Source organism: Hyla sarda, unplaced genomic scaffold, assembly GCF_029499605.1.
Source record: "Hyla sarda isolate aHylSar1 unplaced genomic scaffold, aHylSar1.hap1 scaffold_552, whole genome shotgun sequence".
In the NCBI taxonomy this organism is placed as follows: Eukaryota; Metazoa; Chordata; class Amphibia; order Anura; family Hylidae; genus Hyla; species Hyla sarda.
In genome coordinates this window covers 1-120,291 of record NW_026610564.1, presented here as the reverse complement: position 1 = coordinate 120,291, position 120,291 = coordinate 1, and the positions used below count along the sequence as shown (strand labels likewise).

Here is a 120,291-nt window from a genome sequence, read left to right as displayed (position 1 = left end):
TATATATATATATATATATATATATATATATATATATATATATATATATATATATATATATAATATATATATAATATATTCCTGCTTGCATAGTGTAGGAGGATTGGATCCAAGGCCGGTTTTAGGCTTAGCATATATATACACACACACATACATACATACATGAACACACACACACACGCGTGCGCGGAGTGAGTTTGTGCTTTAGGGTGCACACCCTAATGCAATAGGCTGCACACGCCTATGGTGTTGCGGGAGATCACGGGTGTCCTGCTACTGGGATAGGGGATAAGATGTCTAGCAGTGGAATACTTCTTCAGGGCAGGCAGTTGCACCCACCCCCACTTCTTGGCAAATATTCAGAACACGTATTGAGGTGGTGGTGGGGTGTACTCTCTGAGTCCTCAGCATGTCAATAACAGGTAACTAATACTGTGTGTAAATCATATGGCATAATAGCGTGCACTATGAGGGAGATGTGACACTGTTGGTTGATAGTTGTCTCTGGGAATATTCCAATATGTGCACCCTATCTTGTGTTTTTGGGGTTGGTGTTTTTTAGGGGTGGGCCATTTTAAAATAGGAGGGCTCTCTGTTGCTGTATTTAATCCTTTTTGTTAAAAATAAAGCATTTTGTGGACACTTTCTTGTGTCAGTCTATTATAGGTTATTTAATTTTTGGAAACACTTGGTAAAAGCCATTGTGTGTTCCGATACCTTAGTGTGCATTTTAACACTGGAAGAAATCTGACAACAACCAGGAATATTTTATCCACCCTCAAGGGTAGAATCAGAGAGAGTATTCAGTGCAGTAGGCATAGGCGTGCGCACTGGGTGTGTCGGGTGTGCCCAGGCACACCCTAATCCAGTGGCGTTGCGACCCGGGTGCGGCCCGCACAGTGTGACACCAAAACGCTCCGTAGCACCCCCCATCTGTGCCCGACCGTCCTTCACCAGCCCAGACCCCCGCTGTGTGGTGCGCCTGTCCGTCAGGCGCACCGCACAGCGCTGCCTCCTGCTCCTGTTTGTGCCCCGCCCCGCTCCTCTCTGGCTCACCTTCAGTTGGTCCGATCATGTGACGGCGCGTTACTGCCGTCACATGACCATCAGGACGTCACGCGGTATTCAAGGACGCCGGCCCCAAAGCGTGACGTGACGGTACGCGGCTCGCAGGATTACCGCGCTGAGTGAGTGAATGTTATTTCAACCTGCCTACTGGGTCTGGGGGAGGGGGTTAATCTGGGGCACCGTACTATCATCCTACAGGGAGGGGGGGGGGATAGGGTTAATCTGGGGGGTACTGCATTCTTACAGGGGGGGAGAGGGGGTTAAACTGGGGGGTACTACCATCCTACTGGCGGGGAGGGGGTCATCAGGGGGTACTACCTTCTAACAGGGTGGGGGGATAGGGATAATCTGGGGGGTACTGCATTCCTACAGGGGGGAGAGGGGGTTAAACTGGGGGGTACTACCATCCTACTGGGGGGGGAGGGGGGTACTACCTTCTAACAGGGTGGGGGGATAGGGTTAATCTGGGGGGTACTGCATTCCTACAGGGGGGGAGAGGGGGTTAAACTGGGGGGTACTACCATCCTACTGGGGGGGGAGGGGGTCATCAGGGGGGTAATACCTTCTAACAGGGTGGGGGGATAGGGTTAATCTGGGGGTACTGCATTCCTACAGGGGGGAGAGGGGGTTAAACTGGGGGGGGTACTACCATCCTACTGGGGGGGAGGGGGTCATCGGGGGGTACTACCGTCTAACAGGGTGGGGGGATAGGGTTAATCTGGAGGGTACTGCATTCCTACGGGGGGGGAGAGGGGGTTAAACTGGGGGGTACTACCATCCTACTGGGGGGGGTCATCGGGGGGGGGGGGGGGTACTACCTTCTAACAGGGTGGGGGGATAGGGTTAATCTGGGGGGTACTGCATTCCTACAGGGGGGAGGGGGTTAAACTGGGGGTGCTACCTGCCTGCTGAGGGGAGAGGGTTAATCTGGGGGTACTACCTGCCTGCTGGGGGGAGGGGGTTAATCTTAGGTACTACCGGCCTACCGGGGGGGGGGGGGGGTGTTAATCTGGGGCCCGAGTAGGCAGGTAGTACCCCCAGATTACCCCCCCCCCCCCAGTAAGAAGGTAGTACCCTCAAATTAACCCCCTCTTCCTGCCAGTAGGAAGGTAGCACCCCCAGATGCTGGTGGCCTCCATGTCTATTTTGCTTTTGTAGGGAACTGTACTGCACCTAATGTGGTGAATTATACCGCACCTAATGTGGGGGAACATACTGCACCTAATGTGGGGGAACTATACTGCACCTAATGTGGGGGAACTATACTGCACCTAATGTGGGGGAACTATACTGCACCTAATGTGGGGGAACTATACTGCCAGCCTAATGTGGGGGAACTATACTGCCAGCCTAATGTGGGGGAACTATACTGCCAGCCTAATGTGGGGGAACTATACTGCCAGCCTAATGTGGGGGAACTATACTGCCAGCCTAATGTGGGGGAAGTATACTGCACCTAATGTGGGGGAACTATACTGTACCTAATGTGGGGAACTATACTGCCAACCTAATGTGGGGGAACTGTACTGCACATAATGTGGTGAACTATACTACACCTAATGTGGGGGAACTGTACTGCACTTAATGTAGGGGAACTGTACTGGTGCAGTACAGTTCCCCCACATTAGGTGCAGTACAGTTCCCCCTCATTAGATGCAGTACAGTTCCCCTTCATTAGGTGCAGTACAGTTCCCCCACATTAGGTGCAGTACAGTTCCCCCACATTAGGTGGCACCTAATGTGGGGGAACTGTACTGCCAACCTAATGTGGGGGAACTGTACTGCCAACCTAATGTGGGGGAACTGTACTGCCAACCTAATGTGGGGGAACTGTACTGCCAACCTAATGTGGGGGAACTGTACTGCCAACCTAATGTGGGGAAACTGTACTGCCAACCTAATGTGGGGGAACTGTACTGCCAACCTAATGTGGGGAACTAGACTGCCAACCTAATGTGGGGGAACTATACTGCACCTAATGTGGGGAACTATATTGCACCTAATGTAGGGGAACTGTACTGCACATAATGTAGGGGAACTGTACTGCACATAATGTGGGGGAACTGTACTGCACTTAATGTGGGGGAACTGTACTGGTGCAGTACAGTTCCCCCTCATTAGGTGCAGTACAGTTCCCCCTCATTAGGTGCAGTACAGTTCCCCTTCATTAAGTGCAGTACAGTTCCCCCACATTAGGTTGGCAGTACAATTCCCCCACATTAGGTGCCATTCAGTTCCCCCACATTAGGTGCCACCTAATGTGGGGGAACTGTACTGCCAACCTAATGTGGGGGAACTGTACTGCCAACCTAATGTGGTGGGACTTATACTGCACCTAATGTGGGGGAACTATACTGCACCTAATGTGGGGGAACTATACTAACTGTGTGCGTATATATATATATATATATATATATATATATATATATATATATATACATACGTGCAGCATGAGTTTGTGCTTTAGGGTGCACACCCTAATGCAATAGGCTGCGCACGCCTATGGCAGTAGGATCCGTCATCACCCCTAAGCCTACAAGTCTGCCAGCAGCATGGAACATGTAACCTCTTGTGCCAGATGCCACTGAGAAGACAGTACAACCGCCACCCCTGCATCATATAGATCACATACCAAATAGATCATATTCATCACATAGGTCAGTGCTGGCAAACCGTTTTGAGCCCGAGTGCCCAAACCGTAATAAACACCAACTTTTTTTTCCCTCAAAGTGCCAGCACAGCAATTAAATCAGAATACTGAGGTTTAAGTTTAGAAAAAACAACTTAGGTAGGCAGTATGTTCCCCCAAAATAGGTAGGCAGTATGTTCCCTCACATTAGGTTGTAGTTCCCCCACATTAGGTAGGCAGTATAGTTCCCCCACATTAGGTTCTTGTAGTTCTCCCACATTAGGTTGTAGTTCCCCCATATTATGTTGCAGTCCTTCCACATTAGGTGCAGTATAGTCCCCCCACATTAGGTGCAGTATAGTTCCCCCACAGACATACAACCTTCAGCCATATATAGTGTATGGCTGGAGGCTGTATGTCTGTATACGGCCTCACAGTGCTCCATCCATCGCTCCTCCGGTCAGGGGTCATGACCTAATCTTAATAGACCATAGCAGTAGGTCCCGGGACCGGAGGAGCGGTGGTCGGAGCGCCGAAGCTCAAGTGTAGCTGGTAAATTACCATGTTGGCCAGCGCGCGTCCTCCTCCTAGATGCTTCGCTCCTTCGTTCCTATGGGCGCACGCATGCACTACCTCCCTGCGGCCCCTGCAGTTTTAAAGTTAACGCTGGGCCGGAGAAAGATAATCAGGGAAATCTTTGTGTCCGAAAAGATCTTTCGGGACACAGGGATTTCCCGGTTTACCCCGTCTGGCAAACTATGGCTGCGTGCCCACAGAGGGGGCTTGGCATGCCACCTATGGCACGCGTCCCATAGGTTCGCCATCACTGACATAGGTCATATAGAGGTGTAAATAATAGGTATTAAATACAATCCTGTATTCAGGATATGGATTCTTCTTCATGGTATAGTCAAGTACATCAAATTGATCATATAGACCATATTAGTCATATAAACAATTTTCTCCATTATGTGAAGTACCCATCTACTATAAAGCAGATCACATTGATCATTATCCCATACATTGATAACCACTGTGGTCATATAAGGTAATGTAATGAAGAAAACTGTGTGTCTGTAGTGGAATGTGACCCTCTGCACAGGGACACACTTTTCTGCTGTAAAGCCGTCTCTCACTCCATAACCTCTAATCCTAATCCTATCCTTATTCTTACCCCTAATCCTAATCCTATCCCTAAACTCTAATCCTAAACTCTAATCCTAAACTCTAATCCTAAACTCTAATCCTAAACCCTAATCCTAAACCCTAATCCTAAACCCTAATCCTAAACCCTAATCCCTAACACTGATCCTAAAAACTAATCCTAACCCCCTAATCTCAATGCCTAACACTATTCCTAACACCTAATCCCTAACCCCAAATCATAACTCTAACCCCTCAACCTATCCCTAAACCCTAATCCTAACCCCTGAACCTAACCACTAACAGTGATCAGCACTGAGAAGGGCTGAGAGTACTGAATTCAGAATGGTTCATAAAGTTCAGGCAGCTTGTTGATCTGTATGAGGCAGTGAAAAGATATCTTCCCCTCTCTGATGAAATGCTCAATAACGTGAATAGGAGGTTTATATATCGTAAGATCCTTCTCGGTGAGATCACCAAAGCACTCTGCACTCCTGTCTTTACCCAATGCTGATGTGACTAGCAGTTGCATTGCACGGTCTAGTTCCACAGGGGAGTCAGTCGGTGTCTGGACAATGTCATGGAATATTTTTTGGAGAGTGGTGGGCAACTTTTGAGGGACAACAGATTCAGGGAGGCCCTTTTTGCATATGTTTTTACGTCTGTTTCTGTTGTCTAAGTCATCATTATGGTCGACAATCAGGGATTCCTGAGCTAGAAGAGAAGTAGTGGCGGTTCGCAATGTGTGGACTTTTGAGGCAATAGAAGTGCGGAAGGTCTCTAGATTGGACACTCGGGTTGTTAGTTGAGAAACATCTGCTTGAACAGGCACTAGGTCTCTGTGCCATTTATTTATTTTTTTCATGTGAAGAAGTGCCATTAGGTCTTGTAGCTCAGGGTGATTATTTAAAGTATTAGCGGCAGCCTCTGGGCTCGGAAGAATAGGTGTTTCACTAGAGCAATCTGGCTGGATGGTAGCAGGTTAGAAAGACGGTACAGGAGAGTGGTCACACATGTGGGATTTGGATCCCCGGGTCTTGAAAGGGCCACATGAGTCATCAGAGGAAGAGTGTGCTATTCAGCTGCTCTTCATGGAGCGGGCTTTTAACAGTGTTTTGAACATTTTTTTCTTCATTGGGGGGGGGGGGGGGTGGTGGCTATCCCCCCCCCCCCCCCCAGTAGTCTGGAACCTCGCTGGTATCAGTGGAATCTTCCTCTGAAAAAAATGCTTGAGTCCATATGAAAGTACTGCACAGTGGTACTAAATTCAGAGGAGAGGAGTGGAAGACCATATGGAGTAGGTGCAGGGTGCTCTGATCTTTTTGGGTCAGTTTCAGGGCAATGAGAGGGGAACAAAGAACTTCTCTGTGAGAGGGGAGGTTGCCTGGTCCCCAAGAGGTTAACATTAGGTGAGGAGGCTTCTGGGAGGTCTGCAATAGGAGTAGCAGGAGGCACAGGACTCTGGTGGTGCTCTGGCTGAGACATTGGCGGTGCAGAGCAATGGAGTGGGAGCCCAGAAGGGGAAGAGGAGAGGCTGTAATCCTGTGCAGGAGCTGACATGCAGCGTGAGAGCAGTGGGAGCACAGGCTGGTCTCCAGCAGTGGTAGCGGCATCCAGGGCCGGTTTTAGGCTTAGCATGGCCCTAGGCAAAATCTAAAGAGGGGCTTCAAAAGTCGTAATAGTGCACTAACCAGATTTACACATTTTTGGTCACTTCAAATACCAAAAAAATATCTAAAAAGCAATTGAAAAAACAAAACAAAAATGTTACCGATAAAAACTACAATTCAAAGCACAAAAAAATACCCTCATACATCCCCATATACGGAAAAATAAAAGAGTAATAGGGATCAGAATAGTACCATTTTATATTTTTGCATAGTTCCCCCACATTAGGTTGGCAATATAGTTCCCCCACATTAGGTTGGCAATATAGTTCCCCAACATTAGGTTGACTGTATATTTCCCCCACATTAGGTTGCCAGTATAGCTTCACAAGATTAGGTTGGCAGTATAGTTCCCCCACATTAATTAGGTTGTAGTTCCCCCACAATAGGTAGGTAGTACAGTTTCCCCAAATTAGGTTGTAGTTCCCCAAATTAGGTTGGCAGTATAGTTCCCCCACATTAGGTTGCCAGTATAGCTTCCCAACATTATATTTGCAGTATAATTCCCCCCACATTAGGTAGGCAGTATAGTTCCCCCACATTACATTGGCAGTATAGTTCCCCCCCACATTAGGTTTGCAGTATAGTTCCCCCACATTAGGTTTGCAGTATAGTTCCCCACATTAGGTTTGCAGTATAGTTCCCCCACGTTATGTTGGCAGTATAGTTCCCTCCACATTAGGTAGGCAGTATAGTTCCCTCCACATTAGGTAGGCATTATAGTTCCCTCCACATTAGGTAGGCATTATAGTTCCCTCCACATTAGGTAGGCATTATAGTTCCCTCCACATTAGGTAGGCATTATAGTTCCCCCACATTAATTAGGTTGTAGTTCCCCCAAAATAGGTAGGCAGTACAGTTTCCCCAAATTAGGTTGTAGTCCCCCACATTAGGTTGCTAGTATAGCTTCCCAACATTATGTTTGCAGTATAGTTCCCCCACTTTAGGTTGGCAGTGTAATTCCCCCCACATTAGATTATAGTTCCCCCACATTTGGTTGGCAGTATAGTTCCCCCACATTAGGTAGGCAGTATGTTCCCCCACATTACGTTGGCAGTTTAGTTCCCCCCCCCCCCACATTACGTTGGCAGTATATTTCCCCCCACATTAGGTAGGCAGTATAGTTCCCCAACATTAGGTTTGCAGTATAGTTCCCCCACATTAGGTTGGCAGTATAGTTCCCACACGTTATGTTGGCAGTATAGTTCCCTCCACATTAGGTAGGCATTATAGTTCCCTCCACATTAGGTAGGCATTATAGTTCCCTCCACATTAGGTAGGCATTATAGTTCCCCCCACATTAGGTAGGCAGTATAGTTCCCCCCACATTAGGTAGGCAGTATAGTTCCCCCTCATTACGTTGGCAGTATAGTTCCCCCACATTTGGTTGGCAGTATAGTTCCCCCACATTAGGTTGGCAGTAAAGTTCCCACACATTAGGTCCCCCCTCTCCCCCTGCTTTTTCTATTTTTCATATTTCCTTACATGGCCGTGCTCGGCAGGAGTGGCGCCCCTGACGCCACGCAGAGGAGGCGGCAGCAGACGTCACTCGTCATATTATCCACACAGCCCACAAGATCCGCCGCATTACCTGAGCCTGCCGAGCGCAGCCAGGTAAGGAAATATGAAAAAATAGAAAAAACAGGAGAAGTGTCCGGGCCCACCACTGTTTTAAAGTGGCCACGACCGGGCTGCAGCGGGCTGCTGATCCGCTACTGAGCAGCTAGCAGGGGCCCCCCTGGGGGATGGGGGCCCTAGGCAATTGCCTGGTTTTCCCCGCTCTAACGTTGGCCCTGACCGCATCAGCGGTGTGCCGGTGCCTCAGAGGGGAAATCTTCCCAGGAGCTTTTCATTATGGGCTCTGATGGGCTTTTGTGGCGGCAGGGGTGAGTGGTGTAGGGCTTCAGACAGCAGATGAGAGTGCCGCCGTGTCTCCAGTGTGGCGTACGTGATGACCAGAGAAAGTGAGTGGGTAACCTGCCACGGCCTGAGGTAAGGCGGTAACAGGCCGCGTTTGTAGCGGGAGATCAGCAGTCTCTGTTTGTGGCCAAAAGTAAGCCGTAAACTGCTGTGTAGCACCTTGGGGGTCTTGAGGGAGTCCCTCCAACTTTTTATATTACAGAGCTCTTACAGAGTGCAACCTGTAGCCAGCGTGTCAAGATGCGCCCCCTTTACCATAGATTTTGGGGTGAAATGATTGACAATATTACAATGTAAAATAGGTTGCACAAAAATCAAGCTCTGATATGGGTCTGTAGGTGGAAAATTGAAAGCGTTATGATTTATAGAAGGAGAGAAGGAAAAAACGAAGAGATCAAAAATGGCTTCGAACTCAAGGGGTTGAACCGTAAGGTCCATGGTTATATGTAAAAAAAAAAAAAGTCCCATCAAAACAAAAATGATACCGATAAAAACTACAGACAACTGCACACAAAAAAATTTGCCCTCACACATCACCGTATATGGAAAAAAAATAAAAAATAAAAGTTATAGGGGTCAGAAGATGACAATTTTAAACATACAAATTTTGGTGCATGTAGTTATAATTTGTTTTTTAAGTAGTATAATAAACCTACATAAATTGGGTATTTTTGTAACCGTATAACCAAATTTATCAACCCATGGAGGTCTGGATATGGAGTCACACTCAAAATAAAAGTGGAAAACCACACTACAGGTTGATCCAACTTTTGATGTAATGTTCGTAAAACAAGTCAAAATGAGGCTCTGTAGTGTGTGTGACCTCCACGTGCCCGTATGACCTCCCTACAATGCCTGGGAATGTTCCTGATGAGGTGGCGGACAGTCTGTGGTGCAACGTGGCGTTGGTGGATGGAGAAAGACATCATGTCCCAAATGTGCTCTATCGGATTAAGGTCTGAGAAACGGGCAGGCCAGTTCATAGCATCAATGCCGTTCTCTTGCAGGAACTGCTGACACACTCCAGCCACATGAGGTTTAGCATTGTCTTGCATTAGGAGGAATCCAGGGCCAACCGCACCAGCAAATGGTCTCACAAGGGGTCTGAGGATCTCATCTCGGTAAGCACATGGAGGGCTGTGCGGCCCCCAAAGAAATGCCTCCCCACACCATTACTGACCCACCGCCAAACCGGTCATGCTGGAGGATGTTGCAGGCAGCAGAACATTCTCCACGGCATCTCCAGACTCTGTCCCATCTGTCACATGTGCTCAGTTTGAACCTGCTTTCATCTGTGAAGAGCACAGGGCGCCAGTGGCAAATTTGCCAATCTTGGTGTTCTCTGGCAAATGCCAAACATCCTGCACGGTGTTGTGCTGTAAGCACAACCCCCACCTGTGGACATCGGGCCTCATACCACCCTTATGGAGTCTGTTTCTGACCGATTGAGTGGACACATGCACATTTGTGGCCTGCTGGAGGTCATTTCGCAGGGCTCTGGCTGTACTCCTCCTGCTCCTCCTTGCACAAAGGCAGAGGTAACGGTCCTGCTGCTGGGTTGTTGCCCTCCTACAGCCTCCTCAACAACTCCTGATGTACTGGCCTGTCTCCTGGTAGCGCCTCCATGCTCTGGACACTACACTGACAGACACAGCAAATCATCTTGCCACAGCTCGCATTGATGTGCCATCCTGGGTGAGCTGCACTACTTGAGCCATTTGTGTTGGCTGTAGACTCCATCTCATGCTACCACTAGAGTGAAAGCACCGCCAGCATTCAAAGTGACCAAAACATCAGCCAGGAAGCATAGGAACGGAGAAGTGGCCTGTGGTCACCACCTGCAGAACCACTCCTTTATTGGGGGTGTTTTGCTAATTACCTATAATTTCCACCTATTGTCTGTTCCATTTGCACAACAGCATGTGAAATTGATTGTCAATCAGTGTTGTTCCTGAGTGGACAGTGAGATTTCACAGAAGTGTCATTGACTTGGAGTTACATTGTGTTGTTTACGTGTTCCCTTTATTTTTCGAGCAGTGTAGTTGTTTGCTTCATCAGCTCTCTTATGTTGATTTCATCCAAAATGCAGAGTGCCTCACGCCATTGGGGGAGATTTATCAAAACCTGTCCAGAGGAAAAGTTGCCCAGTTGCTCATAGTAACCAATCAGCTCGCTTCTTTCATTTTTAACAAGGCCTCTGCAAAATGAAGGAAGCGATCTGATTGGTTGCTATGGGCAACTGGTCAACTTTTCCTTTGTACAGGTTTTGATAAATCTCCCCCATTGTGCCCAACACATGAGATAAGCCCCAATACCACTTAAATCCCTCCAATTAAACAGGTACCAGCCCAAAAATGTAACAGATTTCAAAAACTGAAGCCTTGGAAATGTTTTAGATCTAAAAGTTATAAAGCTACACAGTGGCGTTGCTAGGGTTGGTGTCACCCGGTGGTGTAGAAAAGGGTGTCACCCCCATACCTACCCCCTCCCCCCAGTAAGTTTTTAGCCTGTTTTGACAGACACCACTGTTGTAGCGCATTGTGAGAAATTCCAGTATATTAACCCCTTAAGGAACAGGGGTTTTTCCGTTTTTGCATTTTCGTTTTTTGCTCCTTGCCTTTAAAAAATCATAACTCTTTCAATTTTGCACCTAAAATTCCAAATGATGGCTTATTTTTTGCGCCACCAATTCTTCTTTGTAATAACGTCAGTCATTTTGCCCAAAAATCTACGGTGAAGGGGGAAAAAAAATCATTGTGCGACAAAATTGAAAAAAAATCGCTGTTTTGTAACTTTTGGGGGCTTCCGTTTCTCCTTAGTACATTTTTCGGTAAAAATGATACCTGATATGCATTCTGTAGTTCCATACGATTAAAATGATACCCTACTTATATAGGTTTGATTTTTTTCGGACTTCTGGAAAAAATCATAACTACATGCAGGAAAATTAATACGTTTAAAATTGTCATCATCTGACCCCTATAACTTTTTTATTTTTCCGTGTATGGGGCGGTATGAGGGCTCATTTTTTGTGCCGTGATCTGAAGTTTTTAACGGTACCATTTTTGCATTGATAGGACTTATTGATCGCTTTTTATTCATTTTTAAATTATATAAAAAGTGACCAAAAATGCACTATTTTGGACTTTGGAATTTTTTTGCGCTCACGCCATTGACCGAGCAGTTTAATTAATGATATATTTTTATAATTCGGACATTTCCGCACGCGGTGATACCATATATGTTTATTTTTATTTACACTTTTTTTTTATTGGAAACTTATTCAAACTTTTAATAGGGGAGGAGTTAAATGATCTTTATTCACTTTTTTTTTGCAGTGTTATAGGTCCCATAGGGACCTATAACACTGCACACACTGATCTCTTATACTGATCATTGTTATCCCATAGGGACCTATAACACTGCACACACTGATCTTCTATGTTGATCACTGGTTTCTCAAAAGAAACCAGTGATCAACGATTCTGCCGCATGACTGCTCATGCCTGGATCTAAGGCACTGAGCAGTCATTCGGCGATCGGACAGCGAGGAGGCAGGTAGGGGCCCTCCCACTGTCCTGTCAGCTGTTCGGGATGCCGCGATTAGCCGCGGCTATCCCGAACAGCCCGACTGAGCTAGCCGGGAACTTTCACTTTCACTTTTAGCCGCGCGGCTCAGCTCTGAGCGCGCGGCTAAAGGGTTAATAGCGCGCGGAACCACGATCGGCGCTGCGCGCTATTAGAGGCGGGTCCCGGCTTCACTTTGATGCCGGGCCCGCCGTGATATGACGCGGGGTTACTGTGTAACCCCGCGTTATATCAGAAGAGCAGGACCAAGGACGTACCAGTACGTCCTTGGTCCTTAAGGGGTTAATCAGATATACCAGTTGCCACAGAATAGGAAAGTGTTAAAGAAGTTTTCACCATTTAAATATACAGCTCCCAGAATTACTTAAAGGGGTACTCCACTGGAAAACATTTACTTTTAGATCAACTGGTGCAAGAAAGTTAAACAGATTTTTTAATTACTTCTATTTAAAATCTTAATCCTTACAGTACTTATAAGCTGTTGTATGCCCCACAGGAAGTTGTGTAGTTCTTTCCAGTCTGACCAAAGTGTTATTTGCTGACACCTATCAATATCAGGAACTGTCCAGAGCAGGATAGGTTTACTATGGGGATCTGCTCCTACTATGGACAGTTCTTGACATGACCACAGTGCTCTGTGCTGACACCTCTGTCCAAGAAAAGAAATTAAAAAAGAAAATAACTTCCTGTGAATCTCTTATACAGCAGATAATAAGTGCTGGAAGGATTAAGATTTTTAAATAGAAGTAATTTACAAATCTGTTTAACTTTGTAGCACCAGTTGATAAAAAATAAAAAAAATGTTTTCCAATAGAGTACCCCTTTGAGCAGTGGTGAGGTTATGCTGGGAGTTGTAGTTTCATTGACCTAACTGTAGAACTGACAAGCGACTACAGCTCTGATAGGACATAGTGAGGAGAATACACAATGATATCAGTGACTACAGGGGACGTCTTCTCTATAGTGAGGAGAATACACAATGATATCAGTGACTACAGGGGACGTCTTCTCTATAGTGAGGAGAATACACAATGATATCAGTGATATCATTGTGTATTCTCCTCACTATAGAGAAGACGTCCCCTGTAGTCACTGATATCATTGTGTATTCTCCTCACTATAGAGAAGACGTCCCCTGTAGTCAGTGACTACAGGGGACGTCTTCTCTATAGTGAGGAGAATACACAATGATATCAGTGACTACAGGTGACGTCTTCTCTATAGCTGGGATGTGGAATTTCTATTGCCCGACGCCCGGGACTAGCAGTTTTGGGCGCCGGGCAGGGGAATTTGTCCGGCCCTTAGCCCGGCTTCGGGCAAGCAGGGCCAGACCTGACAAGTGCGGCAGCGGCGGTGACGATCTGCAGTCTGTATGGAGCGGGCACCCGACTCCTGCCCGCTCCATACTCTGCAGCCTGTGTAAGCTGAAGCAGAGCAGGGGAGATGAGAAGCGGTGTATGTCTCCTCTCCCCTGCTCTGCAGACGTGCGGGGGGAGATGAGGGGGCGTGGCTTCTTGCTCCCCGTGCAGACCTGCGTCCGTTGCCTTCACTCCCCCCTGCTGTAGCTTCGGAGAGCTGAGGGGAGGAGGCGCGTCTGCACGGGGAGATGCTTGCGGCGCTCTGCAGTATGTATGGAACGGGCTCAGGATTCCTGCCCGCTCCATACTCTGCAGACCCCTGGCTGTTCTCAGTAGCCAGAGGCCGCTGCTAATAGCCAGCATGCGGCGATCACCGCTGCTGGCTATTAACCCTTTAGATCGCCGCTGTCAAAGCTGACAGAGGCGTCTAAAGGGAGATGTGAATGCTCCCTGGTGGGCTAGTGGGGTGGATGCCCCCCCCCCCGCAGCGCGATCGCAGGGGGGCGATCCACTATGGAGGTAGTCGGAGGACTTACCACTGCTTCCTCCAGTCCAAGCTCTGTCATTGATAGATCCTGGCTGGACCAGGCTCTATCAATGGATCACAGAGCACACAGATTAATAGAGATCAATAGATCTCTATTCATCTGTCTGAGGAATCTACACTTTATAACACTTATAGGAGGAATCATTAAAGAAATAAATAAAATAAAAAAGTTTTAATAAAAGTTTGAAAGACACACATTAACCTAGTGGTCTTCAAACTGTGCCCCTCCAGATGTTACAAAACTACAATTCCCAGCATGCCAGGACAGCCGTTGGCTGTCCGGGCATGCTGGGAATTGTAGTTTTGCAACATCTGGAGGGCCACAGTTTGAAGACCGCTGCATTAACCCCTTCCATGTTAAAAGTTCAAATCACCCCCTTTTCCTATATAAAAACATGCAAACATGTTTACGGACGGGCGCACCGTGAAGGCGGTGGGGGATGCTGCGGAGCGTCTTTGTGTCACCCTGTGCGGGCCGCACCCCCCGCACCCGGGTGGCAACGCCACTGAAGCTACAACCATCCGGTCTGGATGAAGCCTCAGGAGCATTTACTGCATTCACAATGAGGACTGAATCCATCAGCCTCATCTCCTGTCCTCTGGGGACCTCTAGTGGTGGTTTGTAGTATAGTTTCCATCTCTCTTTATGTGCTGTAAAATCACTGCCAATCTTCATCTCCTATTAACCCCTGCAGTGAACTTTCAGGTGTTTTGCCTTTGATCAATTTAAAATCAATTTGTGGTTAAATCAGAAATTATTTTATTTAGAAACCTTATAATTGAAGCGCTAATTAATCGCCTGAACAGCTTGACCCCAGGACTCTTCTATATAGACGCGATCCCGGTCGGCGGCTGTAACCATCAGTCTGTGCACACGGTTGGTTCCCTGTGTTATTTCATACATTTTATCCTACAGCCCAGTACACACTACTGATCTCCGCACAGCAGCTTTATCCCCTGTACATCTGATCGGAGGAGCCGCATCATCTATTTACTGGATGTTTTATTGATGATTTGTATTTCTGCCTTTTACCATCCAGTGATCCAGTTGTATTTTACCCCTTTTATTTGTTCTCTATTTTTATTACATTGTACATTTATTGTTTATGTGGATATATAAGAAAGTTACTGTCAGTTCTAGTCCCAGGAAGATCTCATCCCCCATAGACCCCTGATCACACCCAGCAGATTATTACCGCAAGAACAATCAGGGGTCGGAGGTCTAGGAGAGAATTTCCCGGACGATCTCTGCAGATCTATAAACGATCAGGTATAATATCCGTCCATTACTCTCTTCTCACTTTATTCTATCACATTTTATATGGATGAAGAGTAAAAGATCTGGAGAAGCGATCAGCAAGATCGGAAGATCAGGATCCACGAGGAGCCGATAAACAGACAATGAACAAAAAGTATGGAGCTATAGCTCCGCCCCAAGGAGGCACCAAACGGTTAAATCATTGTTAACTCTTCCGTGCCCGCGGCATTTTTTTGTTGTGCCAATTTCTGCTCTTTGTTCCCCAACAATCCTCTCCGCTATTTTCCCGCTTCTCATTATATGGAACCCCGATGTGTGCAATGAGATTGACCGAGAATAATCGTTCGAGAGCCTGACCCCGTCCTGACCCCACGTGTTATTATATGATGAAAGGGGAGAAATCGGAATAAATCAGCAGAAGATCGGGAATATCACAATCACATGATCTCCGGTGATCAGCCAATGATCCTCCAGTATCGGGGCTATAGCTCCGCCCACACAGTTAACCCTTCAGTGTCCTCCTTATGTCTGTCGGTCAGCGGTCACAGTTGTCATTAGACTGAAGCCAGCAGTGCTGACCGAGGGGATCGCTCCTCTCTATCCCCAGAGCACAGATCCGACCATACCCAGTCACATGACACCATCCTACATAACTGCACAGTTCTCAGCACTGAAAGAGTTAACCGCAGAGAACAATCCCGGGAGCCTCCCCCGTGTCCTCTCAGACATAACGCGGTGCCGCATCTCGGGTGTTCACACTGATTACCGGCTGCTCCTGTACAGACATCTGAATGCTGACAATATACGTCCTCAGAGAACTATTCCTATCCCTATATACATGGCGCAGTACAGGAGAGCGCCCCCATATCCATTCTACATCTGGGGGGCTGCTGTAGCATTAATATATCAGAAGAGAAAATAATCGCAATAATTCTCAGGTTGGGTAAAACACGATGTGCACAACCTATTACCTAGAGGATTTACATTTACTCCTAAATCTCTGAGAAATCAATAAGTGACTGTTACAACAGCGACACCTGCTGGTGAGAGCTTTATACTCTAATCTTTACATGTTACCAAATTGTAACATCGAGTATTTCTATTTCCCCAAAGGCTGATACAATTGTTACAAATAGATACAACAACTATGGTTGGTTACTAAAGTTTATATTTACACAGCACAGCAATTGTATCTGTTCTCCTATCTGGTATAATGAGAAGTAGGTTGTTTAATTCTTAGGGACCAGACAGAATGGGGCGGGGCCTGTGCTCTGTGTCAGCCAATAACAGCTCATGAAAATGGCAGCTCAGCAGCCAATCAGAGCGCAGCCACTGACTATATAAGAGTCGCCAGCAGCTCCGCCATCTATATTTCTCTTCCGCAGTATTTTTATTGTTATAGACGGCAGCGATAAACTATGGCAGAAACCGCACCAGCCGCCGCTCCTCCCGCCGATCCGGCCGCAAAGTCCAAGAAGCAGCCGAAGAAATCAGCCGCAGGGGGCGCTAAGAAAAGCCACAAACCCTCCGGTCCCAGCGTGTCCGAGCTGCTCGTTAAAGCCGTGTCCGCCTCTAAGGAGCGCAGTGGGGTGTCTCTGGCCGCCCTGAAGAAGGCTCTGGCTGCCGGAGGATACGATGTAGACAAGAACAACAGCCGCCTGAAGCTGGCCATCAAGGGGCTGGTGACCAAGGGAACCCTGCTCCAGGTGAAAGGCAGCGGCGCCTCCGGATCCTTCAAGATCAACAAGAACCAGCAGGAGACTAAGGACAAGGCGGCCAAGAAGAAGCCGGCGGCTGCGGCCAGGAAGCCTGCAGCAGCTAAGAAAGCGACCAAATCCCCTAAGAAGCCAAAGAAGGCTCCGAGCGCGGCCAAGAGCCCGAAGAAAGCCAAGAAGCCTGCAGCGGCCAAGAGCCCGAAGAAAGCCAAGAAGCCTGCAGCGGCCAAGAGCCCCAAGAAGCCGAAGGCTGCTCCCAAGAAGGTGACCAAGAGCCCGGCTAAGAAGGCGGCCAAACCCAAAGCTGCCAAGAGCCCGGCTAAGAAGGTGACTAAAGCCAAGAAGAGCGCGGCTAAGAAATAATCGGGAGCCTCGTCCTGTACTTATCCCACAAAGGCTCTTTTCAGAGCCACCACCTCCTCCAGACAGAGCTGTATGATCACCGCCCGGATATCACCCTGGATATATAGTTATGATAGTGATATAAATCCCTTCTATATTATCATCACTTTATTATATTGTTATATAAATCACAATGCATCTGCCTTTACTGCTAGATCCCCTTACAGCAGAACATCCACACTTCAGTGTTCATAACACTGATAGTGTCAGCGCTTGGGGAAAATATCTCCTTGTTACAAATCGGCAACATAAAAGGTTATATAAATCTCTCACCACAAGGTGTCGCTATTGTAACACAATGTATCTCCTGTGTATAAACTGTAAGGATTTACACTGCTTTAATAAATAGACGCTCTATGGATAGACGGGATTACGGAAACTGATTTACCAGAGATTTGGGGATGAATGTAACCCTGTATTTTCCCTATTCTGAGGGTTATTGGGCTGCTTAGTCTTATTACTATATAAAGCCATGCAGTCACGAATAGCCTATATATGGGAGAGCGGCAGACAATCTGAACACTCGGAATACTGCACCGCGTCATGTCTGAGGGGACACGGGGGAGGGCGCTATTACCGGGAGTTACGTCTGTCCGCAGGCAGGACCGAATAGGGCCGGGATGGGCCCCGCCTCTTCTGAACAAAGATCGATGGCTGACGCCCCATGTGTTTTGGCGGGCTCAGCTTTATATGAATCAGCCAATGGGATGTAGGGGGTGTGGCTCACATTATCCAATCACGATGAGGCCAGGACTATAACTGTTCTGCTCTTTCCTCTCCCGATCACTTCTTACTGACTTGTCTATAGAGAATCATGGCCAGGACCAAGCAGACCGCTCGTAAATCCACCGGAGGGAAAGCTCCCCGCAAGCAGCTGGCTACTAAGGCCGCCAGGAAGAGCGCTCCCGCCACTGGTGGGGTGAAGAAGCCTCACCGCTACCGTCCAGGTACAGTGGCTCTCCGTGAGATCCGCCGCTACCAGAAGTCCACCGAGCTGCTGATCCGGAAGCTCCCCTTCCAGCGCCTGGTGAGAGAGATCGCCCAGGACTTCAAGACTGATCTTCGCTTCCAGAGCTCGGCGGTCATGGCCCTGCAGGAGGCCAGCGAGGCTTACCTGGTGGGACTCTTTGAGGACACCAATCTATGCGCCATCCACGCCAAGAGGGTCACCATCATGCCCAAAGACATCCAGCTGGCCCGCAGGATCCGTGGGGAGAGAGCTTAGATCTAATCGGGACCCGCATACAACACAAAGGCTCTTTTCAGAGCCACCAAATTATCTATAGAACGAGCTGATTCCTGAATGTCTCCAGTTCTGTCCCGATTCTCCGCCTGTTCTCATAAGCAGGATCCAGTATAGTTCTCTAGAATAAACCCTTTCAGTGCTGGAAATGTGCAGGTATAGAATTGTCCTCTGCGGTATTAGTTCCTGGGGGTGACCGGTATTATGGGGACTGCAGTGTATATTCTGGGGGTTACAGAGGATCGGTCCCCTCCGGTCAGGACTGCTGGCTTCAGACTCCTGACATATAACAAGTAATCGGGATATGAAGGAGGAATACAAGGCAGGCAGCAAGGACACTGAAGGGTTAACACTATGGTCAGAGCTATATCCCCGATACTGGAGGTTCATTGGCTGATCACCCGAGATTGTGATATTCCCGATCATCTGCTGATCTATTATTCCGATCTCTCCCCTTCTATCATATATTAACACGTGGGGTTAGGCTCTCGGACGATTATTCTCGGTCACTCTCATTGCACATATCGGGGCTTTATATAATGTCGTACAATGTGTGCAGAGTCTTGGTGCCCGGGGGTGAGCAGTCCTGTAGACCTGGTAATACTGCCCGAGTGATCGATTCTTGTGAATGGATCGTTCTTCAGACCAAAACGATCTGAATCCCCCGATACTTCGCTTGGGCTCATACAGAGTCCGGGGCTGGGTCCGCAGGATTATGGTAAACAATTGTTTCCTGTCATCTTAACCCTTTCATTGCCTAAAATATTAATATTGGTGGACGATCCAAATGTGCTTTTCTTTTAATCCCTGTGTATAGCAGCCCTAGTGACCTAATCAGAAGCCCTCACATCGCTCCTCGTGCTAGAACCGCTGCTGTAATACCCGGAGCTGTCGCCATTTTGCCCGGTACCGACAGATCCTCTGAGTATAAAGAGCGGGGGGGTTGATCCCACCTTCTAGGGACTCAATATAATCGCCTCATCGATTGTATATAAATCATTTCCCCTGTGATCTGTACAATACCGAATCTCACCGACCAGAAGCGCTATCTGCTTCTCTGCTGTGCGCAAACCCCTGAACCTGACGGGTAACATGAATGCAGCTGCTCACGGTGTTCTGTAGATTTTCCTCTTTATTCTACACTGGCCGGATTCTCGCCGATATCGCTGGTAATATAAATCTTGCAGACGACTGACTGCTCCTCAGATCTCCTAAAGATTATTCGTTACATTTTGAGAAGGATCGGATTAGTAACCAGCCGCAAACTAATAGCTGCGAGTAATGTAGAAGGAGCGGGAGATTCAAAATAGGGACCGTTACAGTGTTCAGCCAATCAGCGGAGGGAGAGGGAGGAGCCAGGAATGTAAATTCAATAAAATAAACGCCCCGGAAGTCGTCATTGTTCTCGGTCCGCTCCTGTGCTATATAAGCCGGACTCTGCCGCACTCGATATCTTGCAGTCTACTCGCTTCATAGAGAAGATGTCTGGACGCGGTAAAGGAGGAAAAGGTCTCGGTAAGGGCGGAGCCAAGCGGCACAGGAAGGTGCTCCGGGATAACATCCAGGGCATCACCAAGCCTGCCATCCGCCGTCTAGCTCGCAGGGGAGGTGTAAAGCGCATCTCCGGCCTCATCTATGAAGAGACTCGCGGTGTCCTGAAAGTCTTCCTGGAGAACGTCATCCGTGACGCCGTCACCTACACCGAGCACGCCAAGAGGAAGACCGTCACCGCTATGGACGTGGTGTACGCCCTCAAGCGCCAGGGCCGCACTCTCTACGGCTTCGGAGGTTAATTCTGCTTCTACTCGGCTCCATCACATCAACCCAAAGGCTCTTCTCAGAGCCGCCCACATGTTCTATGGAAAAAGCTAGAGTTCCCTGTGTCTGCACTGCTGTGTATCTGTCGTAGTGGTCTATTATTTCTATTATAATCTATTATCTCTATAGTTAACGTGGTTGGGATGAAAGGGCTATAGAAGCTGTATAAGGAGAGAACCCGTTTTGGGGATTTACTAGGACTTAATATCAATGGCCCGAGTTGTGTCCTGTCATATAGATGACTATTGGCCGATGTGTATAGTGACAGGGAAACTAGTAGCAGTTCGGGTGGGAGGTGATGTGATTCTATATAGAGCCATGAATATAATAGGATGTGGAGACTCCTTCCCCTGAACATGTGGAGGGACCGTAGAATGTAACATTACATGGCCCTGATTATGATCGCTGCCCGGGAGTTCTGTACTAACACTGTACACTGCGGAGAATACATTACTAGCCGACACCATTCTGTAATTAACCACCAACAGGACAGCGCCCCCTATTGATCCCGTAGAATGAACGGGAAAATAACCAGCGGTTCTATAGCCGGATACTGACCGCTCTTTGGCTCCTCTCCGGGGGTTTGAGTTTCCCGCTCTTTGATTCTGTCCCGTCCTCTCCCTCCTTGTAATAACGAGGACGGGTCAGCGATTGTTTCCGGTCATTGTATAAAGCCAGTCCCGGTGTATCCATGTACCGAGTGAGGCGGCTGGAGATCTGATGTGTCCAGGAGCTTCTATTACACACAGAAGGCTACAGTATAGGGGGCGCCATCTCTATAATGAGGTCCTATCTATACTGTCTCCTATTATATCTCCGGATCCCTTGTCTAGTAACTGATGGTCTCTAGGTTCCTATTGTCATTTGTTTCTCCATTACAGGAACTGCTTGTACATTACCCGTATGACACCGGGGGTTCATGTGTATTATTGGGGTCATATATTCCGAATTATAAAAGGGAGGCGGCTGTACACACAGTCAGGTAAGTGACCAGAAAGATCGGCACAAATCCTTCTTCCATTCACTATAGTTCCGTATTCAACTCGGGCAAATCTTAATATGTTCCACACTGAATGGGGATTGGCTGATGAAGTCACATGATCTGTTCTGGCCAATAGGCGGATACTATTCCCTAACTGTCAATCTCAATTAGCAATTAGAATGTTTCTCTATAATTGAGTAGAACGTTCTAATTGCTTATTAAGATTGACAGTAATGGGAAAGTATCTGTTAATTGGCCGGAACAGATCATGTGACCTCATCAACCAATCCTCATTCAGTGTGGGACTTCTGCTAGTAATAAAAATGGTAGAATAATTTTTGTATGAATGTATTCTGCATGTCCTTGTCTGATTGTGTTTGCAAAATATTAAAAATAATATAATAATAACTAATACATCTAACAACTATATGACTTGTGCAGTAGGGACAGGTTATGTGTTACAGCCGCGGCCTCCTGCTGTATAAGATAGAGACAAGAAGACCCTATGGAGCTTTTCACTAAATCATAATAGACATTTATACTTCTTATTTCAGAATAAATATCATTAATTCTAGATTTAGGATTTAGTGTTAGGTTTGTATTAAGGCAGATGACACAACAACCTTTATACTGAATGTGACGAATCCCTAAGCAAAAAGCCGCGATGGACAAATTGACAAACATTCACCCAATATTTTAATCAATGCTGCCTGAATATCTCCAGGTTCGGATCCGGGTTTCCCGGTGAAGAGCAATATTATCCGGACTCCTCGGGAGAATGAGGGGATACGACAACAAACAGGGGCAGGAATAGTGCAGAGGCCGGTATGTGGTCTTTCCTCTCTCATCCTTGTAATACATCACTGTAATGTTCACTTTATGATCCCAATAATACACAGGAATCCATACAGATCATGTGCAACTATATTCTGGAAGGAAAAACAAGTCACAGCTCCTGCCCCGCAGCTCCAACAAGGAGATCATATAATTCAGGATCCTGGAGATAAATATCTGTTACTCCTCACCCTAATATGCAAACCTTCTATATTACATCACTTTAGTATATGTTATATTGAGGACAATGCAGACGTATTTATTTGTTCTAGATCCCCTTAGGACACTTTTACACCCTGTTTATCCTATACCAGATATAAGAGCAGCTGAAATTATTGTGCTGTGTTATTATAAGTCTTAGTCACCATCCATAGTTGTATCTATTTGTGTCTCTGTAACTTGTATCAGCACCTGGGAAATACAAATACTTGTTACTATTTTGTAACATGTAAAGATTAGAATACAAAGCTCTCACCACCAGGTGTCGCTATTGTAACACAATGTATCTGATCTGTATAAACTGTAACTGTAAAGATTTATACTGCTGTGATAAATAGACGATCTATGGATAGATATAAGGAAACAATTGATTAACCAGAGATTTGGGGTTAATGTAACCCTTTAGATAATAGGTTGTGCACATGGTGTTTTATCCATCCGGATAATTATTGGGCTTATTTCTTGAAAACGTAATATAAAGTCAATGCAGCCCCGAATGGAGACTAAATATGGGGGCGCTCTACTATAGTGCACCATGTAAGTGTATATAGGGATTGGGACTAGTGAAGCAGAGAGCGCTCCGGGGACTGCAGTGTAATGTGACCGGGGGCTCCGGGGACTGCAGTGTAATGTGACCGGGGGCTCCAGGGACTGCAGTGTAATGTGACCGGGGGCTCCGGGGACTGCAGTGTAATGTGACCGGGGGCTCCGGGGACTGCAGTGCATATTCTGGGGTTAGAGAAGAGCGCCCCCCCGGTCTGTAAGGATTCAGTCTCCTGACACATGACCATGGGCTATGAAGGGGAAACGAAGAGCATAAATAACGAGGACACTGAAGGGTTAACTTTGTGGGCGGAGCGATAACCCAGATAGTTTGTTCATTGGAGATTTTGAATTTCCCGCTCTTTGTCTGATCCCTGTACACGTGATTACATTCCTATGTTGTTGTCTTTGTCCAGGGAGAAGACAAGGGCGGCGGAGGGGAAACGGAGGAGCAGATGAGGGGATCCTAGTGAGGCTGATGCGGAGAAGTCTCTACAGAGCGATGATCTCTAACATGATGTGCGGGCGGAGCCTTCTACAGACAGAGGGTTAAGGGGATGAATTATTTCCCTAAACGTGTAATGATGGGGGTTATACTCCATGGGGAGATTACAGCCAACAGATTATATGTAACAATATTTCAGGGGATCTTCCTGCTGTAATAATCCGCTACTCCCCACCGTAGAGATCACATTACCGGCAGATCAGCTCCGATCAGTCTCGTTTACCACAAACAGAACAACATTCAGCATTCTCCCACCTGCGCCGCAAATCCACCCTCTGCCCGCTAGATGTTCTAAGACTACAACCCCCAGCATGTCCCCCACTGTAAGTGCTACAACCCCCAATATGTCCCCCACTGTAAGTGCTACAACCCCCAATATGTCCCCCACTGTAAGTGCTACAACCCCCAGCATGTCCCCCACTGTAAGTGCTACAACCCCCAGCATGTCCCCCACCTTAAGTGCCACAACCCCCAGCATGTCCCCCACTGTAAGTGCCACAACCCCCAGCATGTCCCCCACTGTAAGTACTACAACCCCCAGCATGTCCCCCACTGTAAGTGCATGCTGTGGGAGTTGTAGTCTTAGAACAGGTAGGTGGCAGATGGCATAAGTGCGGCGCGGGGGAAAGGCTGGCTGCACCCCAAAAATCCATATGTAGAAACTGTACCCATCCCTCTTAGTGAGGGTAGCGGGGATGGAGTGAGCAGGAAACTGTCCTTGTCCGGAGGGTCACATTCTGCTATAGGAACAGTTTTCTTTAGATTTTTTTTAAAGAGCCGAAAAACAGAAGTGAAGGTGTCCAATCCGTCTCACACTTAATGAAAGAAACTTCAGTTCTACTATAACCCCTGTATAAAGAACATGTCATAAGAAATCTAATCCTTATTAGACAAGATCAGCGGCGCCAGCTCTGTAGGAGACAATGTGGTGGCTCTTAGAAGAGCCTTTGGTGTTCGGGATGATCTGGGATAAGCGGTGATCACTTGCTCTTGGCCGCTTTGCTGCTCTCGGTCTTCTTGGGCAGCAGCACGGCCTGGATGTTGGGCAGGACGCCTCCCTGGGCGATGGTCACCCCACGCAGCAGCTTGTTCAGCTCCTCGTCATTGCGCACGGCCAGCTGCAGGTGACGGGGGATGATGCGGGTCTTCTTGTTGTCCCGGGCGGCATTACCGGCCAATTCCAGGATCTCAGCGGTTAAATACTCCAGCACAGCGGCCAGGTAGACCGGAGCACCGGCGCCCACCCTCTCGGCGTAGTTCCCTTTGCGGAGGAGCCTGTGCACACGACCGACGGGGAACTGGAGTCCTGCCCGGGATGAGCGGGTCTTTGCCTTGGCCCGAACCTTCCCTCCTTGTTTGCCGCGTCCAGACATAATGATAAGTGAATTCTAACAGTACAAGAGAATTTCCTCCGAGATGTCACCGTTATTCTCTTTCTGCTGCCTTTTATATGTTTCTGCTCCGCCCTCCGGCTCCTGTGATTGGGTAGATGTGAATCCGACCAATGGTGACGAGACTTGAAGAAACACCAAGAAATCATTCACTGGGCGGGGCTAATGACACTCCCACAGGTCACATGATTTGCTCCTCCAGTAGAACAGTGAGCAGACAGCATTTCTCATTTGCATGGGCTGCATATAAATACGGCTGCGGTGGGAGGAGGAAGCATCATTATTCTCTCTGTTCTAGTGAAGAAGGATTGTGAGTGATTATTATGCCTGATCCCGCCAAGTCTGCACCAGCCCCCAAGAAGGGCTCCAAGAAAGCCGTGACCAAGACTCAGAAGAAGGACGGCAAGAAGCGGAGGAAGACCAGGAAGGAAAGCTATGCCATCTACGTGTACAAGGTGCTCAAGCAGGTCCACCCTGACACCGGCATCTCCTCCAAGGCCATGGGCATCATGAACTCCTTTGTCAACGATATCTTCGAGCGCATCGCAGGGGAAGCCTCCCGCCTGGCTCACTACAACAAGCGCTCCACCATCACCTCCCGGGAGATCCAGACCGCCGTGCGCCTGCTGCTGCCTGGAGAGCTGGCCAAGCACGCCGTGTCCGAGGGCACCAAGGCCGTCACCAAGTACACCAGCGCCAAGTAACCTGCTCCGCCTCCTGCTGTCACCCCAAAGGCTCTTCTAAGAGCCGCCACATTGTCTATAATAGAGCTGGGGCTTCTATTTGCTAGAATTAGCTTTATTCTCTTTGTGGCCGAGTTTATACCAGTGCAGCCGCTTTATACTGTACATATTGTGCTGCTCCGGGATCGCGGTCTGTGATACATAATCTGGCTGCTGGTTATATCAGCACCGTATATATACGTTAACGCCAGAATAAGTAATTGTGTCTCGGGTCTGGGGTTTGTGTCTCCTGCACTGACCGGACATATCGGTATCACAGTGGTGATCGGTATTGCCGGGATTCCCGTAGCTTTTCTGCGGTTCCGTTTAGATGCCGGGACATCTATACAAATTGTTAGATTCAGGTCCTTGTGTCTCCCGGATACGATCAGATCTCTTATCGGTTCGGTCCTGTATACATATTCCCACCATCAGATCTGATCGCAGACAGACTGGGCAGGAAACAATCGATCAGACACATTACAGGGAGGGTCTGCGCCATCTCTAGTCCCAGGAAGATCTCATCCCCCATAGACCCCTGATCACCCCCAGCAGATTATTACCGCAGTAACAATCGGGCCGGAGGTCTAGGAGAGAGGATTGTTGGGGAACAAAGAGCAGAAATTGTTACGACCAAAAAATACCGCGGTCACTGAAGGGTTAACAATGATTTAACCGTTTGTTGCCGCCTGGGGGCGGAGCTATAGCTCCATATTTTGTGTTCATTGTGTATCTATCGGCTCCTCGTGGACAGTGATTTCCCGATCTTGCTGATCGCTTCTCCCGATCTTTTACTCTTCATCCATATAAAATGTGATAGAATAAAGTGAGAAGAGAGGACGATGGACGGAGATTATACCTGATCGTTTATAGATCTGCAGAGATCGTCCGGGAAATTCTCTCCTAGACCTCCGGCCCCTGATTGTTATTGCGGTAATAATCTGCTGGGTGTGATCAGGGGTCTATGGGGGGGATGAGATCTTCCTGGGACTAGAACTGACAGTAACTTTCTTCTATATCCACATAAACAATAAATGTACAATGTAATAAAAATAGAGAACAAATAAAAGGGGTAAAATACAACTGGATCACTGGATGGTAAAAGGCAGAAATACAAATCATCAATAAAACATCCAGTAAATAGATGATGCGGCTCCTCCGATCAGATGTACAGGGGATAAAGCTGCTGTGCGGAGATCAGTAGTGTGTACTGGGCTGTAGGATAAAATGTATGAAATAACACAGGGAACCAACCGTGTGCACAGACTGATGGTTACAGCCGCCGACCGGGAGCCCGTCGATACAGGAGAGATCTCGGTGGGAAACTATATATTTTTTCTATTCTGTTCAGATGATTAATATTAGCGCTTCAAAGCCTCAATTATAATGTTTCTAAATAGAATAATTACTGATGTAACAACAAAGTGAACTGATCAAAGACAAAACACCTGAAAGGTCACTGCAGGGGTTAATAGGATATGAAGATTGGCAGTGAGTTTACATACAGCACATGAAGACAGATGGAAACTATACTACAAACCACCACTAGAGGTCCCCAGAGGAAGGAGATGAGGCTGATGGATTCAGTCCTCATTGTGAATGCAGTAAATGCTTCTGAGGCTTCATCCAGACCGGATGATATTTGTGATAACTTTTAGATCTAAAACATTTCCAGGCGCTTCCAGTTTTTCAAATCTGTTAGATTAATGGGCTGGTACCTGTTTACTTGGAGGGATATAAGTGGAATCTCATGTGTTAGGCACAATAGTGTGAGGCAATCTGCTTCATCAGTTCTCTTATGTTCATTTCATCCCAAAAGCAAAGAACTACACAGCTCAGAAACATAAAGGGAACACTCAAATAACACAATGTAACTCCAAATCAGCATTTTTTGCAATTCTAACCACTGTCACTTTAAGCATTAATAACTCTGAGATGCTTTTACCTTTCATTCTGATTCCGAGATTGGTTTTACATGACATATTCTACTTTAACAAGGTGTTTCACAAGAATAGCAGCAAAGTGGAGGAGAAAAATCAAAGTCTGCATTTTTTACACTAAAATGTTCTTGTAGACCCATATTTTATTTTTTATTTTTACAAGGGGTAAAAGAAGAAAAAGTCCCCCAAAATTTGTAACCCAATTTCTCTCGAGCAAGATAATACATCATATGTGGATGTAAAGTGCTCTGTGGGTGCACTAGAGGGCTCAGAAGAGAAGGAACAACAATGGTATTTTAAAGAGCAAATTTTGCTGAAATGGTGTTTTGGGGGCATATCACATTTAGGAAGCCCCCATGGTGCCAGAGCAGCCAAAAACACCCCACATGGGATACTATTTTGAAAACTACACCCCTCATGGAACATAACAAAGGGTACAGTGAGCCTTAACACCCCACAGGTGTTTGACAGCTTTGCGTGGAAGTTGGACCAAAATCTGAAACCTCATTTCTCTCGAGTAAGGAAATATATTATATGAGGATGAAAGTGATCTGAGGGTGCACTAGAGGGCTCAGAAGGGAAGGAGCAACATTGGGCTTTTGGAAAGCAAATTTTGCTTAAATGGTTTGTGGGGGCATGTTTCATTTAGGAAGCCCCCATGGTGCCGGAAAAGCGAAAAAAAAAATAAAAAACACATGGCATACTATTTGGAAAACTACACCACTCAAGGAACATAAAAAAGGGGTACAGTGAGCATTTACACCCCACTGGCGTTTGACAGATCTTTGTAACAGTGGGCTGTCCAAATGAAAAATTACATTCTTCATTTTCACGGACCACTGTTCCAAAAATCTGTCAGACACCTGTGGGGTGTAAATGCTCACTAAACTCCTTGTTACGTTCCATTAGTGGAGGTTACATGTGGGTGTTTATTTGTTTGTGTTTATTTCCGAACCACTGTAACCAGCAGCCACCCCTGTGCAAATCACCAGTTTAGGCCTCAAATGCACATAGTGCACTCTCACTCATGAGCCTTGTTGTGCGCCCGCAGAGCATTTTTCGCCCACATATGAGGTATAAAAGAATAATAAAAATACACTAACATGCTGGTGTAGACCCCAACTTTACATTTTCATAAGGGGTAAAAGGAGAAAAAGCCACCAAAAATTTGTAGTGCAATTTTGCTGAAATAGATTTTGGTGGCCATGTCGTATTTAGGAAGCCCCCATGGTGCCAGAACACCAAAAAACACCCCACATGGCATACTATTTTGGAAACTACACCCCTCAAGAAACGTAACAGGGGGTACAGTAAGCCTTAACACCCCACAGGTGTTTGACAAATTTTCAATAAAGTTGGAAGTGAAAATGAAAAAAAAAATTTTTTTTTACCTAAAATGCTGATGTTACCCCAAATTTTTAATTTTCACAAGGGGTAATAGGTGAAAATATCCCACAAAATTTGAAACTCCATTACTCTCAAGTAAGGAAATATATTAAACGTGGATGTAAAGTGATCTGCGGGTGCACTAGAGGTCTCAGAATGGACGGATGGACATTGGGCTTTTGGAAAGCAAATTTTGCTGAAATGGTTTTTGGGGTCATGTCTCATTTAGGAAGCCCCCATGGTGCCTGAACAGTGAAAAACACCCCACATGGCACACCATTTGGGAAACTTAATCTCTCAGGGAACATAACAAGGGGTACAGTGAGCCTTAACAGCCCACAAGTGTTTGACGTTGGACGTTAAAATGAAAAATGTAATTCTTTTTACTAAAATGCTTATGTCACCCCAAATTTTTCATTTTCATAAGGGGTAATAGGTTAAAATGCCCCCCAAAACCCCATTTCTCTCGAGTAAGGAAATTCCTCAAGTGATCTGCGGGTGCACTAGAGGGCTCAGAAGGGAAGGAGCAAAAATGGGCTTATGAAAAGCGAATTTTGCTGAAATGGTTTTTGGGGGGCATGTTTCATTTAGGAAGCCCCCATGGTGCCAGAACAGCGAGAAGCACCCCACATGGCATACTATTTGGAAAACTACACCCCTCAAGGAACATAAAAAAAGGGGTACAGTAAGCATTTACATCACACTGGCATTTGACAGATCTTTGTAACAGTGGGCTTTGTAACAGTGGGCTGTCATTTTCACGGACCACTGTTCCAAAAATCTGTCAGACACCTGTGGGGTGTAAATGCTCACTAAACTCCTTGTTACGTTCCATAAGTGGGGAAGTTTCTGAAATGGGGTCACATGTGGGTGTTTATTTGTTTGCGTTTATTTCAGAACCGCTGTAATCAGCAGCCACCCCTGTGCAAATCACCAGTTTAGGCCTCAAATGCACATAGTGCACTCTCACTCCTGAGCCTTGTTGTGCGCCCCCAGATGGGGGTATTTCCGTACTTGGGAGAAAGTGTGTTACAAATTTTGGGGTTCTTTGTTTCCATTGACCTTTTATGAAAATTAAAAGTATGGGGCAACACCAGCATGTTGGTGTAAAAAAAATAAATAAAATTACACTTCTTTCAGAAGATATGGAGGCTTTGGGAGGATTATGATGATTCTCTGAATAACCACTGATGCGCCATGGCCATGCAATATTCTCTCTTTATTTTATATTCTTTCTTTTATTTTTAATTTTAATTTTTTATTTCATAATTATTTCTCTTTTAATTTTACTTTCTTTCCCTTTCTCTCCTCCTCCTTCATCTCTACAGTGTTTCTCCTTTATATATAAGGTTGCAAATTTTGCTTTATATATTGTATGCTCACTGTACATATGTCGTATTTTTCTTCTGTATTAAAATACAAAATTCTTTAAATAAACAGTTATCCAAAAAAAAAAAAAAAAAAAATTACATTAACATGCTGGTGTAGACCCCAACTTTACATTTTCATAAGGGGTAAAATGAGAAAAAGCCACCAAAAATTTGTAGCGCAATTTCTCCCGAGTACGGAAATACCGCATTTGTGGCCCTAAACTGTTGCCTTGAAATACGTCAGGGCTCCGAAGTGAGAGAGCGCCATGTGCATTTGAGGCCTAAATTAGGGATTTTCATAGAGGTGGACCTGGATGCAAGCATTACACTTGCTTCCTCCACCAAAAATACTGTATGTCAGTTTTCCCCAAACAGGGTGCCTCCAGCTGTTGCAAAGCTCCCAACATTCCTGAACAGTCAATGGCTGTCGGGCAATACCGGGAGTTGTTATTTTGCAACAGCTCTAGGTTCCGTTTTGGAAAATCTGACTTAAAAGATGTTTTTTTAATTTTTTTATTTGGGGGGGGGGGGGGGCACAGTGTAAGGGTGTAGAGTATATGTAGTGTTTTACTCTTTATTTTGGGTTAGTGAAGTGTAGTGTTTTTAGGGTACATTCACACGAGCGGAGGTTTACAGTGTGTTTCTCTCAAACTTTTAGCGGGAAACTTGCTGTAAACCCCTGCCCGTGTTAATGTACCCTGTACATTAATGTTAGGGAGGGGGTGGGGGTGGGGGAACTACATGCCACTGACTGATTGACAATCAATTTCACATGCTGTTGTGCAAATGGAACAGACAACAGATGGACATTGTAGGTAATTAGCAAGATGCCCCCAGTAAAGAAGTGGTTCTGCAGGTGGTGACCACAGACCACTTCTAAGTTACTATGGTTCCTGGCTGATGTTTTGGTCAGCCAGGAAGCATAGGAACCACTCTAGTGGTAGTGTGGTGAGCCACAATAAATGGCAGGACCACGGGGTGTAGTGGTGTAAGTGGATGGTATTAATTATGGTTTAATTTTTTTTTTTATCTAAAGCCGAGGAACGTGCTTTCGATTCACCCAAAGTGCAAGAAAAAGTGCAAACGTGTTACACTAAAAAAAAACGTGCACAAAGGATGCGGTCTATCGCAAGCCCTTCTCCGATAGGAGAGAGGCCCCCCCAACAAACCTTACCCTTCGCCTCCGGACCAAAAGGTACCTGCGAGGTTCCAGGTTCAATGTCCCTTTTCGCCGAAGCTACTAGGGGACCACAAATGCTCCCGGCATCCCCCTTGGCGTCAGCCAAGGTATCTGCCCGCATAGCCGATTACGGTAGGTACCCTGCCAAAGCAGGAGTACCCGGGGTGTTTGCAGGGAGGTGCGGAACCTAATGGCCACACACACCTCCCCTAGACCGCCAGGAGGGACACCCAGAAGGGCTACCGCATCCTGACAAATCCTGTGAACACACAACACACAAAAAGTGACACAGTGAGAAAAAAAAGAAATAAATAAGTGAATGTGTGCAGATATACTGCCCGGACATCCGGCCGGATCTATAAAAATTTCTCTGATCTTAGCCAGAAGGCCGGGAATCAAGAGGTGAGTGCCACAAGGGGAAGAGATTATGGTGCCCGTGCTTTAACTCAGTGAGTCCATCCTCCCAGTGAGTTTCGGCACCTCGGGGTCACCACTCCCCGAGGCACAAAGTACCTCGGCTCTAGACCCTCTCAGCCTCATGGCGAGACCCGGAGGGAACAGGTCACATCGGGGCAGCCGTCGAGCTGATTCCTCAGAACCAGCCCCGGAAAGCCCTGGTACACCTGCATCCTCCATGCAGCACCCATCCCCACCAGCATGAAAACTGATAAGAACAGATACTACACTTGATCTTAGCCAAAAGGCCGAGAAGCCTTTGGGATACTGATCAATGTGATCTGCTTTATAGTAGATGGGTACTTCACATAATGGAGGAAATTATTTATATGACTAATATGGTCTATATGATCAATATGATGTACTTGACTATACCATGAAGAAGGATCCATATCCTGAATACAGGATTGTATATAATATCTATTATTTACACCTCTATATGACCTATGTCAGTGATGGCGAACCTATGGGACGCGTGGGCACGCAGCCATAGTTTGCCAGGCAGGGTAAATCGGGAAATCCCTGTGTCCCGAAAGATCTTTTCGGACACAAAGATGTCCCTGATTACCTTTCTCCGGCCCCGCGTTAACTTTAAAAATGCAGGGGCCGCAGGGAGGTAGTGCATGCGTGCGCCCATAGGAACGAAGGAGCGAAGCATCTAGGAGGAGGACGCGCGCTGGCCAACATGGTAATTTACCAGCTACACTTCAGCTTCGGCGCTCCGACCACCGCTCCTCCGGTCCCGGGACCTACTGCTATGGTCTATTAAGATTAGGTCATGACCCCTGACCAGAGGAGCGATGGATGGAGCACTGTGAGGCTGTACACAGACATACAGCCTCCAGCCATACACTATATATGGCTGAAGGTTGTATGTCTGTGGGGGAACTATACTGCACCTAATGTGGGAGGACTGCAACCTAATATGGGGGAACTACAACCTAATGTGGGAGAACTACAACAACCTAATGTGGGGGAACTATACTGCCTACCTAATGTGGGGGAACTACAACCTAATGTGAGGGAGCATACTGCCTACCTATTGTGGGGGAACATACTGCCTACCTAAGTTGTTTTTTCTAAACCTAAACCTCAGTATTCTGATTTAATTGCTGTGCTGGCACTTTGAGGGAAAAAAAAAGTTGGTGTTTATTACGGTTTGGGCACTCAATATGGTTTGCCATCACTGACCTATGTGATGAATATGATCTATTTGGTATGTGATCTATATGATGCAGGGGTGGCGGTTGTACTGTCTTCTCAGTGGCATCTGGCACAGGAGGTTACATGTTCCATGCTGCTGGCAGACTTGTTGTCTTAGGGGGTGATGACGGATCCTACTGCACTGAATACTCTCTCTGATTCTACCCTTGAGGGTGGATAAAATATCCCTGGTTGTTGTCAGATTTCTTCCAGTGTTATAATGCACACTAAGGTATCGGAACACACAATGGCTTTTTCCAAGTGTTTCCAAAAATTAAATAACCTATAATAGACTGACACAAGAAAGTGTCCACAAAATGCTTTATTATTTACAAAAAGGATTACATACAGCAACAGAGAGCCCTCCCATTTTAAAATGGCCCACCCCTAAAAAACACCAACCCCAAAAACACAAGATAGGGTGCACATATTGGAATATTCCCAGAGACAACTATCAACCAACAGTGTCACATCTCCCTCATAGTGCACGCTATTATGCCATATGATTTACAAACAGTATTAGTTACCGGTTGTTGACATGCTGAGGACTCAGAGAGTACACCCCACCACCACCTCAATACGTGTTTTGAATCTTTGTCAAGAAGTGGGGGTGGGTGCAACTGCCTGCCCTGAAGAAGTATTCCACTGCTAGACATCTTATCCCCTATCCCAGTAGCAGGACCTCCGTGATCTCCCGCAACACCCGACTTTCTAAACAAATGCAGGGTTCCTGGGGCAGTTGTGGTTTATGTCATGGTCATGCCGCACCCCTTCCATTCATATCTATGGGAGGGGGCGTGTCTGCTAACACGTCCCCTCCCATAGACATGAATAGAGTGGGTGTGATGTGATGTCACAAGGGGGCGTGGCCATTATGTCACAATCACGGCCTCCATCTTCTTGATATCTAAGAAAAACTTGCTGCACTATTACTATACACCACTAGAGGGATCCCTGGATTAACATGATACATATCATATTATGCCATTATATCATATTATAAGGAACATGGGGTGGGGGGATTTATCAAGTCATTTGGACTTTCTTTTTGTTTACTTTTGTAGCAAGTTGCCAGGCGCAGTCACTTTTTGTGCTTTTTTTGTGTGACAAACCGAATAGCTCAGAAACCAAAGTCTTTTCTAAAAGTCACAAATTTTGAGGGCAAAGTTCTTTGAAAAGTCAAAAACCTAAGTAAGCCTGGACCACACTTTGGTAACTATTGCGCAAATAAAATATCTTCCAGTAACTCCTTTTTTTTTAACACATTGCGCCAAAAAACACTGCTGAAAAATCAGTCTACTCAAATAACTTTCCACAACACGAATTGATTAATATCCCCCATTAGAGATGAGCGAACTTACAGTAAATTTGATTTGTCACAAACTTCTCGGCTCGGCAGTTGATGACTTTTCCTGCATAAATTAGTTCAGCATTCAGGTGCTCCCGTGGGCTGGAAAAGGTGGATACAGTCCTAGGCGACTCTTTCCTAGGACTGTATCCACCTTTTCCAGCCCACTGGAGCACTGGAAAGCTGAACTAATTTATGCAGGAAAAGTCAGCAACCGCCGAGCTGAGAAGTTTGTGACAAATCAAATTTACTGTAAGTTCGCTCATCTCTATCCCCCATGATATCCACCTTTTACATGGATCATATAATTTATAAATATTTACAACCATAATAATTAATCAATGTATTAATGATCAATAACTAGTGGATGCATCAATAGTGAACAATTAAATAATTTAATTCATAATTAGATTTTATGGGTATTAATGTAATTATGGATTAAATTAAAAAACTAAACAAAACACTATAAATCCACAGCTCCTGCCCCGCAACTCCAACAAGGATATCACATAATTCAGGATCTGGGAGATGGAAAATCTGTAGCTCCACATCCTAATATACAAACTCTTCTATATTACATCACTTTATTATTATGTTTTGTTATATCAAGCACAATGCAGATGTATTTATTTGTTCCTGATCATCTTACAGACTCTTACAATAACAGCACAACAATTTCAGCTGCTCTTATATCTGGTATAGAATAAGCAGGGGGTGTAAGTCTTAGTCACCATCCATAGTTGTATCTATTTGTATCTCTGTAACTTGTGTCAGCACCTGGGAAATATTACTTGTTACAATTTGGTAACATGTAAAGAGTATAATACAAATCTCTCACCACCAGGTGTCGCTATTGTAACACAATGTATCTGATCTGTATAAACTGTAACTGTAAGGATTTATACTGCTGTGATAAATAGACGATCTCTATGGATAGATGTGATTTAAGGAAGTTATTGATTTACCCAAATTTGGAGGTACATTTAACTCTTTCGTTAACTGGTTGAACACATGGTGTTGTCCATCCTGAGAATTGATGGGTTTATTTGTTTTTATGGTATTAACACGTGGGATCAGGCTCTCGGACGATTATTCTCGGTCACTCTCATTGCACATATCGGGGCTCCATATAATGTCGTACAATGTGTGCAGAGTCTTGGTGCCCGGGGGTGAGCAGTCCTGTAGACCTGGTAATGCTGCCCGAGTGATCGATCCATTCACAAGATTTGTTCTGCCATCTGCTGCTCCCCGCACACACATTATACACCTGACAGATTATTGTGCTGCTATTGATCCTCTCCCATGTGTGTAACATACAGCTCACACACCTGCCCGATCACCATTCCCGCTCGGTACAATGACGACTGCTCTTCTCTAGAATGTTGGGGAGAATCGCGGTAAGAAAAAAAACTGATTATTTAGAATCGGAAAAATGCAGCAAACGTTTTGGAATGGGCGGGAAATTCAAAACCTTCTTGTCTCGTGTTCAGCCAATCAACGGAAAGGGGGAGGGGTCAGGAATGTAAATGTGGTTAAAAGAAACGCCCCGGATGATGTCATCTTTGTTCCAGTTTTCTTTCAGGTCCGCCCATGTGCTATATAAGCCGGACTCGGCCGCACTCAGTATCTTGCAGTCTACTCGCTACATAGAGAAGATGTCTGGACGCGGTAAAGGAGGGAAAGGTCTCGGTAAGGGCGGAGCCAAGCGGCACAGGAAGGTGCTCCGGGATAACATCCAGGGCATCACCAAGCCTGCCATCCGCCGTCTAGCTCGCAGGGGAGGTGTGAAGCGCATCTCCGGCCTCATCTATGAAGAGACTCGCGGTGTCCTGAAAGTCTTCCTGGAGAACGTCATCCGTGACGCCGTCACCTACACCGAGCACGCCAAGAGGAAGACCGTCACCGCTATGGACGTGGTGTACGCCCTCAAGCGCCAGGGCCGCACTCTCTACGGCTTCGGAGGTTAATTCTGCTTCTACTCGGCTCCATCACATCAACCCAAAGGCTCTTCTCAGAGCCGCCCACATGTTCTATGGAAAGGCTACAATTCCTTGTGTCTTCTCTAATGAGTGGTCGGTGTTTGTGCTTTGATGGTTGCGGTTTGTATTTTCCCTATTCTCCATTTTATATTTTCTGTGATCGGAGACTGATGTTTACTGTGATGGGGATTATAAAGCACATAATCCAGAGATCCTACATCTCCCACCATGTCCGGGCAGTGCTTATTATCTTGGCCGACGGATCGGCGAAACACCTGACATAATCTGCCCTTAATGTTCGATACTGATCCGTCTGTGGGTATTTCCCGCTTTAACTGTCTATCTACCTGGAGATCTCCCGAGTGTTCTGACTACTGCCCTCATCTTCCTCGGTATTATCACTACTCTCACCATCTACAGTATTCTTCCTCTCCTCCAGATTACATTACTCCCTTCCCCCACCATATAACTATAAACCTCCATAGAGAGTCCGTGTTTTAGCAGATACAGATCTGATCGTATCCGGTAGACGCAGCGATCTATATCCCGCTATCTGGATAGATGAGTCTTCACCCTATAGCACCTCAGGGCGCCCATTAAGTGCACAACCCCCTACAGATGGGCGCCCTGCAGGTCTATTAATAATGGAGCTGTTCACACAGAACTGATGTGATGAGCGGCTGCGGCTTTATTATATTGTAGATACTTGCGGTTCCTCTATATTACTCCTCAGTATAATCAGATAATAGACGAGAGATCCGGGGATATAATCCGCTGTGACCGGAGAGAATCCTAGAGAGAGTGCAGGGTCCTGGTGATCTGCAGTGTTCACACCCTACAATACTGCCCGAGTCATCCGCACAATATTCTAGAGAATTCCATCTGATCGCTATCTGCCCGTCTGCAGCGACAACATCCGGAGACTTTTCTTTCCCGCCTCATTATTCTGGATTTCTCGTAGATGTTATTTATAGGGAATATTCTCTGTTACCGCTGGTAGAATCAGTTTTCATGATAATTCTCTAGATTTTGGGGAATATTCACATTAGAAGCTGGAACACAGCGATAGCGGGAAATTCATACGAGACATCGGCTCTATAGCCCCCGATGATCGGTGATCATTGTCTTTGGGGATTATGAAATTCCCGCTCTCTCCCCTCCCCCATGTAATACCACGTGATGTCTCCCTAGGGCGATTATTACTGTATACAACCAGTGACCTCATCCACATTTCATTGATAAATAAGGGTTTAGTAACGTGTTCATTAGAAAACTTTATTACTCTGAAATAGAAGATATCTGCAGGACGGGTGTCTGAGAGCAATAAACTCCTCTCCACCCAAGGGACGATGTGAAGCCGATCACTGAGGCGGCGCTGGGTGATGCCCGCGGTTAGTGATCGGCGGTCGCTCAGAGATCTGTGTCCATCTGACATTAATCTGATGTGATAAAATAAATCCTCTTATGACATCTCTGCACAACCAACACCTTATGTGTCATGAAGCAGATGTGCAGGATGTTCTTAAATACCACATAACAGCCCAATAATAACACTATCACACCCGAGATCAGCGGCGCCAGCTCTGTAGGAGACAATGTGGTGGCTCTTAGAAGAGCCTTTGGTGTTCGGGATGATCTGGGATAAGCGGTGATCACTTGCTCTTGGCCGCTTTGCTGCTCTCGGTCTTCTTGGGCAGCAGCACGGCCTGGATGTTGGGCAGGACACCTCCCTGGGCGATGGTCACCCCACCCAGTAGCTTGTTCAGCTCCTCGTCATTGCGCACGGCCAGCTGCAGGTGACGGGGGATGATGCGGGTCTTCTTGTTGTCCCGGGCGGCATTACCGGCCAATTCCAGGATCTCAGCGGTTAAATACTCCAGCACAGCGGCCAAGTAGACCGGAGCACCGGCGCCCACCCTCTCGGCGTAGTTCCCTTTGCGGAGGAGCCTGTGCACACGACCGACAGGGAACTGGAGTCCTGCCCGGGATGAGCGGGTCTTTGCCTTGGCCCGAACCTTCCCTCCTTGCTTTCCTCTTCCAGACATGTCTATTGCTCACTGTACAGACGAGACGGTATGGAGCCCCGCTCTGCGTCACCTATTATACCCGGATGGAGAAGGAAGGAGCCTCTGTGATTGGTCAGATACAAATCCAATATTCAGCGGCAAATACAGCAGCCAATGGGGAATAAAGAAAGATGATAGTGAGACCACGCCCCCTCCTTCCCACCAATAGGGAGCCAGCTCTTTAGCCGCCTAAATTAGAATGTGACAGGAATAAAAGGATCGGCAGATATTGTTCTCATCATTACTGATCTCTGTTCTCTAGGAGAATATTTCACTATCCTGAACCATCATGTCTGATCCCGCCAAGTCTGCACCAGCGCCTAAGAAGGGCTCTAAGAAAGCCGTGACCAAGACTCAGAAGAAGGACGGCAAGAAGCGGAGGAAGACCAGGAAGGAAAGCTATGCCATCTACGTGTACAAGGTGCTCAAGCAGGTCCACCCTGACACCGGCATCTCCTCCAAGGCCATGGGCATCATGAACTCCTTTGTCAACGATATCTTCGAGCGCATCGCAGGGGAAGCCTCCCGCCTGGCTCACTACAACAAGCGCTCCACCATCACCTCCCGGGAGATCCAGACCGCCGTGCGCCTGCTGCTGCCTGGAGAGCTGGCCAAGCACGCCGTGTCCGAGGGCACCAAGGCCGTCACCAAGTACACCAGCGCCAAGTAACCTGCTCCGCCTCCTGCTGTCACCCCAAAGGCTCTTCTAAGAGCCACCACATTGTCTATAATAGAGCTGGAGCTTCTATCTGCTAGAATTATCCTTGTTATATTTGTGGCTGATATTCTATCAGTGCAGCCGCTTTATACTGTATATATTGTCTACATCAGAACTGTTCTATGCACTTTAGTCCGTAGAAGCCGAGTCGCAGTGAAGCAGAACTTGTCCCCAGATTTGTCCCCTTTGGCTGTAGAATACGAGGGTCACTGATATTACTGGACAGCGCCCAGGGGTGAGGTCTTCCCTGCAGAGCGCTGGGTCCTAGTGCCTCCTGTCCCGACTATGTGGTCCCAGAACAGTTGGTGGAGGTGCTGTCAACTACTTCGGTGCTGAACGTCGTTACAGATGTAATTACTGCTGTCACAGGTTACGTTGATTATTTGCGCCTTTCTCAAGGACTGAACATCTCAATTGTCCAGACTGTAATGTAGTTGACAATCATCCCCATCATCCTCAGCGATAACAGTGTCCCTATTCTATCTCCGGATCCCTATTCTAATAACTGATGGTCTCCAGGATCCTATTGTAATTTGTAACTCACATAATATCTCCATTATATGAACTGCTTGTACATTACCCGTATGACACAGGGGATTCATGTGCACTACTGGGGTCATATATTCCACATTATAGAGATGTATTATACACCTGAGATGATATATACTGGCCTCTGCCCAGGCGGTGGTGATGGTTCTACACTGTTCAGTCCTGATCATCAGTAGTTATATACCAGACAGGAGACGAGTATCTTATGCATTATTCTTTCTTTAATAATGCCCATAGCAGAATTTTCAGTATTCAATTCAATATAAAAGAAAAAACTACAACTCCCAGCAGTCCCAGGGCCACAGCGGCCACTCCCCGCCTTTAGCCACTATATAAGGGACTGCCCAGTATGGATCCTCCTCTTTGTTTCTGCTCATGGCAGACGTTACACAGATAAGTATTGTGATATATATATGTATATTGTCTTAGATATAGTATATAGGAGTTTTACACTTTGGCCTGGTGGAGACTCTCCTCTACCGGCTGCATATATCTCTGTTTTTCCTGTATACTTTTCTATCATTATTATTCTTATTGTTTTCTGTTTTTCTTTCTGGGTTACCGGTCTCTATCGGTAGTTCACGGTGGCGCTGGGCGCTACCCCGGTTTTTTCCCCTGGACCCTCTATTTTGTTCCTACCTGGTGTACGCCATCTTCTGGCGACGCCATTTTTTCCTCCTTCTTCTTCCTTCTGCTGCGCTCTTTTGCGCGCGCGGGCTAGGGGCGGATCTTCCTCAGCGCGGGCCGCGTCTCATCTCACGTCTCATTCTCTTCCACTTCCAATAGGGGTGATGAACTGGCGTTAGATACGGCGCAATTTTTGAGTGACTCACAAATTCAGGATCTCATAAACAAATCGGTCCAGGCTGCTCTGGCGTCTGCCGTGGCACCCTCTAGATCACATCCAGTTCTATCCCTCACCCCTATACCGCTGTCCCACAGCGGTGAGCCGCCTGTAAAAAAGGGTAAAGTTTCGCACAAACGGAAGCATACCATGGCGGCCCCTGACTCCCCGGCAGGGGAAGCAAATAATATGCTCCAGGCAGCTCCCCCCACGGACTGCCACCCCACGCATCCCTCTGACTCTTCCCAACCCCTGGGCCTCAGGGAGTTACCAAAGAGGCATAAGTCCGCCAGGCGGGCAAAACCCGACTCTTATGTAGATTCCCCGGATGAGGATTCATCCGATGAGTCGGGTGAGACTGAGGTCTCAGAGTCTGACTTTGCTGAAGAGGATGCTGGGACATCGGCGCTCAATAATGACGCCAATCCTGAATCTCAGGGCGAAGCCATTCTAGATACCCTGGGAGAACCACTTTTACACCCTGATGCCATATCCCACCCCCGTTCTGGGGATTGGACCCCGTTGCCCCATGTGTCCCAGTACGTAGAGTTCTGGGCACGCAGGTCACTTGAAAGGACCAATCGCAACAAACTCAGGGCAGAGTGCCCACGACCATTTATTCCTAAAAAAGTGGTATCAACCCCAGAGATAGATCACATTTTATCCAAATATTTGATGAAGTCGGGCAAATTCCCCAAGAAGGGGATTGATCGGTCTTTTAGGACCATCCAGGACCGCATTCTGGACCTACTTGGTCCTCTTACAAAAATATTAAATTTGTCTGAACAGGCAGCGACGACAGACCAACCTGTCGATTTGACCCAGCTTCGTGGGTGGGCCCAGAGGGCCATTTGTCTGGTGGGCAGCGCCAACACCGCTTGCTCTATTGAGCGCAGACGCTCCATTCTCATACGGCTTGATCCGCAACTGGCCCACCTAGCCGAATCCGAGCCAGGTCCAGCAGCAGAGGGTATGCTGTTTGGAGACACCTTAGTAAAAGACATCAATAAGTTTGTGGGGCTATTCAACAGTCTAGATAAAGCCCAAACTTCATTAAAAAAATCTGAAACAAACTAGATTTTTCCCCGTGCCGGCAGAAGTAGGGGCCGATCTGCCGGCCGCACTTCCACCTACAGACCCTATGTCAGGGCAACTGCTCCACCACAATACCCTCAGGCTCCCCCTCCATACACCGTGTCAGTGGCGCAGCCAGCGCCATTTTTCCCACCCCGTGGTAGACCGTGGCGCGGACGTGGAAACAGAGGTTACCCCCGATCTCGTCCATATACCGGTAAGTGTTCCACGCACTCCACTTTCACACATACCTGTGGGGGGACGACTGATACATTTTACCCACGCTTGGTCTGAGATTACGGCAGACGCGTGGATACTAACGACTATAAGAGGTTTCCACATAGAACTTCTGTCCTTACCAGAAATGGGCGTGATTCCGCCCCCTATCAGATTTGCAAAGCGCAACGTTGCTCTCATAGACAACGAAATAGAGGACCTGGTGTCCAAACAGGCAGTGGTGGAGGTCGACCCTTCTTCCCCGGGGTTTATCAGCAACCTCTTCCTTGTAAAGAAGAAAGGGGGCGGCTATCGCCCCGTGATAAATCTTCGAGACCTGAACCAGCATGTCGCTTATCGACATTTCAAAATGGAGGGCATACATTGCCTTCGAGACCTTCTTCAACCGGAGGACTGGTTGGTAAAGGTGGACTTAAAGGACGCCTATCTCACCATCCCCATGCATCCTTCTTCGCAACAACTTCTTCGCTTCCTATGGAGAGATCGAATGTGGCAATTTACATGCCTTCCTTTCGGTCTATCGTCCGCTCCGTGGTGTTTCACCAAACTCCTGAAACCAGTGGTGGCGTCCCTAAGAAGCAGGGGGGTGCGTCTGATCATCTATCTAGACGACCTCCTTATCATGACTCGCTCCAAAGCACAGGCCTACCAGCACATGAGGTGGACGATATCTCTGTTGGAAGGACTGGGCTTCTTGATCAACCAAGAGAAATCGATTCTCATCCCAGCTCAGGAACTGGAATTTTTAGGCTTCTTGGTGGACACCAATCAGGCCGTTCTCCGTTTGCCCAGAGCAAAATTGGCCCTCATACGCAAGGAGATCAGAGCGTTGCTACGCAAAGGCTTCCTATCGTTACGGGTACTTGCCCGGCTGGTGGGCCTTCTAGCGGCCTCCATTCAAGCCATATTTCCGGCCCCTCTCCATTACAGGGCCCTCCAGAGGCTCAAGATCCTTCATCTGCGTCAGGGTCTCAGATACGCAGACGAGGTGTCCCTCTCGGTAGAAGCCAGGGCAGAATTGCAGTGGTGGCTTCGCCATGCCGTCGAGTGGAACGGCAAGACAATCTTTAACTCTTGTCCGGACGCCATCATAGAGTCGGACGCAAGTCTGAGAGGCTGGGGCGCTCGCTTCGGCAACGCTTCTACAGGAGGGAGCTGGTCCATCGAGGAATCTCTCCTACACATCAATGCATTGGAAATGCTGGCGGCGTTATTCGCCGTCCGGAGTTTTTTGCCAGAAACTTCCAATTGCTGCGTATTATTACGCATGGACAATATTGCAGCGGTGCAGTACATCAACCGCTTGGGGGGCACCAGGTCCAGGATCCTGGCGGATATTGCCAAGGATTTTTGGCACTTCTGCCTCTCCCGCAATATTATCCCTATGGCGGAGTACATTCCGGGGATTTCCAATACAGTAGCAGATTGGAATTCCCGCTATCTCTTGGATTCCAGCGACTGGCGTCTGGATCGTTTAGTTTTCCTGCAATTGGAGCTGCTTTGGGGTCCGTTGGGCGTGGATCTATTTGCGTCCCGCCTCAACCACCAGCTACCGCGATTCTTCAGCTGGAGGCCGGACCCGGAGGCGTCAGCAGTAGACGCCCTCCGACAATCTTGGACGGGGGAGACACACCATGCGTTTCCCCCGTTTTCGATGATCCCCAAAGTTCTCATACAGATAGCGAACCAGAAGGCTACGGTTGTGTTGATCACCCCCTGGTGGCCGATGCAACCATGGTTTCCGATTGCTCTGGAGATGGCAGTGGATTGCCCCAGACTGCTCCCTCTTTTTCCGCAGATCCTCTCCAATCCGACCAGGGGTCTCCACCCTCTGGTAGCGGACGGCAGCCTAACTCTCCTAGCATGGTTGGTTTCGGGGTGCCCGACACGGACCGCGACCTTTCGGAATGGGCTAGGAACCTCCTCGCCCTGGCCTGGGCCCCCGGGACTCGATCGGCATATCGATCAGCCTGGAGACTCTGGATACGTTGGTGTGATCAACGACAGGTTGATCCCGTACAAGCACCTGTAGCAATGGTGGTAAATTATCTGGCGGACTCTTTTGAGTCTGGTAAGTCCTACAGTTCCATCAATGTGTACCGATCGGCCATTTCGGCTTACCATTATCCGGTGGACGCTTTGCCGATTGGCAAACACCCCCTGGTATGTAGGCTCTTACGGGGCATTAAATTTAGGCGACCGCCCCGTCCTAGGTATCAGTCCACTTGGGATGTTTCCAGCTTGCTGGAGATGTTTGCCAGGTGGGAGGACAATGAGGCTTTGTCATTAAAGCTTTTGTCTTACAAACTTACGGTCCTTTTATGTCTGGTTTCCATTAAAAGAGTCTCGGACGTAAAGGCCCTGGACATTTCTAGGCGTCAATTTTCGCCTCAGGGGGTCAGGTTCTCAGTGGTCCGAAGGACAAAGACGGGTATTCAATCAGTTTTTTACCCTTATTTTCCCGCGCATCCTCGATTGTGTGTTGTGCGTTGCCTACAGGCTTATGAAACGCAAACTTCCAACTTACGCTCTCCGGCCTTTTCTCAGCTCCTGGTTTCGTATGTCAGGCCTCATCATCCAGTCTCGTCCGCTACCCTGGCGCGGTGGGTACGCGCCGCCATGGAGATGGCTGGTATAGACGTTTCCCTCGTTGGAGCGCATTCTTCCAGAGGGGCGATGGCTACTAAGATAGTTACGTCGGGGGGCTCCCTCACTGACCTGTTGATGGCAGCGGATTGGTCGTCAGAGACCACGTTTCGCCATTTTTACTTCAGACCGGAGGAACATGTCTCCATGTCGGTTTTATAATATGGTGGTCGGATAACTTATATATTTATTTTGTTCTTATAGTTTAAGCTTTGAACTTGCATAAGATATGAGCCTCCTGTCTGATATATAAACCGAGATTTTCCTAGCTTGTGACGGAAAATATTAGTTATATGAAGACAGGAGGCGAGTATCTTCCCTCCCTTACCCAACCCTATTACGATTCTTTGTTTTCTTTGCAGGATATTGAGCATGTTGAGTGTTTTCCGGAAGGAGGCTGACCTGTTTGTTGCAGACTGTTTGGGTTCTCTACAGTCCCCGTTGGGATGAAGTTCGGCCTTCGCTGGCCAGGTTGTCCGGATTGTCTCCGAAAGCTACTGTGGTGGACCGGCTGGTCGGGGATTTGAGTGGCGATGGAGAGGTCCAGATGCAGTTTTGGGTTCCTGTGCGGCGGTGTTTCTCATTCAGAAAGAGGAGGATCCATACTGGGCAGTCCCTTATATAGTGGCTAAAGGCGGGGAGTGGCCGCTGTGGCCCTGGGACTGCTGGGAGTTGTAGTTTTTTCTTTTATATTGAATTGAAAACTGAAAATTCTGCTATGGGCATTATTAAAGAAAGAATAATGCATAAGATACTCGCCTCCTGTCTTCATATAACTAATATTTTCCGTCACAAGCTAGGAAAATCTCGATTTACATTTAGTGTAATGACAAACTGTATAAAAAAAAAGCTGTCAGTGAATAGAACTACTTATGACTACTGCTGTCAGTGAATAGAACTACTTATGACTACTGCTGTCAGTGAATAGAACAACTTATGACTACTGCTGTCAGTGAATAGAACAGCTTATGACTACTGTCAGTGAATAGAACAGCTTATGACTACTGTCAGTGAATAGAACAGCTTATGACTACTGCTGTCAGTGTATAGAACAGCTTATAACTACTGCAGTCAGTGAATAGAACTGCTTATGACTACTGCTGTCAGTGAATAGAACATCTTATGACTACTGCTGTCAGTGAATAGAACTGCTGATGACTACTGCTGTCAGTGAATAGAACATCTTATGACTACTGCTGTCAGTGAATAGAACCGCTTATTACTACTGTCAGTGAATAGAACATCTTATGACTACTGCTGTCAGTGAATAGAACAGCTTATGACTACTGCTGTCAGTGAATAGAACAGCTTATGACTACTGCTGTCAGTGAATAGAACTGCTTATGACTACTGCTGTCAGTGAATAGAACTACTTATGACTACTGCTGTCAGTGAATAGAACAGCTTATGACTACTGCTGTCAGTGAATAGAACTGCTTATGACTACTGCTGTCAGTGAATAGAACTACTTATGACTACTGCTGTCAGTGAATAGAACAGCTTATGACTACTGCTGACAAAATGTGAATTGAGGGCAGCCGCCTGCAGAGTTTCAGCACATGGGGCCCCCAGGGACACCAATGACCAACTGCGTCCTTGATTCCTTTTATATACATATGGGATTTTTTTAATACTATTTATTATTAAATTATATTATTTTTAATTACATTACACAGAGGTGCTATACAAAATTATTCTGACTTTTTTTTTTAATACTAGCAGAGGTTTAAATATTCCACAACTGAATGGGGATTGGATGATGAAGTCACATGATGATGTCACATGCTCGGTTCTGGCCAATAGACAGATACTTTCCTCTGATCTCTGTCAATTATAGAAATCATTCTAATTGGTGATTGAGATTGACAGTTATGGGGAAGAATTATTGGATTTGTTAGAACAGAGCATGTGACTTAATCGGCCAATCCCCGTTCAATGTGGAATATATGTAAAGATCTAGCCGACTTACAAATGGCAGAACAATTTTGTATAGAAGAAGGAATTCGGCGGCCTCTCTAGTCCCTTTCCTGACTGTGTGTAGGAAGGAAAGCTGCTGACCTCTAGATGCCCTTGTCTGATTGGATGTGCAGCGGAATAAAATGGATTGTAAAACAACCGCAAGATCAGGGTTCACACTTTGCGATCTCTTGCAGATATATATAATAAATTAATAATGTATTATTTAAAAAAAAAATGACAATAATACAACAGATATCTCCCATATGACTTGTGCAGCAGGGACAGGTCATTGTGTTACAGCCGCGGCCTCCTGCTGCCCATTCTGTATAAGAGACAAGAAGACCCTATGGAGCTTTAAACTAAATGATAACAGTCATTTATACTTCTTATTTCAGAATAACTATTCTATATTCTAGATTTATGATTATTAGTTTTAGGTTTGTGATAATACGGGCTAAAAAAAAATCTTCCGCATTAAATTATACTATTCCCTGAGCAAAAAGTCGCAACTTCATAGACAAATTAATCCAATATTCTGATCAATGCTCCAAGTTATTCTGGGGATAAAAGTGTAACCTACCTGAAGATCTCCTAAGGACCCGCGGGTGTGGATTAGGGTTTCCCAGTGTTGCAGCCGCCACTCAAAATGTATTACCCCACGTGATCTGGGGTCAGACCGGAGGAATTCACGTCAGTTTCTATCTATAAGAAATTACAGAAAAAGAGCGGCCTATGTTTTATGTGGACTGTACCCCCAATATATGATAAATAATTCCCCATCTATCAGGATCTTAACAAGAACAATGAACGTAACAAAATCTGTCCTAATAAAAGACCTGAACCCTTTCCATAGAGGACACAATCCTCCTGTGACCTTTCACCCCGATAACTAACAGCAGCGCAGGGTTCATAGTCCTCCAGCTGATACTGGAAGAAAAAACTAAACAGAAAAGAAATAAAACACTTTCCTATATAAAGACCAATATTCCCCGGACTCCTCGGGGGGATGAGGGGTACACGGCCCCAAACAGTGTCCGGAATAGAGGCCGATATATGGCATTTTCTCTCATAGACATTGAGCGGAATAGGCCACATTAGAATTCGCGATATTTCGCTAATATATTGACAAATATTCGTACAATTTGCGGCCTTTTTTTTACTATGCGCCATAAAATTAGCATGCACAATATCGCGTGATCTTCAGCAAACATGATCAGTCTCATAGGCCCATATGTGAATGTCTGACACTGTAACGAGTATTGGAGCCTTGTTTAAACCATAAGCTTGAAGCAGGGAGGGATGATCACTGTGATATGACAAAAAAAAGAAAAATGCAAATATTCAAGATAAATATTCGCATTGCGAATATATGCGCCCAACACGTCTATTAGACATGTCATATATAAGTATAATGGTGACTTTATCCCCGTTCTCTCTATCACTTTCCCCTTTCTCCTCTTTCTCCCCGGATTATATTGCGGCATCTCTCTTCTCTCCTGGCGGCCCGAACACTCCCCGGAGCCCGATCAGAGGTGACAGCTCCTGCCCCGCAGCTCCAACAAGGAGATCACATAATTCATCACCTTGGAGACTGGAAATCTGTAACTCCACATCCTAATATACAAGCTCTTCTATATTACATCACTTTATTATTATGTTTTGTTATATCAAGCACAATGCAGATGTATGTATATATTCTAGACTCTTCCACCCCTGATTATCCTATACCAGATATAAGAGCAGCTGAACTTGTTGTGTTGTTATTACAAGTCTTAGTCACCATCTATCGTTGTATCTATTTGTGTCTCAATTAGAACCTGAGAAAATATAAATATTCGACGTTACACTTTGGTAACATGTAAAGATTAGAATACAAATCTCTCACCAGCAGGTGTCACTATTGTAACACAATGTATCTGATCTGTATAAACTGTAACTGTAAGGATTTATACTGTTTTAATAAATATAGCGCCATCTACTCGCCGCACAGTTCTAGTTCTTTATTCCATTCATTGTACAACAGCGACATCTTGTGTCAATTAACAGCAATTACATTGGTGATTATCAGGTTCCCGACAATTCTGTGGTTTCCTGTTATTACGCGGTTACCTAGTAATTCAATTAAGGATTCGATTCTAATTTGCATTAAACAGAAGGTTAACCAAATAAACCCCATAGAGATACATGTATCGGAGCCTGTATACCGGGGAGGAGATTCCCGTCACTGACAAAGTCTTCGGCTTCTCTAAACAAATACTTGAATGTGACCTTATCCTATATAGCAGATCTGGATATAACGCTTGTCCGTGTGAATATAGCGCTAATAACAGAAAAGCTCAGGATCAATCTTTTCCAAGGAAGGGAAATTCTATCAGAAACCTCCGGCCCCTGACCGGGGAAATCTGGCAAGAGATGACAGTGCAGCCGCGATCTCATGTGTGAACTGGGACCTACTGTTCAGACACCTTATGATAATACTGGGCAGGTCTCTGCACTTGTGGTAGGAATGGAATCTACGCGGTTTAGTCCCGATCACCAATAGTTGTATTCAATGACAACCTGTGTATATAAAAATAAAAATGTATTACTCTATTACAGTCTCTGCTCATTAACCCCTAATTCTCCTGAGAAGTCTCGTTGAGAGCAGGAAGGGGAATTACAAAAGTATACAATGTAACAACAATGTATTAATAAGAATAAACAAATGAATAAATAACTAATGTATCAACGTGGAAACTAACAGACAGGAGTCCATCATAAAGAGTGAATAAGATGTGTTGGTCCTGGAGAGACTGCACAAAACAAAGAATTTATTACTTTATAATGTTGCCCCGTTGTGGATGGGCTGTGGGTCTGGTGTCATCTATATAATACATGACACGGACATTCTGTAACACAGTAGGTGACATGTCCCTAATGTACATGGGCCGTGACGTCATCGGTCCATCTGCACATTTACAATGGAAGTATAAATGACATCATTCTATCAGAGACAGGAGGATTTATGGTTATACTTATACCGTGTTATATCCCGTTCCGAACCTGTAGGGTGGAGTCTAGTTTGTGGACTAAGCCTGTTACATTTGTATGAATTCACATTGTTATCTTTATAAACCATTTATATTAATATGATACATTATCATTCCGTGCATTGTATGAGGTAAACATAATATTTTATTACATTATTAATTAGAAGATAATAAAGAAGAAGAGTTTTATTGTCCGCCCGGCTGGAGTTCCTCTTGGATGTCGGCAGTCTGATGCTTGCTGTGCGGCTCTCCACCTTTCCCGAGCACAGGAGCTGGGATTCAGCAGGCGGGCTGGCTTCATACAATTGTTGTGTGGAATACAAATATGACATGGAAGTATCAGTGCAGCGGCCGGGATAGGGCTTTCTCTCCCAGGTATAATGTTCTCTGTTATCAGGACCATATATACAACCAATATAAGAATCCCCGATGTCATCCTGGTAATGTACAAGCAGGTCCTGTAATGGAGATAATCTGTGAGAGAAATCACAATAGGATCCTCGGGGTCATCACTTAACAGACGAGGGATCTGGGGATAGAAGACATTCTGTGAGGTGGAAGGATCCTACAGAGAATACGGAGTCTCTTGTATCTGGATCAGGATTCTGACTTCTTTGTTCTTCTCCTTCCATCTTCAGCCCCTCTGACCCCGTCACTGCTCTCCGCTCCCTCCGCTCTGTCCTCGCCGGTTCCCGCTATCACTGTCTCCTTTCTCACCGCTGAGCAGCCCGGACACGATCCTCCGACCCGACCACTTCTACTTCCAGAGCTTCAGTCGGGGACCGGGTTATATCTTTTAACTGCGGCATCTCCTTCCTCAGTTCCCGGCCCGAACACGCCCCGAAGCCGGATCAGCTGTGACAGCTCCTGCCCGGTGGCTTCAAAACACGTTGGAGATTACAAAGAATACCAACAAGGAGATTACATAATTCCCCATCATGGAGAATCTGTATCCCCTTCCCCCTGACCTCCTGCACAGCCGGGATGTGAGAGAATATCCCCAGGGGGTAGGAGCCCCAGCTCTAGGTCCAAATCCTCCTCCTCCCCCCCGCACCCGGGCCAAGTGCTCTCTGCAGACATGAGGAGACATCTGCGGGTGTTATGGGTCGGGAAGCTGTAAGGAAGATGAAGGAGAGAACAGTCATCACATCTACTTGTAGACAACTCCCCCCATCATCTCCGGGTCAGTAAATGGACACGTTGTCCGTATTATATCTATATATCCGGACAGGGAGCTGGCAGTGAGCGGAGGCGCCGCCTGTGTTACCCTCCGGGGCTCTCAGCAGCTCCAGGCCGTCTCCGCATCGTGCAATCAGCTTCCTGGACGGTAGATGTTGTAGTAAAGATCCGTGTGATGGTGACCGGTGCCGGGAATAGAAGGAACGATCCCCAGCAGCAGATTTATATTCCCGGATACACAGTGATGTGCAGATCGGGAAGACTGTGGCGGAGATCCCGGGGCCTCCTCCCGGCTCCTCCCCGGCACCTCCGATAATGACGGGTATAAACCGTTAGGGGGGATGTTAGGGAGGAGGAAGACACGGAGAAGGGGATCTCTCCTGTCCGGTTCTAGCCGGTAAAGATATTTTATCCCGGGCAGGGAAGCACAAGGTTGTAGCGGAACTTCGGCCGGGTCCAGACGGGATGGGGCGGGGCCTGTTCTCTGTGTCAGCCAATAGCAGCTCCGGACGGTGACATCTCAGCAGCCAATCATTGCGCAGCCGCTGTACATATAAGAGGCGCCAGCAGCTCCGGTCTCAGCATTTATCCTTCACGATATTTGTGTAGTTGTGATTTATAAGATGGCAGAAACCGCACCAGCCGCTGCTCCTCCCGCCGAACCGGCCGCAAAATCCAAGAAGCAGCCGAAGAAATCAGCCGCCAAGAAAAGCCACAAACCCTCCGGTCCCAGCGTGTCCGAGCTGCTCGTTAAAGCCGTGTCCGCCTCTAAGGAGCGCAGTGGGGTGTCTCTGGCCGCCCTGAAGAAGGCTCTGGCTGCCGGAGGATACGATGTAGACAAGAACAACAGCCGCCTGAAGCTGGCCATCAAGGGGCTGGTGACCAAGGGAACCCTGCTCCAGGTGAAAGGCAGCGGCGCCTCCGGATCCTTCAAGATCAACAAGAACCAGCTGGAGACTAAGGACAAGGCGGCCAAGAAGAAGCCGGCGGCTGCGGCCAAGAAGCCTGCAGCAGCTAAGAAAGCGACCAAATCCCCTAAGAAGCCAAAGAAGGCTCCGAGCGCGGCCAAGAGCCCGAAGAAAGCCAAGAAGCCTGCAGCGTCCAAGAGCCCGAAGAAAGCCAAGAAGCCTGCAGCGGCCAAGAGCCCCAAGAAGCCGAAGGCTGCTCCCAAGAAGGTGACCAAGAGCCCGGCTAAGAAGGCGGCCAAACCCAAAGCTGCCAAGAGCCCGGCTAAGAAGGTGACTAAAGCCAAGAAGAGCGCGACTAAGAAATAATCGGGAGCCTCGTCCTGTACTTATCCCACAAAGGCTCTTTTCAGAGCCACCACCTCCTCCAGACAGAGCTGTACGATCAATGCCCGTGTAACCCCCGGGATACATAAAGGATATAATACAGTGATATAAATCTATATTATCACTTTATTATATTTTATCAATCCCAATACATCTGCCTTTACTAGTTCTAGATCCCCTTATGAACACTCAGCTGAGTCTGTTCTGTAACCAACCATTGTATCTTTCTGCCGCTGTAACACTTGTAGGGTCAGCGCTTGGGGGAAATATAATTATTGTTACAAATCGGCAACAAAAAGATTATAAATCTCTCCACCAGGTGTCACTATTGTAACACATTGTAGATCCTATGTATAAACTATAAGGATTTACACTGCTGTGATAGACGCCCTAAGGATAAACGGGATTATGGAAATTATTGATTTACCAGATATTTGGGGATAAATGTAACCCTTTGGGTAATAGGTTGTGCACATATTATTTCCCCCATCCCGAGGGTTAGTTTGCTGCTTAGTTTTATTACTATTTAAAGTCATGCAGTCCCGAATAGAGTCTGAATATAGGGGAGCGGCAGGCAATCAGTGTGAACACCCGAAATGCGGTACCGCGTCATGTCTGAGGGGACACGGGGGAGGGCGCTATTATCGGGAGTTACGTCCATCCGCAGGGAAGGCTCGAATAGGGCGAGGATGGGTCCTGCCTCTTTCTAACAAAGAACAATTGCTGACGTCACACGTATTTTGGCGGGCTCATTGGTTGTAAGAATCAGCCAATGGGATGCAGGGGTGGGATTTACATGAACCAATGGGGACAAGACGAGGAGAATAAATGTTCTGCTCCGCGCTCGTTCTCCATCACTTCTCCGCTGTGTACGTGTACAGAGGATCATGGCCAGGACCAAGCAGACCGCTCGTAAATCCACCGGAGGGAAAGCTCCCCGCAAGCAGCTGGCTACTAAGGCCGCCAGGAAGAGCGCTCCCGCCACTGGTGGGGTGAAGAAGCCTCACCGCTACCGTCCAGGTACAGTGGCTCTCCGTGAGATCCGCCGCTACCAGAAGTCCACCGAGCTGCTGATCCGGAAGCTCCCCTTCCAGCGCCTGGTGAGAGAGATCGCCCAGGACTTCAAGACCGATCTTCGCTTCCAGAGCTCGGCGGTCATGGCCCTGCAGGAGGCCAGCGAGGCTTACCTGGTGGGACTCTTTGAGGACACCAATCTGTGCGCCATCCACGCCAAGAGGGTCACCATCATGCCCAAAGACATCCAGCTGGCCCGCAGGATCCGTGGGGAGAGAGCTTAGATCTACCCGGGACCCGCATACAACACAAAGGCTCTTATCAGAGCCACCAAATTATCTATAGAACGAGCTGATTCCTTATCCTCTCCATTGTTCTGCTCCTATACTCCGCCTGTTCTCATAAGCAGGATCCCGGGATTGTTCTCTGCAGTTAACCCCCTCAGTACTGAATTATATTCAGTTACTATAGTGATGTAAATCGTGACCTCCGCAGTGTAATGCCCCTGTGTGATCGGTGCTGCTGGCTTCAGTCTCCCGACACTTGTGACTAATTGATGCATAGAGGACACTAAAGGGTTAACTCTAGGTGAAGTTATAGACCCGAATGTTCGCTCATTGGTTGATCACCGCAGTTGACCATTTTGAAATTCCCGCTCTTCTTCTGATCGTTTCTCCCTTTGTCTCGTCCTCTTCCCTGTACACGTGACTACATTCCTCTTGTTTCTGTAAATAGGAAGAAAAAGGCGGTGGAGGGGAAACTGTTGGGGCCGATCAGGGGGATTCTAGTGAGGCGGAGAGGAGAGAGGACACTATGTCCGGGGCTGACATCATAATGGTGGGTGTATACGGGATCTTCCCTGCAGAATATATAGAGGAGCCGCGTCCCTGTCCTATTCCAGACCTGATACCGATCACATCCTGCAGCCCGACACTGCTGAGAATGCGGCGGGGAAAGCTATCCTGTATTTTATACATGGTCATTTTGTTGTTATTTAATGTACTAAATTCCGATATTATGTCACTCAGCTGCAAGAGATCGCCCAGTGTGAACCCTGATCGTGCGGTTGTTTTACAATCCATTTTATTCCGCTGCACATCCAATCAGACAAGGGCATCTAGAGGTCAGCAGCTTTCCTTCCTACACACAGTCAGGAAAGGGACTAGAGAGGCCGCCAAATCCCTTCTTCTATACAGAATTGTTCTGACATTTGTAAGTCGGCTAGATCTTTACATATATTCCACATTGAACGGGGATTGGCCGATTAAGTCACATGCTCTGTTCTACCAAATCCTGTCAGCGATCACCGTGTATTTAGACCTGATGAAGTCTTAGTGGGGGGGGGAGAGATTCCCGGGCCCGTCATTGATAAAAATCCTCCCCGATGTGAATATAACGCGTGTCCGTGTGAATATAGCGCTAATAGAAAAGCTCAGGACTAATCTATTAATAGTAAATCATCTCCTAGACCTCCGGTGTTCTCTATCCGAATAAGTGTCCGAGAATCTCAGCCTCCTGGGAGGGAAGGGATAGAGAATGGGATACTAATAATGGAAGGGAAAAGAATGGAGCAAAAGGAACAATTAAATTCGAATAAAAAGAGGAAAGTTACAGGGAATAAAATATATATATATATATACCATTTATTATGAAGCATAAAAGTAATCTCAGGACCCTGTGGTTATTAATGTTATTGGTTAAAATAGACCCCACCGATCTCTCCCCTTCAGGCTTCCATGCACGGCCGATTTATTCACAAGCTGAGCCGAGACAGCAGGAGGGTGAGCGTACACCGGCCTTTTACTATTAATTCAGGACTATAATTTACGAATATTGCGCATGGACTCACAATTTCATTGGTAGCATACACACAGTGCGATATCATACATTGTGTCCAACCAAAACTATTCAAATTGTGTTTTATGTTTCTTTATTGGAATTAATATTGAGACATTTTCTTAGTAACAAAGTGTTTCTAGTGTCTCATTCGTTACATCTAACGGGATTGTTACTTTTTATAACAGCTCAGCCTTTCCTTCACTTCACCGATCTGTCTGTTTTACTAGTGCAATAATGGGTTAACTATTTTATGTGATTACTATCTATTTTAACAATAATACTAGTATCTAAAGGGCTCTGAGATGACTATTATGTTTCATGATCAATGTTATTGTTCTCCGAGAGACCCAGCTGAGACTATCTAGTTTACTACAACTTTCCTCGTTTTATTCTTAATTATATTTGTGTCATTTATATTTGTATTTATTCATTATTCTCATTCTACAGCGATAACTGTAGAATGAGCGGGAAAATAACAGTTCTATAGCCGGATACCGAGCTCTTATTGGCTGATCTCCGGCCGGCTCTGGGGCGATTATTCCCGGTCACTGTATACAGCGAGTGCCGGGATCTTTATGTAACCAACGATGGAGAAGCGCTGACCCCCTGATCGGCTGGATGGAGGCCGCGCTGTGTAATGCGGCTGGAGATCCGATGTGTTCAGGAGCTTCCATTACACAGGAGGCTACAGTATAGGAGGCGCCATCTCTACACTGCGGTCCCGTCTATTGTGGAGGATCCGTAAACTACATCGTGAGAAAACGTATTCATTACGAGACTTAACCCTTCCAATACAAACTACATTCTGCACAACCCACACGGTGTCCTATACTAGATAAAATGTGCCGGATGTTGTTTAATCCCTATAACAGCCCAGATCCCTATCACACCCGAGATCAGCGGCGCCAGCTCTGTAGGAGACAATGTGGTGGCTCTTAGAAGAGCCTTTGGTGTTCGGGATGATCTGGGAAGCGGTGATCACTTGCTCTTGGCCGCTTTGCTGCTCTCGGTCTTCTTGGGCAGCAGCACGGCCTGGATGTTGGGCAGGACGCCTCCCTGGGCGATGGTCACCCCACCCAGCAGCTTGTTCAGCTCCTCGTCATTGCGCACGGCCAGCTGCAGATGACGGGGGATGATGCGGGTCTTCTTGTTGTCCCGGGCGGCATTACCGGCCAATTCCAGGATCTCAGCGGTTAAATACTCCAGCACAGCGGCCAGGTAGACCGGAGCACCGGCGCCCACCCTCTCGGCATAGTTCCCTTTGCGGAGAAGTCTGTGCACACGACCGACGGGGAACTGGAGTCCTGCCCGGGATGAGCGGGTCTTGGCCTTAGCCCGAACCTTCCCTCCTTGTTTGCCGCGTCCAGACATAATTATTACTGAAAACTAAATACTCAAGAGAAGTCTCTCTGTGATGTAACTGAGATATTCTTTCTGCTGCCTTTTATATGTTTCTGCTCCGCCCTTCGGCTCCCGTGATTGGGTAGATTTGAATCCTGCCAATGGTGACGAGACTTGAAGAAACACCAATGAACTGCACTGGGCGGGGCTTAAGACGCTCCCACAGGTCACATGATTTGCTCCTCCAGTAGAACAGTGAGCAGACAGCATTTCTTATTTGCATGGGCTGCATATAAATACGGCTGCGGTGGGAGGAGGAAGCATCATTATTCTCTCTGTTCTAGTGAAGAAGGATTGTGAGTGATTATTATGCCTGATCCCGCCAAGTCTGCACCAGCCCCCAAGAAGGGCTCCAAGAAAGCCGTGACCAAGACTCAGAAGAAGGACGGCAAGAAGCGGAGGAAGACCAGGAAGGAAAGCTATGCCATCTACGTGTACAAGGTGCTCAAGTAGGTCCACCCTGACACCGGCATCTCCTCCAAGGCCATGGGCATCATGAACTCCTTTGTCAACGATATCTTCGAGCGCATCGCAGGGGAAGCCTCCCGCCTGGCTCACTACAACAAGCGCTCCACCATCACCTCCCGGGAGATCCAGACCGCCGTGCGCCTGCTGCTGCCTGGAGAGCTGGCCAAGCACGCCGTGTCCGAGGGCACCAAGGCCGTCACCAAGTACACCAGCGCCAAGTAACCTGCTCCGCCTCCTGCTGTCACCCCAAAGGCTCTTCTAAGAGCCGCCACATTGTCTATAATAGAGCTGGGGCTTCTCCTGTCTGTATTCCCCGTATTCTCTTCTGTATATGTGGCCGCTATTCTGTCAGTACAGTCTATTGATACTATATATATTCTGCTCCGGGATCGGGTGAGATCAGAGCGGCGGCTGCGGTTCTCACTGACTGCAGGATGTATATTCTCCTGTGGTGGAGCGGGGGGCGCTGTAGAGTTCTCCGTAGTTAACCCATTGCCCGATCTGTCTTGTGATCAGTGTTAAGTGTCTCCTCCACCAGATTCCCCGATTATTTCTTCTATAATCTCCTGATCGATCACACAGCCTTACTGGAGTGAATTGTTGCGGTAACGCTATAATATGTAGTCTGCACAATCTATAAATCCTAATTTACTGACCGGGGAATCTATTGATCGGTATCGCCGGGGTTTATTATGAGACTCTCATCCTACTGTGTGTGCACTGACTGGGAGGGAACAATAGAGAAACAAGGAGGATGAGGGTAGTAGTCAGCCACAGAATCAGCCTCTACATCTCGGGGAGATCTCTCCATTGTTATCGGGACCGCGCACACGGCTCATTGTTAACCCTTTAGCGGCATGTTTACTACAATGAAATGACAAAGGACCCGAGCCCGACTCTACACAGCAGGAAGGACACCACAGTATCAGAGTATTTCTCCGCTCATAGGCAGCATTAATTCTATATAAATCCCGATGGGTCAATGTTCATTTATTAATGCCCCTTTCCACACTCACACATTGGCTGATCACAGGATGTTCAGGGTTTGAATTTCCCGCTTCCTCCAGACCCGATAACAATGGAGAGATCCCCCTCATTCTCGTGTATGTCACCAATAAAGATCCTAATCCTAGGCGCAATGCTCGCACAGCTGCCGTTGGTTATAATCTTTGGAAATTATTTATAGTCATGAATTATAAGTAAAAGTCTGGTGTAGATAACCGCACACCGCTCCCACTCATACACCGATCACCCTCCCGCTGTCTCGGTCTCAGCTTGTGAATAAACCGGCCGTGCATGGAAGCCTGAAGGGGAGAGATCAGTGGTGTCCAGGTGCGGTCTGGATGTTCCCAGTGATAATACTGGAGTAGAGTCCTCGCTAAAGAGTTAATGATGATTGAAAGTTGTCACAATCTAGCGCTTGTTTTTTGCGCAAATAAAAATGATTTTCCAGTTGTGTGGTCACATAGATGGGGGTAACCAGACGCATTTCAGTGGTTTAGATTATCTATTGTAACCAATAATACTAGTAGCCCTGTGATAACTTTTATGCTTCATGATAAATGTTTTATTTTTTGCCTCTTAACTCGTTTTATTGGTATTAGTTTTAATGTTCCATCTTGATTTTTTTTAAATCATATTTTAATTTTACTTTCAGAAGATTCATCCAACGCTTTTCTATAGTTAACGCTATATTCACACGGACACGCGTTATAGCCAGATCGGGAAGGGTTTTATCAATGACGGGCCCGGGAATCTCTCCCCCCCACTAAGACTTCATCAGGTCTAAATACACGGTGATCGCTGACAGGTAAAATAGATTGTAAAACAACCGCACGGTCAGTGTTCACACTGGGCGATCTTTTCCAGTAATTTAATACATAGAACAATAAAATAATGTATAAAAAATAATTTCCCTGCCGCCTCCTTTTCAGGTGAAGGGAGTCAGGCTGCTGGGGGAGGGTGCAGGATGTGATCGGTATCAGGTCTGGAATAGGACAGGGACGCGGCTCCTCTATATACTCTGCAGGGAAGACCCCGTATACACCCACCATTGTGATGTCAGCCCCGGACATAGTGTCCTCTCTCCTCTCCGCCTCACTAGAATCCCCCTGATCGGCCCCAACAGTTTCCCATCCGCCGCCTATTTCTTCCTATTTACAGAAACCAGAGGAATGTAGTCACGTGTACAGGGAAGAGGACGAGACAAAGGGAGAAACGATCAGAAGAAGAGCGGGAATTTCAAAATAGTCAACTGCGGTGATCAACCAATGAGCGAACATTCGGGTCTATAACTCCGCCTAGATTTAACCCTTTAGCGTCCTCTATGCACCACTTACGGTCACAGGTGTCGGGAGACTGAAGCCAGCAGCACCGATCACACAGGGGCAATGCAGAGGACACGATCTACATCACTATAGTAACTGAACTCAGCACAGAGAGGGTTAACTGCAAAGAACAATCCCGGGATCCTGCTTATGAGAACAGGCGGAATATATATATATATATATATATATATATATATATATATATATATGCGCAATTTACTTGGGTGTGAACAGCTCCATTAACATACAGGTGTTATATAGAGTGAAGGCTCATTTGTCCGGATAGCGGGATATAGAAGGGTCTTACCGGGATATTATCAGGAGATTTGCATGTTCTATAACACGGACTCTTTAGGGAGGTAATGAGTGATATGATGGGGAGGGAAGTAATGTAATCTGGAGAAGATGAATGTAGATTGTAACAGTAACTATAATCACGGAGGAAGATGAGGGCAGTAGTCAGAACATTCAGAGGAGATCCCCCGGAGCAGATAGGAGGGAAATACCGATAGACTGATCAGGTGCAGCGATTATGGCAGGACAGGGAAAAACAAACACCGCAACCACAAGAGCAAAACACCGATCACACAACCTCTCAGTAGAGAAGACACAAGGAATTGTAGCCTTTCCATAGAACATGTGGGCGGCTCTGAGAAGAGCCTTTGGGTTGATGTGATGGAGCCGAGTAGAAGCAGAATTAACCTCCGAAGCCGTAGAGAGTGCGGCCCTGGCGCTTGAGGGCGTACACCACGTCCATAGCGGTGACGGTCTTCCTCTTGGCGTGCTCGGTGTAGGTGACGGCGTCACGGATGACGTTCTCCAGGAAGACTTTCAGGACACCGCGAGTCTCTTCATAGATGAGGCCGGAGATGCGCTTCACACCTCCCCTGCGAGCTAGACGGCGGATGGCAGGCTTGGTGATGCCCTGGATGTTATCCCGGAGCACCTTCCTGTGCCGCTTGGCTCCGCCCTTACCGAGACCTTTCCTTCCTTTTTTTTTTTTTGATTGAAAGAGCTTTATTTTCCGTTCAGTCATTACAAGTCGTACAATAAATTACAGTCACACAAAGCATGATAGTACAATACACAGCAAAGGTTCCCTAAGCTATACATCGCACACCATGCTACTCTAACATTCAGCTCAATCCTGCAATATAAAGGCACAAGAGATCAAACAAAAAACAAATAATACAATCTGTGATCGGGGTAGGGGTGTGGGCGACTATGTGGGGGTAGGGAGGGGGCGGATCACAGGGCCAAACTGTTGGGCTGTATCTTCAGGGAGACATGGGAGAAGGAGAGGGGTCTTCACTCCTCTTCTTCCTCATCAACGGCCGAGCTGTCCAAGATGGAATAGTCTCTAAGCAGGTTCTTGATGAACCTGCGGCAGTCCCGGACGGACATGTTTTCCCTGTTGATCACGAGGCGGTTCCTGGCAAGCCACACTGCGTCCTTAAAACAGTTCATAAGGCGCCAGGCCTCCTGGATGGCCTCCACGTCGTGGGTCCCAGGGAACAGGCCGTAAAGCACCGAATGGTACGATAGGCAGCTCCTGGGCACTGAGTCTCTGAGTTCATGTTCTAGGGCGTCCAACAGACCCTGTGCAAAGGGGCACTGCCAAAACACGTGGAAATATGTTTCCTCCACGTAGGGGCAACGGGGGCAGTACCGGGTCTTGCACAGGTTGCGGGCATGCATGAATGACCTGAGAGAGAGACCTCCCATGACGGCCATCCACGAAAAGTCCTTGTGTCCATTGGTAAGCCGCTTTGAGGCCACATTGTTCCAAACTGTCTCTGCAGTGGCTGCGGGGAGTCCCGGAACCAGCTCGGTCAAGTCCTTAGCTCGGATGAGCTTGTGGATTGTCTTCGGCTTCCATAGGTCGGGTTTCAGTCCTTCCAGCTGGTGCTCCCTCACAAACCGGACAACATCCCCATAGAACCAGGGAGTGTTCCAGTTGTAAGGGATGGAGCTGTCCCACTTGTCCCAGCCCAGCTGTCTCCAGAGGGGCATGAGAAGCAAGCGAGACATGGACCTGCCCGCTGAGCCAGTCTTTTCAACAAGAGTCCGCTGCACCGTGACACATGCAAAGGAGGCCCTCAGCAGAGCGGGGATGTCGGGTATTCCCTTCCCACCCTTGCGGGGTTCCTTGTACATCACGGTCCTCTTGACTCTGTCCATTTTGCCCCAGACGAAGCCAAACACTGTCCGGGTGATGGCCTTGCAAACGGTGGTATGGGGAGGCCAGGCCTGTGCGGTATATTGGAGCACAGGCAAAACTTCACCGCGTCCAGACATCTTCTCTATGTAGCGAGTAGATTGCAAGATACTGAGTGCGGCCGAGTCCGGCTTATATAGCACATGGGCGGACCTGAAAGAAAACTAGAACAAAGATGACATCATCCGGGGGGCGTTTCTTTTAACCACATTTACATTCCTGACCCCTCCCCCTTTCCGTTGATTGGCTGAACACGAGACAAGAAGGTTTTGAATTTCCCGCCCATTCCAAAACGTTTGCTGCATTTTTCCGATTCTAAATAATCAGTTTTTTTTTCTTACCGCGATTCTCCCCAACATTCTAGAGAAGAGCAGTCGTCATTGTACCGAGCGGGAATGGTGATCGGGCAGGTGTGTGAGCTGTATGTTACACACATGGGAGAGGATCAATAGCAGCACAATAATCTGTCAGGTGTATAATGTGTGTGCGGGGAGCAGCAGATGGCAGAACAAATCTTGTGAATGGATCGATCACTCGGGCAGCATTACCAGGTCTACAGGACTGCTCACCCCCGGGCACCAAGACTCTGCACACATTGTACGACATTATATGGAGCCCCGATATGTGCAATGAGAGTGACCGAGAATAATCGTCCGAGAGCCTGATCCCACGTGTTAATACCATAAAAACAAATAAACCCATCAATTCTCAGGATGGATAACACCATGTGTACAACCAGTTAACGAAAGAGTTAAATGTACCTCCAAATTTGGGTAAATCAATAACTTCCTTAAATCACATCTATCCATAGAGATCGTCTATTTATCACAGCAGTATAAATCCTTACAGTTACAGTTTATACAGATCAGATACATTGTGTTACAATAGCGACACCTGGTGGTGAGAGCTTTGTATTATACTCTTTACATGTTACCAAATTGTAACAAGTAATATTTCCCAGGTGCTGACACAAGTTACAGAGATACAAATAGATACAACTATGGATGTTGACTAAGACTTACACCCCCTGCTTATTCTATACCAGATATAAGAGCAGCTGAAATTGTTGTGCTGTTATTGTAAGAGTCTGTAAGAGGATCAGGAACAAATAAATACATCTGCATTGTGCTTGATATAACAAAACATAATAATAAAGTGATGTAATATAGAAGAGTTTGTATATTAGGATGTGGAGCTACAGATTTTCCATCTCCCAGATCCTGAATTATGTGATCTCCTTGTTGGAGTTGCGGGGCAGGAGCTGTGGATTTATAGTGTTTTGTTTAGTTTTTTAATTTAATCCATAATTACATTAATACCCATAAAATCTAATTATGAATTAAATTATTTAATTGTTCACTAATGATGCATCCACTAGTTATTGATCATTAATACATTGATTAATTATTATGGTTGTAAATATTTATAAATTATATGATCCATGTAAAAGGTGGATATCATGGGGGATAGAGATGAGCGAACTTACAGTAAATTTGATTTGTCACAAACTTCTCAGCTCAGCGGTTGCTGACTTTTCCTGCATAAATTAGTTCAGCTTTCCAGTGCTCCATGGGCTGGAAAAGGTGGATACAATCCTAGGAAAGAGTCGCCTAGGACTGTATCCACCTTTTCCAGCCCACGGGAGCACCTGAATGCTGAACTAATTTATGCAGGAAAAGTCATCAACTGCCGAGCCGAGAAGTTTGTGACGAATCGAATTTACTGCAAGTTCGCTCATCTCTAATGGGGGGATATTAATCAATTCGTGTTGTGGAAAGTTATTTGAGTAGACTGATTTTTCAGCAGTTTTTTGGCGCAATGTGTTAAAAAAAAAAGGAGTTACTGGAAGATATTTTATTTGCGCAATAGTTACCAAAGTGTGGTCCAGGCTTACTTAGGTTTTTGACTTTTCAAAGAACTTTGCCCTCAAAATTTGTGACTTTTAGAAAAGACTTTGGTTTCTGAGCTATTCGGTTTGTCACACAAAAAAAGCACAAAAAGTGACTGCGCCTGGCAACTTGCTACAAAAGTAAACAAAAAGAAAGTCCAAATGACTTGATAAATCCCCCCACCCCATGTTCCTTATAATATGATATAATGGCATAATATGATATGTATCATGTTAATCCAGGGATCCCTCTAGTGGTGTATAGTAATAGTGCAGCAAGTTTTTCTTAGATATCAAGAAGATGGAGGCCGTGATTGTGACATAATGGCCACGCCCCCTTGTGACATCACATCACACCCACTCTATTCATGTCTATGGGAGGGGACGTGTTAGCAGACACGCCCCCTCCCATAGATATGAATGGAAGAGGTGCGGCATGACCATGACATAAACCACAACTGCCCCAGGAACCCTGCATTTGTTTAGAAAGTCGGGTGTTGCGGGAGATCACGGAGGTCCTGCTACTGGGATAGGGGATAAGATGTCTAGCAGTGGAGTACTTCTTCAGGGCAGGCAGTTGCACCCACCCCCACTTCTTGACAAAGATTCAAAACACGTATTGAGGTGGTGGTGGGGTGTACTCTCTGAGTCCTCAGCATGTCAATAACAGGTAACTAATACTGTTTGTAAATCATGTGGCATAATAGCGTGCACTATGAGGGAGATGTGACACTGTTGGTTGATAGTTGTCTCTGGGAATATTCCAATATGTGCACCCTATCTTGTGTTTTTGGGGTTGGTGTTTTTTAGGGGTGGGCCATTTTAAAATGGGAGGGCTCTCTGTTGCTGTATGTAATCCTTTTTGTAAATAATTAAGCATTTTGTGGACACTTTCTTGTGTCAGTCTATTATAGGTTATTTAATTTTTGGAAACACTTGGAAAAAGCCATTGTGTGTTCCGATACCTTAGTGTGCATTATAACACTGGAAGAAATCTGACAACAACCAGGGATATTTTATCCACCCTCAAGGGTAGAATCAGAGAGAGTATTCAGTGCAGTAGGATCCGTCATCACCCCCTAAGACAACAAGTCTGCCAGCAGCATGGAACATGTAACCTCCTGTGCCAGATGCCACTGAGAAGACAGTACAACCGCCACCCCTGCATCATATAGATCACATACCAAATAGATCATATTCATCACATAGGTCAGTGATGGCAAACCATATTGAGTGCCCAAACCGTAATAAACACCAACTTTTTTTTTCCCTCAAAGTGCCAGCACAGCAATTAAATCAGAATACTGAGGTTTAGGTTTAGAAAAAACAACTTAGGTAGGCAGTATGTTCCCCCACAATAGGTAGGCAGTATGCTCCCTCACATTAGGTTGTAGTTCCCCCACATTAGGTAGGCAGTATAGTTCCCCCACATTAGGTTGTTGTAGTTCTCCCACATTAGGTTGTAGTTCCCCCATATTAGGTTGCAGTCCTCCCACATTAGGTGCAGTATAGTTCCCCCACAGACATACAACCTTCAGCCATATATAGTGTATGGCTGGAGGCTGTATGTCTGTGTACAGCCTCACAGTGCTCCATCCATCGCTCCTCTGGTCAGGGGTCATGACCTAATCTTAATAGACCATAGCAGTAGGTACCGGGACCGGAGGAGCGGTGGTCGGAGCGCCGAAGCTGAAGTGTAGCTGGTAAATTACCATGTTGGCCAGCGCGCGTCCTCCTCCTAGATGCTTCGCTCCTTCGTTCCTATGGGCGCACGCATGCACTACCTCCCTGCGGCCCCTGCATTTTTAAAGTTAACGCGGGGCCGGAGAAAGGTAATCAGGGACATCTTTGTGTCCGAAAAGATCTTTCAGGACACAGGGATTTCCCGGTTTACCGTGCCTGGCAAACTATGGCTGCGTGCCCACGCGTCCCATAGGTTCGCCATCACTGACATAGGTCATATAGAGGTGTAAATAATAGATATTATATACAATCCTGTATTCAGGATATGGATCCTTCTTCATGGTATAGTCAAGTACATCATATTGATCATATAGACCATATTAGTCATATAAATAATTTCCTCCATTATGTGAAGTACCCATCTACTATAAAGCAGATCACATTGATCAGTATCCCAAAGGCTTCTCGGCCTTTTGGCTAAGATCAAGTGTAGTATCTGTTCTTATCAGTTTTCATGCTGGTGGGGATGGGTGCTGCATGGAGGATGCAGGTGTACCAGGGCTTTCCGGGGCTGGTTCTGAGGAATCAGCTTGACGGCTGCCCCGATGTGACCTGTTCCCTCCGGGTCTCGCCATGAGGCTGAGAGGGTCTAGAGCCGAGGTACTTTGTGCCTCGGGGAGTGGTGACCCCGAGGTGCCGAAACTCACTGGGAGGATGGACTCACTGAGTTAAAGCACGGGCACCATAATCTCTTCCCCTTGTGGCACTCACCTCTTGATTCCCGGCCTTCTGGCTAAGATCAGAGAAATTTTTATAGATCCGGCCGGATGTCCGGGCAGTATATCTGCACACATTCACTTATTTATTTCTTTTTTTTCTCACTGTGTCACTTTTTGTGTGTTGTGTGTTCACAGGATTTGTCAGGATGCGGTAGCCCTTCCGGGTGTCCCTCCTGGCGGTCTAGGGGAGGTGTGTGTGGCCATTAGGTTTCGCACCTCCCTGCAAACACCCCGGGTACTCCTGCTTTGGCAGGGTACCTACCGTAATCGGCTCTGCGGGCAGATACCTTGGCTGACGCCAAGGGGGATGCCGGGAGCATTTGTGGTCCCCTAGTAGCTTCGGCGAAAAGGGACATCGAACCTAGAACCTCGCAGGTACCTTTTGGTCCGGAGGCGAAGGGTAAGGTTTGTTGGGGGGGCCTCTCTCCTATCGGAGAAGGGCTTGCGATAGACCGCATCCTTTGTGCACGTTTTTTTTTAGTGTAACACGTTTGCACTTTTTCTTGCACTTTGGGTGAATCGAAAGCACGTTCCTCGGCTTTAGATAAAAAAAAAAAATTAAACCATAATTAATACCATCCACTTACACCACTACACCCCGTGGTCCTGCCATTTATTGTGGCTCACCACACTACCACTAGAGTGGTTCCTATGCTTCCTGGCTGACCAAAACATCAGCCAGGAACCATAGTAACTTAGAAGTGGTCTGTGGTCACCACCTGCAGAACCACTTCTTTACTGGGGGCATCTTGCTAATTACCTACAATGTCCATCTGTTGTCTGTTCCATTTGCACAACAGCATGTGAAATTGATTGTCAATCAGTCAGTGGCATGTAGTTCCCCCACCCCCACCCCCTCCCTAACATTAATGTACAGGGTACATTAACACGGGCAGGGGTTTACAGCAAGTTTCCCGCTAAAAGTTTGAGAGAAACACACTGTAAACCTCCGCTCGTGTGAATGTACCCTAAAAACACTACACTTCACTAACCCAAAATAAAGAGTAAAACACTACATATACTCTACACCCTTACACTGTGCCCCCCCCCAAATAAAAAAATTAAAAAAACATCTTTTAAGTCAGATTTTCCAAAACGGAACCTAGAGCTGTTGCAAAATAACAACTCCCGGTATTGCCCGACAGCCATTGACTGTTCAGGAATGTTGGGAGCTTTGCAACAGCTGGAGGCACCCTGTTTGGGGAAAACTGACATACAGTATTTTTGGTGGAGGAAGCAAGTGTAATGCTTGCATCCAGGTCCACCTCTATGAAAATCCCTAATTTAGGCCTCAAATGCACATGGCGCTCTCTCACTTCGGAGCCCTGACGTATTTCAAGGCAACAGTTTAGGGCCACAAATGCGGTATTTCCGTACTCGGGAGAAATTGCGCTACAAATTTTTGGTGGCTTTTTCTCATTTTACCCCTTATGAAAATGTAAAGTTGGGGTCTACACCAGCATGTTAATGTAATTTTTTTTTTTTTGTATAACTGTTTATTTAAAGAATTTTGTATTTTAATACAGAAGAAAAATACGACATATGTACAGTGAGCATACAATATATAAAGCAAAATTTGCAACCTTATATATAAAGGAGAAACACTGTAGAGATGAAGGAGGAGGAGAGAAAGGGAAAGAAAGTAAAATTAAAAGAGAAATAATTATGAAATAAAAAATTAAAATTAAAAATAAAAGAAAGAATATAAAATAAAGAGAGAATATTGCATGGCCATGGCGCATCAGTGGTTATTCAGAGAATCATCATAATCCTCCCAAAGCCTCCATATCTTCTGAAAGAAGTGTAATTTTATTTATTTTTTTTACACCAACATGCTGGTGTTGCCCCATACTTTTAATTTTCATAAAAGGTCAATGGAAACAAAGAACCCCAAAATGTGTAACACACTTTCTCCCAAGTACGGAAATACCCCCATCTGGGGGCGCACAACAAGGCTCAGGAGTGAGAGTGCACTATGTGCATTTGAGGCCTAAACTGGTGATTTGCACAGGGGTGGCTGCTGATTACAGCGGTTCTGAAATAAACGCAAACAAATAAACACCCACATGTGACCCCATTTCAGAAACTTCCCCACTTATGGAACGTAACAAGGAGTTTAGTGAGCATTTACACCCCACAGGTGTCTGACAGATTTTTGGAACAGTGGTCCGTGAAAATGACAGCCAACTGTTACAAAGCCCACTGTTACAAAGATCTGTCAAATGCCAGTGTTATGTAAATGCTCACTGTACCCCTTTTTTATGTTCCTTGAGGGGTGTAGTTTTCCAAATAGTATGCCATGTGGGGTGCTTCTCGCTGTTCTGGCACCATGGGGGCTTCCTAAATGAAACATGCCCCCCAAAAACCATTTCAGCAAAATTCGCTTTTCATAAGCCCATTTTTGCTCCTTCCCTTCTGAGCCCTCTAGTGCACCCGCAGATCACTTGAGGAATTTCCTTACTCGAGAGAAATGGGGTTTTGGGGGACATTTTAACCTATTACCCCTTATGAAAATGAAAAATTTGGGGTAACATAAGCATTTTAGTAAAAATAATTACATTTTTCATTTTAACGTCCAACGTCAAACACTTGTGGGTTGTTAAGGCTCACTGTACCCCTTGTTATGTTCCTTGGGAGATTAAGTTTCCCAAATGGTGTGCCATGTGGGGTGTTTTTCACTGTTCAGGCACCATGGGGGCTTCCTAAATGAGACATGACCCCAAAAACCATTTCAGCAAAATTTGCTTTCCAAAAGCCCAATGTCCATCCGTCCATTCTGAGACCTCTAGTGCACCCGCAGATCACTTTACATCCACGTATAATATATTTCCTTACTTGAGAGTAATGGAGTTTCAAATTGTGGGGGATATTTTCACCTATTACCCCTGGTGAAAATTTAAAATTTGGGGTAACATCAGCATTTTAGGTAAAAAAATATATTTTTTTTTCATTTTCACGTCCAACTTTATTGAAAATTTGTCAAACACCTGTGGGGTGTTAAGGCTTACTGTACCCCCTGTTACGTTTCTTGAGGGGTGTAGTTTCCAAAATAGTATGCCATGTCGGGTGTTTTTTGGTGTTCTGGTACCATGGGGGCTTCCTAAATACGACATGGCCACCAAAATCTATTTCAGCAAAATTGCACTACAAATTTTTGGTGGCTTTTTCTCCTTTTACCCCTTATGAAAATGTAAAGTTGGGGTCTACACCAGCATGTTAGTGTATTTTTATTATTTTTTTATACCTCATATGTGGGTGAAAAATGCTCTGCGGGCGCACAACAAGGCTCAGGAGTGAGAGTGCACTATGTGCATTTGAGGCCTAAACTGGTGATTTGCACAGGGGTGGCTGCTGGTTACAGTGGTTCTGAAATAAACGCAAACAAATAAACACCCACATGTAACCTCCCACTAATGGAATGTAACAAGGAGTTTAGTGAGCATTTACACCCCACAGGTGTCTGACAGATTTTTGGAACAGTGGTCCGTGAAAATGAAGAATGTAATTTTTCATTTGGACAGCCCACTGTTACAAAGATCTGTCAAACGCCAGTGGGGTGTAAATGCTCACTGTACCCCTTTTTTATGTTCCTTGAGTGGTGTAGTTTTCCAAATAGTATGCCATGTGTTTTTTTTTTTTTTTCGCTTTTCCGGCACCATGGGGGCTTCCTAAAGAAACATGCCCCCACAAACCATTTAAGCAAAATTTGCTTTCCAAAAGCCCAATGTTGCTCCTTCCCTTCTGAGCCCTCTAGTGCACCCGCAGATCACTTTCATCCTCATATAATATATTTCCTTACTCGAGAGAAATGAGGTTTCAGATTTTGGGGGACATTTTAACCTATTACCACCAAAATTTGGGGTAACAAGCATTTTAGTAAAAAAATTAACATTTTTCATTTTCACGTCCAACTTCCACGCAAAACTGTCAAACACCTGTGGGGTGTTAAGGCTCACTGTACCCTTTGTTATGTTCCATGAGGGGTGTAGTTTTCAAAATAGTATCCCATGTGGGGTGTTTTTGGCTGCTCTGGCACCATGGGGGCTTCCTAAATGTGATATGCCCCCAAAACACCATTTCAGCAAAATTTGCTCTTTAAAATCCCATTGTTGTTCCTTCTCTTCTGAGCCCTCTAGTGCACCCACAGAGCACTTTACATCCACATATGATGTATTATCTTGCTCGAGAGAAATTGGGTTACAAATTTTGGGGGACTTTTTCTTCTTTTACCCCTTGTAAAAATAAAAAATGGGTCTACAAGAACATTTTAGTGTAAAAAATGCAGACTTTGATTTTTCTCCTTCACTTTGCTGCTATTCTTGTGAAACACCTTGTTAAAGTAGAATATGTCATGTAAAACCAATCTCGGAATCAGAATGAAAGGTAAAAGCATCTCAGAGTTATTAATGCTTAAAGTGACAGTGGTTAGAATTGCAAAAAATGCTGATTTGGAGTTACATTGTGTTATTTGAGTGTTCCCTTTATGTTTCTGAGCTGTGTAGTTCTTTGCTTTTGGGATGAAATGAACATAAGAGAACTGATGAAGCAGATTGCCTCACACTATTGTGCCTAACACATGAGATTCCACTTATATCCCTCCAAGTAAACAGGTACCAGCCCATTAATCTAACAGATTTGAAAAACTGGAAGCGTCTGGAAATGTTTTAGATCTAAAAGTTATCACAAATATCATCCGGTCTGGATGAAGCCTCAGGAGCATTTACTGCATTCACAATGAGGACTGAATCCATCAGCCTCATCTCCTGTCCTCTGGGGACCTCTAGTGGTGGTTTGTAGTATAGTTTCCATCTGTCTTCATGTGCTGTATGTAAACTCACTGCCAATCTTCATATCCTATTAACCCCTGCAGTGACTTTTCAGGTGTTTTGTCTTTGATCAGTTCACTTTGTTGTTACATCAGTAATTATTCTATTTAGAAACATTATAATTGAGGCTTTGAAGCGCTAATATTAATCATCTGAACAGAATAGAAAAAAAATATATTGTTTCCCCTCCAAGGATTAAACCGAGATCTCTCCTGTATCGACGGGCTCCCGATCGGCGGCTGTAACCATCAGTCTGTGCACACGGTTGGTTCCCTGTGTTATTTCATACATTTTATCCTACAGCCCAGTACACACTACTGATCTCCGCACAGCAGCTTTATCCCCTGTACATCTGATCGGAGGAGCCGCATCATCTATTTACTGGATGTTTTATTGATGATTTGTATTTCTGCCTTTTACCATCCAGTGATCCAGTTGTATTTTACCCCTTTTATTTGTTCTCTATTTTTATTACATTGTACATTTATTGTTTATGTGGATATAGAAGAAAGTTACTGTCAGTTCTAGTCCCAGGAAGATCTCATCCCCCATAGACCCCTGATCACACCCAGCAGATTATTACCGCAATGACAATCAGGGGCCGGAGGTCTAGGAGAGAATTTCCCGGACGATCTCTGCAGATCTATAAACGATCAGGTATAATCTCCGTCCATCGTCCTCTCTTCTCACTTTATTCTATCACATTTTATATGGATGAAGAGTAAAAGATCGGGAGAAGCGATCAGCAAGATCGGGAAATCACTGTCCACGAGGAGCCGATAGATACACAATGAACACAAAGTATGGAGCTATAGCTCCGCCCCCAGGCGGCAACAAACGGTTAAATCATTGTTAACCCTTCAGTGACCGCGGTATTTTTTGGTCGTAACAATTTCTGCTCTTTGTTCCCCAACAATCCTCTCTCCTAGACCTCCGGCCCGATTGTTACTGCGGTAATAATCTGCTGGGGGTGATCAGGGGTCTATGGGGGATGAGATCTTCCTGGGACTAGAGATGGCGCAGACCCTCCCTGTAATGTGTCTGATCGATTGTTTCCTGCCCAGTCTGTCTGCGATCAGATCTGATGGTGGGAATATGTATACAGGACCGAACCGATAAGAGATCTGATCGTATCCGGGAGACACAAGGACCTGAATCTCACAATTTGTATAGATGTCCCGGCATCTAAACGGAACCGCAGAAAAGCTACGGGAATCCCGGCGATACCGATCACCACTGTGATACCGATATGTCCGGTCAGTGCAGGAGACACAAACCCCAGACCCGAGACACAATTACTTATTTTGGCGTTAACGTGTATATATACGGTGCTGATGTAACCAGCAGCCAGATTATGTATCACAGACCGCGATCCCGGAGCAGCACAATATGTACAGTATAAAGCGGCTGCACTGGTATAAACTCGGCCACAAAGAGAATAAAGCTAATTCTAGCAGATAGAAGCTCCAGCTCTATTATAGACAATGTGGCGGCTCTTAGAAGAGCCTTTGGGGTGACAGCAGGAGGCGGAGCAGGTTACTTGGCGCTGGTGTACTTGGTGACGGCCTTGGTGCCCTCGGACACGGCGTGCTTGGCCAGCTCTCCAGGCAGCAGCAGGCGCACGGCGGTCTGGATCTCCCGGGAGGTGATGGTGGAGCGCTTGTTGTAGTGAGCCAGGCGGGAGGCTTCTCCTGCGATGCGCTCGAAGATATCGTTGACAAAGGAGTTCATGATGCCCATGGCCTTGGAGGAGATGCCGGTGTCAGGGTGGACCTGCTTGAGCACCTTGTACACGTAGATGGCATAGCTTTCCTTCCTGGTCTTCCTCCTCTTCTTGCCGTCCTTCTTCTGAGTCTTGGTCACGGCTTTCTTGGAGCCCTTCTTGGGGGCTGGTGCAGACTTGGCGGGATCAGGCATGATGATCACTCACAATCCTTCTTCACTAGAACAGAGAGAATAATGATGCTTCCTCCTCCCACCGCAGCCGTATTTATAGGCAGCCCATGCAAATGAGAACTGCTGTCTGCTCGTTATTCTACAGGAGGAGCAAGTCATGTGACCTGTGGGAGTGTCATTAGCCCCGCCCAGTGAATGATTTATTGGTGTTTCTTCAAGTCTCGTCACCATTGGTCGGATTCACATCTACCCAATCACAGGAGCCGGAGGGCGGAGCAGAAACATATAAAAGGCAGCAGAAAGAGAATAACGGTGACATCTCGGAGGAAATTCTCTTGTTCTTTTAGGATTCACCTATCGTTATGTCTGGACGCGGCAAACAAGGAGGGAAGGTTCGGGCCAAGGCAAAGACCCGCTCATCCCGGGCAGGACTCCAGTTCCCCGTCGGTCGTGTGCACAGGCTCCTCCGCAAAGGGAACTACGCCGAGAGGGTGGGCGCCGGTGCTCCGGTCTACCTGGCCGCTGTGCTGGAGTATTTAACCGCTGAGATCCTGGAATTGGCCGGTAATGCCGCCCGGGACAACAAGAAGACCCGCATCATCCCCCGTCACCTGCAGCTGGCCGTGCGCAATGACGAGGAGCTGAACAAGCTGCTGGGTGGGGTGACCATCGCCCAGGGAGGCGTCCTGCCCAACATCCAGGCCGTGCTGCTGCCCAAGAAGACCGAGAGCAGCAAAGCGGCCAAGAGCAAGTGATCACCGCTTATCCCAGATCATCCCGAACACCAAAGGCTCTTCTAAGAGCCACCACATTGTCTCCTACAGAGCTGGCGCCGCTGATCTTGTCTAATAAGGATTAGATTTCTTATGACATGTTGTTTATACAGGGGTTATAGTAGAACTGAAGTTTCTTTCATTAAGTGTGAGACGGATTGGACACCTTCACTTCTGTTTTTCGGCTCTGTAAAAAAATCTAAAGAAAACTGTTCCTATAGCAGAATGTGACCCTCCGGACAAGGACAGTTTCCTGCTCACTCCATCCCCGCTACCCTCACTAAGAGGGATGGGTACAGTTTCTACATATGGATTTTTGGGGTGCAGCCAGCCTTCCCCCCGCGCCGCACTTATGCCATCTGCCACCTACCTGTTCTAAGACTACAACTCCCACAGCATGCACTTACAGTGGGGGACATGCTGGGGGTTGTGGCACTTACAGTGGGGGACATGCTGGGGGTTGTAGCACTTACAGTGGGGGACATGCTGGGGGTTGTGGCACCTACAGTGGGGGACATGCTGGGGGTTGTAGCACTTACATTGGGGGACATGCTGGGGGTTGTGGCACTTACAGTGGGGGACATATTGGGGGTTGTAGCACTTACAGTGGGGGACATGCTGGGGGTTGTAGTCTTAGAACATGTAGCGGGCAGAGGGTGGATTTGCGGCGCAGGTGGGAGAATGCTGAATGTTGTTCTGTTTGTGGTAAACGAGACTGATCGGAGCTGATCTGCCGGTAATGTGATCTCTACGGTGGGGAGTAGCGGATTATTACAGCAGGAAGATCCCCTGAAATATTGTTACATATAATCTGTTGGCTGTAATCTCCCCATGGAGTATAACCCCCATCATTACACGTTTAGGGAAATGATTCATCCCCTTACCCTCTGTCTGTAGAAGGCTCCGCCCGCACATCATGTTAGAGATCATCGCTCTGTAGAGACTTCTCCGCATCAGCCTCACTAGGATCCCCTCATCTGATCCTCCGTTTCCCCTCCGCCGCCCTTGTCTTCTCCCTGGACAAAGACAACAACATAGGAATGTAATCACGTGTACAGGGACCAGACAAAGAGCGGGAAATTCAAAATCTCCAATGAACATAAACTATCTGGGTTATCGCTCCGCCCACAAAGTTAACCCTTCAGTGTCCTCGTTATTTATGCTCTTCGTTTCCCCTTCATAGCCCATGGTCATGTGTCAGGAGACTGAATCCTTACAGACCGGGGGGGCGCTCTTCTCTAACCCCAGAATATGCACTGCAGTCCCCGGAGCCCCCGGTCACATTACACTGCAGTCCCCGGAGCCCCCGGTCACATTACACTGCAGTCCCCGGAGCCCCCGGTCACATTACACTGCAGTCCCCGGAGCCCCCGGTCACATTACACTGCAGTCCCCGGAGCCCCCGGTCACATTACACTGCAGTCCCCGTAGCCCCCGGTCACATTACACTGCAGTCCCCGGAGCGCTCTCTGCTTCACTAGTCCCAATCCCTATATACACTTACATGGTGCACTATAGTAGAGCGCCCCCATACATTCGGGGCTGCATTGACTTTATATTACGTTTTCAAGAAATAAGCCCAATAATTATCCGGATGGATAAAACACCATGTGCACAACCTATTATCTAAAGGGTTACATTAACCCCAAATCTCTGGTAAATCAATTGTTTCCTTATATCTATCCATAGATCGTCTATTTATCACAGCAGTATAAATCCTTACAGTTACAGTTTATACAGATCAGATACATTGTGTTACAATAGCGACACCTGGTGGTGAGAGCTTTGTATTCTAATCTTTACATGTTACAAAATAGTAACAAGTATTTGTATTTCCCAGGTGCTGATACAAGTTACAGAGACACAAATAGATACAACTATGGATGGTGACTAGTGTTGCTCGCGAATATTCGCAATTCGAATTTTATTCGCGAATATCGCATATTCGCGAATATAGCGCTATATATTCGTAATTACGAATATTCGTTTTTTTTTTTTTTTTTTTTTTCACAGTACACATCACAGTGATCATCCCTCTCTGCTTCCAGCTTGTGTGGTGTAAAGAAGGCTCTAATACTACTGTGTGAGACCGGCGTGCGAATTTTCGCATATGCTAATTTTCGTATATGCGAATTTTCACTTAAGTTAATTTTTGAATATGTAAATTTTCGCATATGTTAATTTTCGCACACGCGAATATTTGCATATGCGAAAATAAAACGAGAATATTACGAATATGCGAATATTCGCGAATATGACGAATATTCATCCACATATTCGCGAATATTCGCGAATTCGAATATGGCCTATGCCGCTCAACACTAATGGTGACTAAGACTTATAATAACACAGCACAATAATTTCAGCTGCTCTTATATCTGGTATAGGATAAACAGGGTGTAAAAGTGTCCTAAGGGGATCTAGAACAAATAAATACGTCTGCATTGTCCTCAATATAACATATAATAAAGTGATGTAATATAGAAGGTTTGCATATGAGGGTGAGGAGTAACAGATATTTATCTCCAGGATCCTGAATTATATGATCTCCTTGTTGGAGCTGCGGGGCAGGAGCTGTCACCTCTGACCGGGCTCCGGGGAGTGTTCGGGCCGCCAGGAGAGGAGAGAGATGCCGCAATATAGAACATGATCCGGGGAGAAAGGAGACAGGGATAGCGGGGACCGGAGAGGACAGCGGAGGGAGCGGAGAGCAGTGAGGGGGTCCGAGGGGCTGAAGATGGAAGTAGAGGTAAGGAGCAAGAAGGAGAAAAGTCCGGAGGAAACAGCAGCACCTGGGATCCTCCAGGATTTACTCCAATGGGTGTAAAGTAATAGTCCCGATCCAGATACAATAGATCCCCTATTCTCTGTAGGATTATATCCCCGGATCTCTCGTCTATTATCTTTTGGTCTCCAGCTTCTTATTGTGATTTGTTTTTCCTCCCAGAATATAGTTGCACATGACCTGTATGGATTCCTGTGTATTATTGGGATCATAAAGTGAACATTACAGTGATGTATTACAAGGATGAGAGAGGAAAGACCACATACCGGCCTCTGCACTATTCCTGCCCCTGTTTGTTGTCGTATCCCCTCATTCTCCCGAGGAGTCCGGATAATATTGCTCTTCACCGGGAAACCCGGATCCGAACCTGGAGATATTCAGGCAGCATTGATTAAAATATTGGGTGAATGTTTGTCAATTTGTCCATCGCGGCTTTTTGCTTAGGGATTCGTCACATTCAGTATAAAGGTTGTTGTGTCATCTGCCTTAATACAAACCTAACACTAAATCCTAAATCTAGAATTAATGATATTTATTCTGAAATAAGAAGTATAAATGTCTATTATGATTTAGTGAAAAGCTCCATAGGGTCTTCTTGTCTCTATCTTATACAGCAGGAGGCCGCGGCTGTAACACATAACCTGTCCCTACTGCACAAGTCATATAATTGTTAGATGTATTAGTTATTATTATATTATTTTTAATATTTTGCAAACACAATCAGACAAGGACAGAATACATTCATACAAAAATTATTCTACCATTTTTATTACTAGCAGAAGTCCCACACTGAATGAGGATTGGTTGATGAGGTCACATGATCTGTTCCGGCCAATTAACAGATACTTTCCCATTACTGTCAATCTTAATAAGCAATTAGAACGTTCTCTGCTCAATTATAGAGAAACATTCTAATTGCTAATTGAGATTTACAGTTAGGGAATAGTATCCGCCTATTGGCCAGAACAGATCATGTGACTTCATCAGCCAATCCCCATTCAGTGTGGAACATATTAAGATTTGCCCGAGTTGAATAGGGAACTATAGTGAATGGAAGAAGGATTTGTGCCGATCTTTCTGGTCACTTACCTGACTGTGTGTACAGCCGCCTCCCTTTTATAATTCGGAATATATGACCCCAATAATACACATGAACCCCCGGTGTCATACGGGTAATGTACAAGCAGTTCCTGTAATGGAGAAACAAATGACAATAGGAACCTAGAGACCATCAGTTACTAGACAAGGGATCCGGAGATATAATAGGAGACAGTATAGATAGGACCTCATTATTAGTGTTGAGCGGCATAGGCCATATTCGAATTCGCGAATATTCGCGAATATATGGACGAATATTCGCCATATATTCGCGAATATTCGCATATTCGTTATATTCTCGTTTTATTTTCGCGTATGCGAAAATACGCGCATGCGAAAATTAGAATATATGGAAATTCGCATATGTTAATTTTCGCATATTCGAATTTTCGCACGCCAGTCTCACACAGTAGTATTACAGCCTTCTTTACACCACACAAGCTGGAAGCAGAGAGGGGTGATCACTGTGATGTGTACTGTGAAGAAAAGAAAAAAAAAAAAAAAAACGAATATTCGTAATTACGAATATATAGCGCTATATTCGCGAAATTCGCGAATTCGCGAATATGCGATATTCGCGAATAATATTCGAATTGCGAATATTCGCGAGCAACACTACTCATTATAGAGATGGCGCCCCCTATACTGTAGCCTCCTGTGTGTAATAGAAGCTCCTGGACACATCAGATCTCCAGCCGCCTCACTCGGTACATGGATACACCGGGACTGGCTTTATACAATGACCGGAAACAATCGCTGACCCGTCCTCGTGTTATTACAAGGAGGGAGAGGACGGGACAGAATCAAAGAGCGGGAAACTCAAACCCCCGGAGAGGAGCCAAAGAGCGGTCAGTATCCGGCTATAGAACCGTTGGTTATTTTCCCGTTCATTCTACGGGATCAATAGGGGGCGCTGTCCTGTTGGTGGTTAATTACAGAATGGTGTCGGCTAGTAATGTATTCTCCGCAGTGTACAGTGTTAGTACAGAACTCCCGGGCAGCGATCATAATCAGGGCCATGTAATGTTACATTCTACGGTCCCTCCACATGTTCAGGGGAAGGAGTCTCCACATCCTATTATATTCATGGCTCTATATAGAATCACATCACCTCCCACCCGAACTGCTACTAGTTTCCCTGTCACTATACACATCGGCCAATAGTCATCTATATGACAGGACACAACTCGGGCCATTGATATTAAGTCCTAGTAAATCCCCAAAACGGGTTCTCTCCTTATACAGCTTCTATAGCCCTTTCATCCCAACCACGTTAACTATAGAGATAATAGATTATAATAGATATAATAGACCACTACGACAGATACACAGCAGTGCAGACACAAGGAACTCTAGCTTTTTCCATAGAACATGTGGGCGGCTCTGAGAAGAGCCTTTGGGTTGATGTGATGGAGCCGAGTAGAAGCAGAATTAACCTCCGAAGCCGTAGAGAGTGCGGCCCTGGCGCTTGAGGGCGTACACCACGTCCATAGCGGTGACGGTCTTCCTCTTGGCGTGCTCGGTGTAGGTGACGGCGTCACGGATGACGTTCTCCAGGAAGACTTTCAGGACACCGCGAGTCTCTTCATAGATGAGGCCGGAGATGCGCTTCACACCTCCCCTGCGAGCTAGACGGCGGATGGCAGGCTTGGTGATGCCCTGGATGTTATCCCGGAGCACCTTCCTGTGCCGCTTGGCTCCGCCCTTACCGAGACCTTTCCCTCCTTTACCGCGTCCAGACATCTTCTCTATGTAGCGAGTAGACTGCAAGATACCGAGTGCGGCAGAGTCCGGCTTATATAGCACAGGAGCGGACAGAGAACAATGACGACTTCCGGGGCGTTTATTTTTACAGAATTTACATTCCTGGCTCCTCCCTCTCCCTCCGCTGATTGGCTGAACACTGTAACGGTCCCTATTTTGAATCTCCCGCTCCTTCTACATTACTCGCAGCTATTAGTTTGCGGCTGGTTACTAATCCGATCCTTCTCAAAATGTAACGAATAATCTTTAGGAGATCTGAGGAGCAGTCAGTCGTCTGCAAGATTTATATTACCAGCGATATCGGCGAGAATCCGGCCAGTGTAGAATAAAGAGGAAAATCTACCGAACACCGTGAGCAGCTGCATTCATGTTACCCGTCAGGTTCAGGTGTTTGCGCACAGCAGAGAAGCAGATAGCGCTTCTGGTCGGTGAGATTCGGTATTGTACAGATCACAGGGGAAATGATTTATATACAATCGATGAGGCGATTATATTGAGTCCCTAGAAGGTGGGATCAATCCCCCCGCTCTTTATACTCAGAGGATCTGTCGGTACCGGGCAAAATGGCGACAGCTCCGGGTATTACAGCAGCGGTTCTAGTACGAGGAGCGATGTGAGGGCTTCTGATTAGGTCACTAGGGCTGCTATACACTGAAAGAGTTAATAGACCGCCAGGACAGGACAATGGAGGGATTTAGAAGTGATTTTGTGGCTGAGAAGGAAACATCATAGTGGTGTCTATTAGCGGGACATGCACCGCTGCTGCCTCTACCAGGGATTAAAAGAAAAGCACATTTGGATCGTCCACCAATATTAATATCTTAGGCAATGAAAGGGTTAAGATGACAGGAAACAATTGTTTACCATAATCCTGCGGACCCGGCCCCGGACTCTGTATGAGCCCAAGCGAAGTATCGGGGGATTCAGATCGTTTTGGTCTGAAGAACGATCCATTCACAAGAATCGATCACTCGGGCAGTATTACCAGGTCTACAGGACTGCTCACCCCCGGGCACCAAGACTCTGCACACATTGTACGACATTATATAAAGCCCCGATATGTGCAATGAGAGTGACCGAGAATAATCGTCCGAGAGCCTAACCCCACGTGTTAATATATGGTAGAAGGGGAGAGATCGGAATAGATCAGCAGATGATCGGGAATATTACAATCTCGGGTGATCAGTCAATGAATCTCCAGTATCGGGGATATAGCTCTGACCATAGTGTTAACCCTTCAGTGTCCTTGCTGCCTGCCTTGTATTCCTCCTTCATATCCCGATTACTTGTTATATATGTCAGGAGTCTGAAGCCAGCAGTCCTGACCGGAGGGGACCGATCCTCTGTAACCCCCAGAATATACACTGCAGTCCCCATAATACCGGTCACCCCCAGGAACTAATACCGCAGAGGACAATTCTATACCTGCACATTTCCAGCACTGAAAGGGTTTATTCTAGAGAACTATACTGGATCCTGCTTATGAGAACAGGCGGAGAATCGGGACAGAACTGGAGACATTCAGGAATCAGCTCGTTCTATAGATAATTTGGTGGCTCTGATAAGAGCCTTTGTGTTGTATGCGGGTCCCGGGTAGATCTAAGCTCTCTCCCCACGGATCCTGCGGGCCAGCTGGATGTCTTTGGGCATGATGGTGACCCTCTTGGCGTGGATGGCGCACAGATTGGTGTCCTCAAAGAGTCCCACCAGGTAAGCCTCGCTGGCCTCCTGCAGGGCCATGACCGCCGAGCTCTGGAAGCGAAGATCAGTCTTGAAGTCCTGGGCGATCTCTCTTACCAGGCGCTGGAAGGGGAGCTTCCGGATCAGCAGCTCGGTGGACTTCTGATATCGGCGGATCTCACGGAGAGCCACTGTACCTGGACGGTAGCGGTGAGGCTTCTTCACCCCACCAGTGGCGGGAGCGCTCTTCCTGGCGGCCTTAGTAGCCAGCTGCTTGCGGGGAGCTTTCCCTCCGGTGGATTTACGCGCGGTCTGCTTGGTCCTTGCCATGATTCTCTATAGACAAGCCAGTAAGAAGTGATCGGGAGAGGAAAGAGCAGAACAGTTATAGTCCTGGCCTCATCGTGATTGGATAAAGTAAGCCACACCCCCTACATCCCATTGGCTGATTCATATAAAGCTGAGCCCGCCAAAACACATGGGGCGTCAGCCATCGATCTTTGTTCAGAAGAGGCGGGGCCCATCCTGGCCCTATTCGGTCCTGCCTGCGGACAGACGTAACTCCCGGTAATAGCGCCCTCCCCCGTGTCCCCTCAGACATGACGCGGTGCAGTATTCCGAGTGTTCAGATTGTCTGCCGCTCTCCCATATATAGGCTATTCGTGACTGCATGGCTTTATATAGTAATAAGACTAAGCAGCCCAATAACCCTCAGAATAGGGAAAATACAGGGTTACATTCATCCCCAAATCTCTGGTAAATCAGTTTCCGTAATCCCGTCTATCCATAGAGCGTCTATTTATTAAAGCAGTGTAAATCCTTACAGTTTATACATATGAGAAACATTGTGTTACAATAGCGACACCTTGTGGTGAGAGATTTATATAACCTTTTATGTTGCCGATTTGTATCAAGGAGATATTTTCGCCAAGCGCTGACACTATCAGTGTTACAGCAGAACATCCTCAGTTCAGTGTTCATAAGGGGATCTAGAAGTAAAGGCAGATGCATTGTGATTTATATAACAATATAATAAAGTGATGATAATATAGAAGGGATTTATATCACTATCATAACTATATGTCCAGGGTGATATCCGGGCGGTGATCATACAGCTCTGTCTGGAGAAGGTGGTGGCTCTGAAAAGAGCCTTTGTGGGATAAGTACAGGACGAGGCTCCCCATTATTTCTTAGCCGCGCTCTTCTTGGCTTTAGTCACCTTCTTAGCCGGGCTCTTGGCAGCTTTGGGTTTGGCCGCCTTCTTAGCCGGGCTCTTGGTCACCTTCTTGGGAGCAGCCTTCGGCTTCTTGGGGCTCTTGGCCGCTGCAGGCTTCTTGGCTTTCTTCGGGCTCTTGGCCGCTGCAGGCTTCTTGGCTTTCTTCGGGCTCTTGGCCGCGCTCGGAGCCTTCTTTGGCTTCTTAGGGGATTTGGTCGCTTTCTTAGCTGCTGCAGGTTTCTTGGCCGCAGCCGCCGGCTTCTTCTTGGCCGCCTTGTCCTTAGTCTCCAGCTGGTTCTTGTTGATCTTGAAGGATCCGGAGGCGCCGCTGCCTTTCACCTGGAGCAGGGTTCCCTTGGTCACCAGCCCCTTGATGGCCAGCTTCAGGCGGCTGTTGTTCTTGTCTACATCGTATCCTCCGGCAGCCAGAGCCTTCTTCAGGGCGGCCAGAGACACCCCACTGCGCTCCTTAGAGGCGGACACGGCTTTAACGAGCAGCTCGGACACGCTGGGACCGGAGGATTTGTGGCTTTTCTTAGCGCCCCCTGCGGCTGATTTCTTCGGCTGCTTCTTGGACTTCGCGGCCGGATCGGCGGGAGGAGCAGCGGCTGGTGCGGTTTCTGCCATAGTTTATCGCTGCCGTCTATAACAATAAAAATACTGCGGAAGAGAAATATAGATTGCGGAGCTGCTGGCGACTCTTATATAGTCAGTGGCTGCGCTCTGATTGGCTGCTGAGCTGCCATTTTCATGAGCTGTTATTGGCTGACACAGAGCACAGGCCCCGCCCCATTCTGTCTGGTCCCTAAGAATTAAACAACCTACTTCTCATTATACCAGATAGGAGAACAGATACAATTGCTGTGCTGTGTAAATATAAACTTTAGTAACCAACCATAGTTGTTGTATCTATTTGTAACAATTGTATCAGCCTTTGGGGAAATAGAAATACTCGATGTTACAATTTGGTAACATGTAAAGATTAGAGTATAAAGCTCTCACCAGCAGGTGTCGCTGTTGTAACAGTCACTTATTGATTTCTCAGAGATTTAGGAGTAAATGTAAATCCTCTAGGTAATAGGTTGTGCACATCGTGTTTTACCCAACCTGAGAATTATTGCGATTATTTTCTCTTATGATATATTAATGCTACAGCAGCCCCCCAGATGTAGAATGGATATGGGGGCGCTCTCCTGTACTGCGCCATGTATATAGGGATAGGAATAGTTCTCTGAGGACGTATATTGTCAGCATTCAGATGTCTGTACAGGAGCAGCCGGTTATCAGTGTGAACACCCGAGATGCGGCACCGCGTTATGTCTGAGAGGACACGGGGGAGGCTCCCGGGATTGTTCTCTGCGGTTAACTCTTTCAGTGCTGAGAACTGTGCAGTTATGTAGGATGGTGTCATGTGACTGGGTATGGTCGGATCTGTGCTCTGGGGATAGAGAGGAGCGATCCCCTCGGTCAGCACTGCTGGCTTCAGTCTAATGACAACTGTGACCGCTGACCGACAGACATAAGGAGGACACTGAAGGGTTAACTGTGTGGGCGGAGCTATAGCCCCGATACTGGAGGATCATTGGCTGATCACCGGAGATCATGTGATTGTGATATTCCCGATCTTCTGCTGATTTATTATTCCGATTTCTCCCCTTTTATCATATAATAACACGTGGGGTCAGGACGGGGTCAGGCTCTCGAACGATTATTCTCGGTCAATCTCATTGCACACATCGGGATTCCATATAATGAGAAGCGGGAAAATAGCGGAGAGGATTGTTGGGGAACAAAGAGCAGAAATTGGCACGACAAAAAAATGCCGCGGGCACGGAAGAGTTAACAATGATTTAACCGTTTGGTGCCTCCTGGGGGCGGAGCTATAGCTCCATACTTTTTGTTCATTGTCTGTTTATCGGCTCCTCGTGGATCCTGATCTTCCGATCTTACTGATCGCTTCTCCAGATCTTTTACTCTTCATCCATATAAAATGTGATAGAATAAAGTGAGAAGAGAGTAATGGACGGAGATTATACCTGATCGTTTATAGATCTGCAGAGATCGTCCGGGAAATTCTCTCCTAGACCTCCGGCCCCTGATTGTCATTGCGGTAATAATCTGCTGGGTGTGATCAGGGGTCTATGGGGGATGAGATCTTCCTGGGACTAGAACTGACAGTAACTTTCTTATATATCCACATAAACAATAAATGTACAATGTAATAAAAATAGAGAACAAATAAAAGGGGTAAAATACAACTGGATCACTGGATGGTAAAAGGCAGAAATACAAATCATCAATAAAACATCCAGTAAATAGATGATGCGGCTCCTCCGATCAGATGTACAGGGGATAAAGCTGCTGTGCGGAGATCAGTAGTGTGTACTGGGCTGTAGGATAAAATGTATGAAATAACACAGGGAACCAACCGTGTGCACAGACTGATGGTTACAGCCGCCGACCGGGAGCCCGTCTATATAGAAGAGTCCTGGGGTCAAGCTGTTCAGGCGATTAATTAGCGCTTCAATTATAAGGTTTCTAAATAAAATAATTTCTGATTTAACCACAAATTGATTTTAAATTGATCAAAGGCAAAACACCTGAAAGTTCACTGCAGGGGTTAATAGGAAATGAAGATTGGCAGTGAGTTTACAGCACATAAAGAGAGATGGAAACTATACTACAAACCACCACTAGAGGTCCCCAGAGGACAGGAGATGAGGCTGATGGATTCAGTCCTCATTGTGAATGCAGTAAATGCTCCTGAGGCTTCATCCAGACCGGATGGTTGTAGCTTCAGTGGCGTTGCCACCCGGGTGCGGGGGGTGCGGCCCACACAGGGTGACACCAACCTAATGGGGTGACACAAAGACGCTCCGCAGCATCCCCCACCCGGCCTTCACGGTGCGCCCGTCCGTAAACATGTTTGCATGTTTTTATATAGGAAAAGTGGGTGATTTGAACTTTTAACATGGAAGGGGTTAATGCAGCGGTCTTCAAACTGTGGCCCTCCAGATGTTGCAAAACTACAATTCCCAGCATGCCCGGACAGCCAACGGCTGTCCTGGCATGCTGGGAATTGTAGTTTTGTAACATCTGGAGGGGCACAGTTTGAAGACCACTAGGTTAATGTGTGTCTTTCAAACTTTTATTAAAACTTTTTTATTTTATTTATTTCTTTAATGATTCCTCCTATAAGTGTTATAAAGTGTAGATTCCTCAGACAGATGAATAGAGTTCTATTGATCTCTATTAATCTGTGTGCTCTGTGATCCATTGATAGAGCCTGGTCCAGCCAGGATCTATCAATGACAGAGCTTGGACTGGAGGAAGCAGTGGTCAGTCCTCCGACTACCTCCATAGTGGATGCCCCCCCTGCGATCGCGCTGCGGGGGGGGGGGGGGGGGGCATCCACCCCACTAGCCCACCAGGGAGCATTCACATCTCCCTTTAGACGCCTCTGTCAGCTTTGACAGCGGTGATCTAAAGGGTTAATAGCCAGCAGCGGTGATCGCCGCATGCTGGCTATTAGCGGCGGCCTCTGGCTACTGAGAACAGCCAGGGGTCTGCAGAGTATGGAGCGGGCAGGAATCCTGAGCCCGTTCCATACATACTGCAGAGCGCCGCAAGCATCTCCCCGTGCAGACTAGTGTTGCTCACGAATATTCGCAATTCGAATATTATTCGCGAATATCGCATATTCGCGAAATCGCGAATTTCGCGAATATAGCGCTATATATTCGTAATTACGAATATTCGTTTTTTTTTTTTTTTTTTTTTTTTTTTTTTCCACAGTACACATCACAGTGATCATCCCTCTCTGCTTCCAGCTTGTGTGGTGTAAAGAAGGCTCTAATACTACTGTGTGAGACTGGCGCGCGAAAATTCGCATATGCGAAAATTAGCATATGCGAAAATTAGCACATGCGAATTTTCACATATGCGAATTTTCGCGTATGTTAATTTTGTATATGCTAATATGCACATGATAGTTTTCGCATACGCGAAAATAAAACGGGAATATAACGAATATGCGAATATTCGCGAATATTCGCGAATATATGACGAATATTCGTCCATATATTCGCGAATATTCGCGAATTCGAATATGGCCTATGCCGCTCAACACTAGTGCAGACGCGCCTCCTCCCCTCAGCTCTCCGAAGCTACAGCTGGGGGGAGTGAAGGCAAAGGACGCAGGTCTGCACGGGGAGCAAGAAGCCACGCCCCCTCATCTCCCCCCGCACGTCTGCAGAGCAGGGGAGAGGAGACATACACAGCTTCTCATCTCCCCTGCTCTGCTTCGGCTTACACAGGCTGCAGAGTATGGAGCGGGCAGGAGTCGGGTGCCCGCTCCATACAGACTGCAGATCGTCACCGCCGCTGCCGCACTTGTCAGGTCTGGCCCTGCTTGCCCGAAGCCGGGCTAAGGGCCGGACAAATTCACCTGCCCGGCGCCCAAAACTGCTAGTCCCGGGCGTCGGGCGATAGAAATTCCACATCCCAGCTATAGAGAAAACGTCACCTGTAGTCACTGATATCATTGTGTATTCTCCTCACTATAGAGAAGACTTCCCCTGTAGTCACTGATATCATTGTGTATTCTCCTCACTATAGAGAAGACGTCCCCTGTAGTCACTGATATCATTGTGTATTCTCCTCACTATGTCCTATCAGAGCTGTAGTCTCTTGTCAGTTCTACAGTTAGGTCAATGAAACTACAACTCCCAGCATAACCTCACCACTGCTCAAAGGGGTACTCTATTGGAAAACATTTTTTTTTTTTTTATCAACTGGTGCTACAAAGTTAAACAGATTTGTAAATTACTTCTATTTAAAAATCTTAATCCTTCCAGCACTTATTATCTGCTGTATAAGAGATTCACAGGAAGTTATATTCTTTTTTTAATTTCTTTTCTTGGACAGAGGTGTCAGCACAGAGCACTGTGGTCATGTCAAGAACTGTCCATAGTAGGAGCAAATCCCCATAGTAAACCTATCCTGCTCTGGACAGTTCCTGATATTGATAGGTGTCAGCAAATAACACTGTGGTCAGACTGGAAAGAACTACACAACTTCATGTGGAGCATACAGCAGCTTATAAGTACTGTAAGGATTAAGATTTTAAATAGAAGTAATTAAAAAATCTGTTTAACTTTCTTGCACCAGTTGATCTAAAAGTAAATGTTTTCCAGTGGAGTACCCCTTTAAGTAATTCTGGGAGCTGTATATTTAAATGGTGAAAACTTCTTTAACACTTTCCAATTCTGTGGCAACTGGTATATCTGATTAACCCCTTAAGGACCAAGGACGTACTGGTACGTCCTTGGTCCTGCTCTTCTGATATAACGCGAGGTTACACAGTAACCCCGCGTCATATCACGGCGGGCCCGGCATCAAAGTGAAGCCGGGACCCGCCTCTAATAGCGCGCAGCGCCGATCGTGGCGCCGCGCGCTATTAACCCTTTAGCGGCTAAAAGTGAAAGTTCCCGGCTAGCTCAGTCGGGCTGTTCGGGATAGCCGCGGCTAATCGCGGCATCCCGAACAGCTGACAGGACAGCGGGAGGGCCCCTACCTGCCTCCTCGCTGTCCGATCGCCGAATGACTGCTCAGTGCCTTAGATCCAGGCATGAGCAGTCATGCGGCAGAATCGTTGATCACTGGTTTCTTATGAGAAACCAGTGATTAGCATAGAAGATCAGTGTGTGCAGTGTTATAGGTCCCTATGGGACCTATAACACTGCAAAAAAAAAGTGAATAAAAGATCATTTAACTCCTCCCCTATTAAAAGTTTGAATAAGTTTCCAATAAAAAAAAAAGTGTAAATAAAAATAAAAATAAACATATATGGTATCACCGCGTGCGGAAATGTCCGAATTATAAAAATATATCATTAATTAAACTGCTCGGTCAATGGCGTGAGCGCAAAAAAATTCCAAAGTCCAAAATAGTGCATTTTTGGTCACTTTTTATATAATTTAAAAAATAAAAAGCGATCAATAAGTCCTATCAATGCAAAAATGGTACCGTTAAAAACTTCAGATCACGGCGCAAAAAATGAGCCCTCAAACCGCCCCATAAACGGAAAAATAAAAAGTTATAGGGGTCAGATAATGACAATTTTAAACATATTAATTTTACTGCATGTAGTTATGATTTTTTCCAGAAGTTCGAAAAAATCAAACCTATATAAGTAGGGTATCATTTTAATCGTATGGACCTACAGAATGCATATCAGGTGTCATTTTTACCGAAAAATGTACTACGGAGAAACGGAAGCCCCCAAAAGTTACAAAACAGCGATTTTTTTTCAATTTTGTCGCACAATGATTTTTTTTCCCGCTTCACCGTAGATTTTTGGGCAAAATGACTGACGTCATTACAAAGTAGAATTGGTGGCGCAAAAAATAAGCCGCCATATGGATTTTTAGGTGCAAATTTTAAAGAGTTATGATTTTTTAAAGGCAAGGAGCAAAAAACGAAAATGCAAAAACGGAAAAACCCCTGTTCCTTAAGGGGTTAATATACTGGAATTTCTCACAATGCGCTACAACAGTGGTGTCTGTCACAACAGGCTAAAAACTTACTGGGGGGAGGGGGTAGGTATGGGGGTGACACCCTTTTCTACACCACCGGGTGACACCAACCCTAGCAACGCCACTGTGTAGCTTTATAACTTTTAGTTATATATCAGACAGGAGGCTCATATCTTATGCATTATTCTTTCTTTAATAATGCCCATAGCAGAACACTTTTGGTATTCAATTTAATAAAAGAAAAAACTTCAAACTACAACTCCCAGCAGTCCTAGGGCCACAGTAGTCACTCCTCCTCCGTAGCCCCTATATAAGGACTGCCCCCATATAGGTCTTCCTCTTTCTTTCTGCTCATGGCAGACCCAAGATAAGTGTACTCCATATTCAATAATTATACTTTCTGTAACCTCTATTCCTATAAGTGATGTTACTCTATAGGTGATATATTCCATAGGTGATATTATTTTATAGGTTACTGTAGTAATACCTCTTCTTTTACCCTCTGTACTTCTTCCCAGCGCCGGTTTACCCCGATTCTGGGCTCCTTTTCTCCCTGTCGCCGCTCCGGCGTCTTCCGTTACTCCTGCGATTAGATCGCGATCTCCCCTCCCCCCCCCCCTCTTTTTTCGCCATTTTGCGCTTCTCCTCTTCTCCGAGTTCGCGCGCGCGGGCTGGGGGCGGGGTTTTCTCCTTCCTGGCTGGCCGCTTTCACTGCGGCCGGCGCTCAGTAAAGGGGCGGCACCTCCGCGATCTGCGATCTATTAGGACTCAGAGGAACGTAGTCTCGCGAGACTTCGTCCCCTGAGTGTAAAACTCCGGGCTCCCCTCCCACCGCACGACAGTGCTTTGCCTGCGGTGTGGAGGATCGGAACCCGGTACTGTGTCTCAGTAGGTAGTGTAGTTGCCCCACACACGTTGTCTCCCTGTGGATCGGAATTTATTCCGCCTCCGTGTATATTAGGCATACTTACTCCTTAGTTCTCTACCTTAGTCTCCCCTCTTTTTAACACTTCTGTTATCATGGCTGAGGAACCTTCACCTGCCCCTCTCAGAAGTGAACCCCTCTCTCTGGACTCGGCACATTTTATGTCCGCCACCCAGATTCAGGACCTAATTAACAGGTCGGTCCAAGCAGCCCTGGCCTCCTCCATGTTGCCCTCTGGCCCGCATCAGCCGGGTCCCCATGCCCCAGTCCCTTCTCTTCACGGTGGAGAGCCACAGATAAAGAAGGGCAAAGCTTCCCATAAAAGGAAGCATACCTCTGACTCCCCGGCAGGGGAAGATAATAATATGCTCCAGACAGTCCCTACCCCGGTCTGTCAACCCCAGCATGCTTCAGACTCCGCTCGACCCCTGGGCCTCAGGGAGTTACATGGCAAGAGGCATAAGTCCGCTAGGCGGGCAAAACCCGACTCATATGTGGACTCCTCTACTGAGGATTCTTCGGGTTCTTCCAATGAGTCTGAGGACTACGAGTCCAATCCCAATATTGAAGAAGATGCTGGGGATACGGCGCTCGACACCGACGCCAACCCTGCCACGCAGGGCAAGGTTATCCTAGATGCCCTAGGAGAGCCCCTGTTCCACCCAGACGCAATCTCTCACCCGAGATCAGGCGACTGGTCACCACTCCCCCATGTGGCCCAATATGTAGAACTCTGGGCACGCAAATCTCTAGATAGGTCCAGCCGTAATAAGCTGAGGGCCGAATGCCCTAGACCTTTTATCCCCAATAGAGTGGTGGACACCCCTGAGGTGGATCCTATCCTGATGAAGTATCTATTGAAATCAGGTAAATTCACCAAGAAGGGCATAGAGCGCTCCTTCAAAACTATACAGGAGCATATCCTCAATTTAATGGGTCCCCTCACTAAAATCCTAAACTTAGCGGAGCACGCTGCTGCAACGGACGAACCCGTGGACGTCCGTCAGCTCCGTGGGTGGGCTCAGAGAGCCATTTGCCTGACAGGTACTGCTAATACCACCTGCTCAGTTGAGAGGCGCCGGTCGATCCTTATGCGCCTCGACCCTCAACTGTCCCACCTGGCCGAGACCGAACCGGGTCCCTCGGCAGCAGGCATGCTTTTTGGGGACAGTCTGATGAAAGACGTCAATAGATTCGTTGGCCTCTTTACGGGCTTAGATAAGGCCCAAAATTCCTTGAAAAAATCGGGGTCCACTAAAATTTTTCCCCGGGCCGGCAGAAGTAGAGGCCGATCTGCCGGCCGTTCTGCTCCCTACAGGCCACAGGGCAGAGCCTTCGCCCAATACCAATATCCACAGACCCCCCCCCTTCATACACAGTACCCGTGGTTCAACCATCACCATTCTTCCCTCCTCGAGGCCGTCCCTGGAGAGGTCGTGGCGGACGTGGATACCCCAGTTCTCGCCCTTCTACCGGTGAGTGTACCTTCTACTCCTCAGTCTCACATACCTGTGGGGGGTCGACTGATGTATTTTTCCCACGCCTGGTCTGCGATTACAGCAGACGCATGGATTCTTCAGACAGTGGGGGGATTTCACATAGAATTCCAATCCTTGCCGATGCTGGGTGTCATCCCACCTCCTATTCACTTTTCCGACCAAAACGTTGCCCTCATAGACAACGAGGTACAGGATCTCCTGTTCAAGCATGCGATCGTGGAATCCAACCCGTCTTCCCTAGGGTTCGTAAGCAACCTCTTCCTCGTGAAGAAGAAAGGGGGCGGCTATCGTCCGGTCATAAACCTACGAGACCTAAACCAACATGTCACGTATCGCCATTTCAAGATGGAGGGAATCCATTCCCTCCGGGACCTCCTGATGCCAGGAGACTGGCTGGTGAAGGTGGACTTGAAGGACGCCTACCTCACCGTCCCCATTCACCCAGAGTCACAACAGTTCCTCCTTTCCTTTGGAAAGGCCGCATGTGGCAATTTACCTGCCTCCCGTTCGGCCTATCGTCCGCCCCGTGGTGTTTCACCAAACTGATGAAACCGGTGGTAGCGGCTCTGAGGAGCAGGGGGGTTCGTCTGATCATTTACTTAGACGACCTTCTCATCATGGCCCATTCCAAATCTCAGGCTTCCCTTCACATGTCATGGGCGATATCACTACTACATTCTCTGGGCTTCATAATCAACCGAGAAAAATCGGTCCTGACTCCAAGTCAGGAGATGGAATTCCTGGGTTTCTTGGTGGACACCAATCGCGCACTGCTGCGACTTCCCAAGTCCAAATTAGCCCTGATCCGCAAAGAAATCAGGGCAGTTTTGCGCAAAGGTTGCTTGTCTTTAAGGATTCTGGCACGACTGGTGGGTCTCCTGGCGGCTTCCATACAAGCCATCTTTCCGGCCCCCTTGCACTACCGAGCCCTTCAGAGGCTCAAGATCTTACATCTACGCCAGGGCCTCAGATACGCGGACAAGGTACCCCTTTGTCCGGCTGCTATTGAAGAGTTACACTGGTGGCTTCGACATGCCGTCGAGTGGAACGGCAAAGCCATCTTCCATCCTTACCCAGACGTCATCATAGAGTCGGACGCGAGCCGACTTGGCTGGGGCGCCCGATGCGGGGAGGTTTCCACCGGGGGGACCTGGTCCGTCAAGGAGATCGATCTGCATATCAATGCATTGGAGCTTCTGGCAGCATATTTTGCAGTCAAGAGTTTCATGCCTCGTTCGTCCAATTGTTGTGTGTTACTACGCATGGACAACGTGGCGGCGGTCCAATACATCAACCATTTGGGGGGCACCAGGTCCAAGATCCTGGCGGATCTTGCCAAAGACTTCTGGCATTTTTGCCTGGCCCGCAACATTATCCCGGTAGCGGAGTACATTCCAGGGGTCTCCAATACGGTGGCCGATTGGAACTCTCGCTATCTCATCGATTCCAGCGACTGGCGGCTGGATCGCTCCATCTTCCTGCAACTACGGCAACTGTGGGGCCCGTTGCAAGTGGACCTTTTCGCGTCCCGCCTCAATCGGCAACTGCCCCGCTTTTTCAGCTGGAGACCGGACCCAGAGGCATCTGCGGTAGACGCTCTCCGCCTCGTCTGGCCGACGGGAACGCATTATGCTTTTCCTCCCTTTCAGTTGATCCCCCGGGTTCTCCTACATGCGACGAACCAGAGAGCGACGGTTGTGCTGATCACTCCTTGGTGGCCGACGCAACCATGGTTCCCCCTCCTTCTGGGGATGGCCGTGGATTATCCCAGAGTGCTACCCCACTTTCCACACCTTCTCACCAACCCGACCGGGGATCTCCATCCTCTGGTAATGGAAGGCAAACTACCTCTCCTAGCGTGGTTGGTTTCGGGGTCTCAGACGCGGATCACGACCTTTCAAAATCAGCTAGGGATCTCCTCGCCCTGGCCTGGGCCCCCGGGACTAGATCGGCTTATCGATCAGCCTGGAGGCTCTGGGTTCGTTGGTGTGATCAACGGCAGGTTGATCCCGTACATGCACCTGTGTCTGTAGTGGTGAACTACCTGGCAGATTCTTTTGAATCTGGCAAGTCCTACAGTTCCATTAATGTATACTGATCGGCTATTGCGGCTTACCATTGCCCTGTGGACTCCCTACCGATCGGCAAACACCCGCTGGTTTGTAGACTTTTGCGCGGCATAAAATTTCAACGTCCCCCTAAGCCTAGGTATCATTCGACCTGGGATGTCTCCAGGTTGCTCGATATGTTTGCTTCATGGACAGACAATGACGACCTCTCCCTGAAAATGTTGTCATATAAGTTGACGGTCCTTCTTTGTTTGGTGTCCATCAAACGTGTCTCCGACGTGAAGGCTTTGGACGTCTCTAGACGACAATTTTCGCCTCAGGGAGTGAAATTCTCGGTGGTCCGTAGGACCAAGATGGGTATTCATTCGGTTTTTTTATCCGTTTTTTCCTGCGCATCCGAAGCTTTGCGTTGTTCGTTGCCTACAGGCGTACGAATCACAGACGGCGGATCTGCGCTCTCCGGATTCCCCTCAGCTCCTCGTCTCTTATGTCAGACCCCATCTTCCAGTTGCCTCCGCTACTCTAGCGCGTTGGGTACGTTCCGCCATGGACATGGCGGGTATTGATATATCTCTGTTCGGAGCTCACTCGTCCAGGGGCGCTATGGCTACGAAGATAGTCACAGCAGGGGGCTCCCTCTCCGACTTATTGATGGCGGCTGATTGGTCTTCAGAGACCACCTTCCGTCAGTTCTACTTCAGACCGGAGGACCACGTGTCTATGTCAGTCTTATAATGCTCTGGCTGTTTATTGTTTCTCTGTCATAACTAGTTGTTAGCTTCGAACTTGCATAAGATATGAGCCTCCTGTCTGATATATAAATCGAGATTTTCCTAGCTTGTGACGGAAAATATTAGTTATATGAAGACAGGAGGCGAGTATCTTCCCTCCCTACCCACCCTATTACGACTTTTGTTCTCTTTACAGGATATTGAACGCAAAGGCGGTGTTCCTGAGTTTGGTTGACCGGTCGTTTTCCGGCTGTTTGGTTTCTCTACGGTCCCCGTTGGGACGAAGTTGGGTTTTCCCTGCCATCTAGGCTTCTGCTGCCCGAGGTCGAAGGACCGAGTGTTCGCGAGCAACTGTGGATGTCTGGATAAAGTCGTTTTGTGCGGTTCTGATTCGCATGAAGAAAGAGGAAGACCTATATGGGGGCAGTCCTTATATAGGGGCTACGGAGGAGGAGTGACTACTGTGGCCCTAGGACTGCTGGGAGTTGTAGTTTGAAGTTTTTTCTTTTATTAAATTGAATACCAAAAGTGTTCTGCTATGGGCATTATTAAAGAAAGAATAATGCATAAGATACTCGCCTCCTGTCTTCATGTAACTAATATTTTCCGTCACAAGCTAGGAAAATCTCGATATCTAAAACATTTTCAAGGCTTCAGTTTTTGAAATCTGTTACATTTTTGGGCTGGTACCTGTTTAATTGGAGGGATTTAAGTGGTATTGGGGCTTATCTCATGTGTTGGGCACAATGGGGGAGATTTATCAAAACCTGTACAAAGGAAAAGTTGACCAGTTGCCCATAGCAACCAATCAGATTGCTTCCTTCATTTTGCAGAGGCCTTGTTAAAAATGAAAGAAGCGATCTGATTGGTTACTATGAGCAACTGGGCAACTTTTCCTCTGGACAGGTTTTGATAAATCTCCCCCAATGGCGTGAGGCACTCTGCATTTTGGATGAAATCAACATAAGAGAGCTGATGAAGCAAACAACTACACTGCTCAAAAAATAAAGGGAACACGTAAACACAATGTAACTCCAAGTCAATGACACTTCTGTGAAATCTCACTGTCCACTCAGGAACAACACTGATTGACAATCAATTTCACATGCTGTTGTGCAAATGGAACAGACAATAGGTGGAAATTATAGGTAATTAGCAAAACACCCCCAATAAAGGAGTGGTTCTGCAGGTGGTGACCACAGGCCACTTCTCCGTTCCTATGCTTCCTGGCTGATGTTTTGGTCACTTTGAATGCTGGCGGTGCTTTCACTCTAGTGGTAGCATGAGATGGAGTCTACAGCCAACACAAGTGGCTCAAGTAGTGCAGCTCACCCAGGATGGCACATCAATGCGAGCTGTGGCAAGATGATTTGCTGTGTCTGTCAGTGTAGTGTCCAGAGCATGGAGGCGCTACCAGGAGACAGGCCAGTACATCAGGAGATGTTGAGGAGGCTGTAGGAGGGCAACAACCCAGCAGCAGGACTGTTACCTCTGCCTTTGTGCAAGGAGGAGCAGGAGGAGCACAGCCAGAGCCCTGCGAAATGACCTCCAGCAGGCCACAAATGTGCATGTGTCCACTCAATCGGTCAGAAACAGACTCCATGAGGGTGGTATGAGGCCCGATGTCCACAGGTGGGGGTTGTGCTTACAGCACAACACCGTGCAGGATGTTTGGCATTTGCCAGAGAACACCAAGATTGGCAAATTTGCCACTGGCACCCTGTGCTCTTCACAGATGAAAGCAGGTTCACACTGAGCACATGTGACAGATGGGACAGAGTCTGGAGATGCCGTGGAGAATGTTCTGCTGCCTGCAACATCCTCCAGCATGACCGGTTTGGCGGTGGGTCAGTAATGGTGTGGGGAGGCATTTCTTTGGGGGCTGCACAGCCCTCCATGTGCTTACCGAGATGAGATCCTCAGACCCCTTGTGAGACCATTTGCTGGTGCGGTTGGCCCTGGATTCCTCCTAATGCAAGACAATGCTAGACCTCATGTGGCTGGAGTGTGTCAGCAGTTCCTGCAAGAGAACGGCATTGATGCTATGAACTGGCCTGCCCGTTTCTCAGACCTTAATCCGATAGAGCACATTTGGGACATGATGTCTTTCTCCATCCACCAACGCCACGTTGCACCACAGACTGTCCACCACCTCATCAGGAACATTCCCAGGCATTGTAGAGAGGTCATACGGGCACATGGAGGTCACACACACTACAGAGCCTCATTTTGACTTGTTTTACGAACATTACATCAAAAGTTGGATCAACCTGTAGTGTGGTTTTCCACTTTTATTTTGAGTGTGACTCCAAATTTATCAACCCATGGAGGTCTGGATATGGTTATACGGTTACAAAAATACCCAATTTATGTAGGTTTTATTTTATTATACTACTTAAAAAAAAAATTATAACTACATGCACCAACATTTGTACGTTTAAAATTGTCATCTTCTGACCCCTATAACTTTTATTTTTTATTTTTTTTCCATATACGGTGATGTGTGAGGGCAAATTTTTTTGTGTGCAGTTGTCTGTAGTTTTTATCGGTATCATTTTTTGTTTTGATGGGACTTTTTTTTTTTTTTTTTTTTTTAACATATAACCATGGACCTTACGGTTCAACCCCTTGAGTTCAAAGCCATTTTTGATCTCTTCGTTTTTTCCTTCTCTCCTTCTATAAATCATAACGCTTTCAATTTTCCACCTACAGACCCATATCAGAGCTTGATTTTTGTGCAACCTATTTTACATTGTAATATTGTCAATCATTTCACACCAAAATCTATGGTAAAGGGGGCGCATCTTGACACGCTGGCTACAGGTTGCACTCTGTAAGAGCTCTGTAATATAAAAAGTTGGAGGGACTCCCTCAAGACCCCCAAGGTGCTACACAGCAGTTTACGGCTTACTTTTGGCCACAAACAGAGACTGCTGATCTCCCGCTACAGACGCGGCCTGTTACCGCCTTACCTCAGGCCGTGGCAGTTTACCCACTCACTTTCTCTGGTCATCACGTACGCCACACTGGAGACACGGCGGCACTCTCTTCTGCTGTCTGAAGCCCTACACCACTCACCCCTGCCGCCACAAAAGCCCATCAGAGCCCATAATGAATAGCTCCTGGGAAGATTTCCCCTCTGAGGCACCGGCACACCGCTGATGCGGTCAGGGCCAACGTTAGAGCGGGGAAAACCAGGCAATTGCCTAGGGCCCCCATCCCCCAGGGGGGCCCCTGCTAGCTGCTCAGTAGCGGATCAGCAGCCCGCTGCAGCCCGGTCGTGGCCACTTTAAAACAGTGGTGGGCCCGGACACTTCTCCTGTTTTTTCTATTTTTTCATATTTCCTTACCTGGCTGCGCTCGGCAGGCTCAGGTAATGCGGCGGATCTTGTGGGCTGTGTGGATAATATGACGAGTGACGTCTGCTGCCGCCTCCTCTGCGTGGCGTCAGGGGCGTCACTCCTGCCGAGCACGGCCATGTAAGGAAATATGAAAAATAGAAAAAGCAGGGGGAGAGGGGGGGACCTAATGTGTGGGAACTTTACTGCCAACCTAATGTGGGGGAACTATACTGCCAACCAAATGTGGGGGAACTATACAGCCAACGTAATGAGGGGGAACTATACTGCCTACCTAATGTGGGGGGAACTATACTGCCTACCTAATGTGGAGGGAACTATAATGCCTACCTAATGTGGAGGGAACTATAATGCCTACCTAATGTGGAGGGAACTATACTGCCAACATAACGTGTGGGAACTATACTGCCAACCTAATGTGGGGGAACTATACTGCAAACCTAATGTTGGGGAACTATACTGCCTACCTAATGTGGGGGGAAATATACTGCCAACGTAATGTGGGGGGGGGGACTAAACTGCCAACATAATGTGGGGGAACTATACTGCCTACCTAATGTGGGGGAACTATACTGCCAACCAAATGTGGGGGAACTATAATCTAATGTGGGGGGAACTACACTGCCAACCTAAAGTGGGGGAACTATACTGCAAACATAATGTTGGGAAGCTATACTAGCAACCTAATGTGGGGGACTACAACCTAATTTGGGGAAACTGTACTGCCTACCTATTTTGGGGGAACTACAACCTAATTAATGTGGGGGAACTATAATGCCTACCTAATGTGAAGGGAACTATAATGCCTACTTAATGTGGAGGGAACTATAATGCCTACCTAATGTGGAGGGAACTATAATGCCTACCTAATGTGGAGGGAACTATAATGCCTACCTAATGTGGAGGGAACTATAATGCCTACCTAATGTGGAGGGAACTATACTGCCAACATAACGTGGGGGAACTATACTGCAAACCTAATGTGGGGGAACTATACTGCAAACCTAATGTGGGGGAACTATACTGCAAACCTAATGTGGGGGGAACTATACTGCAAACCTAATGTGGGGGGAACTATAATGCCAACATAATGTGGGGGGGAACTATACTGCCAATGTAATTTGGGGGAACTATACTGCCTACCTAATGTGGGGGGAACTATACTGCAAATATAATGTTGGGAAGCTATACTGGCAACCTAATGTGGGGGAACTATACTGCCAACCTAATTTGGTGAACTACAACCTAATTTGGGGAAACTGTACTACCTACCTATTGTGGGGGAACTACCACCTAATTAATGTGGGGGAACTATACTGCCAACCTAATCTTGTGAAGCTATACTGGCAACCTAATGTGGGGGAAATATACAGTCAACCTAATGTTGGGGAACTATATTGCCAACCTAATGTGGGGGAACTATGCAAAAATATAAAATGGTACTATTCTGATCCCTATTACTCTTTTATTTTTCCGTATATGGGGATGTATGAGGGTAATTTTTTGTGCTTTGAATTGTAGTTTTTATCGGTAACATTTTTGTTTTGTTTTTTCAATTGCTTTTTAGATATTTTTTTGGTATTTGAAGTGACCAAAAATGTGTAAATCTGGTTAGTGCACTATTACGACTTTTGAAGCCCCTCTTTAGATTTTGCCTAGGGCCATGCTAAGCCTAAAACCGGCCCTGGATGCCGCTACCACTGCTGGAGACCAGCCTGTGCTCCCACCGCTCTCACGCTGCATGTCAGCTCCTGCACAGGATTACAGCCTCTCCTCTTCCCCTTCTGGGCTCCCACTCCATTGCTCTGCACCGCCAATGTCTCAGCCAGAGCACCACCAGAGTCCTGTGCCTCCTGCTACTCCTATTGCAGACCTCCCAGAAGCCTCCTCACCTAATGTTAACCTCTTGGGGACCAGGCAACCTCCCCTCTCACAGAGAAGTTCTTTGTTCCCCTCTCATTGCCCTGAAACTGACCCAAAAAGATCAGAGCACCCTGCACCTACTCCATATGGTCTTCCACTCCTCTCCTCTGAATTTAGTACCACTGTGCAGTACTTTCATATGGACTCAAGCATTTTTTTCAGAGGAAGATTCCACTGATACCAGCGAGGTTCCAGACTACTGGGGGGGGGGGGGGGATAGCCACCACCCCCCCCCCCCCCCCCCCAATGAAGAAAAAATTGTTCAAAACACTGTTAAAAGCCCGCTCCATGAAGAGCAGCTGAATAGCACACTCTTCCTCTGATGACTCATGTGGCCCTTTCAAGACCCGGGGATCCAAATCCCACATGTGTGACCACTCTCCTGTACCGTCTTTCTAACCTGCTACCATCCAGCCAGATTGCTCTAGTGAAACACCTATTCTTCCGAGCCCAGAGGCTGCCGCTAATACTTTAAATAATCACCCTGAGCTACAAGACCTAATGGCACTTCTTCACATGAAAAAAAATAAATAAATGGCACAGAGACCTAGCGCCTGTTCAAGCAGATGTTTCTCAACTAACAACCCGAGTGTCCAATCTAGAGACCTTCCGCACTTCTATTGCCTCAAAAGTCCACACATTGCGAACCGCCACTACTTCTCTTCTAGCTCAGGAATCCCTGATTGTCGACCATAATGATGACTTAGACAACAGAAACAGACGTAAAAACATATGCAAAAAGGGCCTCCCTGAATCTGTTGTCCCTCAAAAGTTGCCCACCACTCTCCAAAAAATATTCCATGACATTGTCCAGACACCGACTGACTCCCCTGTGGAACTAGACCGTGCAATGCAACTGCTAGTCACATCAGCATTGGGTAAAGACAGGAGTGCAGAGTGCTTTGGTGATCTCACCGAGAAGGATCTTACGATATATAAACCTCCTATTCATGTTATTGAGCATTTCATCAGAGAGGGGAAGATATCTTTTCACTGCCTCATACAGATCAACAAGCTGCCTGAACTTTATGAACCATTCTGAATTCAGTACTCTCAGCACTTCTCAGTGCTGATCACTGTTAGTGGTTAGGTTCAGGGGTTAGGATTAGGGTTTAGGGATAGGTTGAGGGGTTAGAGTTATGATTTGGGGTTAGGGTTTAGGATTAGGTGTTAGGAATAGTGTTAGGCATTGAGATTAGGGGGTTAGGATTAGTTTTTAGGATCAGTGTTAGGGATTAGGATTAGAGTTTAGGATTAGAGTTTAGGATTAGAGTTTAGGATTAGAGTTTAGGATTAGAGTTTAGGGTTAGAGTTTAGGGTTAGAGTTTAGGGTTAGAGTTTAGGGTTAGAGTTTAGGGTTAGAGTTTAGGGTTAGAGTTTAGGGTTAGGGGTAAGAATAAGGATTAAGGATAGGATTAGGATTAGAGGTTATGGAGTGAGAGACAGCTTTACAGCAGAAAAGTGTGTCCCTGTGCAGAGGGTCACATTCCACTACAGACACACAGTTTTCTTCATTACATTACCTTATATGACCACAGTGGTTATCAATGTATGGGATAATGATCAATGTGATCTGCTTTATAGTAGATGGGTACTTCACATAATGGAGAAAATTGTTTATATGACTAATATGGTCTATATGATCAATATGATGTACTTGACTATACCATGAAGAAGAATCCATATCCTGAATACAGGATTGTATTTAATACCTATTATTTACACCTCTATATGACCTATGTCAGTGATGGCGAACCTATGGGACGCGTGCCATAGGTGGCACGCCAAGCCCCCTCTGTGGGCACGCAGCCATAGTTTGCCAGACGGGGTAAACCGGGAAATCCCTGTGTCCCGAAAGATCTTTTCGGACACAAAGATTTCCCTGATTATCTTTCTCCGGCCCAGCGACAACTTTAAAACTGCAGGGGCCGCAGGGAGGTAGTGCATGCGTGCGCCCATAGGAACGAAGGAGCGAAGCATCTAGGAGGAGGACGCGCGCTGGCCAACATGGTAATTTACCAGCTACACTTGAGCTTCGGCGCTCCGACCACCGCTCCTCCGGTCCCGGGACCTACTGCTATGGTCTATTAAGATTAGGTCATGACCCCTGACCGGAGGAGCGATGGATGGAGCACTGTGAGGCCGTACACAGACATACAGCCTCCAGCCATACACTATATATGGCTGAAGGTTGTATGTCTGTGGGGGAACTATACTGCACCTAATGTGGGGGGACTATACTGCACCTAATGTGGAAGGACTGCAACATAATATGGGGGAACTACAACCTAATGTGGGAGAACTACAAGAACCTAATGTGGGGGAACTATACTGCCTACCTAATGTGGGGGAACTACAACCTAATGTGAGGGAACATACTGCCTACCTATTGTGGGGGAACATACTGCCTACCTAAGTTGTTTTTTCTAAACTTAAACCTCAGTATTCTGATTTAATTGCTGTGCTGGCACTTTGAGGGGAAAAAAAGTTGGTGTTTATTACGGTTTGGGCACTCGGGCTCAAAACGGTTTGCCAGCACTGACCTATGTGATGAATATGATCTATTTGGTATGTGATCTATATGATGCAGGGGTGGCGGTTGTACTGTCTTCTCAGTGGCATCTGGCACAGGAGGTTACATGTTCCATGCTGCTGGCAGACTTGTAGGCTTAGGGGTGATGACGGATCCTACTGCCATAGGCGTGCGCAGCCTATTGCATTAGGGTGTGCACCCTAAAGCACAAACTCATGCTGCACGTATGTATATATATATATATATATATATATATATATATATATATATATATACGCACACAGTTAGTATAGTTCCCCCACATTAGGTGCAGTATAGTTCCCCCACATTAGGTGCAGTATAAGTCCCACCACATTAGGTTGGCAGTACAGTTCCCCCACATTAGGTTGGCAGTACAGTTCCCCCACATTAGGTGCCGTTCAGTTCCCCCACATTAGGTGGCACCTAATGTGGGGGAACTGAATGGCACCTAATGTGGGGGAATTGTACTGCCAACCTAATGTGGGGGAACTGTACTGCACCTAATGAGGGGGAACTGTACTGCACCTAATGAGGGGGAACTGTACTGCACCAGTACAGTTCCCCCACATTAAGTGCAGTACAGTTCCCCCACATTATGTGCAGTACAGTTCCCCCACATTAGGTGCAGTATAGTTCCCTTACATTAGGTGCAATATAGTTCCCCCACATTAGGTGCAGTATAGTTCCCCACATTAGGTGCAGTATAGTTCCCCCACATTAGGTTGGCAGTATAGTTTCCCACATTATGTTGGCAGTATAGTTTCCCACATTAGGTTGGCAGTACAGTTCCCCCACATTAGGTTGGCAGTACAGTTCCCCCACATTAGGTTGGCAGTACAGTTCCCCCACATTAGGTGCCACCTAATGTGGGGGAACTGTACTGCACCTAATGTGGGGGAACTGTACTGCACCTAATGAAGGGGAACTGTACTGCACCTAATGTGGGTGAACTGTACTGCACCTAATGTGGGGGAACTGTACTGCACCAGTACAGTTCCCCTACATTAAGTGCAGTACAGTTCCCCCACATTAGGTTGGCAGTATAGTTCCCCACATTAGGTACAGTATAGTTCCCCCACATTAGGTGCAGTATACTTCCCCCACATTAGGCTGGCAGTACAGTTCCCCCACATTAGGCTGGCAGTATAGTTCCCCCACATTAGGCTGGCAGTATAGTTCCCCCACATTAGGTGCAGTATAGTTCCCCCACATTAGGTGCAGTATAGTTCCCCCACATTAGGTGCAGTATAGTTCCCCCACATTAGGTGCAGTATAGTTCCCCCACATTAGGTGCAGTATAGTTCCCCCACATTAGGTGCAGTATAGTTCCCCCACATTAGGTGCAGTATAGTTCCCCCACATTAGGTGCAGTATAGTTCCCCCACATTAGGTGCAGTATAGTTCCCCCACATTAGGTGCAGTATGTTCCCCCACATTAGGTGCGGTATAATTCACCACATTAGGTGCAGTACAGTTCCCTACAAAAGCAAAATAGACATGGAGGCCACCAGCATCTGGGGGTGCTACCTTCCTACTGGCAGGAAGAGGGGGTTAATTTGAGGGTACTACCTTCCTACTCGGGCCCCAGATTAACACCCTCCCCCCCCCCCCCCCGGTAGTACCTAAGATTAACCCCCTCCCCCCAGCAGGCAGGTAGTACCCCCAGATTAACCCTCTCCCCTCAGCAGGCAAGTAGCACCCCCAGTTTAACCCCCTCCCCCCCTGTAGGAATGCAGTACCCCCCAGATTAACCCTATCCCCCCACCCTGTTAGAAGGTAGTACCCCCCCGATGACCCCCCCAGTAGGATGGTAGTACCCCCCAGTTTAACCCCCTCTCCCCCCCCGTAGGAATGCAGTACCCCCCAGATTAACCCTATCCCCACACCCTGTTAGACGGTAGTACCCCCCAATGACCCCCTCCCCCCCAGTAGGATGGTAGTACCCCCCAGTTTAACCCCCTCTCCCCCCCCGTAGGAATGCAGTACCCCCCAGATTAACCCTATCCCCACACCCTGTTAGACGGTAGTACCCCCCAATGACCCCCTCCCCCCCAGTAGGATGGTAGTACCCCCCAGTTTAACCCCCTCTCCCCCCCTGTAGGAATGCAGTACCCCCCAGATTAACCCTATCCCCCCACCCTGTTAGAAGGTAGTACCCCCCTCCCCCCCCAGTAGGATGGTAGTACCCCCCAGTTTAACCCCCTCTCCCCCCACCCTGTTAGAAGGTAGTACCCCCTGATGACCCCCTCCCCGCCAGTAGGATGGTAGTACCCCCCAGTTTAACCCCCTCTCCCCCCCTGTAAGAATGCAGTACCCCCCAGATTAACCCTATCCCCCCCCTCCCTGTAGGATGATAGTACGGTGCCCCAGATTAACCCCCTCCCTCAGACCCAGTAGGCAGGTTGAAATAACATTCACTCACTCAGCGCGGTAATCCTGCGAGCCGCGTACCGTCACGTCACGCTTTGGGGCCGGCGTCCTTGAATACCGCGTGACGTCCTGATGGTCATGTGACGGCAGTAACGCGCCGTCACATGACCGGACCAACTGAAGGTGAGCCAGAGAGGAGCGGGGCGGGGCACAAACAGGAGCAGGAGGCAGCGCTGTGCGGTGCGCCTGACGGACAGGCGCACCACACAGCGGGGGTCTGGGCTGGTGAAGGACGGTCGGGCACAGATGGGGGGTGCTACGGAGCGTTTTGGTGTCACACGGTGCGGGCCGCACCCGGGTCGCAACGCCACTGGATTAGGGTGTGCCTGGGCACACCCGGCACACCCAGTGCGCACGCCTATGCCTACTGCACTGAATACTCTCTCTGATTCTACCCTTGAGGGTGGATAAAATATTCCTGGTTGTTGTCAGATTTCTTCCAGTGTTAAAATGCACACTAAGGTATCGGAACACACAATGGCTTTTACCAAGTGTTTCCAAAAATTAAATAACCTATAATAGACTGACACAAGAAAGTGTCCACAAAATGCTTTATTTTTAACAAAAAGGATTAAATACAGCAACAGAGAGCCCTCCCATTTTAAAATGGCCCACCCCTAAAAAACACCAACCCCAAAAACACAAGATAGGGTGCACATATTGGAATATTCCCAGAGACAACTATCAACCAACAGTGTCACATCTCCCTCATAGTGCACGCTATTATGCCATATGATTTACAAACAGTATTAGTTACCGGTTATTGACATGCTGAGGACTCAGAGAGTACACCCCACCACCACCTCAATACGTGTTCTGAATATTTGTCAAGAAGTGGGGGTGGGTGCAACTGCCTGCCCTGAAGAAGTATTCCACTGCTAGACATCTTATCCCCTATCCCAGTAGCAGGACCCCCGTGATCTCCCGCAACACCATAGGCGTGTGCAGCCTATTGCATTAGGGTGTGCACCCTAAAGCACAAACTCACTCCGCGCACGCGTGTGTGTGTTCATGTATGTATGTGTGTGTGTATATATATGCTAAGCCTAAAACCGGCCTTGGATCCAATCCTCCTACACTATGCAAGCAGGAGTATGTATATATATATATACACTCCTGCTTGCATAGTGTAGGAGGATTGGATCCAAGGCCGGTTTTAGGCTTAGCATGGCCCTCAGCAAAATCAGAAGTGGGGTCCCAAAAGTCGTAATAGTTCACTAATCAGATTAGCACATTTTTGGTCACTTCAAATACCATAACAAATATCTAAAAAGCAAAAAAAAAATTAAAAAATGGTACCGATAAAAACTACAAATCACAGCACTAAAAATGACCCTCATACATCCCCATACACAGAAAAATAAAAGTGCTATAGGGATAAGAATAGTACAATTTTATATTTTTGTATTCACATTAGGTTGGCAGCATAGTTCCCCCAAATTAGGTTAGTAGTACAGTTCCCCCACATTAGGTGCAGTACAGTTCCCCCACATTAGGTGCAGTACAGTTCCCCCACATTAGGTTAGTAGTACAGTTCCCCCACATTAGGTTCCCCCACATTAGGTGCAGTATAGTTCCCCCACATTAGGTTAGTAGTATAGTTCCCCCACATTAGGTGCAGTATAGTTCCTCCACATTAGGTTAGTAGTATAGTTCCCCCACATTAGGTTAGTAGTACAGTTCCTCCACATTAGTTGCAGTATAGTTCCCCACATTAGGTGGAGTATAGTTCCCTCACATTAGGTGCAGTATAGTTCCCCCACATTAGGTTAGTAGTATAGTTCCCCCACATTAGGTGCAGTATAGTTCCTCCACATTAGGTTAGTAGTATAGTTCCCCCACATTAGGTTAGTAGTACAGTTCCTCCACATTAGGTGCAGTATAGTTCCCCCATATTATGTGCAGTATAGTTCCCCCACATTAGGTTAGTAGTATAGTTCCCCCTCATTAGGTTGGCAGTATAGTTCCCCCACATTAGGTTAGTAGTACAGTTCCTCCACATTAGTTGCAGTATAGTTCCCCACATTAGGTGGAGTATAGTTCCCTCACATTAGGTGCAATATAGTTCCCCCACATTAGGTGCAATATAGTTCCCCCACATTAGGTGCAGTACAGTTCCACCACATTAGGTGCAGTATAGTTATAATTGTAGGGAGGAGGACAATTCTAGAATTTACCATGAGGCTTACGGGACTAATTCTACCCCTGATCTTATATTTGCCAAGGGGTTCAATGGGCGGAGCCAAAGGGTTGTCAAAATTAGGTTTTGCCATGTATGATTGTGACTGTCTATTATATGTAGCCTACATATAATAGATAATCATACATGATGGGGATGTAGTCCTGAGCTGTAAGCCTACATATAATAGACAGTCACAATCATACATGATCAGGGCTGGTGCAAGGACTTTTGGCACCCTAGGCGAAAGCTAATTTTGCCACCCCCTTGACCCCACACATTGGCTCTGCCCTTTGACATGCCCAACCATACTACTGGGGTGACACACTGTAACAAACCTCCTCCTTATGTAATCACCTTACTACAGGGGTGACACACTGTAACAAACCTCCTCCTCATGTAATCTTGTTACTTATGGGGTGATACACTGTGACAAACCTCCTCCTCATGTAATCTCCTTACTACTGGGGTGACACACTGTAACAAACCTCCTCCTCATGTAATCTCCTTACTACTGGGGTGACACACTGTAACAAACCTCCTCCTCATGTAATCTCCTTACTACTGGGGTGACACACTGTAACAAACCTCCTCCTCATGTAATCTCCTTACTACTAGGGTGACACACTGTTTAGCAGACAGTGTAACAGCATTAGATAGAGACAGTATCACACATTATAGGATTAGATACAGGGGCTCAGCAACCAGTATCAGACATAGGGGGATTAGATACACAGCTCAGCAGACAATATCAAACATAAATGCACAGCTCAAATCACACATGGGGATTAGATACAGGGGCTCAGCAAACAGTATCACACATGGGGGGATTAGATACAGGGTCTCATCAAACAGTATCACACATGGGAGGATTAGATACACAGCTCAAACAGTATCACTTATGGGGGGTTTTAGATACACAGTTTAGCAGACAGATCACACATGGGGGATTAGATACCCACAGCTCAGCAAACAGTATCACACATAGGGGGTTTAGATACACAGGCTAGCAGACAGATCACAGATGGGGGGGGGGGGTTAGATACACAGCTCATTAGACAGATCACACATGGGAGATTCGATACACTGCTCAGCAAACAGTATCACACATGGGGAGTTTAGATACACAGCTCATTAGACAGATCACACACTGGGGGATTAGATACACATTTTAGCAGACAGATCACACATGGGGGGATTAGATACACAGCTCATTAGATCACACATGGGGGATTCAATACACTGCTTAAACAGTATCACACATGGGGGGGATTAGATACACAGCTCATTAGACAGATCACACACTGGGGGATTAGATACACATTTTAGCAGACAGATCACACATGAAAGGAGTCTCACCAGGTCAGTGTCTCTTCCCTGGATCTCACAGTGCTTCTCCAGCAACATGAGGGGTGGCGTGGGGGGTGTTGTGGTTTTGCAGCTCCTCCAGCAAGACGAGGCTGAGGGGAGGGCGTGTATGTTGTCAAGATAGGTTTGCTGTGACAGGGGGGGATTTCGGCCTGGTGATGTCGGGGATGTCCGGTGGGGCTCGGGTTTAGTAGTGAGAAAAAAAAAGAAAGTCCTGCAGCAGCGGGCTGCGGTGATTAGGGTGTGCCTGTGCACACCCGGCACACCCCGTGCACAACACCCGACTTTCTAAACAAATGCAGGGTTCCTGGGGCAGTTGTGGTTATGTCATGGTCATGCCGCACCCCTTCCATTCATATATATGGGAGGGGGCGTGTCTGCTAACACGTCCCCTCCCATAGACATGAATAGAATGGGTGTGATGTGATGTCACAAGGGGGCGTGACCATGATGTCACAATCACGGCCTCCATCTTCTTGATATCTAAGAAAAACTTGCTGCACTATTACTATACACCACTAGAGGGATCCCTGGATTAACATGATATAATATGATATAATGACATAATATGATATGTAAGGAACATGGGGTGGGGGGATTTATCAAGTTATTTGGACTTTCTTTTTGTTTCCTTTTGTAGCAAGTTGCCAGGCGCAGTCACTTTTTGTGCTTTTTTTGTGTGACAAACCTAATAGCTCAGAAACCAAAGTCTTTTTTAAAAGTCACAAATTTTGAGGGCAAAGTTCTTTGAAAAGTCAAAAACCTAAGTAAGCCTGGACCACACTTTGGTAACTATTGCGCAAATAAAATATCTTCCAGTAACTCCTTTTTTTTTAACACCTTGCACCAAAAAACACTGCTGAAAAATCAGTCTACACAAATAACTTTCCACAACACGAATTGATTAATATCCCCCATTAGAGATGAGCGAATTTGCAGTAAATTTGATTCGTCACAAACTTCTCGGCTCGGCAGTTGATGACTTTTCCTGCATAAATTTGTTCAGCATTCAGGTGCTCCCGTGGGCTGGAAAAGGTGGATACAGTCCTAGGAGACTCTTTGCTAGGACTGTATCCACCTTTTCCAGCCCACCGGAGCACTGGAAAGCTGAACTAATTTATGCAGGAAAAGTCAGCAACCGCCGAGCTGAGAAGTTTGTGACGAATCGAATTTACTGTAAATTCGCTCATCTCTGTCCCCCGTGATATCCATCTTTTACATGGATCATATAATTTATAAATATTTACAACCATAATAATTAATCAATGTATTAATGATCAATAACTAGTGGATGCATCAATAGTGAACAATTAAATAATTTATTTCATAATTAGATTTTATGGGTATTAATGTAATTATGGATTAAATTAAAAAAACTAAACAAAACACTATAAATCCACAGCTCCTGCCCCGCAACTCCAACAAGGAGATCACATAATTCAGAATCTGGGAAATGGAAAATCTGTAACTCCACATCCTAATATACAAACTCTTCTATATTACATCACTTTATTATTATGTTTTGTTATATCAAGCACAATGCAGATGTATTTATTTGTTCCTGATCCTCTTACAGACTCTTACAATAACAGCACAACAATTTCAGCTGCTCTTATATCTGGTATAGAATAAGCAGGGGGTGTAAGTCTTAGTCACCATCCATAGTTGTATCTATTTGTATCTCTGTAACTTGTGTCAGCACCTGGGAAATATTACTTGTTACAATTTGGTAACATGTAAAGAGTATAATACAAAGCTCTCACCACCAGGTGTCGCTATTGTAACACAATGTATCTGATCTGTATAAACTGTAACTGTAAGGATTTATACTGCTGTGATAAATAAGACGATCTCTATGGATAGATGTGATTTAAGGAAGGTATTGATTTACCCAAATTTGGAGGTACATTTAACTCTTTCGTTAACTGGTTGTACACATGGTGTTATCCATCCTGAGAATTGATGGGTTTATTTGTTTTTATGGTATTAACACGTGGGATCAGGCTCTCGGACGATTATTCTCGGTCACTCTCATTGCACATATCGGGGCTCCATATAATGTCGTACAATGTGTGCAGAGTCTTGGTGCCCGGGGGTGAGCAGTCCTGTAGACCTGGTAATGCTGCCCGAGTGATCGATCCATTCACAAGATTTGTTCTGCCATCTGCTGCTCCCCGCACACACATTATACACCTGACAGATTATTGTGCTGCTATTGATCCTCTCCCATGTGTGTAACATACAGTTCACACACCTGCCCGATCACCATTCCCGCTCGGTACAATGACGACTGCTCTTCTCTAGAATGTTGGGGAGAATCGCGGTAAGAAAAAAAACGGATTATTTAGAATCGGAAAAATGCAGCAAACGTTTTGGAATGGGCGGGAAATTCAAAACCTTCTTGTCTCGTGTTCAGCCAATCAACGGAAAGGGGGGAGGGGTCAGGAATGTAAATGTAGTTAAAAGAAACGCCCCCAGATGATGTCATCTTTGTTCCAGTTTTCTTTCAGGTCCGCACATGTGCTATATAAGCCGGACTCGGCCGCACTCAGTATCTTGCAGTCTACTCGCTACATAGAGAAGATGTCCGGACGCGGTAAAGGAGGGAAAGGTCTCGGTAAGGGCGGAGCCAAGCGGCACAGGAAGGTGCTCCGGGATAACATCCAGGGCATCACCAAGCCTGCCATCCGCCGTCTAGCTCGCAGGGGAGGTGTGAAGCGCATCTCCGGCCTCATCTATGAAGAGACTCGCGGTGTCCTGAAAGTCTTCCTGGAGAACGTCATCCGTGACGCCGTCACCTACACCGAGCACGCCAAGAGGAAGACCGTCACCGCTATGGACGTGGTGTACGCCCTCAAGCGCCAGGGCCGCACTCTCTACGGCTTCGGAGGTTAATTCTGCTTCTACTCGGCTCCATCACATCAACCCAAAGGCTCTTCTCAGAGCCGCCCACATGTTCTATGGAAAGGCTACAATTCCTTGTGTCTTCTCTAATGAGTGGTCGGTGTTTGTGCTTTGATGGTTGCGGTTTGTATTTTCCCTATTCTCCATTTTATATTTTCTGTGATCGGAGACTGATGTTTACTGTGATGGGGATTATAAAGCACATAATCCAGAGATCCTACATCTCCCACCATGTCCGGGCGGTGCTTATTATCTTGGCCGACGGATCGGCGAAACACCTGACATAATCTGCCCTTAATGTTCGATACTGATCCGTCTGTGGGTATTTCCCGCTTTAACTGTCAGTATATCTACCTGGAGATCTCCCGAGTGTTCTGACTACTGCCCTCATCTTCCTCGGTATTATCACTACTCTCACCATCTACAGTATTCTTCCTCTCCTCCAGATTACATTACTCCCTTCCCCCACCATATAACTATAAACCTCCCTAGAGAGTCCGTGTTTTAGCAGATACAGATCTGATCGTATCCGGTAGACGCAGCGATCTATATCCCGCTATCTGGATAGATGAGTCTTCACCCTATAGCACCTCAGGGCGCCCATTAAGTGCACAACCCCCTACAGATGGGCGCCCTGCAGGTCTATTAATAATGGAGCTGTTCACACAGAACTGATGTGATGAGCGGCTGCGGCTTTATTATATTGTAGATACTTGCGGTTCCTCTATATTACTCCTCAGTATAATCAGATAATAGACGAGAGATCCGGGGATATAATCCGCTGTGACCGGAGAGAATCCTAGAGAGAGTGCAGGGTCCTGGTGATCTGCAGTGTTCACACCCTACAATACTGCCCGAGTCATCCGCACAATATTCTAGAGAATTCCATCTGATCGCTATCTGCCCGTCTGCAGCGACAACATCCGGAGACTTTTCTTTCCCGCCTCATTATTCTGGATTTCTCGTAGATGTTATTTATAGGGAATATTCTCTGTTACCGCTGGTAGAATCATTTTTCATGATAATTCTCTAGATTTTGGGGAATATTCACATTAGAAGCTGGAACACAGCGATAGCGGGAAATTCATACGAGACATCGGCTCTATAGCCCCCGATGATCGGTGATCATTGTCTTTGGGGATTATGAAATTCCCGCTCTCCCCTCCCCCATGTAATACCACGTGATGTCTCCCTAGGGCGATTATTACTGTATACAACCAGTGACCTCATCCACATTTCATTGATAAATAAGGGTTTAGTAACGTGTTCATTAGAAAACTTTATTACTCTGAAATAGAAGATATCTGCAGGACGGCTGTGTCTGAGAACAATAAACTCCTCTCCGCCCAAGGGACGATGTGAAGCCGATCACTGAGGCGGCGCTGGGTGATGCCCGCGGTTAGTGATCGGCGGTCGCTCAGAGATCTGTGTCCATCTGACATTAATCTGATGTGATAAAATAAATCCTCTTATGACATCTCTGCACAACCAACACCTTATGTGTCATGAAGCAGATGTGCAGGATGTTCTTATAAACCACATAACAGCCCAATAATAATAACACTATCAGACCCGAGATCAGCGGCGCCAGCTCTGTAGGAGACAATGTGGTGGCTCTTAGAAGAGCCTTTGGTGTTCGGGATGATCTGGGATAAGCGGTGATCACTTGCTCTTGGCCGCTTTGCTGCTCTCGGTCTTCTTGGGCAGCAGCACGGCCTGGATGTTGGGCAGGACGCCTCCCTGGGCGATGGTCACCCCACCCAGCAGCTTGTTCAGCTCCTCGTCATTGCGCACGGCCAGCTGCAGGTGACGGGGGATGATGCGGGTCTTCTTGTTGTCCCGGGCGGCATTACCGGCCAATTCCAGGATCTCAGCGGTTAAATACTCCAGCACAGCGGCCAGGTAGACCGGAGCACCGGCGCCCACCCTCTCGGCGTAGTTCCCTTTGCGGAGGAGCCTGTGCACACGACCGACAGGGAACTGGAGTCCTGCCCGGGATGAGCGGGTCTTGGCCTTGGCCCGAACCTTCCCTCCTTGCTTTCCTCTTCCAGACATGTCTATTGCTCACTGTACAGACGAGACGGTATGGAGCCCCGCTCTGCGTCACCTATTATACCCGGATGGAGAAGGAAGGAGCCTCTGTGATTGGTCAGATACAAATCCAATATTCAGCGGCAAATACAGCAGCCAATGGGGAATAAAGAAAGATGATAGTGAGACCACGCCCCCTCCTTCCCACCAATAGGGAGCCAGCTCTTTAGCCGCCTAAATTAGAATGTGACAGGAATAAAAGGATCGGCAGATATTGTTCTCATCATTACTGATCTCTGTTCTCTAGGAGAATATTTCACTATCCTGAACCATCATGTCTGATCCCGCCAAGTCTGCACCAGCGCCTAAGAAGGGCTCTAAGAAAGCCGTGACCAAGACTCAGAAGAAGGACGGCAAGAAGCGGAGGAAGACCAGGAAGGAAAGCTATGCCATCTACGTGTACAAGGTGCTCAAGCAGGTCCATCCTGACACCGGCATCTCCTCCAAGGCCATGGGCATCATGAACTCCTTTGTCAACGATATCTTCGAGCGCATCGCAGGGGAAGCCTCCCGCCTGGCTCACTACAACAAGCGCTCCACCATCACCTCCCGGGAGATCCAGACCGCCGTGCGCCTGCTGCTGCCTGGAGAGCTGGCCAAGCACGCCGTGTCCGAGGGCACCAAGGCCGTCACCAAGTACACCAGCGCCAAGTAACCTGCTCCGCCTCCTGCTGTCACCCCAAAGGCTCTTCTAAGAGCCGCCACATTGTCTATAATAGAGCTGGAGCTTCTATCTGCTAGAATTAGCTTTATTCTCTTTGTGGCCGAGTTTATACCAGTGCAGCCGCTTTATACTGTACATATTGTGCTGCTCCGGGATCGCGGTCTGTGATACATAATCTGGCTGCTGGTTACATCAGCACCGTATATATACGTTAACGCCAGAATAAGTAATTGTGTCTCGGGTCTGGGGTTTGTGTCTCCTGCACTGACCGGACATATCGGTATCACAGTGGTGATCGGTATCGCCGGGATTCCCGTAGCTTTTCTGCGGTTCCGTTTAGATGCCGGGACATCTATACAAATTGTGAGATTCAGGTCCTTGTGTCTCCCGGATACGATCAGATCTCTTATCGGTTCGGTCCTGTATACATATTCCCACCATCAGATCTGATCGCAGACAGACTGGGCAGGAAACAATCGATCAGACACATTACAGGGAGGGTCTGCGCCATCTCTAGTCCCAGGAAGATCTCATCCCCCATAGACCCCTGATCACCCCCAGCAGATTATTACCGCAGTAACAATCGGGCCGGAGGTCTAGGAGAGAGGATTGTTGGGGAACAAAGAGCAGAAATTGTTACGACCAAAAAATACCGCGGTCACTGAAGGGTTAACAATGATTTAACCGTTTGTTGCCGCCTGGGGGCGGAGCTATAGCTCCATACTTTGTGTTCATTGTGTATCTATCGGCTCCTCGTGGACAGTGATTTCCCGATCTTGCTGATCGCTTCTCCCGATCTTTTACTCTTCATCCATATAAAATGTGATAGAATAAAGTGAGAAGAGAGGAAGATGGACGGAGATTATACCTGATCGTTTATAGATTTGCAGAGGTCGTCCGGGAAATTCTCTCCTAGACCTCCGGCCCCTGATTGTTCTTGCGGTAATAATCTGCTGGGTGTGATCGGGGGTCTATGGGGGATGAGATCTTCCTGGGACTAGAACTGACAGTAACTTTCTTATATATCCACATAAACAATAAATGTACAATGTAATAAAAATAGAGAACAAATAAAAGGGGTAAAATACAACTGGATCACTGGATGGTAAAAGGCAGAAATACAAATCATCAATAAAACATCCAGTAAATAGATGATGCGGCTCCTCCGATCAGATGTACAGGGGATAAAGCTGCTGTGCGGAGATCAGTAGTGTGTACTGGGCTGTAGGATAAAATGTATGAAATAACACAGGGAACCAACCGTGTGCACAGACTGATGGTTACAGCCGCCGACCGGGATCCCGTCGATACAGGAGAGATCTCGGTGGGAAACTATATATTTTTTCTATTCTGTTCAGATGATTAATATTAGCGCTTCAAAGCCTCAATTATAATGTTTCTAAATAGAATAATTACTGATGTAACAACAAAGTGAACTGATCAAAGACAAAACACCTGAAAGGTCACTGCAGGGGTTAATAGGATATGAAGATTGGCAGTGAGTTTACGTGAAGACAGATGGAAACTATACTACAAACCACCACTAGAGGTCCCCAGAGGAAGGAGATGAGGCTGATGGATTCAGTCCTCATTGTGAATGCAGTAAATGCTTCTGAGGCTTCATCCAGACCTGATGATATTTGTGATAACTTTTAGATCTAAAACATTTCCAGGCGCTTCCAGTTTTTCAAATCTGTTAGATTAATGGGCTGGTACCTGTTTACTTGGAGGGATATAGTTACATAGTTACATAGTTAGTACGGTCGAAAAAAGACATATGTCCATCAAGTTCAACCAGGGAATTAAGGGGTAGGGGTGTGGCGCGATATTGGGGAAGGGATGAGATTTTATATTTCTTCATAAGCATTAATCTTATTTTGTTCCAGGAATGTATCTAATCCTGTTTTAAAGCTGTTAATTGTTCCTGCTGTGACCAGTTCCTGAGGTAGACCGTTCCATAAATTCACAGTCCTCACGGTAAAGAAGGCGTGTCGCCCCTTGAGACTAAACTTTTTTTTCTCCAGACGGAGGGAGTGCCCCCTCGTCCTTTGGGGGGGTTTAACCTGGAACAGTTTTTCTCAATTTTTTTTTGTATGGGCCATTAATATACTTATATACGTTTATCATATCCCCCCTTAAACGTCTCTTCTCAAGACTAAACAATTGTAACTCCTTTAATCGCTCCTCATAGCTAAGATGTTCCATGCCCCATATTAGTTTAGTCGCGCGTCTCTGCACCCTTTCCAACTCTGCAGTGTCCCTTTTATGGACAGGTGACCAAAACTGAACAGCATATTCCAGGTGAGGCCGTACCAATGCTTTATAAAGGGGGAGTATTATGTCCCTGTCCCTTGAGTCCATGCCTCTTTTGATACATGACAATATCCTGCCGGCTTTGGAAGCAGCAGCCTGACATTGCATGCTATTCTGTAGTCTGTGATCTACAAGTACACCCAGATCCTTCTCTACCAGTGACTCTGACAGTTTAATCCCCCCTAAGACATACGATGCATGCAGGTTATTAGTACCCAGATGCATAACTTTACATTTATCCACATTGAACCTCATTTGCCAAGTGGATGCCCAGACACTTAGTCTATCCAAGTCATCCTGTAACTTATGCACATCCTCTATAGACTGTACTGTGCTACAAAGCTTGGTGTCATCTGCAAAGATAGAAACAGAGCTGTTAATACCATCCTCTATATCATTGATAAATAAATTAAACAACAGCGGTCCCAGTACTGAACCTTGGGGTACACCACTAATAACCGGGGACCAATCAGAGTACGAATCATTGACCACCACTCTCTGGGTACGATCCATGAGCCAGTGTTCAATCCAGTTACAAACTAAAATTTCCAAACCCAAAGACCTTAACTTACCTGTCAGACGTCTATGAGGGACAGTATCAAATGCTTTAGCAAAATCCAGAAACACTATATCCACAGCCATTCCTCTGTCAAGGCTTCTACTCACCTCTTCATAAAAGCAAATTAGATTGGTTTGACAACTTCTATCCTTAGTAAACCCATGCTGGCTATCACTTATAATACAATTATCCCCTATGTATTCCTGTATGTAATCCCTTATAAGTCCTTCAAACAATTTACCCACAATGCACGTTAAACTTACCGGTCTATAGTTTCCTGGGGAAGACCTAGAGCCCTTTTTGAAGATTGGCACCACATTCGCCTTGCGCCAGTCCCTTGGCACAATACCAGACACCAGAGAATCTCTAAATATCATGAACAGGGGTACAGATATTACTGAACTTACCTCTCTAAGAACTCTTGGGTGTAGTCCATCCGGTCCTGGGGATTTGCTTACATTTATATCACTTAACTTACCTTGTACCATCTCTACATTAAGCCAGTTCAGTACATTACATGATGTGTTACCAGCACTGACCTGGCCAATGTCAGCTCCTTCTTCCATAGTGTATACAGAACTAAAGAACCCATTCAGTAGCTCCGCCTTCTCTTGATCGCCTGTGACAACCTCCCCATTATCATTATTAAGGGGTCCTACATGCTCTGTCCTTGTTTTTTTTGCATTTATATATCTAAAAAAATATTTAGGATTAGTTTTGCTTTCTTTGGCCACCTGTCTCTCATTTTGAATTTTTGCTGTTTTTATTACATTTTTACAGATTTTATTAAGCTCCTTGTACTGTTTAAATGTTATCGCTGACCCATCAGATTTGTATTTTTTGAAGGCTATTTTTTTGCTGTTTATTGCTCTTTTAACATCATGTGTCAGCCATGTAGGATTTAGTTTCAATCGTTTATATTTGTTCCCCTTTGGTATATATTTAGCTGTATAGTTATTTAGAGTTGATTTAAAGATGTCCCATTTACCTTCTGTATCAGTATTTGAGAACACCTCCCCCCAGTCTATGTCCTGTAGTGCAGATCTCAGCCCAGGGAAATTTGCCTTTTTAAAGTTATATGTTTTTGCCTTCCCCGCCTGTCTTTGTTTTCTACATTTTAAGTCAAAAGTAACTATATTGTGGTCGCTATTACCAAGGTTTTCCCGCACAGTTACATTACCAACCAGCTCTGCGTTGTTGGAAATGATCAGATCCAACAAGGCATCACTTCTTGTTGGGTCCTCCACAAACTGGCCCATAAAATTATCCTGCAATAAATTTAGGAATTGTCGCCCCTTTGTAGTTTTAGCCAACCCCGGACCCCAATCTATATCTGGATAGTTAAAATCTCCCATTATTACCACTGTACCTGCCCGGGCGGCCCTCTCTATTTGTTTATGAAGCCGAACTTCTATCTCTTCAGTGATATTAGGGGGTCTGTAGATTACCCCAAATATTATTTTTTCAGTATTTCCCTCCTTTTGTAATTCTACCCACAATGATTCCACATCCTCAGAATCATCACACACTATGGCATCGTTCACACTGACTTTCATACCACTTCTTACATACAGACAGACTCCACCACCTTTTCTGTTCGTTCTGTCCTTGCGAAACAATGTAAACCCCTGCAGATTGACAGCCCAGTCATGCGAGGAGTCCAGCCATGTCTCAGTGACCCCAACTATATCAATATGTTCCTCCAGTATCAAGGCCTCAAGCTCCCCCATTTTATTTGCTAGGCTTCTGGCATTTGTGAACATACACTTTACATTTCCATCCTTTATGTTATTGGGGTTAATGGGATTCAAGGGTGTAAGTTTTATTTTCCTATGAAGCCTATTCCTATTAACTATTCTAACCCCTCCCTCCGCTCCACCCCCAGGTACATTTATAATTCCCACCTCTCTATCTACACTATCTTCCCCCTCTTTGCTGTAGGTTCCCTCCCCCCAAGTCCCTAGTTTAAACACTCCTCCACCCTTCTAGCCATCTTCTCCCCAAGCAAAGCTGCACCCTCCCCATTGAGGTGCAGCCCGTCCCTACGGTAGAGCCGGTAACCGACAGCGAAGTCAGCCCAGTTCTCCATGAACCCAAACCCTTCCTTCCTACACCAGCTTCTGAGCCACTTGTTTACCTCCCTGATCTCCCGCTGCCTCTCTGGTGCGGCTCGTGGTACTGGTAGTATTTCAGAAAAGACTACCTTGGAGGTCCTTGCCTTAAGCTTGCGGCCTAAGTCCCTGAAATCATTTTTAAGGACACTCCACCTACCTCTTACTTTGTCATTGGTGCCAATATGTACCATGACTGCTGGGTCCTCTCCAGCCCCGCCCAACAACCTGTCAACCCGATCCGCGATGTGCCGAACTCGTGCGCCAGGCAGACAGCACACTGTTCGGCGATCCCGGTCTTTGTGACAGATTGCCCTGTCTGTCCCCCTAATAATTGAGTCCCCCACCACTAGTACCTGTCTGGCCTGCCCTGTACTCCTCCCTCCCTCCTTACTGGAGCAGACACCTCCCTGGCGGTCAGAGGCGGTATCCTGCTGCAGTTCTGCTAGCTCTGTAATGGCATCCCCCTCATCTGCCAAGCGGGCAAACTTGTTGGGGTGTGCCAGTTCAGGACTAGCCTCCCTGACACTTTTTCCCCTACCCCTCTTTCTAACTGTAACCCAGCTAACTGCCTGACTGTCCTGCAACTCCGTCCCACTGTCCTCCCCCACCTCTATTCCCGAGAGTGCCTGCTCAGTGAGCAGGAGACTCCTCTCCATGTTGTTAATGCTTCTCATTGTTGCCAGTCGCCCCTCTAGATGCAGGATCTGGGCTTCCAAACGGACAACTAGCACACATCTCGCACAACAATATGCACCCTCAAACTGTTGTTCAAGGATTGCATACATTGAACAGGATGTACATTGGACTGCATTTTCCAACATGGAGGCCATCTAATTATGGGGATTTCACAAAAAAAAACAGACAGTCAAAATGACACTTAAAATTTTTTGTAGACCTTGTGGGTTCAAAAATGAAAACTCACAGCGATCTCAACCTCCTGCTTTCAAACTCCAGTTTTTGAAACTCCTCTTTCACGCCCCCTCTTACACAGCAACACTCAGAAAGAGCAAGCTCTCAATAAGAGTCCCAAGCTAAGATTTATACACCTGTGCCCAATCTACTCCTCCTCCCCCTAGAGGTGGAACAGAGAAAAAAAAAAAAAAAAAATGAAAAAGGGTGTTTAAACTCTAACAGTTATCCCACTATGTGCAAAAGAGAAAAACTTACCCAAAATAAGAATGTGGGCTATAGGCAGTCGCACCCACTCCACAGATTCACTCCGCACAACAGATAATCACAGTTTTTGAAACTCCTCTTTCACGCCCCCTCTTACACAGCAACACTCAGAAAGAGCAAGCTCTCAATAAGAGTCCCAAGCTAAGATTTATACACCTGTGCCCAATCTACTCCTCCTCCCCCTAGAGGTGGAACAGAGAAAAAAAAAAAAAAAAAATGAAAAAGGGTGTTTAAACTCTAACAGTTATCCCACTATGTGCAAAAGAGAAAAACTTACCCAAAATAAGAATGTGGGCTATAGGCAGTCGCACCCACTCCACAGATTCACTCCGCACAACAGATAATCACAGTTTTTGAAACTCCTCTTTCACGCCCCCTCTTACACAGCAACACTCAGAAAGAGCAAGCTCTCAATAAGAGTCCCAAGCTAAGATTTATACACCTGTGCCCAATCTACTCCTCCTCCCCCTAGAGGTGGAACAGAGAAAAAAAAAAAAAAAAATGAAAAAGGGTGTTTAAACTCTAACAGTTATCCCACTATGTGCAAAAGAGAAAAACTTACCCAAAATAAGAATGTGGGCTATAGGCAGTCGCACCCACTCCACAGATTCACTCCGCACAACAGATAATCACAGTTTTTGAAACTCCTCTTTCACGCCCCCTCTTACACAGCAACACTCAGAAAGAGCAAGCTGGAATCTCATGTGTTAGGCACAATAGTGTGAGGCAATCTGCTTCATCAGTTCTCTTATGTTCATTTCATCCCAAAAGCAAAGAACTACACAGCTCAGAAACATAAAGGGAACACTCAAATAACACAATGTAACTCCAAATCAGCATTTTTTGCAATTCTAACCACTGTCACTTTAAGCATTAATAACTCTGAGATGCTTTTACCTTTCATTCTGATTCCGAGATTGGTTTTACATGACATATTCTACTTTAACAAGGTGTTTCACAAGAATAGCAGCAAAGTGGAGGAGAAAAATCAAAGTCTGCATTTTTTACACTAAAATGTTCTTGTAGACCCATATTTTATTTTTTATTTTTACAAGGGGTAAAAGAAGAAAAAGTCCCCCAAAATTTGTAACCCAATTTCTCTCGAGCAAGATAATACATCATATGTGGATGTAAAGTGCTCTGTGGGTGCACTAGAGGGCTCAGAAGAGAAGGAACAACAATGGTATTTTAAAGAGCAAATTTTGCTGAAATGGTGTTTTGGGGGCATATCACAT

General features: G+C 46.6%; 16 protein-coding genes and 2 pseudogenes across 16 annotated transcripts; 9 read left to right on the top strand and 9 right to left on the bottom strand.

The window, feature by feature from the left end:
- Nucleotides 1-16,570: 16,570 nt before the first annotated feature.
- LOC130339776 (histone H1B-like) lies at nucleotides 16,571-17,417 on the top strand. The gene has a single exon (XM_056554072.1). The coding sequence runs from the start codon at nucleotides 16,597-16,599 to the stop codon at nucleotides 17,254-17,256; it is 660 nt and encodes a 219-aa protein (XP_056410047.1). The 5' UTR covers nucleotides 16,571-16,596; the 3' UTR covers nucleotides 17,257-17,417.
- A 691-nt stretch (nucleotides 17,418-18,108) lies between these two features.
- Nucleotides 18,109-18,520, top strand: LOC130339781 (histone H3). The gene has a single exon (XM_056554077.1). The coding sequence runs from the start codon at nucleotides 18,110-18,112 to the stop codon at nucleotides 18,518-18,520; it is 411 nt and encodes a 136-aa protein (XP_056410052.1). The 5' UTR covers nucleotide 18,109.
- A 1,499-nt stretch (nucleotides 18,521-20,019) lies between these two features.
- LOC130339800 (histone H4) lies at nucleotides 20,020-20,331 on the top strand. The gene has a single exon (XM_056554092.1). It carries the CDS (start codon nucleotides 20,020-20,022, stop codon nucleotides 20,329-20,331), a length of 312 nt encoding a protein of 103 aa, XP_056410067.1.
- A 3,696-nt stretch (nucleotides 20,332-24,027) lies between these two features.
- Nucleotides 24,028-24,812, bottom strand: LOC130339787 (histone H2A type 1-like). The gene has a single exon (XM_056554082.1). It carries the CDS (start codon nucleotides 24,810-24,812, stop codon nucleotides 24,420-24,422), a length of 393 nt encoding a protein of 130 aa, XP_056410057.1. The 3' UTR covers nucleotides 24,028-24,419.
- A 7,172-nt stretch (nucleotides 24,813-31,984) lies between these two features.
- Nucleotides 31,985-32,144, bottom strand: LOC130339802 (U2 spliceosomal RNA; annotated as a pseudogene).
- Nucleotides 32,145-34,679: 2,535 nt separating this feature from the next.
- On the top strand, nucleotides 34,680-110,148 carry LOC130339796 (uncharacterized). The gene is made up of 4 exons (XM_056554090.1): nucleotides 34,680-36,377; nucleotides 52,852-53,223; nucleotides 61,644-61,656; nucleotides 109,816-110,148. Exons 1-4 carry the CDS (start codon nucleotides 35,962-35,964, stop codon nucleotides 110,128-110,130), a joined length of 1,116 nt encoding a protein of 371 aa, XP_056410065.1. The 5' UTR covers nucleotides 34,680-35,961; the 3' UTR covers nucleotides 110,131-110,148.
- Nucleotides 38,067-38,479, bottom strand: LOC130339786 (histone H2A type 1). The gene has a single exon (XM_056554081.1). It carries the CDS (start codon nucleotides 38,457-38,459, stop codon nucleotides 38,067-38,069), a length of 393 nt encoding a protein of 130 aa, XP_056410056.1. The 5' UTR covers nucleotides 38,460-38,479.
- On the top strand, nucleotides 38,497-39,156 carry LOC130339793 (histone H2B 1.1-like). The gene has a single exon (XM_056554087.1). The coding sequence runs from the start codon at nucleotides 38,770-38,772 to the stop codon at nucleotides 39,148-39,150; it is 381 nt and encodes a 126-aa protein (XP_056410062.1). The 5' UTR covers nucleotides 38,497-38,769; the 3' UTR covers nucleotides 39,151-39,156.
- LOC130339779 (histone H1B-like) lies at nucleotides 51,330-51,989 on the top strand. Its single transcript, XM_056554075.1, has one exon. It carries the CDS (start codon nucleotides 51,339-51,341, stop codon nucleotides 51,987-51,989), a length of 651 nt encoding a protein of 216 aa, XP_056410050.1. The 5' UTR covers nucleotides 51,330-51,338.
- On the bottom strand, nucleotides 55,839-56,253 carry LOC130339782 (histone H2A type 1). Its single transcript, XM_056554078.1, has one exon. The coding sequence runs from the start codon at nucleotides 56,229-56,231 to the stop codon at nucleotides 55,839-55,841; it is 393 nt and encodes a 130-aa protein (XP_056410053.1). The 5' UTR covers nucleotides 56,232-56,253.
- Nucleotides 65,303-65,462, top strand: LOC130339801 (U2 spliceosomal RNA; annotated as a pseudogene).
- LOC130339792 (histone H2B 1.1) lies at nucleotides 71,969-72,367 on the bottom strand. Its single transcript, XM_056554086.1, has one exon. The coding sequence runs from the start codon at nucleotides 72,365-72,367 to the stop codon at nucleotides 71,987-71,989; it is 381 nt and encodes a 126-aa protein (XP_056410061.1). The 3' UTR covers nucleotides 71,969-71,986.
- LOC130339785 (histone H2A type 1) lies at nucleotides 72,709-73,178 on the top strand. Its single transcript, XM_056554080.1, has one exon. The coding sequence runs from the start codon at nucleotides 72,709-72,711 to the stop codon at nucleotides 73,099-73,101; it is 393 nt and encodes a 130-aa protein (XP_056410055.1). The 3' UTR covers nucleotides 73,102-73,178.
- Nucleotides 78,016-79,112, bottom strand: LOC130339794 (histone H4). The gene has a single exon (XM_056554088.1). It carries the CDS (start codon nucleotides 78,743-78,745, stop codon nucleotides 78,434-78,436), a length of 312 nt encoding a protein of 103 aa, XP_056410063.1. The 5' UTR covers nucleotides 78,746-79,112; the 3' UTR covers nucleotides 78,016-78,433.
- LOC130339795 (histone H3) lies at nucleotides 80,235-80,782 on the bottom strand. The gene has a single exon (XM_056554089.1). The coding sequence runs from the start codon at nucleotides 80,774-80,776 to the stop codon at nucleotides 80,366-80,368; it is 411 nt and encodes a 136-aa protein (XP_056410064.1). The 5' UTR covers nucleotides 80,777-80,782; the 3' UTR covers nucleotides 80,235-80,365.
- LOC130339774 (histone H1B-like) lies at nucleotides 81,630-82,289 on the bottom strand. The gene has a single exon (XM_056554071.1). The coding sequence runs from the start codon at nucleotides 82,287-82,289 to the stop codon at nucleotides 81,630-81,632; it is 660 nt and encodes a 219-aa protein (XP_056410046.1).
- Nucleotides 110,149-111,728: 1,580 nt separating the features above from the next.
- LOC130339772 (histone H2A type 1) lies at nucleotides 111,729-112,194 on the bottom strand. Its single transcript, XM_056554069.1, has one exon. The coding sequence runs from the start codon at nucleotides 112,192-112,194 to the stop codon at nucleotides 111,802-111,804; it is 393 nt and encodes a 130-aa protein (XP_056410044.1). The 3' UTR covers nucleotides 111,729-111,801.
- A 296-nt stretch (nucleotides 112,195-112,490) lies between these two features.
- LOC130339773 (histone H2B 1.1-like) lies at nucleotides 112,491-112,903 on the top strand. The gene has a single exon (XM_056554070.1). It carries the CDS (start codon nucleotides 112,505-112,507, stop codon nucleotides 112,883-112,885), a length of 381 nt encoding a protein of 126 aa, XP_056410045.1. The 5' UTR covers nucleotides 112,491-112,504; the 3' UTR covers nucleotides 112,886-112,903.
- Nucleotides 112,904-120,291: the final 7,388 nt, after the last annotated feature.

Bases quoted from the DNA above. Each gene is read 5' to 3' on its own strand.
- LOC130339774 (XM_056554071.1), bottom strand. From the start codon at position 82,289: ATGGCAGAAACCGCACCAGCCGCTGCTCCTCCCGCCGATCCGGCCGCG.
- LOC130339772 (XM_056554069.1), bottom strand. From the start codon at position 112,194: ATGTCTGGAAGAGGAAAGCAAGGAGGGAAGGTTCGGGCCAAGGCCAAG.
- LOC130339796 (XM_056554090.1), top strand. From the start codon at position 35,962: ATGTGGTTAAAAGAAACGCCCCGGATGATGTCATCTTTGTTCCAGTTT. The intron at 36,378-52,851 runs CACTCTCTACGG...TCTGCTCCGCGC, and splicing joins GCCCTCAAGCGCCAGGGCCG to TCGTTCTCCATCACTTCTCC.
- LOC130339782 (XM_056554078.1), bottom strand. From the start codon at position 56,231: ATGTCTGGACGCGGCAAACAAGGAGGGAAGGTTCGGGCTAAGGCCAAG.
- LOC130339793 (XM_056554087.1), top strand. From the start codon at position 38,770: ATGTCTGATCCCGCCAAGTCTGCACCAGCGCCTAAGAAGGGCTCTAAG.
- LOC130339785 (XM_056554080.1), top strand. From the start codon at position 72,709: ATGTCTGGACGCGGCAAACAAGGAGGGAAGGTTCGGGCCAAGGCAAAG.
- LOC130339795 (XM_056554089.1), bottom strand. From the start codon at position 80,776: ATGGCAAGGACCAAGCAGACCGCGCGTAAATCCACCGGAGGGAAAGCT.
- LOC130339787 (XM_056554082.1), bottom strand. From the start codon at position 24,812: ATGTCTGGACGCGGCAAACAAGGAGGGAAGGTTCGGGCCAAGGCAAAG.
- LOC130339773 (XM_056554070.1), top strand. From the start codon at position 112,505: ATGTCTGATCCCGCCAAGTCTGCACCAGCGCCTAAGAAGGGCTCTAAG.
- LOC130339794 (XM_056554088.1), bottom strand. From the start codon at position 78,745: ATGTCTGGACGCGGTAAAGGAGGGAAAGGTCTCGGTAAGGGCGGAGCC.
- LOC130339786 (XM_056554081.1), bottom strand. From the start codon at position 38,459: ATGTCTGGAAGAGGAAAGCAAGGAGGGAAGGTTCGGGCCAAGGCAAAG.
- LOC130339779 (XM_056554075.1), top strand. From the start codon at position 51,339: ATGGCAGAAACCGCACCAGCCGCTGCTCCTCCCGCCGAACCGGCCGCA.
- LOC130339776 (XM_056554072.1), top strand. From the start codon at position 16,597: ATGGCAGAAACCGCACCAGCCGCCGCTCCTCCCGCCGATCCGGCCGCA.
- LOC130339800 (XM_056554092.1), top strand. From the start codon at position 20,020: ATGTCTGGACGCGGTAAAGGAGGAAAAGGTCTCGGTAAGGGCGGAGCC.
- LOC130339792 (XM_056554086.1), bottom strand. From the start codon at position 72,367: ATGCCTGATCCCGCCAAGTCTGCACCAGCCCCCAAGAAGGGCTCCAAG.
- LOC130339781 (XM_056554077.1), top strand. From the start codon at position 18,110: ATGGCCAGGACCAAGCAGACCGCTCGTAAATCCACCGGAGGGAAAGCT.